Below are 144,179 nucleotides of genomic sequence, written 5' to 3' on the forward strand. Positions count from 1 at the left end.
AGCCCCAAACAAGACAAACACAGAATCAGACTGAAACATGTAAGTAAAATGGCAAAATGTGAAGAAAAATAGACTATTTTAAAGGCAGTAAGAGAGTATACAAGAGATACCCTCAAAGGCTATCAGCTTATTTTTCAGCAGAAACTTTGCAAGCCAGAAGGGAGTGGCAAGATATATTTAAAGTGCTCAAAGTGAAAAATCTAAAATCTAGAATCCTCTAAAGGTTATCATTAGAATTGAAGGATAGATAAAGAACTTCTCAGATAAGCAACAACTCAAAGGGGCTATCAATACTAAACTCACCCTAAGAGTCTTCTCTAGGTGAAAAAATGACTAAGAATTAAGAAATTATAAGAAAAGAAAACCCCACTAGTAAAAGCAAATACATGATAAAAGCTGTGGATCAACCATTTAAATAAGCAAATATGAAGATATGAAGATTAAAAGACAAAAATTGTAAAAGCAACTATAACCACAGTAAACATTTAAGGGATGAACATGAAGATGCAAAACATGACATCAAAACCAGAAAATATGGGGGAGCAGAGTGAAAAATGTAGATCTTTTAGAATGTGTTTGAACATAAGTGGCTTTTGGTTAAAAAGTAGGTATAGTTATAGGTATTTGAAACCCATGGTAACCACAAATCAAAAATCTACAGATTATAAACAAAAACTAGAGAAAAATAAAAGCATAAGCATACCACTAAATAAAATCATCAAACCACAAGGAAAGTAATGAAAAGAAGAAGAAAAGAATAGAGAACTGAAGAAACATGAAGGAAACAAGTAACAAAAGGAAAACAAGTCATGTCTATCAATACCTACTTTAGATAACAATGGACTAAAGTGTTCCAATCAAAAGACATAGGTGGCTGATTGGAACAAAAACCAAGATTGGTTTATATGCTTCTTACAAGAGAAGCACTTCAGAGCTAAAGACATACACAGATTGAAGTCAAGAGGATGGAAAAAGATCTTTTATATAAATGTAAATGACAAAAAAAAAATGGAATAGTAGTACTCATATCAGACAAAGTAGACTTTAAAGCAAACTCTATAACAAAAGACAAAGAAGGTCATTATACAATGATAGAAGGATCAGTAAAAGAATAGACAGTCATCTAAGATAGAAATACCTATATATATATATATATATATATATATATATATATATGGAGAAGGAAATGGCAACCCACTCCAATGTTCTTGCCTGGAGAATCCTAAGGACGGGGGAGCCTGGGGGGCTGCCATCTATGGGGTCGCACAGAGTCAGACACGACTGAAGCAACTAAGCAGCATATATATATATATAATATATATATTATATATATATATTAGCAGACATAATATTGTATTATTGTATGACAATACAATAATAGCAGGAAATTTTAACATCTGGGTTGCATCATTGGAAAGACCATCCAGACAGAAAATCAGTAAGGAAACATTGGAATAGTGTCCTTAAATGACACATTAGACCACTTGGATATGATGAATATCCACAGGATAGTCCATCCAAAATCAGCAGAATGAATATTCTTAACAAGGGTATATGAAAAAGTCCCCAGGATAGATCACATAGTAGGTCACAAAAATAAATCTCAATAAAAAATAAGAGTATAGAAATTATATTAAGCTTTTTCTGAACACAATGGCATAAAACAAGAAATCAATTATGGGAAGAAAAATAGGAAAAACGTGAACAAACAAAATAAAATTCATGCTACCAAAACAAAAACAAAAACCTGGAGAAGGGAAAGGCTACCCATTTGAGTATTCTTGCCTGGAGAATTCTATGGACAAAGAAGCCTGGAGGGTGACATTCTATGGAGTCACAAAGAGTCAGACATACTTGAGCAACTAACACACACTTAAAAATAAAAAAAGATTGGTCAATGAAAAAAACAAATGGAAATCAGAAAATACTTTAAAATAAATTAAAATAAAAACATAACTTTCCCAAAGCAAAAGCACTTCTAAGAGGGAAGTTTATAATGATACAGGCCTACTTCAAGAAACAAAAAATCTAAAATAAACAACTTAACCTACTATCTAAAGGAATTAAAAAAGGAAAACAAGCCCAAAGTCAGAAGTAGGGAGGAAATAATAAATATCAGAGAGGAAATAAAATAGATATCATATGATATTTTTCTTTATTTGACTTACTTCACTCAGTATGACAACCATCGTGAAAGTGAAAGTCACTCAGTTGTGTCCAGCTCTTTGTGTCCCCATGGACTATACAGTCCATGGAATTTTCCAGGCCAGGATACTGGAGTGGGTAGCCTTTTCCTTGGTTTCTACAAATGATATTATCTTCTTTTTTATGGCTGCATAACATTTCATTACATATATATATATGTATGTATGTATATACCACATCTTCTTTATTCATTCATCTACCAATGGACACTTAACTTGCTTCTATGTCCTGGACATTATAAATAGTGCTACAGTGAACACTGGGGCCCATGTTCAAACTATGATTTTTTTCTGGGTATATGCCCATAAGTGGGATTGCTGAGTCATATGATAGTTCTATTTTTAGTTTTTTAAGAAACCTCAGTCTCCATACTGGATGCACCAATTTACATTTCCACCAGCAGTGTACGAAGTTTCCCTTTTCTTCATACCCTCTCTAGCATTTATTGTTTGTAGGCATTTTTACAGTGGCCATTCTGACCATTGTGAGGTGGTAATACTTCATTGTAATTTTATTTGCATTTCTCAAATAATTAGTGATGTTGAACATCTTTTCATGTGCTTTTTCACCATTTGTATGTCTTCTTTGGAGAAATGTTTACTTAGGTCTTCCACCCATTTTTTCATTGGGTTGTTTGTTTTTTTTGATATTGGGCTGCATGACCTGTTTGTATATTTGGGGGGATTAATCCCTTGTGGGTTGCTTCATTTGCAAATATTTTCTCCCATTCTGGGGTTTGTGTTTTTGTTTTGTTTATAGTTTCCTTTGTTCTGAGAAAGCTTTTAAGTTTAATTAGATCCCATTTGATTATTTTTATTTTCATTATTCTAGGAAGTTGGTCAAAAATGATCCTGCTATAATTTATGTTAAAGAGTGTTCTGCCTATGCTTTCCTACAACAGTTTTATAGCATCTAGCCTTACATTTAGGTTTTTAATCCATTTTTAGTTTACTTTTGTGTATAGTGATCAGATCAGATCAGATCAGTCGCTCAGTCGTGTCCAACTCTTTGCGACCCCATGAATCGCAGCACGCCAGGCCTCCCTGTCCATCACCAACTCCCGGAGTTCACTCAGACTCACGACCATCGAGTCAGTGATGCCATCCAGCTATCTCATCCTCTGTCGTCCCCTTCTCCTCTTGCCCCCAATCCCTCCCAGCATCAGAGTCTTTTCCAATGAGTCAACTCTTCGCATGAGGTGGCCAAAGTACTGAACTTTCAGCTTTAGCATCATTCCTTCCAAAGAAATCCCAGGGCTGATCTCCTTCAGATTGGACTGGTTGGATCTCCTTGCAGTCCAAGGGACTCTCAAGAGTCTTCTCCAACACCACAGTTCAAAAGCATCGATTCTTCGGGGCTCAGCCTTCTTCACAGTCCAACTCACACATCCATACATGACCACAGGAAAAATCACAGCCTTGACTAGACGAACCTTTGTTGGCAAAGTAATGTCTATGCTTTTGAATATGCTATCTAGGTTGGTCATAACTTTCCTTCCAAGGAGCAAGCATCTTTTAATTTCATGGCTGCAGTCACCATCTGCAGTGATTTTGGAGCCCAGAAAAACAAAGTCTGACACTGCTTCCACTGTTTCCCCATCTATTTCCCATGAAGTGATGGGACCAGATGCCATGATCTTCATTTTCTGAATGTTGAACTTTAAGCCAACTTTTTCACTCTCCACTTTCACCTTCATCAAGAGGCTTTTTAGTTCCTCTTCACTTTCTGCCATAAGGGTGGCGTCATCTGCATATCTGAGGTTATTGATATTTCTCCCGGCAATCTTGATTCCAGCTTGTGTTTCTTCCAGTCCAGCGTTTCTCATGATGTACTCTGCATATAAGTTAAATAAACAGGGAGACAATATACAGCCTTGATGTACTCCTTTTCCTATTTGGAACCAGTCTGTTGTTCCATGTCCAGTTCTAACTGCATAGTGATAAGGGTGTTCTAATTTCATTTGTTCACATTAGCTGTCCAGTTTTCCCAGCACCACTTATTGAATAGAGTGTCTTTACAGAAATCTCTGGCATTTCTATACAGAAGATTCTCTTTAAAATATTCAAAGAGATATCAAACTAATAAATCTAGTAGAATTCTCTTTCTTGGCAAATATAGATTAGTTGTGGGATTTAGGGGATAGATTGAGAAGTACTTTGTAGAAGTAGGTTTTTATGTGTCCTACATCTTTGTTCAATAGTAAGAATCTGCCTGCCAAGCAGGAGACATGGGTTCGATCCCTGGGTTGGAAAGATCCCCTGGAGAAGGAATAGCAGCCCACTCCTGTATTCTTGCCTGGGCAATCCCATGGACAGAGGAACCTAGTGGGCTACAATCCATGGGGTTGCAAAATCCACATGACTTAGCAGCTAAATAACAACACAGCTCTTTGACACCAGAAATTAGAGGGACATGCATGGCAGCTCATTGCATCCTGAAGTGATTTGTTGTCAGTAGGGGGAAAAAATGTAAAACAGGACCTGAGGCAAAGTGGCCCTTATCAGTTATTTATTTAGCATTTACTGTATGCCAAAACCCTATGCTCCACAGAGGTGATAAATCATTGAAAAATACAATGGCCAAGGACCTGCTAAGGTTTTTTTTTTGTTTGTTTTTTTACACTATTATGCTTCTAGCACCTAAATTAGCACCTGTCATATGGTAAACACTGTATTTCTGGCAGGCAGGTAGGGAGGGAGGAAGGGAGGAAGGAACAAGGAAGGGAGTAAGGGAGAAAGGAGACTTCAAATCTAATCAGACATACAAGCATTAAAAACAAATACAGGCAAATCATCTTTTAAATGTCAGAATGAAGACCTCAGTGGAATACTCCACAACTCTAAAACAAGGAAAATACAAACAAAACAACTTAAATGAAGCACTTTGTGTTCAGTTGCTCAGTTGTGTCCAACTCTTTGCAATCCTGTGGATTGCAGCCTTCCAGGCTTCTCTGTCCATGGGATTTTCCTGGCAAGAATACTGGAGTGGTTGCCATTTCTTCCTCCAGGGGATCATCCTGACCCAGGGACCGAATCCCTGTCTCCCACATCCCCTGCATTGCAGGCAAGTTGTTTACTGCTAAGGCACCAGGGAAGCCCACTTTATAACTCTGTCAATTAATCTACAGAATGGAATGAAATGAAATTGTCTATCCAAGAATCTACTAAACCTTGATAAGACAGTGGGGTTTGTGACCTTTGACTGACTCCAACCTCAGCTCATAGTTGGAGGGACAGGCTTTCCCTTAGGGCATTACAAAAACAATGGTAAACTGCTGGCAACATCCAAGGGCCTGAGGTTATAAATTCAGTTGGGGAAAACCAGAACTAGACTACAAAAGGGAATTTTGAAAAGCTCCAATATATTGATGAAGGCTTCCGTGGTGGCTCAGCAGTAAAGAATCTACCTGCCAATGCAGGAGACATGAGTTTGATCCCTGGGTCAGGAAGATCCTCTGGAGAAGGAAATAGCAACACACTCCAGTATTCTTTCCTGGGAAATCCCATGGAAAGTGGAGCCCAGTAGGTTACAGTCCATGGTGTCTCAAAAGAGTCAAACATGACTTAGTGGATATAAGTAGCTAGATCTAAGAGATATTTTAAAGGTAGAATTTGTCAGAATTTGATGGTGCTTATCAACATTCTGGCTTGAACTTTCAGGTAGTAATAGATGATATTTTTCTTCTTCTTCTTTTAATTGAGATAGACAGCACTGAGGGCTTCCCAGGTGGCACTAATGGTAAAGAATCTGCCTGCCAATGCAGGAGCCTAAGAGACTCGGGTTCAATCCTTTGGTCAGAAAGATCCCCTGGAGGAGGATAAATGGCATCCCACTCCAGTATTCTTGCCAGGAGTCTCCTACAGGCTGAGGAGCCTGGCAGGCTACAGTCCATTGGGTCACAAAAGAGTCAGACACGACTGAGTGTCTGAGTGAGTGAGTGAGTGAGAAAGGAAACACTGAAGAGGAGGGTAGATGAGTCAAGAGTCCAACGTGGTGCAGGTTGAGCTGGCCTTCCTTTGTAATTCAGGAGTAAAGTGTGAGAAGATAGAAGGGCCTAAGGAAGAGTGCTGAGGAGAAGCTATGTGCTTAAAGAATGATCAGAGAAAGTGGGGAGGAAAAGTAGGACTGAGAAGGAACACACAAGAAGGAAGGAAGAATGCTAGAAGAATGTGTGTCATAGAAATCTAGAGGGAATTTTCAAAAAGGAGGAAGCAATCAAAAGTTTCAAATGTAGTTGAGGCCAAGTGAGATAAAAACAAACAAACAAAAAGTATTCTTTCAATTAGCACAAGTAAGTTGTTGCAAACTTAGAAGAGAAATTCCTATGAAGATGTGGGTGGTGGTAAAATTGAAGTAGATTAATGAGGTGGGGATGGGAAAGAAAACAAATAAGCAAATAGAAACATCATACCTTACATTGAAAATCCTTTTCAGATTTAAAATTCTAGAGGGGAAGGCAGGAGTTAAGAGCAGCAGTTTCTTTGTTTATTGAGTAACAGTGACTGATGCATGTGTAAATATTGATGCAAAAGATGAATATAGAGAAGAAGTTGACTTGACAAAGTACATACTCAGTAGTGCAATTGTCTTGAGAAGGCAAGAAATCAAATGTTTAAGAGCAAAGGTAAAGAAGCACATCTTACATAAGAGACATTGATAGTCCTCCTTACTGTTAAAATGAAAGTGAAGAGGATATGGGTGAGGTCTGTATAGACTTGATGATATAAAGTTGAGAGACTTTCTGAATAAAAGTTTCTCCTTGATCTGCAAGATGAAAGGTGGTGTCTTTTATGTAAAATGAAAAGTATTGGTGAGGAGTGTCCTAGGTCTGACAAAAATGGAAAATGTTTGAGATAGTCAGTCTGAAAAAAAGAATGAGGCAGTTGAATAAACTATTGCTGGCCTTGAGGGCTTCGATTGGACTGGACAGCTGTGTCTAATAATGTGGCGTTAGTTGTCCTATTGCCATGATTTTTCACAATAGGGCCCAAGTGCTCACATGGAGATGGACGGTTGTCTAATCTCAAGTTTTGAGTTTGTGACGTAGATACAGTAGAAGCACAATATGGCAAGTAAGTGATTAAATTACTTGAAGGAATCTAAGCTAGATAAGGAGAAAAGGGACAGGAAAGGGTTGATGGATAAAAGAAAATGGAATGATCTAAAGACTGTAGGTCCTATACATTCAAAGAGCAGATATACAGTGAATAAGTGACAGTGGGCTATTTTAATTAAGGATCTCAGTGGTAGAGGGGGCAAGCAGAATTGAATTTTGGCTTGCATAAAAATAGAATCAAAAGATACTGTTTCACTTTTTTGACATCAAGAATCATGTTTAAATAAAACTATTCAGATGCCATCTTTAACCTCAGACAGGCAGAGATTAAAATATTTGATAATACTCTGCTAACAAAAAAGTGGAGAAACAGGCATTCTTATAAATACATTGCCAGTAACTGTGTTGGAGAAGGCAATGGCACCCCACTCCAGTACTTCTGCCTGGAAAATCCCATGGATGGAGGAGCCTGGAAGGCTGCAGTCCATGGGGTCGCTCAGAGTCGGACAGAAGTGAGCGACTTCACTTTCACTTTTCACGTTCATGCATTGGAGAAGGAAATGGCAACCCACTCCAGTGTTCTTGCCTGGAGAATCCCTGGGATTGCGGAGCCTGGTGGGCTGCCGTCTATGGGGTCGCACAGAGTCGGACACGACTGAAGTGACTTAGCAGCAGCAGCAGCAACTGTGTAGATTGATATGATCTTTATGAAGGGCAATTTCACAAATTTAATAAAAATTTCAAGTATGCAATTCCCATGATGAAGCAGTTTCATTTGTAAAGATTTTATCTAAAATTAGTTTGCATATGTGAGAAATGCCAGATGTACAAAGTTATTTATTGAAACATACTTTGTATAAGGAAAAGGCTGGAATCAGCCTGAATATCCTTAAATAGGCAAATAGTTAAATAAATTATCATCTATCTACACAGTAGAATTCAGAAAATTCACAGAAAATGATTCAAGGATGACTTTTTATGTTAATATGTAACAAACTCTAACATACTGTTAAATAAGAGGTATGTGATTATTTGTGTAAAAGGAGGAAAAGAATAAAAATTTATATATAATTGAAATATATATAATATAAAAATATAAAATATATGTAATTAAAATGCATAAAATAATATATTGAATGATACATAAGGAAACTAAAAAATCACTTGCCTGTGAAAAGAGAAATTAAGTGGCCAGGAAACAAGGACAGAAATTTTATCACTGTATCTCTTCCCATGCATTTTAAATTTAGACCCACATTATTAAATTTCTAATGCAATTAATTAATTAAAACATATTCATTAATTGTGTGTTTTAGTACATTGCTAAGTATGTATATCTGACATATAAGCCACTGTAGGCTTAACTTAGAATGTGTTCCTATAAATCATTATTCATGTGTATATTAAAAGATAGAAAACAAATAGATATCAGAAAATACTGTAAAGGTATACAATATGACAGAGATAAAATATTTTAAAGATATACAATATGACAGAGATAAAATATTTTAAAGGTATACAATATGACAGAGATAAAATATTTTAAAGATATACAATATGACAGAGATAAAATATTTTAAAGGTATACAATATGACAGAGATAAAGTTGTTGTAATATATTAATTACAACAACTGTTGGAAATGCTACTGTGCTGGGCCCAGTTGTGTCTGACTCTTTGTGACCCCTTGAACTGTGGCCCACCAGGATCCTCTAGGGGTTAATCTTTCTTATAATTATTAAAAATATTTATAGATATTATTTGTTCAATTCTCAAATCCTATGAAGAAAGTACTTTACTAAAGAGATGATGAAAATGAGAGTGAATAGGGTTAATTAATTTGCTCAAGAACACATAGCTAAGAATGAAGAATTATCTCTGGCTTCAAATGCAGCAGAGTATTATGGGATTAAATAGAAAATTATAAACCTCTTAAAGAAAAATATAGCCATACCAGGTTAAAGAGTAACAATCCATATGCTACTTACAACTGCAAACACAAAGTCACAAAGATGTTAAAAACAAAAGAAAAAAAAAGCAAAACAAAAGAAATTATGTCAGATGAACAGTAACACAAGAAGTAACTGAAATCAACAAGGTGTGAAATCAACATTTTTCAAAAATAAGAAGCAAGGGAAAAAGAAAAAAGGAAAAATTGGAGGAGAAGAGAAATGAAGGGAAAGAGGGAGAAAAGGAAGGATTTGTAATAGAGAAGTAGGATTTTAACTTCTAGTAAAGGTGGTCTGGGCTTCCCAGGGGTAAAGAATTTGCCTGTAATGAAGAAGACACAGGAGACATGGGTTCATTCTCTGGGTCAGAAGATCTCTAGAGTAGGAATGGCAACCCACCCCAGTATTCCATGGACAGAGGAGTCTGATGGGCTGCAGTCCATGGGGTCGCAAAGAGTTGGCCATGACTAAGAAAACAAGATATGTGGTCTAGACAGTTTGAGCCAACCATCTTACTGAAGGCAACTGAAAAAACAATAAAAGAAATAAAATCTATCTTAAAATATAAACACACTAATGATACAGGAAGGAATGATTTTGCCCAAATCCGGAAGCTGAAAAGAGGAAGCCTAGTTTTCTAAGCCACTTTTTCCATGAGGGAATTTGCAACATGAATTTTTTTTTTTTAAACTTTACATAACTGTATTAGTTTTGCCAAATATCAAAATGAATCTGCCACAGGTATACATGTGTTCCCCATCCTGAACCCTCCTCCCTCCTCCCTCCCCATTCCATCCCTCTGGGTCGTCCCAGTGCACCAACCCCAAGCATCCAGTATCGTGCATCGAACCTGGACTGGCAACTCATTTCATACATGATATTTTACATGTTTCAATGCCATTCTCCCAAATCTTCCCACCCTCTCCCTCTCCCACAGAGTCCATAAGACTGTTCTATACATCAGTGTCTCTTTTGCTGTTTACTTTCAATTCACTCAGAATTTGTAACCCTTTGGAAGTTATATCAAACCTTAGCTAGTTTGAAGGGGATTGGTTTTCTTGGGCTAACTTTGACTTTTGTACTCTTCCTTGAATATATGTCAAAATTCATGTTGCAAACATTATCCTCAATGGTGCAACATGAATTTTGACATATATTCAAGGAAGAGTACAAAAGTCAAAGTTAGCCCAAGAAAACCAATCCCCTTCAAACTAGCTAAGGTTTGATATAACTTCCAAAGGGTTACAAATTCTGAGTGAATTGAAAGTAAAACAGCTCTCATAGATTTGTGGTCTGCATATGTATTACCAGAATTGCTCAGAGGGTAGCATATAAGGACCAAGAACCAATAGAAATAAGAGCCATCTAAAACCATCTCACAAAGACTTGAGATAGTGGAGCTATCAAAATTTAGTAGTTATAAAATAATTAGGCTTACTATGTTTAAGAGTAGAGAAAACATACTTGGAAATATCTAAAGATGGGAAAAGAAAACTAAAAACAAATTAGGCAAGAGGCAGTAAAACCAGAAATAGGAACTCACATTAAAACAGATACCCATAAACCAGGTTTAAAATACTCTGTTCAAATCAAAGAGAAAATAAAAAGTTAAAACCTCAAAAATTATAAAATATTGGTTAAAAACAGTACCTGACAGGCATCTCTTAATGCAGCTATTCCAGTGTTTCCCATAACACAGCTTTTGAAGTGTCAGAAAAAGACAAGTAAAAAGAAAAGTTAGATAGCTAATGGTAATATCAGAATCTGTAGGAAGGGTATATCAAAAAGCATTCAGCTAATAGAACTAGAAAAAATTTCACTTAGGCTTATTTTTGCTTATTTATCTAAGAGTTGCCATATAAAACAGATACACCTTTAAAAGAGATATTAAGAAAATATTTAATATCTTCATCACTGCCTTTTGATCTGAACATCCATGATCCAATGAGAAGTTAGCCATATAATATATACATGTGTATAAAACCATTCTTCTCTTCTTTCTTACAAACGACCTAAAATTTTGCTTTTGACAGCAATATGTTCGGCTAAAACTGTCACTTTCCAGCTGAACCTACAATTAGGACTGGCATTGTAACCTCATTCTAGCCAATTACTGTGAGTAGTGATGATTCAGTTCAGTTCAGTCGCTCAGTCACGTCTGACTCTTTGTGACCCCATGGACTGCAGCACGCCAGGCCTCCCTGTCCATCACCAACACCCAGAGCTTACTCAAACCCAAGTCCATTGCCTTAGTGATGCCACCCAACCATCTCATCCTCTGTCATCCCCTTCTCCTCTGGCCTTCAATCTTTCCCAGCATTAGGGTCTTTTCCAATGAGTTGGTTATTCACATCAGGTGACCAAAGTATTGGAGTTTCAGCTTCAGCATCAGTCCTTCCAATAAATATTCAGGATTGCTTTCCTTTAGGATGGACTGGTTGGATCTTCTCTCAGTCCAAGGGACTCTCAAGAGAGTCTCAAGAGGGATTCTTGTCCAACACCATAGTTCAACAGCATCAATTCTTCAGCGCTCAGCTTTCTTTGTAGTCCAGCTCTCACATCCATACATGACTACTGGAAAAAAACCACAGCTTTTACTAGAGGGATCTTTGTTGGTAAAGTAATGTCTCTGCTTTTTAATATGCTATCTAGGTTGGTCACAGCCTTTCTTGCAAGGAGCAAGGATCCTTGAATTTCATGGCTGCAGTCACCATCTGCGGTGATTTTGGAGCCTCCCCAAATAAAGGCAGCCACTGTTTCCACTGTTTCCCCATCTATTTGTCATAAAGTGATGGAACTGGATGCCATGATCTTAATTTTCTGAATGTTGAGTTTTTTTAAGCTAACATTTTCACTCTCCTCTTTCACTTTCATCAAGAGGTTCTTTAATTCTTCTTTGCTTTCTGCCATATGGTGGTGTCATCTGTATCTGAGGTTATTGATATTTTTCCTGGCAATCTTGATTTCAGCTTGTGCTTCATCCAGGCCAGCATTGTGCATGATGTATTCTTCATAGAAGTTAAATAAGCAGGGTGACAACATACAGCCTTGAAGTACTCGTTTCCCAGTTTGGAACCAGTCTGTTGTTCCATGTTCAGTTCTAACTATTGCTTCCTGACCTGCATACAGATTTCTCAGGAGATGAGTCAAGTGGTCTGGTATTCCCATCACTTTAGGAATTTCCCACAGTTTGTTGTGATCCACACATTCAAAGGCTTTGGTGTAGTCAATAAAGCAGAAGTAGCTGTTTTTCTGCAACTATCCTGCTTTTTCAATGATCCAGCAGATGTTGGCAATTTGATCTCTGGTTTATCTGCCTTTACTAAATCCAGCTTGAACATCTGGAAGTTCACGGTTCATGTACTGTTGAAGCCTAGCTTGGAGTATTTTGAGCATTACTTTGCTAGCCTGTGAGATGAATTCAATTGTGCCATAGTGTGAACATTCTTTGACATTTCCTTTCTTTGGGTTTGGAATGAAAACTGACTTTTTCCAGCCTTGTGGGCCACTGCTGAGTTTTCCACATTTGCTGGCAAATTGAGTGAATTTGCAGCATTATATTTTAGGATTTGAAATAGCTCAACTGGAATTCCATCACCTCCACCAGCTTTGTTCATAATAATGCTTCCCAAGGCTCATTGGACTTTGGACTCGAGGATATCTGGTTCCAGGTGAGTATCACACCATCATGATTATCTGGGTCATGAAGATCTTTCTTGTATAGTTCTTCTGTATATTCTTGCCACCTCTTCTTAATATCTTCTGCTTCTGTTAGTCCATACCATTTCTGTCCTTTACTGAGCCCATCTTTGCATGAAATATTCTCTTGGTATCTCTAATTTTCTTGAAGAGATCTCTAGTCTTTCCCATTCTGTTATTTTCCTCTATTTCTTTGCATTGATTACTGAGGAAGGCTTTCTTATCTCTCCTTGCTATTCTTTGGAACTCTGCATTCAAATGAGTATATCTTAACCCCTTTGGCTTAAGTTTCTCTTATTTTCTCAGCTATTTGTAAGGCCTCCTCAGACAACCATTTTCCCTTTTTGTATTTTGTTTTCTTTAGAATGTTCTTGATCACTGCTTCCTGTACAGTGTCATGAACTTCTGTCCATAATCATTCAGGCTCTCTGTCTATCAGATCTAATCCCTTGAATCTATCTGTCACTTCCAATGTATAATCGTAAGGGATTTTATTTAGGTCATACTTGAATGGTCTAATGGTTTTCCCTACTTTCTTCAATTTAAGTCTGAATTGGCAATAAGGAGTTCATGATCTGAGCCACAGTCAGCTCTGAGTCTTGTTTTTGCTGACTGTATAGTGCTTCTCCATCTTTGGCTGCAAAGAATATAGTCAATCTGATTTTGGTGTCGACCATCTGGTGATGTCCATGTGTAGAGTCTTCTCTTGTGTTGTTGGAAGAGGGTGTTTGCTATGACCAGTGCGTTCTCTTTGCAAAACTCTGTTAGCCTTCATCCTGCTTTGTTTTGTACTCAAAGGCCAAATTTGCCTGTTACTCTAGGTAGCTCTTGACTTCTACTTTTGCATCCCAGTCCTATATAAGGAAGAGGACATCTTTTTGGGGGTTTTAGTTCTAGAAGGTTTTGTAAGTCTTCATAGTACCATTCAACTTCAGCTTCTTTAGCATTACTGGTTGGTGCATAGACTTGGATACGTGCATATCCATAAGTGCATAGACTTGTGGCATTGAATGGTTTGCCTTGGAAGCAAACAGATATCATTCTTTTGCTTTTGAGATTGCATCCAAGTGCTGCAATATGGACTCTTTTGTTGACTATGATGGCTACTCCATTTCTTCTAAGAGATCCTTGCCCACAGTAGTAGATATAATGGTCATCTGAGTTAAATTCACCCATTCCAGTCCATTTTGGCTCACTGATACCTAAAATATTGATGTTCACTCTTGCCATCTCCTGTTTGACCACTTCCAATTTGCCTTGATTCATGGACCTAACATTCCAGGTTCCTTTGCAATATCGTTCTTGACAGCATCAGACTTTACTTCCATCACCAGTCACGTCCACAACTGGGTGTTGTTTTTTCTTTGGCTCCATCTCTTCATTGTTTCTGGAGTTACTTTTCCACTCTTTTCCAGTAGCATGGTGGGTACCTACCGACCTGGGGAGTTCATCTTTCAGTATCATACCTTTTTGCCTTTTCATACAGTTTATGTGGTCTCAAGGCAAGGAGATTGAAGTGGTTTGCCATTCCCTTCTCCAGTGAACCATGTTTTGGCAGAACTGTACGTCATGACCTGTCCATCTTGGGTAGCCCTACACAGCATAACTCATAGTTTCATTGAGTTAGACAAGGCTGTGGTCCATGTGGGAGAAGGCAATGGCACCCCACTCCAGTACTGTTGCCCGGAAAATCCCATGGATGGAGGAGCCTGGTAGGCTGCAGTCCATGGGGTCACTAAGAGTCGGACACGACTGAGCGACTTCACTTTCACTTTCCACTTTCATGCATTGGAGAAGGTAATGGCAACCCACTCCAGTGTTCTTGCCTGGAGAATCCCATGGATGGAGAAGCCTGGTAGGCTGCAGTCCATGGGGTTGCACAGAGTCGGACACGACTGAAGCGACTTAGTAGTAGTAGTGGTCCACGTGATCTGTTTGGTTAGTTTTCTGTGATTGTGGTTTTCATTCTGTCTGCCCTCTGATGGAGAAGGTAAGAGGCTAATTGCAGCTTCCTGATGGGAGAGGCTGACTGAGGGCAAACTGGTTCTGATGGGCGGGGCCACATTCAGTTCAGTTCAGTTCAGTCGCTCAGTCCTGTCTGACTCTTTGCGACCCCATGAATTTCAGCACACCAGGCCTCCCTGTCCATCACCAACTCCTGGAGTTCACTCAGATTCACGTCCATCGAGTCAGTGATGCCATCCAGCCATCTCATCCTCTGTCTTCCCCTTCTCCTCCTGCCCCCAATCCCTCCCAGCATCAGAGTCTTTTCCAATGAGTCAACTCTTCGCATCAGGTGGCCAAAGTACTGGAGTTTCAGCTTTAGCATCATTCCTTCCAAAGAAATCCCAGGGCTGATCTCCTTCAGAATGGACTGGTTGGATCTCCTTGCAGTCCAAGGGACTCTCAAGAGTCTTCTCCAACACCACAGTTCAAAAGCATCAATTCTTCAGCGCTCAGCCTTCTTCACAGTCCAACTCTCACATCCATACATGACCACAGGAAAAACCATAGCCTTGACTAGACAGACCTTTGTTGGCAAAGTAATGTCTCTGCTTTTCAATTCCCAATTTTCTGTTGAAGGGCAGGGCTTTGCTCCCTCCTTGTTGCTTGACCTGAGCCCAAACTGTAGTGGAGGTACTGAAGATAACAGAGACCTCTTTCAAAAGGTCCCATGCACACACTGCTGCACTGAGTGCCCCCAACCCTTCAGCAGGCCACCGCTATACCCATGCCTCCTCTAGAGACTCCTGGACACTCATGGGCAAGTCTGGGTCAGTTTCTTGTGGGGTCACTACTCCTTTCTCCTGGGTCCCAGTGCACACAAGGTTTTATTTGTGCCCTCCAAGAGTCTGTTTTCCAGTCCTGTATAAGTTCTGGTGGTTCTTTGGTGGGGTTAATAGCAACCTCCTCCAAGACGGCTTATGCCATATCTAGGTCTATTGCACTCGGAGCCCCTGTGGCAGGCCACTGCTGACCCATACCTCCACAAGAGACACTCAGACACAGTTCTGGCTCAGTCTTTGTGGGTGGAAAAACCAGAAATTTGACTAGATGGACCTTTGTTGGCAAAGTAATGTCTCTGGTTTTTAATATGCTGTCTAGGTTGGTCATAGATTTTCTTCCAAGGAGAAGCATCTTTTAATTTCATGGCCTGCAGTCACCATCTGCAGTAATTTTGGAGCCCAAGAAAATAAAGTCTGTCATTGTTTCCAGTCCCATCACTTCATGGCAAATAGATGGGGAAACAACAGAAACAGTGGTAATGATTGGGTGGGTAGAATTTCCAGGAAAAAAAGCATTTTTTAAGTCACAGATTCTCATTGCACATGTATTTAGCCATTTTATTTGCCCTTTTTTCTGGTTTCATGGCTATTATCTTGCCATCCTAAGGACAAAAGCCTCATGGCAAGGATAGTGGAATAGTAAGACACGGCCAACTCCTGGTGGCATCATTGTATCTTCATACCAACCCTGACTGCCTATGTCTCCTTGTGTCTGTTTTGTTACATGAAAAACAAGCAAACAAAAACACTTGCCTATATGTATAAAGTCACTGTCACTTGTTTTTCTGATACTTAAAGGTGAACTCTTTTTGTAACTTATATGTTTGGGGTCTAGAGTTCAGTAAAAATTTACCTTCTATTATTGAAGGTTGCTTTCTGAGTGGACAGAGGATCTCTGTTCCTCCACACTCCTGCCACTCAAAATACATTTAAAACTCTTCAGCCTATGTTCAAAGCTCTGTATAGTTAAACTTCTTCCACCTATTCAATCATTTGGCTGGATATTCCTTATCATTAGTCCCACATGTTTCTGTCAAAAAACTGCAAGGTCAAAGACATTCCCAACCTCCATTCTTTGTTCTCACTCCTGTAAGACTTCCCAGACTGTCTTGTTTGCATCAATTTCTCCTTTCTATGAACTGTGTTTGTACTTGCTAGCTATATCACCTACTTTGTCAATTAATAATATACCCTTCTATAATGCTATTTATATCACAAGATTTATATATCTTGCATTTTCAACCATACTGAATTTTTTTTTTAATGCATCTCCTTCAACACCTAGTACAGTCGGATCAGATCAGATCAGTCACTCAGTCGTGTCCGACTCTTTGCGACCCCATGAATCGCAGCACGCCAGGCCTCCCTGTCCATCACCAACTCCCGGAGTTCACTCAGACTCACGTCCATCGAGTTAGTGATGCCATCCAGCCATCTCATCCTCTGTCGTCCCCTTCTCTTGCCCTCAATCCCTCCCAGCATCAGAATCTTTTCCAATGAGTCAACTCTTTGCATCAGGTGGCCAAAGTACTGGAGTTTCAGCTTCAGCATCATTCCTTCCAAAGAAATCCCAGGGCTGATCTCCTTCAGAATGGACTGGTTGGATCTCCTTGCAGTCCAAGGGACTCTCAAGAGTCTTCTCCAACACCACAGTTCAAAAGCATCAATTCTTCAGCGCTCAGCCTTCTTCACAGTCCAACTCTCACATCCATACATGACCACAGGAAAAACCATAGCCTTGACTAGACAGACCTTTGTTGGCAAAGTAATGTCTCTGCTTTTCAATTCCCAATTTTCTGTTGAAGGGCAGGGCTTTGCTCCCTCCTTGTTGCTTGACCTGAGCCCAAACTGTAGTGGAGGTACTGAAGATAACAGAGACCTCTTTCAAAAGGTCCCATGCACACACTGCTGCACTGAGTGCCCCCAACCCTTCAGCAGGCCACCGCTATACCCATGCCTCCTCTAGAGACTCCTGGACACTCATGGGCAAGTCTGGGTCAGTTTCTTGTGGGGTCACTACTCCTTTCTCCTGGGTCCCAGTGCACACAAGGTTTTATTTGTGCCCTCCAAGAGTCTGTTTTCCAGTCCTGTATAAGTTCTGGTGGTTCTTTGGTGGGGTTAATAGCAACCTCCTCCAAGACGGCTTATGCCATATCTAGGTCTATTGCACTCGGAGCCCCTGTGGCAGGCCACTGCTGACCCATACCTCCACAAGAGACACTCAGACACAGTTCTGGCTCAGTCTTTGTGGGTGGAAAAACCAGAAATTTGACTAGATGGACCTTTGTTGGCAAAGTAATGTCTCTGGTTTTTAATATGCTGTCTAGGTTGGTCATAGATTTTCTTCCAAGGAGAAGCATCTTTTAATTTCATGGCCTGCAGTCACCATCTGCAGTAATTTTGGAGCCCAAGAAAATAAAGTCTGTCATTGTTTCCAGTCCCATCACTTCATGGCAAATAGATGGGGAAACAACAGAAACAGTGGTAATGATTGGGTGGGTAGAATTTCCAGGAAAAAAAGCATTTTTTAAGTCACAGATTCTCATTGCACATGTATTTAGCCATTTTATTTGCCCTTTTTTCTGGTTTCATGGCTATTATCTTGCCATCCTAAGGACAAAAGCCTCATGGCAAGGATAGTGGAATAGTAAGACACGGCCAACTCCTGGTGGCATCATTGTATCTTCATACCAACCCTGACTGCCTATGTCTCCTTGTGTCTGTTTTGTTACATGAAAAACAAGCAAACAAAAACACTTGCCTATATGTATAAAGTCACTGTCACTTGTTTTTCTGATACTTAAAGGTGAACTCTTTTTGTAACTTATATGTTTGGGGTCTAGAGTTCAGTAAAAATTTACCTTCTATTATTGAAGGTTGCTTTCTGAGTGGACAGAGGATCTCTGTTCCTCCACACTCCTGCCACTCAAAATACATTTAAAACTCTTCAGCCTATGTTCAAAGCTCTGTATAGTTAAACTTCTTCCACCTATTCAATCATTTGGCTGGATATTCCTTATCATTAGTCCCACATGTTTCTGTCAAAAAACTGCAAGGTCAAAGACATTCCCAACCTCCATTCTTTGTTCTCACTCCTGTAAGACTTCCCAGACTGTCTTGTTTGCATCAATTTCTCCTTTCTATGAACTGTGTTTGTACTTGCTAGCTATATCACCTACTTTGTCAATTAATAATATACCCTTCTATAATGCTATTTATATCACAAGATTTATATATCTTGCATTTTCAACCATACTGAATTTTTTTTTTAATGCATCTCCTTCAACACCTAGTACAGTCGGATCAGATCAGATCAGTCACTCAGTCGTGTCCGACTCTTTGCGACCCCATGAATCGCAGCACGCCAGGCCTCCCTGTCCATCACCAACTCCCGGAGTTCACTCAGACTCACGTCCATCGAGTTAGTGATGCCATCCAGCCATCTCATCCTCTGTCGTCCCCTTCTCTTGCCCTCAATCCCTCCCAGCATCAGAATCTTTTCCAATGAGTCAACTCTTTGCATCAGGTGGCCAAAGTACTGGAGTTTCAGCTTCAGCATCATTCCTTCCAAAGAAATCCCAGGGCTGATCTCCTTCAGAATGGACTGGTTGGATCTCCTTGCAGTCCAAGGGACTCTCAAGAGTCTTCTCCAATACCACAGTTCAAAAGCATCGATTCTTCGGTGCTCAGCCTTCTTCACAGTCCAACTCTCACATCCATACATGACCACAGGAAAAACCATAGCCTTGACTAGACGAACCTTTGTTGGCAAAGTAATGGCTCTGCTTTTGAATATGCTGTCTAGGTTGGTCATAACTTTCCTTCCAAGGAGTAAGCGTCTTTTAATTTCATGGCTGCAGTCACCATCTGCAGTGATTTTGGAGCCCCCAAAAATAAAGCCTGACACTGTTTCCACTGTTTCCCCATCTATTTCCCATGAAGTGATGGGACTGGATGCCATGATCTTCGTTTTCTGAATGTTGAGCTTTAAGCCAACTTTTTCACTCTCCTCTTTCACTTTCATCAAAAGGCTTTTTAGTTCCTCTTCATTTTCTGCCATAAGGGTGGTGTCATCTGCATATCTGAGGTTATTGATATTTCTCCCGGCAATCTTGATTCCAGCTTGTGTTTCTTCCAGTCCAGCATTTCTCATGATGTACTCTGCATAGAAGTTAAATAAGCAGGGTGACAATATACAGCCTTGATGAACTCCTTTTCCTATTTGGAACCAGTCTGTTGTTCCACGTCCAGTTCTAACTGTTGCTTCCTGACCTGCATACAAATTTCTCAAGAGGCAGATCAGGTGGTCTGGTATTCCCATCTCTTTCAGAATTTTCCAAAGTTTATTGTGATCCACACAGTCAAAGGCTTTGGCATAGTCAATAAAGCAGAAAGAGATGCTTTTCTGGAACTCTCTTGCTTTTTCCATGATCCAGCGGATGTTGGCAATTTGATCTCTGGTTCCTCTGCCTTTTCTAAAACCAGCTTGAACATCAGGAAGTTCATGGTTCACATATTGCTGAAGCCTGGGTTGGAGAATTTTGATCATTACTTTACTAGCGTGTGAGATGACTGCAATTGTGCGGTAGTTTGAGCCTTCTTTGGCATTGCCTTTCTTTGAGTTGGACATGCCTAATCTCATTGACAAAAATCAATTAAAAAATGAATAAATAAAATTTTCACATTCTTGTTTATAGTGATGATGATCAAGTTTCTTTTCAAAAGGCTTAACTTCTGTTTCACATCTTTCCCACTTCTACTTACTCCAAAAGAATATGAGGCATAACCTGAAATATATCCTTGTGAATTGCCTAGGCAAGCCCATAATGGCATCCTCCAGAATACTGGACACCTATTGTTTTTCATTCTACCATATGAATATCCTATAAAAATAAAAAAAAATTCATTACTGTGTTGTATCATTCTTGTTTTCATCCACATGAATATCTTAATATTAAAACTTTCTAGAAATTTAGATATTAAAAAATATTTTAAATTGGTTGTATGTTACATTGAAGTAGAATAAAATAATTTGCTTTATTTTTCAAATAGAACAGAGAGAAAAGTATTATAATTCTTATTTCAATTTTAGGCTTTTAAAAATAATGTACTTTGACTAATGACAACTAACATTTGTGAGCCATTTGCATTTATAAGGTGCTTTCACATCTATTTCCTCACTGATACCTCTCAACAAAATGGTGATTACTTCCATTCATATATGAAGAAACTCAAATATGCAAAGTGACTTACAGTAAGTGCCAAAATTGGAAAGTGTTCATAGCTCTTACTATTCCAAATTCAAAGTGCATTTCAACCCCTTTGGGTTTCAAAGGAAGAGCTTCCATTGAATGTTAAATTTAAGATCAAGAATAATAAAGTCTTTCTATCGGTTTAAGGTCCTTTGATAAATGAACCCCTTCCTACTTTTTTTGTGAAGAAAAGAGTCATTACTATCTAACATGATATTTAATAGCATAAGCTCTAGAGGCAGAATACCTGGATTTGAAGTCATTAGTTTTGGGATGCCAGGAATATTATTTAACTCCTTTTGTGCTTCAAATTCCTAACCTGTGAGATCAATGCAATAACAGCACTTAGCTCATGGAATTTATGTGACTTGTAAAGTACTCACCACAATATCTATCATATAGTCAATTTTCAAAATGTTATCATCACTATTATTATATTCTTAAAGAAGGCCACCACTTAATTCTGAATAATATTTATTATCTATATACTATGAATTGCACGTGGCACATTATCTTTGTGTATTTTACTTCTCCAAGTTTTCAATCCCTCAATGCAAATGTGACTACTCTTAATTTACAAATTAATATATTGAAGTTGAGAGTGCATGGTTAGGTAGCAAGTTCAAGGCTTCACTGGCAGGTATTCTGCTTAGGTTCACCTAATGTCAACCCTTGTTCTTTTCATCTCTATCTGCTGACTCTGATTGGGCAGTTGGGCTGAATTTCACGTGTGCCTTAGTTTGGTAAAGTCTTAGCAATGGTGTGTACAGTGTTCCCAGAGGACAGAGAGCTATTCTCCCCCAGCATGGGATCAGAGCATCTTTGTGCTCAGCCAACACACCAACTGAACCAGGACTGCATGTGCTGCCCAAGTATTGTCCCAGGAGGAAGGCCACTGTTCACCTCTGGTTCTCTGATCATTTTATACAACTCCAATAAGCCACTGCTTTCAACAATGACTCTCTTACTTTAGCTAAAAGGAACATCAGTCTGAGAGTTATGCTGTGAGAATAATGAGCTTAATCTTTCCATCCCACCACTACCTCCATCCAATATACACAATTCTAGAAATCTAGTAGACTTAAAATAATAATATACCTAAGTTAATTTATATATTGAATTTATACATGAATTTATATATTGTATCTTTTGTTTAGTAGTAAAAATCCTCACCATATAATTTACTTATGAAGAGTTGTGAAGTGGTTAAGAGAAATGTAACTTACAGAACTGTAGAAATAACAGTAAAAAATTATGAAGGAATGGGAACAGAGTGGAGGTAGGGGGAGGTCTTTAAAGAGGGACCTTGGTTTAGGAGGTAGCATAACAGGTTTAGGAATAAAGATTAAAGTGGGTATAAATCCCGGTCTTTAAATGCAAGTTTGCAAGGTAAGTTCCAATATTTCTTTTAGTCAAATTAAATCTGATTTTCTCAAAATAGGATAAGAAGCTCCTTTCTGGTTTCCTCTCTGGTTCCAAAAAAATACAAGTCAAGGAAATGCCTCTGTATTACTTGTATGAATGAGGAAGGCCTTCTAGCTTCTTGTCCATTATGACCACCATAGGCACCCTCAGTTTCAAAACTTGGACTGTCTAAAAGACAAGAGTGTTCTGGATGGTATGTTTGAACCAAGAATGTTTCCCAAGGCCAGGAACGGTGAGGTATACAGTTGAGCATTCCTAGGTATATTATGGGCACAATAAAGGACAGAAATGGTATGGACCTACAAGCAGAAGATATTAAGAAGAGATGGCAAGAATACACAGAAGAAGTATACAAAAAAGATCTTCATGACCCAGATAACCATGATGGTGTGATCACTCACCTACAGCCAGACATCCTGGAATAAGAAGTCAAGTGGGTCTTAGGAAGCATCACTATGAACAAAGCTAGTGGAGGTGATAGAATTCCAGGTGAGCTCTTTCAAATCCTAAAAGATGATGTTGTGAACGTGCTGCACTCAATATGCAGCAAACCTAAACTAAGCAGTGGCCACAGGACTGGAAAAGGTCAGTTTTCATTCCAATCCCAAAGAATGGCAATGCCAAAGAATGCTCAAACTACCACATGACTGCACTCAGCTCACATGCTAGCAAATTAATACTCAAACTTGTCCAAGCTAGGTTTCAACAGTATGTGAACTGAGAACTTCCAGATGTTCAAGCTGGATTTAGAAAAGGGAGAGAAACCAGAGATCAAATTGCCAACATCCATTGGATCATTGAAAAATCAAGAGAGTTCCTGAAAAACATCTACTTCTGCTTTATTGACTACACTAAAGCCTTTGACTGTGTGGATCACAATAAACTATGGAAAACTCTTCAAGAGATGGAAATACCAGACCACCTGACCTGCCTCCTGAGAAATCTGTTTGCAGGTCAAGAAGCAACAGTTAGAACCAGACATGGGACAACAGACTGGTTCCAAATTTGGAAAGGAATACGTCAAGGCTGCATATTGTCACCCTGCTTATTTAACTTATATGCAGAGTACATCATGAGAAACACTGGGCTGGATTAAGCACAAGCTGGAATCAAAATTGCCAGGAGAAACATCAATAATCTCAGATAAACAGATGACACCACCCTTTTGGCACAAGTGAAAAAGAACTAAAGAGAATATTGATGAAAGTCAAAGAGGAAAGTGGAAAAGTTGGCTTAAAACTCAACATTAAAAAAACTAAGATCATGGCATCCATTCCCATCACTTCACAGCAAATTGGTGGGAAAACAAATGAAACAGTGAGAGACTTTATTTTGAGGGGCTCCAAAATCACTGCAGATAGTGAGTGCAGCCATGAAATTAAAAGATGCTTGCTCTTAGAAGAACTATGACCAACCTAGACAGCATATTAAAAAGCAGAGACTTGACTTTACCAACAAAGTTCCATCTTGTCAAAGCTATGGTTTTTCCAGTAGTCATGTATGGGGGTGGACTATAAAGAAAGTGTGGAAGAACTGATACTTTTGAACTGGGGTGTTGGAGAAGACTCTTGAGAGTCCCTTGGACTGCAAGGAGATCAAACCAGTAAATCCTAAAGGAAATCAGTCCTGAATATTCGTTGGAAAGTGAAGCTGAAACACAAATACTTCGACCAACTGATTTCTCTTCATTGGAACAGATCCTGATGCTGGGAAAGATTGAACATGGGATGAGAAGGGGACAACAGAGGATGAGATCATTGGATGGCATCACAGACTCGATGGACATGAGTTTGAGTAAGCTCTGGGAGTTGGTGATGGATAGGGAAGCCTGGTGTGCTGCAGTCCATGAGGTCACAAAGAGTTGGACATGACTGAGTGACTGAACTGAACTGAGGTATATTATATGGCTATTGCCTTTCATGTCTTTCCTCCTCAAGGTGCCAACACTAAATGTCAGGACAATGTTTGCTCTTTTCCAATCTGTACAATTTTCCAGTTTTTTTAAATAGTCTTAGCATATCTTTCTCTCTATTTTCTAATAAGTTATATTGCTTTCAAAGTTAGCTGCTTCTTATCAAAAGCAGTAATCACAAGTTCTTCAATAAATTAAAAAAAATTAAAGACAAAAAATACATAACAGCTAAACATTCACTATCTGCAGTTAGGGTCAGGGTGAAAATCTGTGTACCACAAAAGCATAGATGTCAGATGAAATTTTTCATTTAATATTTGTGTACATATTCATAAGGAGACAAAAAAAGTAGAAAAAATTACATCAAAATGAAAAGACTGATAAAACATCAAAATGCTAACAGTAGTTATTTTTATACCTGTGCCTTTCCCATATTTGCTAGAGTGTTGCTTTGGGTATAGTAACAAGAAGCTAGAAGGTATTAATATAACAGAAGACCAAAAGAAGCATATATCACTACCTAAGGAGGTTATGAAGTGACCTAGCTGTGGTCTCCCAAGCATTCTCAGACACTGGTTAGAACCATCCTTGAGGAGAACATTACTCAGTTTTAACCCTGCAGAAGATGCAAAGTTGTATCAGATGGAGACTGCTACCCGACAAATGTCTTTGCTGAAGACTGTCCTAGAGATCTTAGCAATGCAGCTTCACTGGTTTGCATAATCCACCCCTTGCTCTGTAATGATCCACACATCTATACATGGTTAGGAGCTCCTTTATGCTTCTTGTGAACGGCCACCTGAGGGTAAATTTAGAAGAGGGAAGTTAGTAGGATGAGCTAACACCCATTGGTTCAGTTGATTTCAGTGTAGTGATAGGTCGTGATTTCTCTTCTTCCCCTTCCTCCACTATCCATTCTAGATTCCTCTCTCAACTATCATCGTTACAGGTCTTGTCAAATGGTATGACTCAAACCTCTATTCTTAAGTGGTTGGACCTTTGATAATATGCTTCTGAGGCTGCATGTGATACAGTTACAACTAGCATGAGAGTCATAACTGGCATGTGTAGTTACAATTGGTGTGTGAGAATGAAGAGATGTCCAATTGGATCATGTAGGCCCCACATGTATCATTCCTTACCTCCTTTATGTATGAGCAACCCTCCCTCCTTCTGTTTATTAGAAGCAAACACTTCTTATACACAAAGAACACAAAAAGCAGTCATATCTTATGTTTCAGTGAGATCTTTGTTGTGTTCCCTGGTAAGAGTGCTGTTGCATTCCCTGGCAAGAGTGCTCCCTTCACACATTAGAATCACTAAAACTGCATAGCTTAGAACTGTCAGAACAAGAAACAAAAATTCTTTCTGTGAGACTGGGGTTGGGGAGGGGGTGGCCACAACTGTATTTTATTCTTATGGTGGACTGATGCCGGACCAAATTGATTCTTATGACTTAATTTCAGCAAAACTCTGTTAATGGCCAGAAGGGCTGAAATGAGGGTTATGTAGTACTCTAGGGCCAAATAGTCTGTCTCAGTAGGGCACAGTGATATTCCAGAAACTATTGGAAAGGTGTATAACTCTCTGCTGCAGGTAGCATGGTTCTGCTCTGGAAGTAGAACCCACACTATAGTTCTTCAACGAGAGCTTGCCATTAATTCTACCTTGAGTCTTTTTCTTAGATTAAAATTTAATTAAAAGATGCTTACTCCTTGGAAGGAAAGTTATGACCAACCTAGACAGCATATTAAAAAGCAGAGACATTACTTTGTCCACAAAGGCCCATATAGTCAAGGCTATGATTTTTCCAGTAGTCATGTATGGATGTGAGAGTTGGACTATAAAGAAAGCTGAGCACAGAAGAATTGATGCTTTTGAACTGTGGTGTTGGAGAAGACTCTCGAGAGTCCCTTGGACTGCAAGGAGATCCAGTCAGTCCATCCTAAAGGAAATCAGTCCTGGGTGTTCATTGGAAGGACTGATGTTGAAGCTGAAACTCCAATATTTTGGCCACCTGATGCAAAGAGCTGACTCATTTGAAAAGACCCTGATGTTGAGAAATATTGAAGGCAGGAGAAGGGGACGACAGAGGATGAGATGGTTAGATGGCATCATTGACTCATGGACATGAGTTTGGGTAAACTCTGGGAGTTGGTGATGGAGAGGGAGGCCTGGCACCCTGCGGTTCATGGGGTCGTAAAGAGTTGGACACGACTGAGCGACTGAACTGAACTGAACTGAGTCTTTTTCTACCACTGAAACCTTAACATCTAAACTCGTGCTGGATTACATTTTCAGTTAAACCTGCTACAGAGACTTTACTTATTCTTGCCCCATTCAACACTGGCAATAGGAATATGGATCATAGCAGTTTCCCCAGCTTTGAAATGTATTGCCTTCCTTGATGAGCATATTAACAATTAGTCCTCTGGGGATGGGTAGTGGGGAGAGGGCGAACAACATCCTTTGTAGTGTTTGTTGATTTCCAGGATGTAAATACTTCCACCATGAACAATTTCAAGCTTCCATCAAAGATCTCCAGAGATACACATTTGAACTCTTTGGACCTGGTCAGAGTCAGGTCCTGTTAGGGTAGAATTGCCACAATATTAGAGAATCTTACCTTTGACAACACGATCATGTGTTTTTACAATGAATTCTAGATATGAAAATTGACTTAGCTTCAGGAAGGCAGCCTAGCCCTCAGTTTCCTGTTTCTCCAATCTTGCCTTCTTTTGATTTAAAATATGTACATCCTTGTTGATTGCCCATCTATTTTGCTCCTTGGGACATCATGTTCTATTAAGCATCTTCACAACTCTATGGTCAAGCCCCCTTGGCTGCTGCTCCTCTGACATTACCAGTTGTGATGGTAATTAGAACTGACTGGCCTCTGGCGAATAAGCGTTGCCAATGCTTATTGTAATTCTGGAGCTCTGTCATCCCAATAGCCATAAAGGAACCCAGCTTTATGACTGCTTTTCCGACTATTGCCCCTAGCCTTTAATGGAAAGTAACCATTGAATTTATTCATGAAGCCTGTGCCTCAGCACCTCCCTGACAGCCTTGGTGAATGTTGTGTCCCTTGGACTTATGTGTAATTCTTGGTGAGTCCTCTGGCTTCACAAAATATATCCATACCAGAATGTTCACTCCATGAGCCTTTCCATTTCTTCCTCTACCACTTGCCAAGACAACTCAGGCATTTCTATTTCTCTTCTTGTGGACCATCACTTTCTCCAAGTTCTAAGAACCACCCTACAAGTAAATTGGCCATGTCTCCCATATCCTTGTCAAGAAGTTAAAAATCTGTGTCCTGAGAAAGTGCTTCCAAGCTAGTGAATTCTTGCTTATTCAATATTATCTGTGGATACCTTAATCAAGAATGCTTAAAATCTAATCGGAGACATAATTCTTATCTCCTGGTAATAAGCATGATAGCTTATTTTTGCAGACTAGTTAGGGGTACAATCTTCCCTTCTTTATTAGGCTCAGCCCATCTCCACCTAAGTTATGCTGGGATTCAATCCTAACTATTGGCCTTGCATTCAGGAAAAAAGATGAGGAAAATTCTCTGAGAGGTCACCTGTTGGCTTGTAGAGAAGAGAAATCTATAGTGTATTCCTGTATTAGGGAAATTCTAGCTCTTATTAGAGAGAGGTTGGCTATCTCATCAAGCTCTGAATCCTAACCCAAATTTCTCAGGGTAGCAGCCCCCAGATAACCCTATCCTGTATTTAAGTGGCTGAGGTTTTCTCAACCAAGGTCCTGACCTTAGCATAACAGATCTCTCTGGACTGAGCATTTAAAATTCTCTGGCAGTCCATGGGGTCGCAAAGAGTCAGATACAATTGAGTGACTGAGCACACAAGGAGCTCTTATATTAAGGTCTGATCTTACTTCTCCATTATGCCCACTCTTCCACTATATGAAATAAGGGCCAAGAGCCCTGTGACTCTTATACATAATCTTTTTAACTGCCCTATTTTCATTATACCTCTGCATCAATACAACTGATTAATAACCAGTCAACTCGTTGTCCCTCTAGAAATCCCTCAGGCATTGCAAAAGTGTTCTAGTCACAGTTTTGAAATGCCTGAATCATCTCACCATTAAGGTCATTCCCATCCACCAGGGCTTTTTACCAGATCAATACTGGTTAATAGTTTTAGCCATTGGCCTATCACCTAGTGACAGGCTTTTCCATGCCCCACATCCACGTGGGATGGAGTTCCTCTTGACAGCTAGGCAGTGAGTGGGCTAGTCCTTGAGCCCCATCTCACATACAATCTGATGTCTTAGGCCATTGTTGGTGTACATTATACAGCTCTCCAGGAAAAAGATGCCAATGTGGAACCAGGCATGCAAGACATTTATTGGGGTAAAATTTCTGTGAGAAATAAGGAAAGAGGTAAGGGAAGAAGGAGTAGGCAGTGAAAACAATGATAAACTTATACAGGGGTATGACGGTGCCCTGATGCTAGAGGAAGCTCTTCCATTAAACTTCAGTTCTGCTTTCTTGAAGAACTTCTTCACCCATTGTTTTCTATAGATATTGACTTGATTCTCTGATAGGAATAGGGTTTTAAACTATTACCTTATATGTCATATCTGTTATGACTACTAGGCACTATGTCTCCCCTGAGGGATATTTGGGCAAATTTGGAAGCCCAAAATTTACAGCTTGAATAGTCATAAACTTTACCAGACTAGGCTCATGTTTTCTTTGGCAAAACAATTTCCTCAAAGATTTAGAAATCTCCAGGCTTGTTTCCTATCAACTTCATGTGCCAACAGCTCCACCCATATGTTATTTTCTGGATACAACACACAGGCTTATGTTGCCTTGCTCCCATGCCTCTGCTTTACCTTAATCGCTTCCACTGAGGTCATCTGAATACAGGCTTGACTGAGAAGTCCCTATTTCAATCTGCTCTTTGAAGCAGGGCTAGGTCCTTTTGCTTGAAAATTCTTCATGAGAGACATTTGAACAATAAGAGTCCTTTTCTTGCTATCTGATGTACAAAGGCTTTTCTAAACCTGCAAGGTCCCAAAAGAAGTTTGGCTTTCTTTTAACCTCTGTTAACAAATCTATTAATTATTAACTTAGTTAAATTTTCTTCCTTGTTTTACCTTGTTAAAAGCATCAAGGAACAGCCAACACAGGAAATTTTTACTCTTTCCAAATACTTCCCTTAAAGCTTTAGGCCTAGTAAGCTCTCATCCTGCCTTCCAATTTATCACAGGCAACTGACTTAACAAATATTTTACCACAACATCCAAGGATGACAGATTTCAAGCTTAACTATTAAGATAATACCACATAGTTTGGGTTTCTCTTATGGACAGAATATGAGTTCAAAGTGTGAATTTTAGATAATAGTAAGGGTGAACTAACAAAAAAAAATCAAAACAATTCAGTGACTTAAGAATTATACAAGTTTCTGTCCTTTTTATGAAACATTCTAGAGAGGGTATTTCACATAGATAAGCAATTGATATTAGCTCTACCATCTTCAACATGGTGGCTCTGATCATCATCTTCTCAAGACTAAAGAGCATCGAGGTACATGCATAGAAGTCTAAAAGAGGTATAAATCATTTCTGCTCATGTAATATTTGGGGAATTTATTTATGTAAGATAATTCCAAGGGCTTAGGGGACTGTATTGCTACACTCATAGCTTAGTTACAATTCTATCAGTATGAAAGAAAGTAAGAATGTATTCCCACTGATAGCTAACTCTAACAGTGTCAGCTATTTCAATTTGTTTTCTCTTCAAATGCAACATGTCCATAACAGAACTCATTATTTTCTCCCATATTCAGCTCTTCATCCTGCTTTTTGTACATCTGTTAATGGCATCACCATTCTAATTATCCCTTCCCAACATATTGGAGTAATGGTTGGCTATTTCTTCACTTTTATTATCCATATCCAACTGAATATCAATAAATTACTTGTTTTTCTTGATTGGTGCTCTCCATGTCATTCTATTTTTTCTGTTTCCAAACCACCAATTTAGGCCATTCCTCATTACTACTTAACTCAATTATTGTGATGACTTTCTGAGTTGTCTGCACAACTCCACGTTTTCCAATTTTCCAAATAACCTGATGAATTAGCTTTCCAAAGCATATCTCTGAACTATTAGTTTTATGTACAACAGTTTTTAAGAGTCTATACAAAATTATATACCCTTTAATCTGCTATCCAATCTGATTATATACCCTTTAATCAGCTATCCAATCTTGTATTCTATGTCTTTGGCTTTTATTCCAAAAAGATTAGCTGCCAATGTCCACCCCTCCCCCATACATGTGCTTTTTTCCACTTCCAAGCTTTTGCTAATCCTGTCCTGTACTATGAAATTCACTTTTCCCCTATTTTTAAAGATAGCATAGGCTCTGGAGACCTGATTTCTAATCTGTCTCACCACTAGTACATTGACTTTGACAAGATATCTAATATTTCTGTTTCATCACTTTTAAAAATGAGAATGAAAGCACCCACTTCTCAAGGCTATTTTTAAGAATAAATACAATTAAGTTCAATAAAGTGCTTATGGGAACCAATAATAGATTAACTGAATAAGATGAATGGATGAGTGAGCTGGAAGATAGAATGGTGGAAATAATTGATGAAGAGCAAAATAAAGGAAAAAGAATGAAAAGAATTGAGGATAGCTTTCAGAGACCTCTGGAACAATATTAAACATGCCAACATTCAAGTTATAGGGGTCTCAGAGGAAGAAGAGAAAAAGTAAGTCAATGAGAGAATTTTTGAAGAGATTATAGTTGAAAACTTACCCAGCATGGAAAAGGAAACAATCAACTCCAAGAAGTGCAGAGTTTCATACAGGATAAACCCAAGGAGAAACACATCGAGACACATACTAATCAAGTTAACAGAGATTAAACACAAAGAAAGAATATTAAAAGCAGCAAAAGAAAAGCAACAAGTAACATACAAGGGAAAACCCATATGATTAACAGCTGATCTTTCAGTGGAAACTCTGCAGGCCAGAAGGGAATGACAGGATATGTTTAAAGTACTTAAACAAAAAAAATATACAGCCCAGATTACTCTATCCAACAAGGATCTCATTTAAAATTGATGGAGAAATCAAAAGCTTTACAGACAAGCAAAAGTTGAGAGAATCTAGCACCACCAAGGCAATGGCACCCCACTCCAGTACTCTTGCCTGGAAACTCCCATGGACGGAGGAGCCTGGTAGGCTGCAGTCCATGGGGTCGCTAGGAGTCAGACACGACTGAGCGACTTCACTTTCACTTTTCATTTTCATGCACTGGAGAAGGAAATGGCAACCCACTCCAGTGTTCTTGCATGGAGAATCCCAGGGACAGGAGAGCCTGGTGGGCTGCCGTCTATCGGGTCACACAGAGTCAGACACGACTGAAGAGACTTAGCAGCAGCAGCACCACCACCACCACCAAACCATTTAAACAGTTATTATAGGGACTGGTGGTTCAGACAGTAAAGCATCCACCTGCAATGAAGAACACCTGTGTTTGATCCCTGGGTGGGAAGATCTCCTGGAGGAGCATATGGGAACCCACTCCAGTATTTTTGCCTGGAGAATTCCCATGGACAGAGGAATCTGGCAGGCTACAGTCCATTGGGTCACAAATAGCTGGACATGACTGTGTGACTAAGCACAACACGTATAGGCAATAAACACAAGAGAAAGGAAACACCTACAAAGACAAACCCAACCAATTAAGAAAATCTCAACAGGAACATATATATCAATAATTACTTTAAATGGAAATGGATTAAGCCCTCCAACCAAAAGACACAGACTGGCTGCATGGACACAAAAACAAGACCCATACATATGCTATCTATAAGAGACCTGGTTCAGACCTAGACACACATACAAACTGAAACTAAAAGGATGGGAAAAGATACTCCATGCAAATGGAAATCAAAAGAAAGCTGGAGTGTCAATTCTCATGTCAGACAAAACAGACTTTAAAATAAATAATATTACAATAGATAAAGAAGGACACTACATAATGATCAAGGGACCAATCCAAGAAGATATAACAATTACAAATAACAGGGCACCCAAAATAAGAGCTTCTTAATACATAAGGCAAATGCTAACAGACATAAGGGAAATTGACAGCAACACAATAATAGTGGTTGTGGTTTAGTCACTAAATCGTGTCTGACTCTTGTAATCCCATGGACTGTAGCCTGACAGACTCCTCTGTCCATGGGATTCTCCAGTCAAGAACACTAGAGTGGGTTGCCATTTCCTTCTCCAGGGGATCTTTCTAACCCAGGGATCAAACCCAGGTCTCCTGCATTGCAGGCAGATTCTTTACCAACTGAGCTACGAGGGAAGCCCTCAGTACTAAAATAATAGTAGGGAACTTTAAAAGCCCACTAACACCAATGGAAAGATCATCAAAGCAGAAAATTAATAAGGAAACAAACCTTAAATGAAACATTAGACCAAATGGACCTAATTGATATCTTCAGAACTTTCCACCCAAATTCAGAATAGACTCTCTTCTCAAATGCATATGGAACATTCTACAGGATAGACCACATCTTCGGTCACAAATCAAGCGTCAGTAAATTTCAAAGAATTGAAATCATATCAAACATCTTTTCTGACCACTATGCTATGAGACTAGATATCAATTACAGGAGTAAAAAAAAAAACCTGTAAAAAACACAAACACATGGAGATTAAATGATATGTTTCTAAATAACCAACAGATTACTGAAGAAAATCAAAAGAGAATAAATAAATTCCTAGAAACAAATGACAATGAAAACATGACAATGCAAAACCTATGGGATGCAGCAAAAGCAGTTCTAAGGGGGAAATTTATAGCATTACAATCCTATTTCAAGAAACAAGAAAAACATCGAATAGGCAAGATAAATTTACACCTAAAACAACTGTGAAAAGAAGAAGAAAAAAACCCTAACAGTTAGTAGAAGGACAGAAATCATAAAGATCTGAGCAGAAATAAATGAAAAAGAAATAAAGGAAACAATAGCAAAAATTAATAAAATAAAAGCTGGTTCTTTGAGAAGATAAAAAATTGTCAAGCCATTAGTCAAACTCACCGAGAAAAAAAAGGAGAAGAATCAAATGGACAAAATTAGAAATAAAGAAGGAGAAGTTACAACAGACAATGCAGAAATACAAAGGATCATAAGAGACTACTATGAGCAACTATATGCAAATAAAATGGACAACTTGGAGAAATGTACAGATTCTTAGAAAAGTTCAATCTTCCAAGACAGAATCAGGAAGAAATAGAAATTATGAACAAGCCAATTACAAGCACTGAAATTGAAACTGCAATCAAAAATCTCCCCAAAAAACAAAAGCCCAGGACCAGATGGCTTCACAGTGAATTCTATCAAACATTTAAAAAACAGCTAATCCCTAGCCTTCTAAAGCGCTTCCAAAAAATTGAAGAGGAAGGAACACTTCCAAACTCATTCTATGAGGCCATCATCACTCTAATACTAAAACCAGACAAAGACAACACAAGAAAAAGAAAATCATAAGCCAACATAACTGATGAACATAGATGCAAAAATCCTAAACAAATTTCTAGCAAACAGAATCCAACAACACATTAAAAAGATAATACCCCATGATCAAGTCGGGTTTATCCCAGGGATACAAGGATTCTACAATATACACAAATCAATTGATGTGATACACCATATTAACAGATTGAAATACAAAAGTATATGATAATCTCAACAGATGCAGGAGAAGCTTTTGACAAATTTCCAAACCCCACTTATTAAAAAAAAAAAACTCTTCAAAAAATGGCACGGAAGGGACCTACCTCAACATACTAAGGCCATATATGATAAACCCACAGCAAACATTATTCTCAATAGTGAATAACTGAAAGCATTCGCTCTAAGATCAGGAACAAGACAAGAGTGCCCACTCTCACCACTACTATTCAACATAGTTTTGGAAGTCCTAGTCATGGCAATCAGAGAAGAAAAAGAAATAAAAGGAATCCAGATTGGAATAAAAATAAAACTCTCATTGTTTGCAGATGACATGATACTATACATAGAAAACCCTAAAGATACCATCAAAAATTACTAGAGATAATCAGTGAATTTAGCAATGTGGCAGGATACTAAATCAATACACAGAAATCAATTGTATTCCTATACACTAACAATGAAATATCAGCAAAAGAAGTTAGGGAATCAATGCCATTTGCATTGCAACAAAAAGAATAAAATACCTAGGAATAAACCTACCTAAGGAGACAAATGGGGAATCCCTGGTTTCAAATAGTAAAGAATCTTCCTGCAATACAGGAGATCCAGGTTTGATCCCTGGGTTGGGAAGCTTCCCTGGAAAATGAAATGGCAACCCACACCAGTATTCTTGCCTGGAGAATCCCATGGACAGAGGGGGCTGGCAGGCTATAGTCCATGTTGTTGCAGAGTCAGACACAACTGAATGACTAAGCACAAATGGAACAATTATGTAAAGCAAATTACACATGCCAGGCTCGTAATAATATCTCAACAAATTACATACTTAAGCATCTCAAAAATTCATTACCATATGTGAAATAGATAGGCAATGGAAATTTGCTGCATGATTCAGGGAATTCAAACAGGGGCTCTGTAACAACCTAGAGTGGTGTAATGGTGAGGGAAGAGGGAGAATGTTTAAGTGGGAGCAGACATGGGTAAACCTATGGTTGATTCATGTTGATGTTTGATAGAAATCAACACAATAGTGTAAGGCAATCATTCTTCGATTAAAAATTAATTAAAAAAATAAAGTGCCTATAGATAATATGTATTCAATTAAGGTCAATTTCATTTTCTCTACTGAAATTTTGCCTATTTTCATTATTACCTCCTCCATTAAGTCTATTGCACTAATTACATTATTGCTAGTCTTGTCACAGATAAATTCCCAAATATCAGCCTGCTTGTATAGTTGGTTTCTCTCTGTTATACCTCTGCTATTTCCACAAGATAAAATCCTGGATCTTCCAATAGTCCAACGTGAAAAAGAGACATACAGAATAGATCTAAATAAAATCAATAGCTTGGAAGAAATCCAACCAAGACCTGGGTCTAACTAAATCCTAATCAACTTATAAATGAGGGTAGGATAATAAATGATTTATTTGTCTTAGGTCACTGAGTTTGGTGTGGTTTTCTATGAAGAATTGTTGTAACAAAACTTATAGCTTTACACTGTAATATTTAACATAGTACACTCAACAAATATGCAATAAACTACAGAATTTAAGTAAATAACAACTGTCATCACAATACTGGTAACTGTGTACCCTCAAATGAAAAATTATATTAGAAAAAAATAATCTTATAAGATCCTCAGGTTTTTCATTTTCAGAAGCTGCTGATGCAAAACCAGAAACTTGGATCGGACAAGATGGTGGAGTAGGGAGTTTGGGGGCTTGCCTGTTCCCATGTACATAAGCCATAATTACAACTACATATAGAGAAACTTCCTCTGAGAATAACATGAAGACAAATGGAAGAGACTGTCCACAACTAAAGTTAGAACAGAAAAGCTACAGAGACATGGTATGGCCAGGACCCATACCCACAGTGCTGCAATCCATCAGCGGGAGGGAAATTACAGCCTTGGAGGTTCTCCCTAAAAACCAAAGGCTTTAAATCCTGCATTGGGCACCCCAGATCAGATGACTTGCTCTGGGAAGATGAGCCTCTGAGCAACTGGCTTTGAAAATGAGAGACTCTTACCTGTGGGTGATTCAGAGGGCTATAGGAAACTAAGACTCTATTCTTGAAGGATGCATGCAAAAACTGACTTCCTTCTAGTCCCAGAAGAGAGGCAACAGTCTGAAAAATGAAGGTCATACATGCTGGAGACCCATTGACCAAGTTTAGGGCATGTTCCAGACAAGCATGGAGCTGCTGGAACTTTCTCTGGGAAAAGAGGAGCTGGTGGGCCTCAGTTTGTGTATACACATATGTGGAGGAGTTGTGGGGGGTAGCTTCTCCTCTACCTAGATGGCCCGGTATAAGAGGTACCATTTCTGAATGTCTTCATCTAACCTATTAGTACCATATGCCTCATCCCAGGTTCACCTGCAGACCCAACAGAATTAGCATCCCTCCAAAAAATTCTAGGAAAACTTTATAGACCAGAGAGAATGGCATGACATATTTAAATTATTGAATGGGAAAAAAAAAAAAAAAACAAACACCTTACAACCAAAATATTCTGTCTGACAAGGTTATTAGGAATTGAAGGAGAAATAAAAAGTTTTCCAGACAAGCAAAAGCTAGAGGATTTCACAACCATTAAATTGAGCTCACACACACACAAAAAAGTCAAAGGGCACATTTTAAACAGAATAAAAGACCACACTAGAAATATAAAAATTACAAAAGCAAATGTTTCCTTTGTTGTTATTGTTGTTTAGTCACTAAGTCATGTCTAACTCCTTTTGCAACCCTATGGATTATAGATTTCCAGTCTTCTCTGTCCGTGGAATTTCTCAGGCAAGAATACTGGAGTGGGTTGCTATTTCCTCCTCCAGGGGATCTTACTGACCCAGGAATCAAACTTACGCCTCCTGCATTGGCAGGAGGATTTTTTACTGCCCATATATATCCTTGGCAAAGGCAAAAATAAGAGTAAAAGTAGTGGATCAACAACCTATATAAATATGTTATAAAGGTTAAAAGACAAAGCTGGTAAAATCTTATATATCAGCAATGATTAGTTAAGGAATACAAAAAATAAAAAGATGTAAAAGATGACATCAAAAACATAAAATTCTGGTGGTTAGGAATAAAAATGTAGTATTTTTAGAACATGCTTAAATTTAAGCAACCATAAAATTAAATTGACAACTACATACATAGTTTGTTATATAGGAACTTCATAGTAACCCCAAACCAAAAATAAATAATGTGTGCATGCTCAGTTGTTCAGTCATCTCTCTTTGCAACTGCATGGAATGTATCCCACCAGGTTCCTCTGTGCATGGAATTTTCTAGGCAAGAATAATGGAGTGGGTTGTCATGTCTTACTCCAGAGGATCTTCCTGACTTAGGGATCGAAATTGTGTTATTTAGCATCTCCTGAATGGGCAGGTGAATTCTTTATCATTGAGCCACCTGGGAAACCCCAAAACAAAAAATAGATACACAAAAAATAAAGATAAAGAAATGTAAACATAATGCTAGAGAAAACCATCAAATCATAAGGGAAGAGAGCAAAAGAAGAAGAAAGGATAAAAGAAGAACAACAAAAATAACCAGAACACAATTAACAAAATGGTAATAAGTAAAAAGTTCAGTTCAGTTCAGTTCAGTTCAGTCACTCAGTCATGTCCAACTCTGTGTGACTTCAGGAATGCAACATGCCAGGCTTCCCTGTCCATCACCAACTCCCAGAGTTTGCTCAAATTCATGCCCATCGAGTTGGTGATGACATCCAACCATCTCATCCCCTGTCATCCCCTTCACCTCCTGCCTTCAATCTTTCCCAGCATCAGGGTCTTCTCCAGTGAGTCAGTTCTTCACATCAGGTGGCCAACGTATTGGAGTTTCAGCTTCAACATCAGTCCTTCCAATGAATATTCAGGACTGATTTCCTTTAGGATTGACTGGCTGGATCTCCTTGCAGTCCAAGGGACTCACAAGAGTCTTCCCCAACACTACAGTTCAAATGCATCAACTCTTTGGTGCTCAGCTTTCTTTACAGTCCAACTCTCACATCCATACATGACTACTGGAAAAACCATAGCCTTGACTAGACGGACCTTTGTTGGCAAAGTAAGGTTTCTGCTTTTTAATATGCTGCCTAGGTTGGTCATAACTTTCCTTCTAAGGAGTAAGCATCTTTTAATTTCATGGCTGATATCACCATCTGCAGTGATTTTGGAGCCCACAAAAATAAAGTCTTCCACTGTTCCCACTGTTTCTCCATCTATTTGCCATGAAGTGATGGGACTGGATGCCATGATCTTTGTTTTCTGAATGTTGAGCTTTAAGCCAACGTTTTCATTCTCTTCTTTCACTTTCATCAAAAGGCTCTTTAGTTCTCCTTCACTTTCTGCCATAAGTGTAATGTCAACTGCATATCTGAGGTTATTTATATTTCTCCCAGCAATCTTGATTCCAGCATGTGTTTCAACCAGCCCAACGTTTCTCATGATGTACTCTGCATATAAGTTTAATAAGCACGATAACAATATACAGCCTTGACGTACTCCTTTTCTTATTTGGAACCAATCTGTTGTTCCATGTATAGTTCTAACTGTTGCTTCCTGACCTGCATTCAGATTTCTCAATAGGCAGGTCAGGTGGTCTAGTATTCCCAAGTCTTAAAGAATTTTCCACAGTTTATTGTGATCCACACAGTCAAAGGCTTTGGCATAGTCAATAAAGCAGAAATAGATGTTTTACTGGAACTCTCTTGCTTTTTCCATGAGCCAGTGGATGTTGGCAATTTGATCTCCGGTTCCTCTGCTGTTTCTAAAATCAGCTTGACCATCTGGAAGTTCGTGGTTCATGCACTGCTCAAGCCTGGTTTGGAGAATTTTGAGCATTACTTTACTAGCATGTGAGATGAGTGCAATTGTGCAGTAGTTTGAGCATTGTTTGGCATTGCCTTTCTTTGGGATTGGAATGAAAACTGACCTTTGCCAGTCCTGTGGCCACTGCTCAGTTTTCCAAATTTGCTGGCATATTGAGTGCAGTACTTTCACAGCATCATCTTTCAGGATTTGAAATAGCTCAACTGGAATTCCATCACCTCCACTAGCTTTGTTTGTAGTGATGCTTTCTAAGGCCCACTAGACTTCACATTCCAGGATGTCTGGTTCTAGGTGAGTGATCACACCATCGTGATTATCTGGGTTGTGAGGATCTTTTTTGTACAGTTCTTCTGTGTATTCTTGCCACCTCTTCCTAATATCTTCGTCTTCTGTTAGGTCCATACCATCTCTGTCCTTTATTGAGCCCATTTTACATGAAGTGTTCCCTTGGTATCTCTAATTTTCTTGAAGAGATCTCTAGTCTTCCCCACTCTATTGTTTTCCTCTGAGGAAGGCTTTCTTATCTCTCCTTGCTATTCTTTGGAACTCTGCATTCAAATTGGTTTATCTTTCCTTTTCACCTTTGCTTTTGGTTTCTCTTCTTTTCACAGCTATTTGTAAGGCCTCCTCAGATCGCCATTTTGCTTTTCTCCATTTCTTTTTCTTGGGGATGATCTTGCTCCCTATCTCCTGTACAATGTCATGAACCTCCATCCATAGTTCATCGGGCACTTTGTCTATCAGATCTAGTCCCTTAAATCTATTTCTCACTTCCACTGTATAATCGTTAGGGATTTGATATAGGTCATACCTGAATGGTCTAGTGGCTTTCCCTACTTTCTTCAATTTAAGTCAGAAGTTGGCAATAAGGAGCTCATGATCTGACCCACAGTCAACTCCCAGTCTTGCTTTTGCTGACTGTCTAAAGCTTCTCCATCTTTGGCTGCAAAGAATATAATCAATCTGATTTTGGTGTTGACCATCTGGAGACATCCATGTGTAGAGTCTTCTCTTGTGTTGTTGGAAGAGGGTTTTTTATGACCAGTGCATTCTCTTGGCAGGACTCTATTAGCCTTTGCCCTGCTTCATTCTGTACTCCAAGGCCAAATTTGCCTGTTACTCCAGGTGTTTCTTGACTTCCTACTTTTGCATTCCAGTCCCCTATAATGAAAAGGACATCTTTTTTGGGTGTTAGTTCTAAAAGGTCTTGTAGGTCTTCATAGAACTGTTCAACTTCAGCTTCTTCAGCATTACTGATTGGGACATAGACTTGGATCACTGTGATTTTGAATGGTTTGCCTTGGAAATGAACAGAGATCATTCTGTCATTTCTGAGATTGCATCCAAGTACTGCTTTTGGACTCTTGTTGACTATGATGGCTACTCCATTTCTTCTAAGGGATTCTTGCCCACAGTAGTAGATATAATGGTCATCTGAGTTAAATTCACCCATTCCAGTCCATTTTAGTTCACTGTCAACATTCACTCTTGCCATCTCTTGTTTAATCACTTCCAATTTCCTTGATTCATGGACCTAACATTCCAGGTTCCTATGTAATATTGGTCTTTATAGCATCAGACTTTGTTCCCATCACCCGTCACATCCACAACTGGGTGTTGTTTTTGCTTTGGCTTTATCTCTTCATTCTTTCTGGAATTATTTCTCCACTGATCTCCGGTAGTATATTGAGCACCTACATACCTGGGGAGTTCATCTTTCAGTGTCCTATCTTCTTGCCTTTTCATAGTGTCCATGGGGTTCTCAAGGTAGGAATGCTGAAGTGGTTTGTCATTCCCTTCTCCAGTGGACCACATTTTGTCAGAACTCTCCACCATGGCCCATCCTTCTTGGGTGGCCCTACACTGCATGGCTTAGTTTCATTGAGTTAGACAAGGCTGTGGTCCAGTAAAAAGTTATCAATGATTACTTTAAATGTAAATGAATTAAATGTTCCAATCAAAATACAGAGGATGGCTTAATGTATATATTAAAAAGACACATATATATGTTGCTTACAAGAGAATCACTTCAGAGCTAGTGACACAATAGACTGAAACTGAGGGGATAAAAAAATGGTATTCTATGCAAATGAAACCAAAAAGAATCTGTGGGTAGCAATATTTGCATCAGAAAAAAGTAAACTTTAAAGCAAAGACTGAATTAAGAGACAAATAAGGACAAAACAGTGATACAGGGATCAATCCAAGAATAACATATAACATTCACAAAGATATATATATATATATACACACAACATAGGAGTATCAAATGCATAAGAAAATATTAACAAACATAAACAGAGATATTGCCAGTAATAGAATAGTAGAGGACTTCAATAGCCTGCTAACATCAATGGTTAAATCATTTAGACAGAAAATCAACATGGAAACATTGGCATTAAATGACACCTTTTTCCAGATGGACCTAATACATTTATCAGACATTCACTCAGAAATAGCAGAATACACATTCTTGTAAGTGCATGGGACACATTCTCCAAGGTAGATCACACATTAGGCAACAAAAGAGTCTCAGTAAATTTAAGACTGAAATCATATCATGCATCTCTCACCACAACTGTATGAGCCTAAAAATCAGCTTCAAGAAAAAAGCTGAAAAAAATGTAGAGTCTAAACAGCATGTTACTAAACAACCAATGGGTCACTGAAAAAAAAATCAGAGGGCCAAAAATGCCAGGAGACAAAAGTGGAACCATAACATTTCAAAATCAATGTGTTGGAGCAAAGGCAGTTCTAAGAGGGAAATCTATAGCAATAAAAGCCTATCTTATTTGAAAAAAATCTCAGGTAAGTAATCTAATCTTACACTTAAAAAAAAAAAAAAAAAACTATAAAAAGCAGAACAAACAAGGCCCAAAGTTAGAAGAAGGTAGAAAATAATTAAATCAGATTGGACATAAATGAAATAGTTTAAAAGGTAGAAAAAAATCAATAAATCTAAGAGCTAGTTCTTTGAAAAGACAAACAAAATTGATAAACATTTAGAAAGACTCATTTAAGAAATAAAGAGAAAAGGCTCAATTAAATAAAATCAGAAATGAATGAGAACCAACACTATGAAATACAAAATATTGTAAGAGATTACTACAAAAAAACTACATTGACAAACTGGAAAACCTAGGAAAAATGGATAAATTCCTAGAAATGTACAATCTACCAAGACTGAATCAGAAAGAAATAGAAAATATGAACATATCATTGCTACTACTCAAATGAATCAGTAATTTTAAAACTTCCAACAAAGAAAAGTCTAAGACCATACAGTTTCACAGGTAAATTCTACAAAACATTTTAAGAATATTTACTACTTATCCTTTGCAAGGTTGTCCAAAGTATTAAAGAGAATGGAATGCTTTAGAACTCATTTGCAAGGGTGGCATCACATGCCACTTAGAGAAAAACACCACATGCACACACACAAAATAACAGGCCAATATCACTGATGGGCATAGATGCACAAAAAAATCCTCTACAAAATATTACCAAACTGAGTTCAATGATACATTAAAAGGGTCATATACCAGAATCGAGTAGGATTTATTACAGGGACACAAGGATGACTTAATATCCAGTCAATCAACACGACACACCACATTAACAAACAAGGAAAAAAATCATATTATCATCTTGGTAGATGCAGAAAAAGGTTTTGACAAAATTCAACATCATATTACAATGAAAAACCTCTCCACAAAGTGAGTATAGAGGGAACATTCTCAGTATGATAAAGGCCACATACTCACAGCCAACATCAAAACTTTTCACCAACTTTTCAACATGGTGAAAAGTTGAAAGATCCCTAAGATCAGAAATAAGACAAGGATGCTCGCTCTCACTACTTTTATTTAACATAGCATTGCAATTCCTATCCATAAGAATGAGACAAGAAAAAGCAACAAAATGTATCCAAACTGGAATAGAAAATGTAAAACTCACTGTTTGCAGCTAATATGATGCTTCATGTAGAAAATCCTAAAGATACCACTAAAAAAACTATTAAAATTGATCACTGCATTCAGGAAAGTTTCACGGTACAATCCTAATATGGAAATGTGTTGAATTTTTATACACTATCAAGAAATTTTCAGAAATAGAAGTTAAAATAATCCTATTAACAATCACATCAAGAGTAAAATACCAAGAATAAAACTAACTGAGGCAAAAGACCTATACTTGGAAAATTATATTTCAATGATGAAAAAAATTAAAGAAGACACAAACAGATGGAAAAATATACCTTGTTCATTGATTGGAAAAATAAATATTGTTTAAATTATCATACTACACTGCACTCAATATGCCAGCAAATTTGGAAAAATGAGCAGTGGTCACAGGACTGGAAAAGGTCAGTTTTCATTCCAATCCCAAAGAAAGGCAATGCCAAAAAATGCTCAAACTACCGCACAATTGCACTCATCTCACATGCAAGTAGAGTAATGCTCAGAATTCTCCAGGCCAGGCTTCAGCAGTATGTGAACCGTGAACTTCCTGATGTTCAAGCTGGTTTTAGAAAAGGCAGAGGAACCAGAGATCAAATTGCCAACATCCGCTGGATCATGGAAAAAGCAAGAGAGTTCCAGAAAAACATCTATTTCTGCTTCATTGACTATGCCAAAGCCTTTATTGTGTGGATCACAATAAACTGGGGAAAATTCTTAAAGAGATGGGGATACCAGACCACCTGACCTGCCTCTTGAGAAAACTGTATGCAAGTCAGGAAGCAACAGTTAGAACTGGACATGGAACAACAGACTGGTTCCAAATAGGAAAAGGAGTACATCAAGGCTGTATATTGTCACCCTGCTTATTTAACTTATATGCAGAGTACATCATGAGAAACGCCTGGCTGGAAGAAGCACAAGCTGGAATCGAGGTGGCTGGGAGAAATATCAATAACCTCCGATATGCAGATGACACCACCCTTATGGCAGAAAGTGAAGAGGAACTCAAAAGCCTCTTGATGAAAGTGAAAGTGGAGAGTGAAAAAGTTAGCTTAAAGCTCAACATTCAGAAAACGAAGATCATGGCATCTGATCGCATCACTTCATGGGAAATAGATGGGGAAACAGTGGAAACAGTGTCAGACTTTATTTTTCTGGGCTCCAAAATCACTGCAGATGGTGACTGCAGCCATGAAATTAAAAGACGCTTACTCCTTGGAAGGAAAGTTATGACCAACCTAGATAGCATATTCAAAAGCAGAGACATTACTTTGCCAACAAAGGTTCATCTAGTCAAGACTATGGTTTTTCCTGTGGTCATGTATGGATGTGAGAGTTGGACTGTGAAGAAGGCTGAGTGCCAAAGAATTGATGCTTTTGAACTGTGGTGTTGGAGAAGACTCTTGAGAGTCTCTTGGACTGCAAGGATATCCAACCAGTCCATTCTGAAGGAGATCAGCCCTGGGATTTCTTTGGAAGGAATGATGCCAAAGCTGAAACACCAGTACTTTGGCCACCTCATGCGAAGAGTTGACTCATTGGAAAAGACTCTGATGCTGGAAGGGATTGGGGGCAAGAGGAGAAGGGGACTACAGAGGATGAGATGGCTGGATGGCATCATGGACTCGATGGATGTGAGTCTGAGTGAACTCCGGGAGTTGGTGATGGACAGGGAGGCCTGGTGTGCTGCCATTCATGGGGTCGCAAAGAGTTGGACACAACTGAGTGACTGATCTGATCTTATCTGTTGACTCAGCGATAAAGAATCTGCCTGCCAAGCAGGAGACATGAGTTCAAACGGTGGGTCGGGAAGATCCTCTGGAGAAGGAAATGGCAATCCACTCCAGGATTCTTGCCTGGGAAATCCCATGATTAGAAGAACTTGGCAGGTTACAGTCCATTATGCTGCAAAGAGTCAGACACGACTTCAGTTAGTTCAATTCAGTTCATTCGCTCAGTCGTGTCTGGTTCTTTGAGACCCCATGAACCACAGCACGCCAGGCCTCCCTGTCCATCACCAACTGCTGGAGTCTACTCAAACCCATGTCCATTGAGTCAGTGATGCCATCCAGCCATCTCATCCTCTGTCGTCTTCTTCTCATGGCCTCAATCTTTCCCAGCATCAGGGTCTTTTCAAATGAGTCAGCTTCGCATCAGGTGGCCAAAGTATTGGAGTTTCAGCTTCAACATCAATCCTTCCAACGAACACCCAGGACTGGTCTCCTTTAGAAGGGACTGGTTGGATCTCCTTGCAGTCCAAGGGACTCTCAAGAGTCTTCTCCAACACCACAGTTCAAAAGCATCAATTCTTCAGCACTCAGCTTTCTTTATAGTCCAACTTTCACATCCATAGGTGACTACTAGAAAAACCATAGCTTTGACTAGATGGACCTTTGTGGACAAAGTAATGTCTCTGCTTTTGAATATGCTATCTAGGTTGGTCATAACTTTCCTTCCAAGGAGTTAGTGTCTTAATTTCATGGGTGCAATCACCATCAGTGATTTAGAGTCCCCCAAAATAAAGTCAGCCACTGTTTCCACTGTTTCCCCATCTATTTGCCATGAAGTGATGGGACCGGATGCCTTGATCTTCGTTTTCTGAATGTTGAGCTTTAAGCCAACTTTTTCAATCTCCTCTTTCATTTTCATCAAGATGGTCTTTAGTTCTTCTTCACTTTCTGCCATAAGAGTGGTGTCATCTGCATATCTGAGGTTATTGATATTTCTCCTGGCAATCTTGATTCCAGCTTGTGCTTCCTCCAGCCCAGCATTTCTCAGCGACTAAAAAATGTGTTCAGTCCTTAAGTCATGTCCAACTCTTTGTGACCCCATGAACTGCAGCAGGTCAGGCTTCCCTGTCCTTCACCATCTCCTGAAGTTTGCTCAAACTCATATCCATTGAGTCAATGATGCCATCCAACCGTCTCATCCTCTGTCACCCCCTTCTCCTCCTGCCCTCACTCAATCTTTTCCAGCATCAGGGTCTTTTCTAATGAGCGGGCTGTTTGCATCAGGGGGCCAAAGAATTGGAGCTTCAGCTTGAGCATCAGTCCTTCCAATGAGTATTCAGGATTGATTCCCTTTAGGACTGACTGGTTTGATTTCCTGTACCCCTTTACCTAGGTCCAAATAATTCCATTTTTTTTCCTCAGTGGAAAAAGATGCTTTTTAAACTTAGACATATCTGTGTTTGCATCCCAGCTGTTACCTGTATAGTAAATGTGTGACCTAGGGAGGGTAATTTAAACTCTATGGAGAAAATAATGTATATTCCATGGGCTAATTTATAATTTGAATTTAAATATGAAAGTGTGTTACAAGTATCTATAATTGCATCTGGTATGTGGTATACAAGGAGGTAAATTAAAAAATACCATTATTATTTTGTTGTGAGGACTTCATAAAACTTCAAACTTCAGTTAAAATTGAATCCTCACTTTATTCCATATGAGTCATTTTAAAAGAGAATTATACTATGTATACTCTGCAATATCATTCATTGCTTATTGCCATGTTTAGGATGACTGACATTGATACTGAACAGCTGTGTTAAGGTACTGTTTTTCTTAATTGAAGTATAATTGATGTATAAAATTATATTAGCTGCAAGTGTATAACATAGGGATCTATCAAATATATTACAAAATGATGATCAAGGCAAGAGCAAATATCTGTCACCAAACAAAATTAGTACAGTTATTGTTTTTTACAAACTGTGGAAAATTCTTAAAGAGATGGGAATACCAGGCCAACTTTTCTGCCTCCAGAGAAACCTGTGTGCAGGTCAAGAAGCAACAGTTAGAACCAGACATGGAACAATGGACTGGTTCAAAATCAGGAAAGGAGTACATCGAGGTTGTGTATTGTCAACCTGCTGGTAAAGGGGTGTCAAAAGCAACTTCCCTTATAACTTTTTAAGAGTAAATTGTGTCAATTATTCATATTTAACTTTGGTTAAACTTCAATTGAATATTTATAGTACATCTGTTTACTTAGAGGTCACTTTTTCAGCAGTCTCTGGATTCTTACAAAATCATTCCTCTGTTCATTTATTTATTGAATAAAAAATCACTGATTTTTAAGAAACTAGGGAGATAACAAAGAACCCATGGTCCCTACCTGCAGGGTATTTACAGTCTAATTGGAAGACAGATATGCAAACAAATAAGTCAAACTCAGTAGTAATTAGGACAATGCTAATTAACCAAGATTTAAACTCATCAACTTGGCAAAAATTAAAATTTTGTATAGTGCTGAATGTTGGCAAAGATATGAGAATCCCAAATGTAGGAATCACGATGCAGTAATATTCAATACCGTGTAATGATGAATTTTGCTTTAGATATGTTAAATTTGAAATATCTGTGGAAAACCAAGTGAGGGTATCAGTTTGGAAGTTGGGTGCTTTCCAAAGGAATATAGCTTTAGGAGCTATACTTGAGTGCAACTCTAGAAGCCAAAACAAAAACAAACAAAACAACTAAACTATTAATAAAAGGTCTTGAGCAGAAAAGATTCAAAGTCTGATCACTAAATGTCATGTCTGTGATGAAGACTGGATGAGACTGTTCATGATGAGTTTTTACTATGCCAAACTAAAGGGAATGTGGTTGAATAAAGCAAAGTGTTGAATTGGTATCTGTTAATGAGATATGGAGCTCTGAGTCAGCTGACTCAGGTCCCTGGGCAATCTTCAGATTGTTCAGCTTTTCCCTTCTTTAGATTATGAACTCTGAAAATTTCACGGAATCTATAAATCCATCCCTAGAGCAAAATAGAAACACATTTCAGAGTGTTATATGTCCTCTGATGGATGTCAGCTTAAAAATACCTGGAAAGATTAATTATTAATATGACTTTCTTTTTCCTTTCACCTAATCATATTTTCCCATAATCTATCAGCTAGTGGCAATGGAGCTCACTGCAGATGGTAGAAAAGGTGACAGCAGCATTACATTTAATCCCACTGTGGCATAAGCTCACAGCTGTCCCAGACTGTCTCAATAGCGTTTAAAGTAAAAAAGAACTGACTGATAAATGTTATTGTTCCTGGAAATTGATATAAAAGAAACCTACATTCCATTTTTTCACTTTTTCATCTTTGTGTCTGTATATGTTAGATTGCTGTTTATAAAGCTAAGATATCTTCTGGACCCATTTTCAGTGGCCAAGTGGTATGGAAATAGTGACAAAGAAACTGAATAGTGACATTTGTGTGTCCTGGATAAGGAAATTAAATGCCTAGGAATTTACCCTCATGACTAGGTGACTGTCATTCCAAGTAGTGAGATAATAACAGCAACAACAAAACCTAAAGCCTTGATAATGAATGGTGAAAACGAGACAGAAGTCCTGTCCTCCTTCATAAAATAATGAAAATTAATAATAGGAAAGAATGTTTAATCAAGTGAACTTGTCAGTCATTTACTATTATTTATACTACATTATTTTCCAGTTCAGTTTTAAGTGTAAAATAATGACTTTTCCACCTTTTTTTTTTCCCTTGGAGTTCAGGACATTTACTTCTGACATTATCTTTTTGACGTAGTTTACCTTCATCTATTAAAAAAACAGTTGTAAGATAGAGTGAAATGGCACTAGAAGTAAACCAGAGTATCTGGGATCAAATCCTACACCTGATAAACTGGTGTATCTTGGAGCAAGTCCGTATATATCTCTAATTTTCTGATTTACAAACTGAAGACAATACTTTCCCTGTCTATCTGATAAGGCTGCTGCAAGGATCCAATGGGGGAACGTATTCAAAGGATTTTTGTCAAAGTTGGCTCAAATTTTAAGTGAAGAAACTATTGCTTAGACAAATTAGCTTCTTTGGTTATGAGCACTTGTATAAACTGCTCAAAGGGTGTGTGTGTGAGAGAGTGGAGTGTGAGATACTGCCTGGACCCCAGAGGACCAGCTGGATTAAGTTTAGATGATCGCCGAACCACTCTATAAAAAGGGAGGACCCTAATAATCACAGGGCTTTATTTTGCAAAGCATTGTTTACAAATTTGAGGCCACAGTTGGGTTGTTTGACATAACAGTAGAAACATAAAAGGCAGGGAGAAGGAGAGAGAGAAAATCTACTGTTTGGTCATTAATAAAGGACATGGATAAAAAAAAATTAAATGGGGAATTGTATTAAATTGTTTGTTCTGCTCTGTGGTGTGAGATGTGAACTTTTTCCTTAGTCCCATGTAAATCTTTTTCTTACTTAAAAAAAAAAATTATTTTTTGATTAATGGAAAATTGCTTTACAATTTTGTATTGGTTTCTGCTGTACAACAGTGCGAATCAGTCATTTGTTGTCATTGTTCAATCACTAAGTCATGTCCAACTCTTTGAAACCCCAAGGACTGCAGCATGGCCAGGCTTCCTTGTTCTTCACTATCTCCCGGAGTTTCCTCAAACTCATGTCCATTGAGTTGGTGATGCCACCCAACCATCTCATCCTCTATTGCCCCCTTCTCTTTCTGCCCTCAATCTTTCCCAGCGGCAGGGTCTTTTCCCTCCCTCCCCTCCCCCAACCCCATCCCTCTAGGTCATCTTTATTACAATCTCTCTCTGGCTCAGTGTTTCAGGAAGGAGGCTTGCATGGGCAGGGTTGGGGGCAGGTGGTGATGGAGGGGTGGGCAGGGGAGAGGGGATAGTTGGTGGTGGTAAGAGGTGGGGGGGGTGGGAAATGCTGCAAAGCCCTGAGTTCTACTTCAAGGCTGAGGCAGAACTAAACCAGAGACTGCCCCCGGGAGGGCAGCCAGATAAGAGCTACATGGGGATTAGCAGAGATAAAAAGATGAACTCAGAAGTCCATAAATATGACTAATTATTTTACTGTTGTAACCAGCCAACTCATGAGTCTGACAGAAAACAACAAACAACTTAGTATCCCAGAGAAAGGAGGAGTGACTGTGTTATAATCTGTGGTCTTTCAACTCCTCACCATAGTTACAATAACAGTTTAGCTCTTTAAATCTCCATGGGTGAGGGATGCATTCAGTGAGTTCTATTTCCATCATTAAATTTTATTGTTCCTCCAAATCTTCTCTCTACCAAAATATATCTCACCTATACCTTAGAATTAACCTTATATAAACCACTCCCTCTCCTCACTGTAATTAGTTATATATTCCAACACACCATAGCAGTAAGTACCTTTCTTTAATAAGAAAAAAACACCATGAATCTATGGAGTCAGTTTAAAATAAACAACTACATAAGCATGTAAAAAACTCATCTATGAAGGCCTTTGAAATATTTTGAATTTTATTTGCAAAAATATTTGAGTCCATTTTTGATTATTCACTGCTTTCTTCACAGAATATCTAGGTTTATCACCATGTATTCAGAGTCGGTGCTTGCTTTTACCTCAGTTTGCCTAATGAAAATCTTTGACTAGATGTATCAGCAGCATGAAGCATCTTTGTGTGGCTTAATGAGAATTTATCATCTCACGGGTGCCTTAGGGCAGTAGTATGGACTCAGATGAAAGAGGCGCTCTGCTCAGCGTCTCCCCAGAGGAAGTCAAGGGATTAGCTGGGGCTGCAATCTCGTTTGGGTCTCAGGACCTCAAGAAGCATCATGCACATGTGTTTAAGAACATGGCTATTGAAATAATATTTCCTTTCTATTAGGCTTACGAACCAGAAATGCAAGTTGGTGAACTGTTGGATTTTTACAAAGACTGAGGGACTCTTGCATTTCGAGTGTAAGATCTGGGAGAACCTAAACGTCATGCAGTGTGAGGGACAGTCCTGCTCAGTGAGGAACTGTCACCTACAACTCTCAGCATGCCCCACTGAGACACCCTTGTATTCTACTGAGATGGCAGAGGCTCACAGATACATTGAAAGAGAACCCCAACTTCTTTGACTCATCTATATGAACGACTCCAGAGATTAAACTCCTGTGGTTGTTATGCCACCTCATTTCACTCTACAGGTGATAAACAGGGAATAACATAGGACAGTACCCAATCTACTGAGGTCAACCATACCATCATGAGCTTATGATGCTGGTTCATTCATCAGGGCAATCAAATATGCCAAGATATATGTCTACTATTACTACCAAATGAATCAGAAACTAGGCATTATTAACCAGTTGTTTTTAAAATGTTGACTGAGTTTCTACTTTCTACTATTAAAACATTGAAAGTGAAAGTGAAAGTCCTTCAGGCATGTCCAGCTCTTTGCAAGCCCATGGACTATACAATCCATGGGATTCTCCAGGCCAGAATACTGGAGTGAGTATCCTTTCCCTTATCCAGGGGATCTTTCCAATCCAGGGATCAAACCCCGGTCTCCCACATTGCAGGCAGATTCTTAACCAGCTGAGCTACAGAGAAGCCCATTGAATAACAGGTGAAAGAAAATATTAAAGATGGGAGGGGTGTTTGGGAGAGAATAGATGCATGTATATGTATGGCTGAGTCCCTTTGCTGTTCACCTGAAACCCACAATATTGTTAATCGTTATACCCGAGTACAGAACAAAAAGCTTAAAGTTTGAAAAAAAAAAAGAAACTGTTAAAGATTAAAGACTCATAAAGACAGTAATTTCCTGATTGCTAACAAAAGAATATCAAATGTAAATAAATTTTGACAAAGATTATTTGTTTGACTTTGCTATCCAGGGTGAGCAGGACAGAGTTCTTTGACAATTATCAGTGACCAATACATAGGATGTAGGAGAGCACTCAACACTGCATATTTGCCATCTGAGATATTTAAAAGGCTCTCACATTTTTTTCTCTATGCATTGTAATTGTAATTACAGTGACTCAATAAATGTGAGAGCTATTATACTATCAAATATCATTGTATACTATGTGGATAATAGATGATGAATCCATTATTAAAGCAACTTTAATTGCCCATTTAAGTATATGTCTTGATAGTGAAAATATAATATAGGTTATTATATTGCTATTATATTATATTGAATATTATAATAATGCTTAATTAGATCCAAGATCTTGATATTAAATACCACAAAGTTTCTCACTGGGCTTCTCTGATACCCATTGAATTTATTAGTTCTACTGAAGCTATAATAGATAGTGAAACTATACATCCAAATGCTAACAAGCAATGCATATGGGTAGTTACACCATGAAAATATGGAATTGACTGGCAGTTCTACTGTGAGATCTAGAAATAGATAGATAGCTGGAATTAAAAGATGAATATTCTAAAATTAAACTGAATATTTTTGCTATTGCAAAACTCAGCATTGTTTAGGCTTACTATGCCTTATTTAGGAGTAGTAACTATTGTGAGACGGCTGAACCAAGAACATCAATTACCCAGCCACTGAGATGAAAACGTTACTATTCTTATTTATTATCGTTTGAATGTTGGCCACATACTTACCATACCTCTGAACCACTTCTGATTTCTTTTCTCCTGTTTATAAGTTGTTTTAGTTAATGCAATTCCATTAATCTAAGATAAGAACATTGGATCTTCAAGAGACCAAAAGAAGATTTTATTAAGTGACTTTCACAGAATGAATAAGTCAGTCTTACTAAAAATACCTATCTAAGAATGGAAATTTTTGGAAAAGTTTTTTTAAAAATATTTGGAATATATCTTAAGAATTATTTTACTGTATGAAAAGAAAATTTAACAAGGTTTCCAGAGATTTGTTTGATACTTTTAAAAATTATAAAAATTCAGAGATCACATTTTGAGTGGATTTTTAACTGGAAGAATATAAAGTATGCAATTTGAGAGTCCCTTGGACAGTAAGGAGATCCAATCAGTACATCCTAAAGGAAATCAACCCTGAATATTCATTAGAAGGACTGATGCTGAAGCTGATGCTACAATACTTTGGCTACCTGATATGAAGAACTGACTCATTTGAAAAGACCCTGATGCTGGGAAAGATTGAAGGTGGGAAAAGAAGGGGATGGCAGAGGATGAGATGGTTGGATGGCATCACCAACTCATGCACGTGAGTTTGAGTAAGCTCCGGGAGTTGGTGATGGACAGGGTACTCTGGCGTGCTGCAGTCCATGGGGTCGCAGAGAGTAGGACACGATTGAGCGACTGAACTGAACTGAAACCATAAAACAAAATTCAGAACATACTACACTAATTTTCCAACCCCAAGTTCAACCTTTGTTTATATTGACTTGTAAAACTAATTAGAGAATATTGGGGAAAAGAAAATTATAACAATTAAAATATTAGTAAGACAAACCAAATTCAAATTATGGGTGTTTATCAGACCTTGATTCTTTAAATCAAATGGCAATCACACTTAATCCTGGCTACTTGATACAGTTTAGAAAGTAGTTGCTGCTGCTGCTGCTAAGTCGCTTCAGTCATGTCCAACTCTGTGCAACCCCATAGACGGCAGCCCACCAGGCTCCACCATCCCTGGGATTTTCCAGGCAAGAACACTGGAGTGGGTTGCCATTTCCTTCTCCAATGCATGAAAGTGAAAAGTGAAAGTGAAGTCTCTCAGTCGTGTCTGACTCTTAGCGACCCCATGGACTGCAGCCTACCAGGCTCATCCATCCATGGGATTTTCCAGGCAAGAGTACTGGAGTGGGTTGCCATTGCTTTCTCCAAGAAAATAGTTGGGCACACTCAATTGGGCTGGTTATAATATATATTTTCTAGTATCCAATAACATGCTTTTGCTAAGTAGTATTAGCAAAATACTATTGTTAAGATCTTTATAGTGTTTCAGATTTACAAAATACTTCCTCTTAACTCTCTCTCTTACTTACTCATAACAATATGCTTGTGATATTGTGTGAAGGATATCTCATTTTATGCACTTGGAAATTGAGAATCCTGCTGTTAAGTGATTTGACCAAAACTGTAAAGGTTCTATGGGGCAGGAGATGGAGATCAATGGTGGTAACCTGCCTCTGATTCCCATATTCTCACTGCCTCATCTCTCTCATCTTTAGTACCCCTCATTAGCTGAGGACCCCCTGATGAGACTGTTCTACTGTTTCAGCATAATGAAAAAAAAGCACTCAATGGAAAGCATTCCAGTTCTCAGATTCCGGTGTATGTATATATTCATCCATTCAGCACCATTTCAATGATTGCCTACTACTTGCCTAGTAAGTAGTTCCTTCCTGGAGTAAGGAAGGAAGGAAGAATTACTTCCTGTAGTAAGTAATTGCCTTCCTGACAACTGAGGGTGCAGGAACAGCAATAAACAAAACATATGGCAATCTCAGCCTCATTTTAGTATGGAGACATATATATATATATATAATAAAAATTAAAGTACTGAAATGTAGTAAGTTAAAAAGTAGGAACTTCTGTTGAGGAAGGAAAATTAGAAGCACAGAAGGGAAGTACGGAGTACCAGGAAGGTGGGAAGGTTGGAGAAGTGTAAACAACAGAGGTAAGAGTCTTAAAGATAACTTGTGAATGAAGTTCAAAGCAAAGAAAACTGAAAGTCCAAGACTCCAAGTCAAGAATGTACAGGGAAGGGTTAAGGAAGGGTCCCCAAACCCTAGCACAATAAGAAATAAAAATCATAGCAACAGTGGGGGACCAGATTTAACAGTGCACCATGTGTTATTTTAAGAACTTTGACATGTATTCTAAATGGAGAACAGCAGAAGGGAAAAAAAGATATATTTCCAATCACTGGTTAGTTAGACATATACTTAGTATTGGTTCAAAACTCTCATATTCAATTCTTCCACTTTAAATGGGAAGGATGGACAAGACATTATAAATATAACCACAAAGAAATGCTGAGTTATAATTTAGTAATAGCTCTAAATGTGGTAGTTTAGTAACTGTGAATTGTAAAATAAAGCAATTTTTCAGTTTTTATCCTTTAAAAAATGATCACATGCCCAGTAACCAAGATGAATTACACACTGTGGGAAGCAATAAATAGAATGAATTCACTGAGATCTAGGTGAAATATCTGTATTTTTTGAAAAATGAAAGTGTTAGTCACTCAGTCATGTCTGACTCTTTGTGACCCTATGGGTTGTAGCCCACCAGGCTCCTCTGTCCATGGAATCCTCCAGGCAAGAATATTGGAGTGGGTTGCCATTCCCTTCTCCAAGGGATCTTCCTCACCCAGGATCAAACCTGGGTCTCCTGCATCACAGGCAAATTCTTTACCATCTTAGCCACCAGGGAAGAGTACTAGAACTGAAATCAAATGATATGGCTTGAGCCTAGATTCAGACATATATGTGATTCTGAGCAAATCACAGAATTTTTCTGAATTCCAGTTCCTTCTATCTGTTTTGTCTACCTCCAAAGGGCATCATTGAAACCAAATGAGGCTCTGAGTATGTATGTGTGCATGTAAGCACTATAAATCATTTTATATATTAAGTGTATAGAACAAATTATTACAAATAGTAGTAATGATACACTTTAGAAATACTCAAATAACAAGAAGTAGGATTTACATATATAAATTAAATTAAAACTGTTAACTCTAGAGGGCTTTTTCTGCCTTTTGATAATAAGGTTGTTGCCCAGAATCCCACCTAGAATTTCATCTAGTTTTGTTCTCCTCTACTCTTACTCAGTCTACATATTTATCCTGAAATCTAGACCCATATTTCCAGGAGCTTATTGAATATATCCACAAGTATGTAACTTCCAAATTAATATTGACCAAATTAAATCCACTATCTTTCTCCTTCCTTCTTTCCACATAGTCCCTCCCTCGGTGAATAAAACTTGCATCTATCAAATTCCTCAAGTTACAGACCTGACAGTTTTCATGTACCACTCCTTATCTCTCACATCCTCTATCATTTGAGATTGATTCTAGAAGTAGTGCTTAATGGCTTGATTTAGTCTTGGTTTTGCTAAGCAGTGAAACCTCAGTGGGTGGAGGGAGGGGGAACATTTAACCTCTTGTTACTTCAGTTTTTTATTTATAAATTGAGTATTAAATTTTCTACTCCACAGGGTGCATATGAGTGCTAAACACACAGCCACACCCCACACATATCATAGGACAGTTGTAAACTGGGTACAACATGATTGTTTTCTGTTATGAGTATTATTATTATTAAACCAAATAGGTTTTCCCTTAGGATGATCCATGGGTTCTAACTTTATCCTCTTCTCCCATTATCAGAAGCTTACTCCAAGCTTTCATCATCTCTTACTTAGATGCACTTGTCCTATCCTTTTCATGCTTAGTGATGGATCATAACATAAAGATGGATCAAATGCCTGCTTCCCCTCTGGACAATGAGCACTGAGGGTAGGAGGTTTTACTCATTTTCATATCCTCAAAGCCTAGTACAGGGACTAGTTCATGATGTCTACTCAATAGATATTTACATATTTACCAAAAGCTGTCTACCCAGATATTTACTGAAAGGTAGGAAGAAGAGAGAAAAAAAGGGGGTGAGGAGAAAAGAAAAGAGAAAGAGAAAATGGAAGTAGGAAAGAATGGAGGAGGAGGAGGAAAGAAAAAAGTAGATGGAAGTAAGGGGGAAGGAAAGAAAGTGAAAATGTGAGAGGGAAACAAGAAACATGAGCTCGGTTTCTTTTCAACAGTTTTTAACTCTTGAATCCACTTTCCATACTGCTAGAAGAGTTAACATCTTAAAGCAAAATGCTCAAGTTAAAACATACATTAAGAAACTTGACTCCTCAATAGGATAAAGGACAAATTCAGAGCATGGAACTTCTGTTTTATAACTATCTGTCCAAATTCAACTTCTACTATCACATCCTTACCCATATATCCCATTTCTAGCTATCCTAAATTTATTGTTGTTCAGTCACTCAGTCATGTCTGACTCTTTGCAACCCCATGGACTGCAGCATGCCAGGCTTCTCTGTCCTTCACCATTTCCTGGATCTTGCTCAAACTCATGTCCATTGAGTTGGTCATGCCATCCAACCATCTCATCGTCTGTCATCCCCTTCTCCTCCTGCCTTCAGTCTTTCTCAGCATCAGGGTCTTTTCTTATAAGTCAGCTCTTTGCATCAGGTGGTTAAAGTATTGGAGCTTCAGCTTCAGCATCAGTCCTTACAATGAATATTCAGGACTGATTTCCCTTAGGATTGACTGGTTGGATCTCCTTGCAGTCCAAGGGACTCTCAAGAGTCTTCTCCACACCACAGATCAAAAGCATCAATTCTTCAGTGCTCAGCCTTCCTTATGGTCCAGCTCTCACCCACACATGACTACAAGAAAAACCACAGCTTTGACTATACACATCTTTGTCAGCAAAGTAATGTCTCTGCTTTTTTATATGCTGTCTAAGTTTGTCATAGCTTTTATTCCAAGGAGCAAGCGTCTTTTAATTTCATGGCTACAGTCACCGTCTGTAATGATTTCCAAATCCAAGAAAATAAAATCTGTCACTATTTCCATTGTCTGCCCATTTATTTGCCTTGAAGTGATGGGACCAGATGCCATGATCTTAGTTTTTTAAATATGAGTTTTAAGCCAGCTTTTCCACTCTCCCCTTTCACCTTTATCAAGAGGTTCTTTAGTTCTCTTTAGCTTTCTGCCATAAAGGTGGTGTCCTCTGCATATCTGAAGTTATTGATATTTCTCACAGCAATCTTGATTCCAGCTTGTGCTTCATCCAGCCTGGCATTTCTCATGGTGTACTCTGCATATCTGGAGAAAGCAATGGCAACCCATTCCAGTACTCCTGACTGGAAAATTCCATGGACTGAGGAGCCTGGTAGGCTACAGTCCATGGGGTCGCAAAGAGTTGGACAGGACTGAGTGACTTCACTTTCACTTTCACTCTGCATATAAGTTAAATAAGCAGGGTGACAATATACAGCCTTGTAGTATTCCTTTCCCAATTTGGAACCAGTCCATTGCCTCTTGTCTGGTTCTAACTGCTGCTTCTTGTCCTGCATACAGATTTCTCAGGAGGCAGGTAATGTGGCATGGTATTCCCATCTCTTTAAGAATTTTCCAGTTTGTTGTAATCGACACAGCCAAAGGCTTTAGTGTAGTCAATGAAGTAGAATTAGATGTTTTTCTGGAGTTGTCTTGCTTTTTCTATGATCCAACGTATGTTGGCAATTTGGTCTCTGGTTCCTTTGCCTTTTCTAAATCCAGCTTGAATATCTGGCAGTTCTCAGTTCATGTACTATTGAAGCCTAGCTTGGAGAACTTTGGATATTACTTTGCTAGCATGTGAAATGAATGCAATTGTGTGGTAGTTTGAGCATTCTTTGGCATTGTCTTTCTTTGGGATTGAAATGAATCCTAAATTTCTTGCCATTCCCTAAACTAATCAGAAACTTCCACCACTCACTTCTATTCGCTTTCCCTGGATGACTCAGCCTCTTGTTTGTCTGGCAAACTTTTACTCTCACCCTATAAATCTTGGGCTTCCCTGGAGGTTCAGATGGCAAAGCATCTACCTGTAATGTGGGAAATCTGGGTCTGATCCCTGAGTCAGGAAGATCCCCTGGAGAAGGGAATTGCAATCCTCTCCAGTATTCTTTTTTTAATTTTTAAAAAAATTTTTTTGAGATATTTTTATTTAATTTAATTTTTTAACTTTACAATATTGTATTGGTTGTGCCATATATCAGCATGAATCTGCCACAGGTATACACGTGTTCCCCATCCTGAACCCTCCTCCCTCCTCCCTCCCCGTACCATCCCCCTGGGTTGTCCCAGTGCACCAGTCCCAAGCATCCAGTATCATGCATCGAACCTGGACTGGCAACTCATTTCATATATGATATTATACATGTTTCAATGCCATTCTCCCAAATCATCCCACCCTCTTGACTGGAGAACTCCATGGACAGAGGAGCGTGGCAGGATACAGTCCATGGGGTCACAAAGAATCTGATATGACTGTACAACTAACACTCTAAATCTCAGCTCAAATGTTTTTTCTACTATGAGTTTTTTTAGATTACCTTAAATATAGACTTTTTCAAAGAATTTTTTTATTATGTTGAGGTATCCAGCAAACATTATCCTCAATGGTGCAAAATTGAAAGCATTTCCCCTAAAGTCAGGAACCAGACAATGGTACCCACTTTCACCACTACTATTCAACATAGTTTTGGAAGTTTTGGCCACAGCAATCAGAGCAGAAAAAGAAATAAAAGGAATCCAAATTAGAAAAGAAGAATTAAAACTCTCACTGTTTGCAGATGACATGATCCTCTACATAGAAAACCCTAAAGACTCCACCAGAAAATTACTAGAACTAATCAATAACTATAGTAAAGTTGCAGGATATAAAATCAACACAAAGAAATCCATTGCATTCCTATACACTAATAATGAGAAAATAGAAAGAGAAATTAAGGAAACAATTCCATTCACCATTGCAATGAAAAGAATAAAATACTTAGGAATATATCTACCTAAAGAAACTAAAGACCTATATATAGAAAACTATAAAACACTGGTGAAAGAAATCAAAGAGGACACTAATAGATGGAGAAATATACCATGTTCATGGATTGGAAGAATCAATATAGTGAAAATGAGTATACTACCCAAAGCAATTTATAGATTCAGTCCCTATCAAGCTACCAACGGTATTTTCACAGAGCTAGAACAAATAATTTCACAATTTGTATGGAAATACAAAAAACCTCGAATAGCCAAAGCGATCTTGAGAAAGAAGAATGGAACTGGAGGAATCAACCTGCCTGATTTCAGGCTCTACTACAAAGCCACAGTCATCAAGACAGTATGGTACTGGCACAAAGACAGAAATATAGATCAATGGAACAAAATAGAAAGCCCAGAGATAAGTCCACACACCTATGGACACCTTATCTTTGACAAAGGAGGCAAGAATATACAATGGATTAAAGACAGTCTCTTTAACAAGTGGTGCTGGGAAAACTAGTCAACCACTTGTAAAAGAATAAAACTAGAGCACTTTCTAACACCATACACAAAAATAAACTCAAAATGGATTAACAATCTAAATGTAAGACCAGAAACTATAAAACTCCTAGAGGAGAACATAGTCAAAACACTCTCCGACATAGATCACAGCAGGATCCTCTATGACCCACCTCCCAGAATATTGGAAATAAAAGCAAAAATAAACAAATGGGACCTAATTAAACTTAAAAGCTTCTGCACAACAAAGGAAACTATAAGCAAGGTGAAAAGACAGCCTTCAGAATGAGAGAAAATAATAGCAAATGAAGCAACTGACAAACAACTAATCTCAAAAATATACAAGCAACTCCTACAGCTCAATTCCAGAAAAATAAATGACCCAATCAAAAAATGAGCCAAAGAACTAAATAGACATTTCTTCAAAGAAGACATACAGATGGGTAACAAACACATGAAAAGATGCTCAACTTCACTCATTATCAGAGAAATGCAAATCAAAACCACTATGAGGTACCATTTCACGCCAGTCAGAATGGCTGTGATCCAAAAGTCTACAAGCAATAAATGCTGGAGAGGGTGTGGAGAAAAGGCAATCCTCTTACACTGTTGGTGGGAATGCAAACTAGTACAGCCACTATGGAGAACAGTGTGGAGATTCCTTAAAAAACTGGAAATAGAACTGCCTGATGACCCAGCAATCCCACTGCTGGGCATACACACTGAGGAAACCAGAACTGAAAGAGACACGTGTACCCCAGTGTTCATCGCAGCACTGTTTATAATAGCCAGGACATGGAAGCAACCTAGATGTCCATCAGCAGATGAATGGATAAGAAAGCTTTGGTACATATACACAATGGAGTATTACTCAGCCATTAAAAAGAATACATTTGAATCAGTTCTAATGAGGTGGATGAAACTGGAGCCTATTATACAGAGTGAAGTAAGCCAGAAAGAAAAACACCAATACAGTATGCTGCTGCTAAGTCGCTTCAGTCGTGTCCGACTCTGTGCGACCCCAGAGACGGCAGCCCACCAGGCTCCCCCATCCCTGGGATTCTCCAGGCAAGAACACTGGAGTGGATTGCCATTTCCTTCTCCAATGCAGGAAAGTGAAAGTGAAGTCTCTCAGTCGCGTCCGACCCTTAGCGACCCCATGGACTGCAGCCTACCAGGCTCCTCCGTCCATGGGAGTTTCCAGGCAAGAGTACTGGAGTGGGGTGCCATTGCCTCTCCCCAGTACAGTATACTAACGCATATATATGGAATTTAGAAAGATGGTAACAATAATCCTGTATACGAGACAGCAAAAGAGACACAAATGTATAGAACAGTCCTTTGGACTCTGTGGGAGAGGGAGAGGGTGAATGATTTGGGAGAATGGCATTGAAACATGTATAATATCATATATGAAACGAGTCGCCAGTCCAGGTTCAATGCACAATACTGGATGCTTGGGGCTGGTGCACTGGGATGACCCAGAGGGATGGCACGGGAAGGGAGGAGGGTTCAAGATGGGGAACACATGTATACCTGTGGCGGATTCATGTTGATATATGGCAAAACCAATACAATATTGTAAAGTTAAAAAATAAAAATAAAATAAAAAGATGAAAAACATTAAAAAAAAGAATTTTTTTTTTTCTTTCCCTCTACTGTAACACTTGCCTGGTTGAATTGTTTTCTAATGCATTGACACATATAGTCTGGTGCTTCTTGAGATCAAGGGTTGTTCATTACCACGACTCCTGACACACAGAGGGCTCTCCATGGCTGATTTATTGAATGAACAAATGAATGTTGAATGAAAGCATTGACTTTTTCCATTTTGTTTCTATATAGACAAAGTGAAAAGTGAAAGTTTTAGTTGCTCAGTTGTGTCCAACTCGTTGTGACCCTGACTATTCAGTCCATGGAATTCTCCAAGCCACAATACTGGAGTGGATTGTCATTCCCTTTCTCCAGGGGATCTTCCCGGCCCAGGGATTGAACCCAGGTCTCCTACATTGCAGGCAGATTCTTTATCACTGAGCCATCAGGGAATCCATTGGTTACCAAATCCGTTTATGGATAAGTATGATGCTGATTCCAAAAGAATCAATGGATAAGTGAATTAAAGGTTCTAATCATCAGAGATTCTGAATCAATAGGTGTCTTGTATAGCCCAGTAGTCTTTATTTTAACAAGCTCCACAGGTAAGACTGCTTGTGTACCTTTTTCCCTATACAGATATGTCCAGCTAATGGGATGGGAGCTGAAATCTATACCAGGCTTCTTTCTGGGAGCCAATTTTGTGTGAGCTATGGCAATGGTCTCCAACTTTTTTCTTTTTCTAAGAATATAATTGTTTTATAATGTTGTGTTGGCTTCTGCTATACAACAATGTGAGTCAGCCATATGTACACATACATCCCTTTCTTCCCGAGCCTCCCTTCTACCCCTCTAGGTCATCATAGTGCAACTTTTTTGGCACCAGGGATTGGTTTTATGGAAGACAGTTTTTCCACAGACAGGGGTTGGGGAGGGATGGTTCAGGCAGCAATGCAAGTGATTGGGAGTGGCAGATGAAGCTTTGCTCAGTTGCCCACCACTCACCTCCTGCTGTGCGGCCCCATTCCTAATAGGTTGAGGACCAGTACCCGTCCTGGCCCAGGGGACTGGGACCCCTGCTCCAGGAGAAAAAAGCACAGCTTCTAAGATACAATAAAACACTGTGGACACTAATGTGGCCCTTCTCAGAGGATGTTGTTGTTGTTGTTTAGTCACTAAGTATTGTCTGATTCTTTTGCAACCCCATGGACTGTAGCTCACCAGGCTCCTTTGTCCTCGGGATTTTCCAGGCAAGAACATTGGAATGGGTTGCCATTTCCTTCTCCAAGGGATCTTCTCAACCCAGGGACTGACGCCATGTCTCCAGTATTCGCAGGCAGATTCTTTACTGCTCTGTCATCTGGAAGCTCACCCTCTGAGGCTACTGAATCTAATTAAAAACAAAGAGGAATTTATTGATAATATCAGAGATTAACCTCTAATAGTATACCAAGGCAAGATGTGGAGATATTTTTTAATTACTAAACAGTCATCATTTGAGGTTATTTTAAAACAGCTCCTTGAAGATAGGGTTAAAAAAGATTTCCTTACACATTCTAGCTTCAAGTAAAAAATTGAATATTAATTCCAAGAAATAAGTATTTGTGATCTTTTGCTTAATAAAACCTGCTAAAATACAATTTCATTGGAACCCTAGAACTTGAAATATTATAATAGTTTTGTGTTTCTATATGATGGTAATATGAGAATCTGTTTAAACATTAACTAAAAATCAATTGATCTTCTAGGTTTCAAGTCCATTTCTCACAATGGTGTTTTCCTCTATACTTAGTTTAAATGGTTAAACAAAGTACTACTCAGAATTTATAACTTAAAATCCAGTAAATGCTTTTAAAAGCTTCATGTATTTGGGTACTTTTTGAAATGGTAACAAAACAGATACTTCTACATGTCAATGGTTTATATATGTTACTCCTTTACCTAACCAGGCCATCCCTTCTCTCTTCATCTGACAACATTTCAGGCATCCTTCAAGCCCAGATCAGATATGCAATTATGTTTTTAAATATGTGTGCCATTGGCTCATTGCTATTAATTAACAAAATAAAAGCAAATGAGAGGAGGGAGGCAGTGAGAAGAGAGTGAGTGAAAGAGAGAGAGATTCTAAAGTTTAAGATCTTAAATGCCCAGATCAATGACCTTTTACCATGCTGACATATATTTTGCTGAAAAGGAAATACAGTGTCACAGAAATGACAACATAGTAGCTGGACTGGATAGTACAATCATAAGTTCAATAATACTATGGTCGGAGCCAGACTTTGGAGCCAGACAATCTATTAAAGCCAGAAACTAAATCTGGCTTTATTGTGAGGACTCAAGGAACTTATGTAATATGTCTCTGTTTTTGTTTCTTTAAATCAAAAGTAGAATTAATGTGAACCGACTTGATGTGGTCAGAACATTAAAATAAACAATAAATTTGAAGGAGTAGCCTATGTCATACTGGGTGCAAATGGTAAGAAATAGCCACTGGGATTTGACCAGGAAGTTTCATCCAGACTTTTATTGAATTATGGGCAGTCTATTTTCAGCTCAGACTTCAATAATGAAGTTACTTTTCCCACCAAAAAAGCAACATCCAAAGGAAAGGCAGAATACAGAATCCTGATCAAGTGGAATTCACAGAGAACTCATGTTAGATAGTGCTACGTGGAACAAGAAGGAAAAGGCCATTTCTGAATAATTAATGCCAGAGACTTACACAGACCAGGAGGAAGAAAACAAATTTTTATACTGATAAAATGAATACAATTTCTAAAATGAACTTTGAGGAAAGACAGAAGCTAAGACTGAGAGATTTTTTTTGGTAAATAAGTCTTATAACAAAACATAACTATCCCCAGTATATGCAGTCAACAGTTATTCAGCCTTCACATACTGAAGTCCTATAGGTATGCTATGCTATGCTAAGTCGCTTCAGTCATGTCCGACTCTGTGCGACCCCATAGATGGCAGCCCACCAGGCTCCCCCGTCCCTGGGATTCTCCAGGCAAGAACGCTGGAGTGGGTTGCCATTTCCTTCTCCAATGCATGAAAGTGAAAAGTGAAAGTGAAGTCGCTCCATCGTGTCCGACTCTTAGCGACCCCATGGACTGCAGCCTACCAGGCTCCTCCATCCATGGGACTTTCCAGGCAAGAGTACTGGAGTGGGGTGCCATTGCCTTCTCCCCCATAGGTATAATACTCTGCTATATTAGTGAGAAAGACACCTAAGAAGCTAGTGGCAGAGATCTGCCCGGGATACCAAGCAAATGACTGGTATAACCTGAATACCAAGAGCGAAATAAAAATATAAAAACATAAACCAGACTGGATAAAGTATATCTTCTTAATATAAACAAATGCAACCACTTCAGTAAGGCAGAGTTTGCCTCATGGTGATGTCAGGGAACTTGAAATTAACATTGGGACAGTTTCTTATATACAGTTTGTTCCTCAGTTGTCTGGTTCGGTTGTCTGTCTCACTAGTGTTGGTACAGTCCTTCTCCATCTTTTTTTCCCCCCTTTTGCACAAAATTCAAAACATAAAAGTATCTCCAATTATTGCTATATATTGCTTTCTGGACTAAAGATTCACTGCTTGTCTATTATGGTAATGTTTCTTGTGTCCAAAACAGGCATACCATCTAAGCAACGTACATAGTTAAAGAATATAGTTTGGGAAAGAGATTTCACTCAGAACATCTGTGAAGGTCTTTAAGGCAATTTGAGGAAAAATTTAAATTACCAGGGAATATTAATTAGGATCATTTATTCACATCCTTCTCTTCTTCTACTGTTGTAAATCACATATTTTGCCCCAATTCTCAAGTTCCTTAGGGTGAGATGAAAAAATGCTCAAGCACTAAGTTTTTCCAATAGACTATATATAATTGACTAAAGACTGAAACTCTAACAGATGCTTCTGCTAAAATCTACAGAAAGAAAACAATTTGAAAGTCGCCTGCAGCGTGCCTGAACTCACTCTAGAACACTGTGACCCAGGGCATTGAAATACAGAAATATTTTAGGCAATTTCTGTTTTAAAAAAATCACCAGCCTGTTTGATTTGAAGCAGTTGCTCCTCCAAGTTTACTTTATACAAAAAATAGCACAGAAAAACTGAAGATTGCAAAGTAGATTGGAAGAAGACTCAAATGACTTTTAATGGAATATTATGTGCCCAAAACACAAAGGATTTAAATTAGTATCTTAAAATGTTTCATTTACCACATATCACAGGAAGTAAGAGTCTTTTTTTTGGGGGGGGGGGTGGGGAGGGGTTCTTTTCAGCTACATTTCTCCAAATCCTTGACCAGTTGAACTGTTTATTCCAGGTCATCAACCTCCTTAATAATTTAAATTCCCAAATTTAGATTGAGAAAGGATATGGCTGGTTATGTATTACTGTCAGTTCACTCAGAAAAAAATAATGCTATACATACACACGTGCCTGTACACACAAACACACATGCCAATCTTGCATATGCACAATTATTTCAGAAGCTTAGAATAAGTCTATTATCACAAAGGTAAGTATATAGTGCATTTTAATTGTAAACCAGCATATGGCAACTATGTCAAAGCCTGATTTATCTTTCAAAGTTTAAATTATTTACAGTCTCTCCCATGTGATGCCAAATTGTCTCAGTTCCCCTCAGGTCTCCCTCTGACATGTGGCCCTACTGGCTTTAGATAAAACGACATAGGCCAGCCTTTCTCAATGCAGTCTCTAAAGAAAATTCATTTCTATAAGATGTGAATTGTTGTCACATGGAGAGAAAAATAGCCTCTTGGTCAAAGTGGGCAATGTTCGGTTAAATAAAGCTAAATAGGTTTTCATTTTTCACTTGCTATTAATAATAGGTAAGGTTTCTCACAAATGTTAATGAGCATTGTTCATAAAATGTTAATGTAAGTTGTGAATTGGGAAATGGGTGAAGAGCCAATGCTAAATGTGGTATACAGCCTTTTCCCAAGTTATTTGAACATCTCAGATTAAAGGAGTAGTATTACAAGGCAGATGTGGCTGGAAAACCATAAGCACTTTGCATTCAGGATCCCCCACCCTTTCCCTTTCAGGGCTCTTTAACCTGCCCTCTACCCCCATCATTCCTAACCATCATTCCTCTCACAAGCCAAACACGTTCCTTATGTGCTCATGCTCCTCTTAACCCTCCCATTACTAAAGGCTAATTTTCTTCCAAATGTTGGCAATTATTTATTTCTCTGGAGATTTTTCTTTATTTATAATAATAGCAAAACCTAGAATGTTTTCTTGTTTGCCATATGTTAGTGAAGGGATATGACCCATATATTTTTAAATTGAAATTTTTGTAGTATAATACATGATTATAAGAAATATAAGAATCATATATATGTCAAACATAATAAAATAATGTCCATTAATCCACCACGCAAACTAAGAAAAATAGCATAATAAACAATTTAGCACCTACCTAAGTGTTCCTCGCTTCTTCAATAACTCATGCTACCAGAGGCATTCACTACATGATTTTTTGAATGTATTTTCTCTTGATTTTAAAATTGTTAAGAGTTTTTCAGATATATATCTATCCTTAAATAATCTGTTTTTGCTTGTCATTGAGATATATAAAAGTAGAATTATGCTACATGAAATCTTCAATGAATTGAATTTTTCACTAAATATTTTCTAAGATGCAGCCATATATTGTGTGGTAGGAATTCATTCTTGCTTTCCTGCTATTTAATATTCCATTGTATAAATATACTGCATTTACCTATTTTCCTGTTTATGAATATTTTAGATGTCTCTAGTTTTTTGTTATTACATAGACTAGTACTATGAATATTCTTGCACATTTAAAATTTTTTCATTAGGGTATATCATTAAACTCATTAGTTCACATGGGAGAAGGAAATGGCAACCCACTCCAGTATTCTTGCCTGGAGAGCACCGTGGACAAAGGAGCCTGGTGGGCTGCTGTACATGGGGTCGCACAGAGTTGGACACGACTGAAGCAACTTAGTATGCATGCATTGGAGAATAGAATGGCAACCCACTCCAGTGTTCTTGCCTGGAGAATCCCAGGAACAGAGAAGCCTGGTGGGCTGCCATCTATGGGGTCACACAGAGTCAAACATGACTGAAGCGATTTAGCAGCAGCAGCAGCAATTCACGTGGCTATAATGAGTCATATTATATGACATATGAGACTGTCAATCTTTAAATATAAAGTCATGTTGCTTACCAAAGTGAATCACAAAGTGATTGTACAAATTTATATCCCCGCCAACAATATATATCAGAGTTCTTATTGTTTGTACTCATCTATAATGAAGTTATTTCATTAGGTGGATACAAGTTTAGAATTGTTATAAATTCTAGTGAATTAAACCTACGATCATTGTATATTGACCCCCTCTATAGCAAAATATTACTTTTATCATAGATGCATTCTTCTGATATTAAAATATATATCCTTGCTTTCTTCCTTTTTTGGTTAATATGCGTGGCATATCTTTCCCAGGCTTACTTTTTGGCTTTATATTTCTAGGTCTTCAGAAATGATATACAAAATACTTCTATTGCTTGTAAAATTTATTCCATTTATGCTTACTGTGATCACTGATATATTTGGATTTTCTATATTTGGATGTCTTATATTTATATATTGTACTTGCATTATTCCTCTATTTTATTTTTATTGAATGATTTTCACTGTTATACAAGTTTTCTTCTGTGGTTATCTTAAAAATTATATGATTTATATTCATCTTTAAAAATGTTGTTCAGTATTTTAATCACTCAAGTAACAAAAGAACTCTAGAATCTTGGTACCTAAAGTGTATGGATCATTATTACCAAGGGCCTTACCTGGGAGCTTATCAGAAATGCCCATTCTCACACCCCACCCTAGAACAACTGCTGTAGCTATTCTACAGGAAAATGATGGCCTATCCAAAATCTGGTTCAGATGTCAAGTATGATGATATCATACATACATAAACACACACACAATGAGATATGTCTATAAATGCTATTTTTTTCTCAAGTTTTAAAGAGTCAAAAAAATTTAAAAAAAATGCTTGTTACTTAAATAATGAGGCATGCTGGGTTGAGCAGAGTGTGTCTTAAGCAGACCTGGAAATGGCATCAAAGAGACAAGAAAGGAAACTTTTGTAGAGGTTTAGGGTTGGGTGGCCACAGTTGGCGCTGTGAGCTGAATGTCTAGACTAGAACTGCAACTGCTAGGTTTGTTTCTCCTTTTGCTTTGCTTATTAACTGGATCTGTGTCCTGCAGGTGAGCTTTCACTTTGACCTGTGCCATTCTGCCGTGTTTACTGAGTCCAGTGAAGACTCTGTACAGACTTAATCAATTTAACTCAGAAGTTATAATTAGCTTATGGGGGCGGGGAGTGGTGTGTGACCAAGATGATAGAGTAGGAAGAACTTAGCTCACCTCCTCTCACTGGCACACTAAAATTACAACGACTTAAAGAGCTACTATTCCATATATATGCGTTAGTATACTGTATTGGTGTTTTTCTTTCTGGCTTACTTCACTCTGTATAATAGGCTCCAGTTTCATCCACCTCATTAGAACTGATTCAAATGTATTCTTTTTAATGGCTGAGTAATACTCCATTGTGTATATGTACCAAAGCTTTCTTATGCATTCATCTGCTGATGGACATCTAGGTTGCTTCCTTGTCCTGGCTATTATAAACAGTGCTGCGATGAACATTGGGGTACATGTGTCTCTTTCAGTTCTGGTTTCCTAAGTGTGTATGCCCAGCAGTGGGATTGCTGGATCATAAGGCAGGTCTATTTCCAGTTTTTTAAGGAATCTCCACACTGTTCTCCATAGTGGCTGTACTAGTTTGCATTCCCACCAACAGTGTAAGAGGGTTCCCTTTTCTCCACACCATCTCCAGCATTTATTGCTTGTAGACTTTTGGATCGCAGCCATTCTGACTGGCGTGAAATGGTACCTCATAGTGGTTTTGATTTGCATTTCTCTGATAATGAGTGATGTTGAATTTAGAAAGATGGTAACAATAACCCTGTATACAAGACAGCAAAAGAGACACTGATGTATAGAACCATCTTTTGGACTCTGTGGGAGAGGGAGAGGGTGGGATGATTTGGGAGAATGGCATTGAAATATGTATAATATCATATATGGAACGAGTCACCAGTCCAGGTTCGATGCACGATACTGGATGCTTGGGGCTGGTGCACTGGGACGACCCAGAGGGATGGTATGGGGAGGGAGAAGGGAGGAGGGTTCAGGATGGGGAACACATGTATACCTGTGGCAGATTCATTTCAATGTTTGGCAAAACCAATACAATATTGTAAAGTTTAAAAATAAAATAAAAAAAAAGTTTCATTATGACTCACAACACACACACACACACACACACACACACACACACACACACACAAAGAGCTACTATTGATGAGAAAGATAAGAAAGCCAGCAGAAAAGATCTACAGCTGAAGATATGAAGAGGGAACCACAACGAGACAAGCAAGAGGGGTAGAAATGTTGTATAGTCAAGACCCACTCACTTGGGTTGGTGACTCAGAAATGGGAGAAATATTACAGTTTAGTATGTTTATCCAAGGAGCAAGAGGTCTAAGCTCCACACTGGGCTCCCTTCTGTGGTAGGCGGTGCCCAGCACCAGGAAGATGAGCCCACGAAACATTTGGCTTTGAAGGTCAGTGGAGTTCACTTTTGGAAGAGACAGACGGCTACAGGAAATGGAGATTTCATTCTTTCTCTTGTAAAATAATTGTATGTATGTATGTATGTTTGGCTGTGTGGGGTCTCCATTGCTTCATGAGCTCTTCTGTAGTTGCAGCGCGTGGGCTTCTCATTGCGGTGGCTTTCCTTTTTGAGGAGCACAGGCTCTAGTGCGTGGGTTTTAGTAGTTGTGGCTTAGTTGCTCTGCAGCCTATGGGATCTTCCCAGGTCAGGGATCAAACCTATGTCTCCTGCATTGACAGGCAAATTCTATACTAGTGAGCCACCAGGGAAGCCCCTAGAGATTCTGTTCTTAAAGGGTGCACAAAAAACTTCAAATGCTCTGGGACTCAGAGAAGAAGCAGTCATTTGAAAGGAGCCTATGTCAAGCCCACCTGCTGATCTTGGAGAGACTTTAAGAGTGGAGGCAACTGGAGTTATTCCTTGGGACAGACACTGGCAGCAGCCATTTTGGGGAGTTTGTTCTACCATGCGGACACTGGTGCGACAGTTTCAGAAACCTCCCTGTAGTCTATTATTCATGGGACCCGGCCCCACCCACCAACCTGTCAGCACCAGTGCTGGGATGCTTTATGCCAAGCAGCTAACCAGACAGGGACCCAGTCCCACCTACCAGTAGATCAACTAACTTAAAACCTCCTTATCCCACAGCTACCCCGTGACGTTGCCCTGTTTACAAGAGGACCCAGAACTTGGACACACACACCAGTGCAACAGCACTAGGTCTGGGAGCACTGGGGCCCCAGAGCCAGAGACCTTGGGACTAGCTCCACCCACAAGCAGGATGATACCACCCCCCAGGGGTACCCCTGCCCCACCTCATGAGCAGGCCAACATCACCTCTGAGACAACCTGAATCCCACAGCCATCCATCCCAAGATCTAGCCTTACTCACCAACAACAATACCAAGAATTAGTCCCATCCAGCAGTAGGCAAACACTAAATCTAGGACCCCAGCCCCACAACTACTCACCCCAGAACAGGGCTCTGCCTACCAGTGGGACGGCACTAGCTCCAGGATTGTCCCCCACCCTGGGACTCTGCATCCAACTGTCTCATGACTCAGCACAGCCTATCAGCAGTCAATATCCTCTTTACATGGGAGGACTCAGCAACCAGTCAGGCAGGGGCCAGCCATGCCCACAGACCACTTGTAGTAGGAAGCCTGTCATGAAAGAAGGACACATGCAGCTCTCATAGGGGGAGTCCCTAGAGCATATTGCTATGGTGACCAAAGAGGAGTGTGATGCTGGATGTACAGGATGTCTTTTACAAAGGACTACTTCTCCAAGGTCAAGAAAGGTAATCAATGTACCAAATATATTGAAGTAAAAGCAGCAAATCAGGCAAAATGAAGCAACAGAGCACTATGTTCCAAACAAAGGAACAAGAGAAAATCCACCAAAGAAAAATAAGTGAAGAAAGAAAAAATAATGAAGACATAAGCAATTTATCCAATAAAGGCTTCATTGGTAATGGTAAAGGTAATGATGGTAAAGATGTTCAAAGAACTTGGGAGAAAACTCAATAAACAGCATAAGAAGTTTTCAATACAGAATTTAAAAATGTAAAGAATGAAATAGAAATGAATAATCCAATAACTGAAAATTTTAAAACATGCTGCTGCTGCTGCTTCTAAGTTGTTTCAGTCATGTCTGACTCTGTGCAACCCCATAGACCGCAGCCCACCAGGCTCCTCTGTCCCTGGAATTCTCCAGGCAAGAATACTGGAGTGAGTTGCCATTTCCTTCTCCAATGCATGCATGCATGCTAAGTCACTTCAGTCGTATCCGACTCTGTGTGACCCCATGGACAGCAGTCCACCAGGCTCCTTTGTCCATGGGATTCTCCAGGCAAGAATACTAGAGTGGGTTGCCATTTCCTTCTCCATTTAAAACACACTAGAAGGAATCAACAGTAAAGGAGGTAATACAGAGGAATGGATCAGCAAGCAGGAGGTAAGAGTAGACATCACTGAAGCTGAACAGGAAAAATAAAGGAATAAAAAGAAATGAGAACAGTTTAAGAGACCTTTGGGACAACATCAAGTGTAATAACTTTTGCATTATAGGGAGCCCAGATGGAGAATAGAGAAAGAAAGGGACAAAGGTCATATTGGAAAACATATGAGCTGACAATTTCCTGAAATTTAGAAAATTAAAATACATCCAGGTACAAAAATCATACAAAATCCCAAGTAGGACCAACCCAACGAGGAATACACCCAGATACATTGTAATTAAATAGCAAAAATTAAAACTAAGAAAAGAATATTAAAAGCTGTGAGAGAAAAGCAATGTCATTTATAAAGGAACTCCCATAAAGCTATCAGCTGACTTTTCAGTAGAAATCCTACAGGCCAGAAAAGAGTAGCACAATATACAGTATTTAAAGTGATGAAAGGAAAAAGCTACAACCAAGAATACACTGCCCAGCAAGACTTTTAGTCCAATTTGATGAAGAGATCAAAAGTTTTAGAAATAAGCAGAAGCTAAAAGAGTTCTGTACCACCAAGTCAGTTCTACAAGTAATGTTAAAGGGCATTCTCTATATGAAAAGGAAAAGACCATAAGTAGAAATTTTGATAGGAAAAATTGCATTTGGTATAGGAAAATGTAAAATAAAGATAGTAAAAATGATGTATAAAGCTATTAGAAAGATTGAAAGACAAAAAGAGTTAAGTCATCTATATTGTGGATGACATCCACTTAAGGAATAAGTACTTAAGAAAACATAAAACAAAAAGAAGTAAACTATAATGTCAGAAACAGTAAACATGGGTGGGTAAAATGCAGGATTACTGAAACATATTTGAACTTAAAAGATCAGCAAACTATAATAATTATATATATATATGATTATTACATGTATATATATATGCTATATATAGCACATACATATATGTGTTATATATACAATAAATGATTATATGTGATTATTATATATAATATATATATGTACATTATATATATCTTAAGACATTCCTCTACAAACTTTATGGTAACTGCAAACCAAAAATCTATAATAGATACACACATAACACTAAAGATAGTTATTAAAATATATATTGTATATGTATATATATTATATATTAAAACTACTATATATAGTATATATGATTATTACATATATATATGAAAAGTGATTCCTATACAAAACTCATAGTAACCACAACCCAAAAACCTATAATAGATATACATGCATAATAGTAAAAATAGTTATCAAATCACAAAGAAAGAAAGCAAAAGAAGAAAGGAACAAACAAGAACTACAAAAACAACTCCAAAATATTCAATATTCATCTATGATTAAAAGCTCTCAACAAAGTGGATATAGAGAAAACATACCTCAGCATAATAAAGCTATATATGACAAGCCCACAGCTAACATCATATTCAATGATGAAAAGCTGAAAGCATTTCCTCTAAGATCAGGAATAAGACAATGATGCCTACTCTTTCCACTTTTGTTCAACATAGTATTGGAAATACATGTTGTAACAATCAGACAAGAAAAATAAATTAAAGGAATCCAAATTGAAAATAAAGAATTAAAGCTATCCTATATAATGACATAACACTTATATAGAACATTCTACTAGAATTCATCAATAAATTTGGTAAACTTATAAGATACAAAATTAATTTAGACAAACATGTTGTATTTCTAAATACAACATAAATTGAAAACAAAGTATCCAAAAGAGAAAGGAAGAAAGAATCTCACCAAAAAGAATAAAATATCTAGGAACAAATCTAACTAAGGAAGTAAAAAAACCTATGCTTGGAAAACAGTAAGAAACTGATTTAAAAAAACTGAATGTGACACAAACAGATGGAAAGATATATTGTGTTCATGGACTGGAAGAATTTAATTGGTAAAATAAGCATACTCCCCAAGGTAAGCATCTTTTAATTTCATGGCTGCAGTCAACATCTGCAGTGATTTTGGAGCCCCCTAAATAAAGTCTGTCACTGTTTCCACTGTTTCCCCATCTATTTGCCATGAAGCAATGGGACCAGATGCCATTATCTTAGTTTTCTGAATGTTGAGTTTTAAGCCAACTTTTTAACTCTCCTCTTTCACTTTCATCAAGAGGCTTTTTAGTTCTTCTTCACTTTCTGCCATAAGGGTGGTGTCATCTGCATATCTGAGGTTATTGATATTTCTCCTGGCAATCTTGATTCCAGCTTGTGTTCTTTCAGCCCAGCATTTCTCATGATGTACTCTGCATAGAAGTTAAATAAGCAAGGTGACAATAAACAGCCTTGACATACTCCTTTCCCTATTTGGAACCAGTCTGTTGTTCCATGTCCAGTTCTAACTGTTGTTTTTTGACCTGCGTGCAGATTTCTCAGGAGGCAGGTCAGATGGTCTGGTATTCCCATCTCTTTAAGAATTTTCCACAGTTTGTTGTGATCCACACAGTCAAAGGCGTTGACATAGTCAACAAAGCAGAAGTAAATGTTTTTCTGGAACTCTCTTGCTTTTTCAGTGATCCAATGGATGTTGTCTTAGGGGATAAAGTCTTAATCCCTAGTATTTAGAATTTGACTGTATTTAGAAATTAAGCCTTCAAAGAGGTAATTAAAGTAAAATGAGGTCATAAGAATAGCCCTAATCCAATATGACTGGTGTGTAGGGCCTTGAAAACACAAAGATGGAAGAGCAACCAGTGAAAAGGCGGTCATCTGTAAGCCAAGGAGAGAGGTCTCAGAAGAAACCAAACCTGCTAACACTCTGACCTTGGATTTTTAGTGTCCATACCTGTAAGAAAATATTTTGTAAGATGTGACCAACCTAGATAGCATATTAGAAAGCAGAGACATTACTTTGCCAACAAAGGTCCATCTAGTCAAGGCTATGGTTTTTCCAGTGGTCATGTATGGATGTGAGAGTTGGACTGTGAAGAAAGCTGAGCGCCAAAGAATTGATGGTTTTGAACTGTGGTGTTGGAAAAGACTCTTGAGAGTCCCTTGGACTGCAAGGAGATCCAACCAGTCCATCCTAAAGGAGATCAGTCCTGGGTGTTCATTGGAAGGACTGATGCTAAAGCTGAAACTCCAATACTTTGGCCACCTCATGCGAAGAGTTGACTCATTGGAAAAGACCCTGATGCTGGGAGAGATTGGGGGCAGGAGGAGAAGGGGATGACAGAGGATGAGATGGCTGGATGGCATCACAGGTTCAATGGACACGAGTTTGAGTGAACTCCCGGAGTTAGTGATGGACAGGGAGGCCTGGCGTGCTGTGATTCATGGGGTCGCAAAGAGTCGGACACGACTGAGCAACTGAACTGAACTGAACTGAAGCCACCTAGTCTGTGATATTTTGTTATGGCAGCCCTAGTAGATTAATACAACATCTTTATTCAACAATTTGACAGTCTTACCATCACATATGATCTGGACAGGTGAGATCTTTAATGATATCCAATTTTCTTCTGGAGTACAGATATGAAATCATACTGATGACATCCTCCTCTGAAGATATTTGACACAAACATTAAGGACATAGAAATTCTTACAAAGGAAGTAACAAAAAAGAAGGATGGCCATTATCCACACATAGTTCAGGGTCGTGTCATCAGGTTTTTTAAATTATTTTTGTTTAATTAATCTATTTATTTTAATTGAAGGCTAATTACTTTACAATATTGTAGTGTTTTTTACCATACATTGACATGAATCAGCCATGGGTGTACCTGTGTCCCCCATCCTGAACCCCCCTTCCACCTCCCTCCCCATCCCATCCCTCAGGGTTGTCCCAGTGCACCAGCCCTGAGCACCCTGTCTCATGCATTGAACCTGGACAGGTGATCTGTTTCACATATGGTAGTATACATGTTTCAATGCTATTCTCTCAAATCATCCCACCCTCGCCTTCTCCCACAGAGTCCAAAAGTCTGTTTTTTACATCTTTGTCTATTTTGCTGTCTCGCATATAGGGTCATTGTTACCATCTTTCTAAATTCCATATATACGCATTAATATACTGTATTGGTGTTTTTCTTTCTGACTTATTTCACTCTGTATAATTGGCTCAAATTTCGTTCACCTCATTAGGACTGATTCAAATGCATTATTTTTAACAGCTGAGTAATATTCCACTGTGTATATGTACCACACAGCTTTCTTATCCATTCGTCTGCCAATGGACATCTAGATTGCTTCCATGTCCTAGCTATTATAAACAATGCTGTGATTAACATTGGGGTACATGTGTCTCTTTCAATTCTGGTTTCCTCGGTGTGTATGCCCAGCAGTGGGATTGCTGGGTTGTATGGCAGTTCTATTTCCAGTTTTTTAAGGACTCTACACACTGTTCTCCGTAGTGGCTGTACTAGTTTGCATTCCCACCAACAGTGTAAGAGAGTTCCCTTTTCTCTGCACCGTCTCCAGCATTTTATTGTTTGTAGACTTTTTGACAGCAGCCATTCTGACCAGCGTGAGATGCCATCTCATTTATATCCCTGAAAACTATTTGGTAAACTGAGAGTAGTTCCAACCCTGACAGTGTTAATAAACAGTTACTGACCCTCTCAGCAACCCCATTAAACTAGCCCAATATCTTTTAGGGTTTGGGGAGTTTTAAAGGCAGAATATTCTTTATTTAAATTTTTTTACTTAGGTTCCAAAGTTACCCACTTTGAATGGGGCCCCCTCTAGCAAAAGGCTATAGAATTTGTTCAGACTGCAATACGACAGATATTCCCAGTAGTGTTTCCTAGAAATTCCTTCATTGCAGAGGTTTTAACAACCTTTTCTCATGCCTCCTGGAGACTGGCCATTCATGATGGTCTTAAGTTGACCATGCGCTTCTGACATAAGAAACTGCTCTCCTCAGTTCCATCTCATATATTAGTATTATTAGAGTGATGACCACTGGCCACATACTGGGCTTTCTCGGAAATAGAGGCTCTCACAGGCCCTAACCCATGACCCCCTTCATACCCATTTTCCTGGGTTATGAAAGCAGTACCCTGAAATCTCTACTTGACCACCAAGCCTGCTTTACTACAGGATGGAATCAAACCTAGGTCCCCCACATGTCTACCTGCAGGAAGGGGTAGCTACCCCTAACCTAAAGGTTGCCAGATGCCACGCTGTAAGAGGAGGCCAATCCTTTCACAGGTCTCCTGATACTTAGGGAGTCCCTTGATATAAAGCAATAAGCAAGCAGAGTCCAACCACTGTATACATAACAATATGGAGTTTAAAGGAGAGTTACTGCTTCTTACCCTTTAACCAGATGTCAGCACAATTGGCCAAACTTCAGGCACTCATCTGGTTTACAGATGACCTTGTGAAAAGTCAGCTCCATCTGCATATCTTACAGACTCTTGTGCCATTGTCGATGGTCTAGCTGTGTGGACAAACCAATGGCAGAAACCACTGTTCTTTGTACAAGGTTGCAAGGATTCTTCATAGAATCTTTGGAATTTCTTGCTTCATAAATGCACAAAATATAAATCATATTATAAGTTATACGTATCTCTGCACATACTAAAGAAAGAAACTCCTGATACACTTCAGAGTTCTAGATTCCATTGATAGTGACCAAGGCACTCATTTTACTTCTCAGAGGAAACAATGTTGAGCTCCTGAATAAGGCATTTAATGGAACTTGCATCTTCCTTACTGGCTTCATGGAGCACTACAATGGCTTATTAAGTTTAAAATCAGTTAAAGGAGACACATGTGACATCAGTCACATGGTGACTGGGGTGAACTGTAATAGGGCCCTACTCCATTTTTTCTTTCATGCTGAGCTACTGACAGCTTTTAAGCCTCATCCTCACTCTTCTCCTTGTGCCACACATCTGAACAAGCCGAATAAGAAAGCCCAGGTACTCACTCCTTGGCCACTTGTGAGAAGTTCAAAGCCACTCGTAAGAACCCTCAGCCAGCCCCCCACTATCCACCATAAAAACTCCAGGCGGGCTTCCTCTTCTGGCTCTGTCAAGTCAATTTCGGAAGGCTTGGCAGCTAACCTCTTCTTTCCAGCAAGCCTCATAATATGAGTGATAAACCTTTACAACTGCTCTTGGGATGTGTGTGCGTGGGTGTCATCATTAATTCCGACATCTGAACCAAATTTTTTTGTGAACATATTTCCAGTTTCTTCAGAGTGGCTACAACATCTGCTAAATGACAATTAATTTTTGAAAAACTATTCCCAAGTGAATAAGATATTCAGTATTTCTCCAGAACACTTTAGTGCCGCTGTCTCTTCCCAACTAACATCTTATTTTTCTTCACCTCTGTTCCTTTTTTAACTTATAAATACGATAGTACTATTTTTATTGCTTCACACAATGTTTATGTGATGTTGACCAACTTGAGTATCATTTCTTTAATCTCCTACCTCCTATCTGAGGTCATTCTTTTTTCCTTCTTTTTTTAGAAGTATTTTTATCTTAACAGATCCCAGTGTTGACATTCTTTGTAGATGATCCACCTTGCCTCCTTGGCTGCTTTTAAGAGTTCCCCTTTGGATGAACCTAGAGTCTGTCATACAGAGTGAAGTATATCAGAAGGAGAAAAACAAATATTGTATATTAATGCATATATATGGAATCTAGAAAACAATGGTACTTAAGAACCTATTTCCAGGACAGGAATAGAGAAGCAGACAGAGAATGGACTTGTTGACATGGGGGCAAGGAAGGAGAGAGGGGGACTAATTGAGAGCGTAGCACTTGGCATATACACCTAGCTAGTGGGAAGCTGCTGTATAGCACAGGGAGCTCAGCTTGGTACTCTGTGATGACCTAGAAGGCTGGGGTGGGGAAGGGAGGCTCAAGAGGAGGGGATATACATACAGCTGATTCACACTGTTGCACAGCAAAAACTAACATAACATTGTAATTATACTCTGATTCAAAAAATAAATTTTAAAAAGTTCCTTTTCAGTTTTGTGCTGTTTCATCACAAAGAGTGAAGGTTTTAAATTTTTTTCTTTGCACCACTTATGTATAGATTGATGCTTTTCATGATATTACTTTCATCCATTATTTCTGCAAATATTGTTTCTTTTCCACTTTCTCTGTTATGATTTTCTGGCAATTTCTTCAAAGCCATCAACTTATACTACACCTTATTCTTTCTTCCATATTTCTAAAAATTTCTATTTCCATACTTTTGTCTTTTTCTGTACTGAATGATTTATTTCAGTACACTCATTCTTCCTTCAGCTATATCTGATTTGCTATTTAACTTACCTAATTGCTTTTTTTTTTAGTTTTTTGAATGTTAAGTTTTTTTTTTAACTTTACAATATTGTATTGGTTTTGCCATATATCAAAATGAATCTGCCACAGGTATACATGTGTTCCCCATCCTGAACCTTCCTCCCTCCTTCCTCCCCATACCATCCCTCTGGGTCATCCCAGTGCACCAGCCCCAAGCATCCAGTATCGTGCATCAAACCTGGACTGGCAACTCATTTCATATATGATATTATACATGTTTCAATGCCATTCTCCCAAATCATCCCACCCTCTCCCTCTCCCACAGAGTCCAAAAGACTGTTCAATACATCAGTGTCTCTTTTGCTGTCTCGTATACAAGGTTATTGTTACCATCTTTCTAAATTCTATATATATGTGTTAGTATACTATATTGGTGTTTTTCTTTCTGGCTTACTTCACTCTGTATAATAGGCTCCAGTTTTCATCCACCTCATTAGACCTGATTCAAATGTATTCTTTTTAATGGCTGAGTAATACTCCATTGTGTATATGTACCACTGCTTTCTTATCCATTCATCTGCTGATGGACATCTAAGTTGCTTCCATGTTCTGGCTATTATAAACAGTGCTGCAATGAACATTGGGGTACACGTGTCTCTTTCAATTCTGGTTTCCTCAGTGTGTATGCCCAGCAGTGGGATTGCTGGATCATCAGGCAGTTCTATTTCCAGTTTTTTAAGGAATCTCCACACTGTTCTCCATAGTGGCTGTACTAGTTTGCATTCCCACCATACTTAAAAAGTATATTTAATTTTATAAAATCTTTACTTTTGCATTTTTATTCTTTTAAAAATGTATATATTTAACCAATTCCTTCTTAGTTACTTTGTCATTTCTGATAATTTAAATGGCTAAAATTTGTTATTTTTGTTAATTATCAGTTACAAAGGCTTCCTTTTCAGTAATTTGTTGATCCTGATTTTGAGATAAATTTGCTTGAGATTAATCTGTGAAAATTCTGCAGCCTAAATAGAATTTTCCATCTTCTAGAGAGGATTTAGATTGGTTTCTGCTAAGAGCCAAGGGATTATTGTCGACATGGACTCACTTAGGCTCATATTAAAGATACTAATGAGTAAATATCAGATTTCCCATCTTGCAATTGACAGAGAATTTAGCCTCTTATTACTCTAGTAATATTTGCACATTTTGGGGGGCAACTTCACTTTTCCAGTTTGCTTTCCAGTTTCTGCTCACTGATCTACTCCATCTTAAACTCCTAAATTTATTTGAATATTTGTTTACTTAGGAAATTAATCTTGTAGCTATTCCTTAACATTCTTGGATCTAGCGATGCTAGATCTAGCAATATAATAAAACAATGTTTTATTTAGGATCTAGTTGATTTGTAGCAGAAGGATCTTCAGAATTCATCTTACTTCTAGAAGCAGAAGTTTATTTTAATGACTAGAATATGAACCCTTCAAACTGGAGAGATATTTAGATACAAAGATAAGATGTGCCTCAACTCACAGCCCAGAGCTTCCTCAACCTGCCACCACAGGGACAGTCCTTCTCTTACATTTAAGCAGAAACAGGAGAGGAACTAAACAAACTCTTGATGAAAGTGAAAGAGGAAAGTGAAAAACCTGGCTTAAAACTCAACATCCAAAAAAAGAAGATTAGGGCATCCAGTTCCATCACTTCATGGCAAATAGATGGGGAAACAATGGAAACAGTGACAGACTGTCTTTTCTTGGGCTCCAAAATCACTGAAGATGGTAACTGCAGCCATGAAATTAAAAGATGTTTGCTCCTTGGAAGAAAAGTAATGACAAAGCTGCTGCTGCTGCTGCTAAGTCGCTTCAGTCGTGTCCGACTCTGTGCAACCCCATAGACGGCAGCCCACCAGGCTCTGCCATCCTTGGGATTCTCCAGGCAAGAGTATTGGAGTGGGTTGCCATTGCCTTCTCCGATGACAAAACTAGATTGCGTATTAAAAAGCAAAGGCATTATTTTGCTGACAAAGGCCCATATAGTCAAAGCTATGGTTTTTCAAGTAGTCAATTACAGATGCAAGAGTTGGACCACTGGAGAATTGATGCTTTTGAACTGTGGTGTTGGAGAAGATTCATGAGAGTCCCTTGGACTGCAAAGAGATCCAACCAGTCAATCCTAAAGGAAATCAGTCCTGAATATTCATTGGAAGGACTGATACTGAAGCTGAAGCTCCAACACTTTGGTCACCTGATGTGAAGAGCTGACTCCGTTGGAAAATACTTTGATACTGGGAAAGACTGAAGGCAGGAGGAGAAGGGGATGACAGAGGATGAGATGGTTGGATGGCATCACTAACTCAATGGACATGAGACTGAGAAAGTTCAAGAGATGGTGAAGGACAGGGAAGCCTGATGTGCTGCAATATATGGGGTCACAAAAAGTCAGATATGACTGAGCAACAAGGAGACTCCTTGGGCTTCCCCTGTGGCTCAGTGGTAAAGAATCCACCTGCAATGCAGGAGACACGTGTTTGAACCCTGGGTCTGGAAGATGCCCTGGAGGAAAGCGCAGAAATCCACTCCAGTATTCTTGCTGCAAAAATCCCATGGACAGAGGAGCCTGGTGGGCAGCACACTCTGAGGTTCATACAGTCACAAAGAAGCAACTGAGCACATATGCATTGGAGACTATTATGTAAGTCTTCCAGATTTCATCCTTTCCACTGTCTAGAATTATATTTTAATTAAAAATATGATTTTTTATGTGATCAGTTATCTCTCTGGTTGTTATATTTTTATTTTTGTTTCATTTTTAGGGCATTTAGTATTACTTTTCAAAATGCTTCCATGTGCTGACAATAATCACTAAATAGATATTCTTCCAAAGTTGTTTGCATTCTCATTCTGATAAAGTAAAAACTATTTAAAACTCTTTACTTGGTCTTATCAATTTGAGAATTTGATTTATACCTTGAATAAAAAGGTTAGATTTTACCCATAGTTTAGTAATTACTAAATTTTCATTCAACAGTCCATTTTTCCTGAGCTTCAATTTCTAACTGTTGTAATTGTGTACAGAATTTGGAATAGCTATGTGTCACCTTGGTTGTTTAGCATATCACTAAGAGGTTACAATTATAACAGCAAAAAGAGTTTAGAGAAGCAAATTAGTTTGGTAGCAATTAAATCCAGAGAATCATTCAAAAAAAAAAAAAAAGCTAAGTAATAACTTTAATTGAGTTGTATGCAAAATGGGAAAACTTCAACATAATGTTTCTAAACCTTGTAGAAAAGTGACAGTCTACCTATAATTATCTTGCTTAATACTTTTTGGCTACAGAGATAAAAATTTTTATATTAAAATTTTATATGGAAGGATTTTACACTGCTAACGTGCTCACAAAATGTAAAGGTGACATTTATATGTTAGTAAACTCTCAAAATATAGTTTTTCATTTTTAAGGGAGAACTATTAATTTTCACATGCTATTTATTGCTACTTTGCAGGAGTGAAACAAGATGAAAAAAGTTTTTATGTGATTAAAATCACCAAGAAGTCACCTGCAACCTCCTATAATTTAAAAGACTCCAAAATACAATCATTTTCCTGCCCAACAGGGGATTTGTCTTTGAATTTTATTATAATCAAGGTAAATAAATGTATTATAAATTTATCTTAATAAAAACCCCACTTCTTGTCATATGGAGTAACTGATTTTGAACTAACCTTTCTGCCACACACAACTATAAAAAAGCGCAGGAGTTTAATTTGTGAGAAAGGAGATGCACATAGAGTATCATATTTACCTAGGCATTCTTCATGGATGCACATTAGGATTATAGAAGTTGGAGGTTAAATCAGACAGAACAGAGTGACCTTTCTGAGACAAGAGGTAAGAAACTGGATTCATAGTAATAAGACAGTTGGAATTTATAGGGTATATCACTTTGCCCATGAATCTTCCATTTTGGCAGGACTTAGTAAGGACACCTAATTTCTGCCTATTCAATCATATGGGGGAGCTTGAAAGATATGGGCTGGAATCATCTGAAGTGTTTTGTTCATTCATACATCTGGTGCTTGACATTGGAAAGATTCAAATTGTTGGAGGCTAGAATATCCGGAGCTCCTTGGATATCTCCATCTCTGAGAGGTCTCTGTGTATTCTATGTAGTCAGAAATTTTTATGGTAGCTAGATTTCTCATTTGTCTACTAAGAGCTTCCAAGGCATGTGTCTCAAGAGAGGTAAATGGGCAGAAGCTGAATTGTATCTTTTTTTAACCTAGCCTTATAAGTCATTCTTATTTTATTAATTCAGGCTCTCTTCCTTTTTTCTTTATGAGTCTAGCTAAAAGTTCGTCAAAGTTGTTTATGTTTTCAAAGAACCAGCTTTTAGTTTCCTTGATCTTTTTCATTATTTATTTAGCCTCTATTTTATTTTTACTCTGATCTTCATTATTTCTCCCCATCTGCTCACTTTGGCTTGTTTTTTTCTCTGTTTCCTTTAGGTATAAAGTTAGGTTACTTATTTGAGATTTTTCTTATTTCTTGAGGTAATCTTGTATCACTATAAACTTCTTTTAGAACTGCTTTTGCTAAGTCCCAAAAGTTTTGGATCCCCTGGAGAAGGGAATGGCTACTCACTCAGTATTCTTGCCAGGATAAGTCCATGCACCAATGAACCTAGCAGGGTACAGTCCATGGGGTCACAAAGAGTTGGACATGACTGAACAACTAACACTTTCACTTTCAAATGTTTTGGATCATCATGTTTTCATTTTCATTTGTCTCTAGGCATTTTTAAAATTTCCTCTTTGATTTGTTCAGTGATAGATTGGTTGTTTAGTAGCATATGGTTTAGCCTCCACATGTCTGGGTTTCTTCAGTTTTTTAATTTTTCTTGTAAATGATTTATAATCTCATAGAATTGTGGCTGCAAAAGATGCTTGAGATGATTTCAATATTCTTAAATTCAGTGGGGCTTTGCTTTCTAACCTAGAATGTGATCTATTCTGGAGAATTTTCCATGTGCACTTGAAAAGAATATGTATCCTGCAACTTTCTGATGAAATGCTTTCTCTCTCTCTCTCTCTCTAATAGTTAAGTCCTTTTCATCTACTGTGTCATCATACTTAATGATGAAAAGGTGAAAGCATTTCTTCTAAGACCAGCAACAAGACAAAGATATCCACTTTCATCAGTTTTATTCAACATAGTTTTGGAAGTTATAACCACAGCTGTTAGAGAAAAAAAAAGAAATAAATCCAAATTGGAAAGGGGCCTTCCCTGATAGCTCAGTTGGTAAAGAATCCTCCTGCAGTGCAGGACACCCTAGTTCGATCCCTGGGTCAGGGAGATCTGCTACAGAAGGGATAGGCTACCCATTCCAGTATTCTTGGGCTTCCTTTGTGCTCAGCTGGTAAAGAATCTGCCAGAAATGCGGGAGACCTGGGTTTGATCCCTGGGTTGGGAAGACCCCCTGGAGAAGGGAAAGGCTACCCACTTCAGTATTCTGGCCTGGAGAATTCCATGGACTGTATAGTCCATGAAGTTGTGAAGAGTTGGACACGACTTTCACTTTCACTTTCAAATTGGAAAGGAAGAAGTAAAATTCACTGTTTGCAGAGTACATGATATTATACATAGGCAATTCTAAAGATGCTACCAAAACTATTCAAACTAATAAATTAACTCAGTAAAGTTGCAGGATACAAAATTAATATACAGAAATCTTGGGCATTTCTATATACTAAGAACAAAGTTTCAGAAAGAGAAATTAAGGAAGCAAGCTCATTTACCAACAGATCAAAAAAATAAGATAACTAGGAATAAACCTAGTTAATGAGGCAAAAGATCTGTACTCTGAAAACTATAAGATGCTGATGAAAGAAATGGAAGATAATACACAACAGATGAAGAGATACACCATGTTTTTGGACTGGAAGAATCAATACTGTCAAAATGACTATCCTATCCAAGACAATCTACAGTTTCAACACAATGTCCATCAAATTATCACTGGCACTTTTCACAGAGCTAGAACAAAATTTTTTAAATTTGTATGGAAGCACAAAAGACCCCAATAGCCAAAATAATATTTTTCTTTAAAAAATATTTTTCTATTGGAGAAAAATTGCCTTATAATATTGTGTTGGTTTCTGCTGTACATCAACATGAATCAGCCATAATTATACATTTATTTTTTTCCTCTTGAGCTTCCCTCCCCTCCCCGACCCCACCCCTTTAGGTAATCACAGAGTACCAAGTTGGGCTCCCTGTGTTATACAGCAACTTCTTGCTAACTATCTATTTTACACATGATAATGTATATATGTTGATGCTACTTTCTCCATTCATTCCTCTCTTTTTCCCCCATTGTAACCAAAAGTCTGTTCTATACATTTTTGTCTCAATTCTTTCCTTGAAAATAGCTTCATCAATACAGTTTTTCTAGATTTCATATATACTATCTGTTTTTCTCTGTCTGAGTTACTTCACTCTGTATAATAGGATCTAGGTTCACCATCCTCAGTAAAACTGACTCAAATTTGTTCTTTTTGTGCCTGAGTAACATTCCATTGTATATATGTATCATATCTTCTTTATTCATTCATCTGCCAGTGGACTTCTAAGTTGCTTCCATGTCCTGGCTATTGTAAATAGTGCTGCAATGAACACAAAAACACATGTATCTTTTAGAATTGTGGCTTTCTCAAGGTATATGCTCAGTAGTGGGATTGTTGCATCAATGGTAAGTTTATTCCTAGTTTTTTATCAATACTATTCTCCATAATGAATGTTATCAGTTTACATTCCCACTAACAGTATAGGAAGATTCCCTTTTCATATCCTCTCCAGTATTTCTAGTTTGTAGATTTTTTCATAATGGCCATTCTGATTGGTGTGAGGTGATACAATTGTAGTTTTGATTTGAAAACAATCTTGAGAAAGAAAAATGAAGCTGGAAGAATGGCACACCCAGATTTCAGAGTATAATACAAAACTACAGTAATAAAAACAGTATGGTACTGGCACTAAAACAGACATATAGATCAATGGAACAGGGTAGAAATAAGCCCACACACTGATGGTCAATTAATCTACAGCAAAGGAGGTAAGAATACACAATGGAGAAAAGAAAGTCTCTTCATAAGTAGTCCCTGGGAAAAGTAGACACTACATGTAAAAGAATGGAATCAGAATATTCTCTAACATCATATGCAAAAATAACTCAAAATGGATGAGACCTAAATGTAATATTGGATACTATAACACTCCTAGAGAAAAACAGGCAGAACACTCTTGGATATAATTCACAGCAGTACTTTTTAAGATCCCTGCCTAAAGTAAAAGAAATGAAAGCAAAAATAAACAAATGAGACCTAATTAAACTTAAAAACTTTTGCACAGAAAAAGCAATCATTGACAAAATGAAAAGATAACATAATGAATGAGAGAAAACATTTATAAATGATAGAAATGATAAGGAATAAATACCCAATACATAAAAACAGCTCATACAACTCAATTTAAAAAGAAATCTGATTAAAAATTAGGCAGAAGAAATTTTTCCAAAGAGGAAGTGCAGATGGCTAACAAGCACATGAAAGGACAGTCAACATCACTAATCATCATGAAATTCAAATAAAAATTACAATGAGATATCACCTTACACCTGTTATCAAAAAGAACACAAATAAAAAATGTTGGCAAAGATGGGAAGAAATGGGAACCCTTGTATACTGTTCTTGGGAATGCAAATTTTTGCAGCCACTATGGAAATTGATATAGAGGTTTCTCAAAAAACTAAAAATTAAACTACCATACAACTCAGCACTTCCATTCCTGGGTACATATCCCCAAAACATAAAAATTATAATTCAAAAAGATACATGCACCTAAATGTTCATAGCAGCATTATTTACAATTTCCAAGATATGGAACCAACCTAAGTGTCTATCAATGGATGAATCAATACAGAAGACTTGGTGTACACAAATAGTACAAACACAATATAATACTACTTGGCCATTTTAAAAAATGAATTTTTGCTATTTACAGCAAGAGCATGAATGGATGTGGAAGGCATCATGCCTTCCAAAAATTAAATTAATTAATTAAATTAATAAATAAATTAATTAAATTAATAAAAAATAAATTAAATAAGTCAGAGAGAGAAAGACAAATAATGTATGATATCACGTGCAAGTGGAATCTAATAAATAACAACAAACTGGTGAATAAAATTATTAGTATAGTTGTTCTGCAGTTTGTGGGTCGTCTGCTCAGCAGCTGTATGGTAGGGCTAATGGCACCTTCCACAAGAGGGCTTAACCACATGCTGCATGACCCCGGTCTGCTGCAGTCAGAGCCCTTGCTCCCATGGCAAGCCACTGCTGACCCGTGCCTCCACAGGAGACACTCAAACACACAAAAGCAGGTCTGGCTCAGTCTCTGTGTGGTCTCTGGGGTCTGGTGTGAACAAGGTTTAGTTTGAGTCCTCCAAGCATCTCTGGCAGGTATGGTATTCTATTCTAAATATGACTCTGCCCCTCCTATAGTCTTTCTGGGGCATCTCCCTTGCCCTTGGACATGGGATATCTTTTTTTTGGTGGGATCCAACATTCTCTTGTCAATGGTTCTTCAGCAGCAAATTGCAACTTTGGAGTTCTTGCAGGAGAAGATGAGAGCACGTCCTTCCACTCTGGCATCTTGCTTACTTGGGTGCAATCTCAAAATTAACAGAAAAATCTCTGTTCATTTCCAAGGCAAACCATTCAATATCACAGTAAACCAACCGATATCCCAACCACTAATGCTGAAGAAGCTGAAGTTGAATGGCTCTATGAAGACCTACAATACCTTCTAGAACTAACATGAAAAAAAAGATGTCCTTTTCATCATAAGGGACTGGAATACAAAAGTAGGAAGACAAGAGATACCTGGAGTAACAGGAAAGTTTGACCTTGGAGTACAAAATGAAGCAAGGCAAAGGCTAATGGAGTTTTGCCAGAGAACATACTGGTCATAGCTAACACCCTCTTCCAATATAATAACAGACGACTCTACACATGGACATCACTAGATGGTCAACACTAAAATCAAATTGATTATATTCTTTGCAGCCAAAGATGGAGAAGCTCTATACAGTCAACAAAAAAAGATCAGGAGTTGACTGTGGCTCAGATCAGGAACTCCTTATTGCAAAATTCAGACTTAAATGGAAGAAAGTAGTGAAAACCACTAGACCATTCAAGTATGACCTGAATCAAATCCCTTACAATTATACAGTGAAAGTGACAAATATATTCAAGGGATTACATTTGATAGAGTGTCTGAAGATCTTTGGATGGAGGTTGGTGACATTGTACAGGAGGCAGTGATAAAGACCATCACCAAGAAAAATAAATGAAAAAAGGCAAAATGATTGTCTGAGAAGGCCATACAAATAGCTGAGAAAACAAGAGAAGTGAAAGGCAAAGGAGAAAAAGAAACATATAACCATCTGAATGCAGAGTTCCAAAGAATAGCAATAAGAGATAAGAAAGCCTCCCTCAGTGATCAATGCAAGGAAATAGAGAAAACAATGAAATGGGAAAGACTAGAGATCTCTTCAAGAAAATTAGAGATACCAAGGGAACATTTCATGCAAAGATGGGCTCGATAAAGGGCAGAAATGATATGGACCTATGAGAAGCAGAAGATATTAAGAAGAGGTGGCAAGACTACACAGAAGAACTATACAAAAAAGACCTCAATGACCCAGATAACCACAATGGTGGTTACCTCAGTGATCACTCACCAGGAGTCAGACACCCTGGAGTGTGAAGACAAGTGGGCCTTAGGAAGCATCACTATGAACAAAGCTAGTGGAGATGATAGAATTCCAGCTGAGTAATTTCAAATCCTAAAAGATGATGCTGTGAAAGTGCTGCATTCCATATGTCAGCAAATTTGGAAAACTCTGCAGTGGTCACAGGACTGGAAAAGGACAGTTTTCATTCCAATCCCAAAGAAAGGCAATGCCAAAGAATGTTCAAACTACCGCACAATTGCTCTCATCTCGCATGCTATCAAAGTAATGCTCAAAATTCTCCAAGCCAGGCTTCAACAATACATGAACCGAGAACTTCGAGATGATCAAATTGGATTTTTGAAAGGCAGAGGAACCATAGATCAAATTGCCAACATCCATTGGATCATAGAAAAAGCAATAGAATTCCAGGGAAACATCTATTTCTTCACTGATTACTCTAAGCCTTTGACTGTGTGCATTACAACAAACTGTGGAAAATTCTTAAAGAGATGGGAATACCAGACCACCTGACCTGCCTCCTGAGAAATCTGTATGCAGGTCAAGAAGCAACAGTTAGAACCAGACATGGAACAATGGACTGGTTCCAAATTGGGAAAGAGTATATCATGGCTGTATATTTTCACCCTGCTTATTTAACTTATATGCAGAGTACATCATGCGAAATACTGGACTGGTGAATCACAAGCTGGAATCAAGATTGCTGGGAGAAACATCAATAACCTCAGATATGCAGATGACACCACCCTTATGGTAGGAAGCCAAGAGGAACTGAAGAACCTCTTGATGAAAGTGAAAGAGGAGAGTGAAAAATTTGGCTTAAAACTCAATATTTAAAAAATGAAGATCATGGCATCTGGCCCCATCACTTCAGGCAAATAGATGAGGAAACAATGGAAACAGTGATAGACTTTCTTTTCTTGGGCTCTAAAATCACTGCAGATGGTGACTGCAACCACGAAATTAAAAGACACTTGCTCCTTGGAAGAAAAGCTATGACAAACCCAGATAGTATATTAAAAGGCAGAGACATTAATTTGCCAACAAAGGTCCATCTAGTCAAAGCTATGGTTTTTCCTGTAGTCATGTAGGATGTGAGAGTTGGACCATAAAGAAAGTTGAGCACCAAAGAATTGATAGTTTTGAACTGTGGTGTTGGAAAAGATTCTTGAGAGTCCCTTGGACTGCAAAGAGATCCAGCCAGTCAATCCTAAATGAAATCAGTCCTGACTATGCTTCGGAAGGACTAATGCTGAAGCTCCAATACTTTGGCCACTTCATGCGAAGAACTGACTCATTGGAAAAGACCCAGATGCTGTGAAAGATTGAAGGGAGCAGGAGGAGGGGAGCACAGAGGATGAGATGGTTGGATGGCATCACTGACTTGATGATGGACATGAGTCTGAGCAAGCTCCAGGAGTTGGTGATGGGCAGGGAAGCCTAGTGTGCTGCAGACCATGGGGTCACAAACAGTCAGAAACTACTGAGTGGCTGAACTGAGTGAATAAAATAGAAAAGAAGAAGACTGAGTAATATAGAGAGCAAACTAGTGATTACCAGTGGGGAGAGGGTGCAGGGCAATATAAAGTGAGGGAGAGGGAGGTATAAACTACTGGTGTAATACAGGCTACTGGAATGTATTATACAACAAAGGGAATATAGTCAATATTTTGTAATAACTAAATTAAGTGTCATATTTTTAAATTTTATACAAATTTAACACAGAGAAGGAAATGGTAACCCACTCCAGTATTCTTGCCGGGAGAATCCTACAGACAGAGGAGCCTGGCACGCTACAGTCCATGGGGTCGCAAGAGTCGGACACGACTTAGCAACTAAATCACCACGACCATACAAATTTAAAAATAAATGAAAAACAATAATTAAAGAAACAAGCAAAATAGCAATATAAAAATGAGTCAGAACAAAAAAGTCATTCTCCAACCCAAATCATCGGAAGTGAATACTGAGGGTTGCCCAAATTCAAGGAGAGGGGAATTAGCTTCCAAAGTTTGTGGGAGGAGTGTCAAAACATTTGCAGATGTGTTTTAAAACCACCTATGATCTAGAAGCACATGTAGATTAGCTTTAGATGGAGACAGAAATCAAATGTCATGCAGAAGAAATAAATTAATTGATTGAGGTGGGAAGAGGAAGTAGTAAAACAAGGTGGTTCTCAGAAGTACATAATCACCACTGGATTATATAAGTGTATGGAATGCAAAATATAGACCAAATTTTATATTGCCACCTTTGAAGAAGGGCTGATTTTGCCCAAAATTATTGAAAAACATGATCTTTGGGCTGTATGGAAAGAGGGGGAGAATCTTAAGGGAGAATTAGCAAAATGAATAAAAACATCAAATTGAGCCTTAGTTTAGACTGAGTGGTTGGTGTTGGTGGAGTGGGCAAGTAGCCCAGGTAAGAAATCAAAGTTCACAGGTTAATTATAGAGATACAAGCAAATTTTGAATATGGAAACATCTGATCTTTGGTGATCTCAGTCTAGAAGGACAGTGAATGATGACAGTAAATTTGTGTGACATAATTTTTTTAATTTAAATATTAAAGGAAAATAATCCTGTGTCAATAAATTTAACACAAAAGATCTTATAAAAAGCCCATCCTGGTATGGAAACAAAAGAGAACAAGATGAAAAACAAGCATGACAACAGACAAGGAAGTAATATAAGTGGCAACAATGACAAATACAGGAGAAAGAAAAGAAATATGAATTTTACTCAACACCAATAAAAATAGAGTCATCAGAGTAAAGGAGGGAGAATTATTATCACCAAAATATTCTATCTAAAGAAGTATAAAAAGAATTAGAGTTTGGCATTTTTTTTTAATAATCAAAGCTTAAAGTTATCCCCAAAATCCACTAAATATATAAAAACTACAGAGTCTATCAGAAATCACTTGTTACTTGTGGGAAATACAAGGTCTTTTTTCCAACAGTATAAAACAACAATAGGCTTCCCTGGTGGCTCAGATGGTAAAGAATCTACCTGCAGTGCAGTAGATCTGGGTTTGATCCCTGGGTTGGGAAGATTCCCTGGAGAAGAGAATGACAATCCAATCCAGTATTCCAAGGGGTTGCAAAGAGTTGGACACGACTGAGCAGCTAACACTTTCCCTTTTCACTTTCATACAATAACATTACATGAAATCCTAGCGGATTTCAGCATAGCTACTGGACAAAAGATTTGTTAACATCTTTTAAATAAATTATACTATAATCTCATAAGCAATGGATTTTAATGACGTATAGGAGATTATGGGTTGAATAGATTTCTGAAAACACATTTTTAAGTAAGCTTTAAACATTTTTACTATACGTTTATCTAGTAATCTCAAAAGAATTGATTAATGAATTCAGGGAAAAGATCTGCTTGCTATTGTATATATATATATACAATATGAATTTTTAAATTGCTTGCTCTGACTTCATATGAAATTACAAAAAAACATTCAGGCACTGAACAAAGCAATTTACATACACTATTTCTAGACCATACAATAACCTTTCAAGCAGGTATTAAAACTATCTCTGCTTTGTTGAGGCAATACACTGTGTGTCTTGCAGAGACTAACTGACTACCACATTTGCATAGTTTGTAAGAACCAAGATTTGAAACTAACTCTGGCTTCTAAGGATGTATTTCATCACATTCACTAAGATGCAAGCAAAATATGAAGTTCAGGATAAATTTAAAGCAATAATTAGCTGCTCTAATCATACACATATATATTTACACACACACACGTACACAAAAGCATCCTAGCACCTAAGAGGATCAATGTTCAATGTTGGTGTCAGAAAGACACTCAATTAGGGAAATACATTTACAGTGATAGAATATATAAAACGTGCTTTTCTGAAATGCAAGGTAGAGTAAGTTTTAAATTTGATTGTACCTTTTGTTTATTCTCAAAAATTCTTCCAATCAGTAATGTTGGCCAATGCAAAATTTAAGTTTACAGTTTAAACTATTTCATGATTCATTTTGACATATGGCAGAAATCAACATAATATTGTAAAGTAATTATCCTCCAATTAAAAATAAATTTTAAAAAGAGAGTAAATCCCAAGAGCTCTCATCACAAGGCTAGACTGAGCGACTTCACTTTCACTTTTTGCTTGCATGCATTGAAGAAGGAAATGGCAACTCACTCCAGTGTTCTTGCCTGGAGGATCCCAGGGATGGGGGAGCCTGGTGGGCTACCGTCTATGGGGTCACACAGAGTCGGACATAACTGAAGTGACTTAGCAGTTAGCAATATATATTTCTCTCTCAAAATGCTTTATGTATATACATGTGTTTATATAATATGTACATATATACATCTCCTTATACATCTACCATCTATCTACCTATCTAGATAGATAGCTATAGATTATCTCCATAGATAGGTAGATAGATATTGATAAACAAATAGGCACATAGATACTTAATAGGGAGATAAAGTGTCAGAGGGATACAACTCATATATATTTATCATTAGGCATGAGAAAATATTTAGCAGGCTCATATTACCTTTGCTGCTGCTGCTGCTGCTAAGTCACTTCAGTCGTGTCCGACCCTGTGCGACCCCATAGACGGCAGCCCACCAGGCTCCACTGTCCCTGGGATTCTCCAGGCAAGAACATTGGAGTGGGTTGCCATTTCCTTCTCCAATGCATGAAAGTGAAAAGTGAAAGTGAAGTCGTTCAGTCGTGTCCGACTCTTAGCGCCCCATGGACTGCAGCCTACCAGGCTCCTCCATCCATGGGATTTTCCAGGCAAGAGTACTGGAGTGGGGTGCCATTGCCTCTCCGATGTTACCTTTAGAGATATCTATTAAAAAAATACTGGTTCGTTACATAATATTTATTATTTCAAATTTGGTATATTGACTGAAGGGAATAAATATGATACTTATAGTTCTACAACTGTAAATGCCTTAGGTTTACATTAAATTTGATTATTAAGATTAGTTTTACACTTTATAATACATTTTCAAACTAAGGAAGTAAATGTACAACTTACGTCTGAGCTCCTGGTCTGATACAACTTTGGCAAGCAATTTGTTACATTTCACACACCAGGAAAGAGCTTCCCTCTGATATCACCAGAACGCAGTAGTCCAGGAAGCCAAAAGTTATAATTAGTTGTGAATACACATTCTGGGTGAGTTTATGACTGGGACAAATGCAATCCCATTTAGAACCATCACTTTCTAATGCTTCTCTTCCAACCCCTGCTGTCATACCGCTGTGAGAAAAGCAAAGCAGTGGTTTCCACTTTTACTCCCATTCTTTCAAAGGAGAGTAAACTGGGAAAACCTGTAACATGATTTTTCACCTTGAGTGGGAGCTCCCTGACCCTGAATGGCCTTTATCTTAAAGATTAAGTAAGGTATGTTTTTCAGAAGTAGAAGCTTGTATTTTAAGTTAACAATGGTTTTCAGAGATGAATACTGTCCTGGACACAGATCCATATATTTTTGTTCATTAGACATACACATTTCAGATAATTATGAAACCAAATTCATACTTATTTCCTCTGGTGTAACAATAGAGTTGGGCTTCCCTGGTAGGCCAGCTGATAAAGAATCCACCTGCAGTGCAGGAGACCCTGGTTCAATTCCTGGGTTGGGAAGATCCGCTACAGAAGGGACAGGCTACCCATTCCAGTATTCTTGGGCTTCCCTGGTGGAGCTATGGAAATCAATATGAAGTTTGGAGTCTGATCATGAAAATGGATCACCAGAAAAATTGCTTCAATATGGTTATTAAGTCACATACAAAGTCACAGTCAAAACTCCTCAACTCAGGAAAGTTTGTGAATTCTCATCCAATGTATTTGATGTTTATCACAATGTTTACGTGAAAACTCCATGTCACAGGAAGACTCTGAAGTTATTTGAATCAGTTATCATTAATTCTTCTATGTACCATAAAATTAGATATGTTGGACTTAAGCAGGATTACAATTCTATAATGCCAAAACAATTGGAAAGAAAAAATCAAATTGTCTTATTACTCTATATACATACTATAAGGGAGATAAGGGATGAAATGGAACCAAAACAGCCTTTGTAATGAAATGGATGGGCTTCAAGTCTCACGTTTGTCAATTAGTAGCTATGAGACCCCACTCCAGTACTCTCACCTGGAAAATCCCGTGGATGGAGGAGCCTGATGGGCTGCAGTCCATGGGTTCGTGAAGAGTAGGACATGACTGAGCGACTTCACTTTCACTTTTCACTTTCATGATTGGAGAAGGAAATGGCAACCCACTCCAGTGTTCTTGCCTGGAGAATCCCAGGGATGGGGGAGCGTGGTGGGCTGCCGTCTATGGGGTCGCACAGAGTCGGACACAACTGACGTGGCTTAGCAGCTTAGCAGCAGCTATGAGACATTGTTTATTGTCTCTGAAGCTCTAATTTGTAAAACAGAATAACATTTTACAAATTATTGGGAAGATCAGTAATAATCCAAGTGAAGTTTCTAAGATGTAATAGGTGTACTAGAGAAGTCTTTATTTAAATTAGGTGAAATTGGACTTTTAGTTGAATTTACATTTAAAAGCAAAATTTAATATAAACATATATAATCTCCAAATAATTAAAGAATTTTAGGATTACATGTAATTTGTATATGATCCCCCTACTTAATATAATATCTGATACACAATTTTCCTGAAATGAGTTCATTTAACTTCTCTGGAACCTTTCCAGTGACAGACAAAAGGCTGCGCTTGTCTTCAAAGCAGGGACAACCGTGAGTTAAGCACATCTGGTTTGTGATGGCTTTTCAGTTGGTCCCATCACTTTTCTCCTTCTTGGTTAATATTTGAAGTCATTTTTGATTCATTACTTTGCTGTTTGCCTTCCAGTGGAGCTGTTCATGTTCATCAGTTCTGTTCTGAACCTAGCTCCAAGGACTAAACACAACAAAAGTCATGTGGGTTGGGTCATGTTATAGTTCAAGAAAATTATTAGTTCTCTCCTTCTTTGTAAACCTATTATTTTTTAAATTTTCTATGAAACCAAAGGGGGCATTAGCATTTTGAGAGAATATTGGTTTATGTTAAGTTCTATTAACCACAATTCTTAGTTTTTACTTCCTATTTAATAGGGTTTTTACTTGAATATTTGATCATTGCTAGGTAGCAGAGAAGAGAGTCATAATAGTAATTTGAGATTCCTCGACCTCATAATGCTTGGTATTCCTGATGCAATTCTTAGTAATTCCACCTCCTTGAAAACAAAACTATAAAACTCCCCAGGCACAATTTGTAACAGAATGTAGTTAAATCTGCACCATAAATTTACCCTTTATGTCAGTGTAATTTACTCACATCACCTCTATTTAACTCAATCTTAAGGCCATTAAAATTTACAAGATGATTCAAACACTTGTTTTGATATAATTCATTATTCACTTATGTTTTTAAAGATGAAGACGGTTATGTTATCTCCAAATGAATATATTACATTCAATAAGCAACACAATATTAAATATCTAAAGTTTTGCCATTATGCAAGGTCAAATGTGGTATGTTTTACTCTATTGATTCACATTCATGACCCAAATGAGGTTACCGCTTATGCACAGGGTGCAATTATATCAAGGTTAGACAAGAAGACTTCTCTAGCACAAGATAGAGCGCTATGAAATCACACAGTAGTGCTAAAATTTGGATTGGTGTTATTCTTCATGACATATATCTAGCTTTCCCAAATATTAACAAAGTGGATCTTTAGCTCTGCTACTGAGTTTAACTTTCTAACCTATACATATTGATAATGTGATACTTTTTCAGCTATACTTAACTGTAGCTATATGATAATTCACTTATTAAAATGGAAAAAAGTTATATAGCATATTTCAATCACATATATAAAAAAAGAACTCATGAGAAATTTTCCAAATTTTCCTCTTAAAAGTAGCCAAGCCATAATTCTGTTTAAGAATATACTCTCACATTAAAGTTTTCGTATCTCAAATTATTTAAATAAGTACATAATAATACCAGTAAAATTTGCTTTAAAAGTTAAACTATTTTAAGGGATAATCACAGAATATAATGAGAATATATGCTAATACTTAAGTTATAATTAAGTACAAAAAATATATCAAGCAATTTGGAAACCATGCCATAGTAAATCTAGGTTCTTTTATAGTCTGGCATATTTGTGTACATTAAGAAATAATTTTGCCTATTATTGCCTCCATTATTTTGAAGTGTGACTGCAAAAATTACACAACTAGATTTGATGTTTAATAAGTAAGAGCAGCTGATATTCCTGAATCTGTATTTTGTGTTACAATGAGATAAGTATATTGGAGTGAGTTTATCTAATTGCACTTACATTGACCTCATTTATTTAAAAAAAAAAAAACACAAAACAGCCATGGAAGCATATCACACACATGGAACAATTTCATTATTGTTTCTATATCCTGGTTTTTCTGGACAGATATGTGTTAGTAAAACTGCTATGATGCATAGTGCATGCAACTGCTTATCTGAGTGTCAGCTTTCACATGAAAAACTGTTACACAAATCCTACCATTATCAGAATGACTGTTGTGCCGGTTCAAACAACAAGGAAATAATTCTGCTACCGATTTTGAAATGATCAAGAGCATTTCTTTCAACATATGTCTTCTTTTAACTCTCTTTGCCCTCAGAAAATTTGCTAGCCTCTGTATAAAAAATTCTCTGCCAAACCAAATTCCATTTATTCAAATGTAAAATAAATCTTCTTTGAAATTTTGTTTTTTTTCAATCCTCCTTTTTTCACAAGGTTAAAACCATTCTCCTAATCCTTCAGGTTAAAAAGTAACCATTACTTTTCCTGTATTTCTAAAATCCACTTAGTCCACAAGCATAGTCAAAGCTACCTCTCCAGTGGATCATTCCCTCTTCATTTTCATTGCCACTTCCCTAGCAAATTCTTCAGTGACTACTAATCTGTAGTTATAAACATTAAGTTCCATGGGAAATTTTCAAATATTATTTTAAAAATTAGATCCTATTTCTGTTCAAGTTTCTACTCACAGCCCAAAAATCTTAATCAACTTCTAAACTCAAGTATATAATGAATGGTCCTTCAAAATCATAGCTCAAATAAAAGAATATAGTGAAAATGGTCAAACAAATCAACACAAATAGCATATTATTTTCAAAAACAATATAAGTTTATCTTTCCAACTTGTTTAGTTGTGATAAAATGTTAAACAAGCCATACAACTGGGGAGAACAGAATAATACAGAAACTAGATGACAAAGTATAAGCATTTTCAATTCTTTCCAGAAGAAGATACAGTAAAAATGAAAGAATGGAGAAGGAAATTAGTGATTAATTGTTTAGAAGTGTTTATAATATACTACTTATAGAATTACAGCACATGTGTGCATATAGTTTTATAGTACATATTGATAAAGAGGGCTTTCTGGGTGGCGCTAGTGGTAAAGAACCCACCTGCCAGTGCAGGAGACATAAGAGATGTGGGTTTGATTCCTGGGTCAGGAAGATCTCCTGGAGGAGGGTATGGCAACGCACTCCAGTATTCTTGCCTGAAGAATCCCCATGGACATAGGAGTCTGTTAGGCTACAGTCCACAGAGTCACAAAGACTTGGACAGAACCGAAGCAACTGAGCATGCACGCATGCACTGGTAAAGAATCCACCAGCAGTGTAGGAGATGCAGGTTTGATCCCTGGGTCAGGAAGACCCCCTGGAGAAGGAAATGACAACTGATTCCAGTATTCTTGCCTGGGAAATCCCATGGACAGAGGAGCCTGGTGGGCTATAGTCCATGGGCTTGCAAGAGTCAGACATGACTTAGCGACTAAACCACCACCATACACACACACACACACAAAATTAGCCTTTCTACTTGTTGGCACTTCTTTTCTCTAAGCTGTGTTGCATACGAATGCATGGTGAAATTTTCAAAACAATGCTCTGCACATATCATTGTCGTGCCCACCATCCTTCATTCACTCCTCATTGCTTGCAAATTAAAATACACAAACTTTGATATGAAATGTAAGGCTCTCATAAACCTATTCTTAAGTCACTTTGCTGAACTAAATTAATCTTCTGGATCCACTAACTCCTCTCTCTGTAATCATTCTTCCAGTCACAAAGTTTAATACCTTTGTGTTTTTTGATTCCTCTATCTCCACTGGTTAGGTATCCAATAGTCAAGAATTCATTTAAATCTATTTTTTTTTTTACTCTATTTACATGGAAACAACATGCATTACCTTCTCTCTCCGACTCATGTCTCTTAATGTTCACTTTCCTATACGTAATAAGATTGATTTTCCACTCTTTCCTAGATCTTTGTCTGAGTCTGTTAAAATTTTCCTCTATTTTTCCCTATCTATCTTAAATTTCCTTCCTCTATTTTTTCTTATCTACATTAAGATTTTAGAGTCTGTGCTAGCTCAACTTTGCAGAGTTAAGGGTCTCTTAATCTGTGTATAAGAAACTTAAGCTACCATGGCTATTATTTTTAGATTTAAACTTTTGCTTTGCTAAGCCTGTGTCACTGACTTTCTTCTTTTCATTTATAAAAAGCCTTACTGGATGGTATATTTGATTCACTTAACTCTCATTTGTTTTTGTTCTTCAGTCATTAAGTTGTGTCTGACTCTATGCAACCCCACGGACACACAGGAAGCACACCAGGCTTCCCTGTCCTTCACTATTGCCTAGAGTTTCCTCAAACTCATTTCCATTGATTTAGTGATGCTATCTAACCATCTCATCCTCTGCCACCCCCTTCTCCTTTTGCCTTCAATCTTTCCCAGCATCAGGGTCTTTTACAATGAGTCTGTTCTTCACATCAGGTGGTCAAAGTATTGGAGCTTCAGCCTCAGCATCAGTCCTTCCAATGAATATTTATGACTGATTTCCTTTAGGAAAGACTGGTTTGATCTCCTTGCAGTCCAAGGGACTCTCAAGAGTCTTTCAATACCACAGTTCAAAAGCATCAGTTCTTCGGCACTCAGCTTTCTTTATGGTCCAACTCTCAAGTAGATGGACCTTTGTCGGGTGACATTTCTGCTTTTCAGTACACTATCTAGGCTTGTCATAGCTTTTCTTTCAAGGAGCAAGTGTCTTTTAATTTTGTGGCTGCAGTCACCATCTGCAGTGATTTTGGAGTCCAAGAAAAGAAGGTCTGTCACTGTTTCCATTGCTTATCCATTTGCCATAAAGTGATGGGATTGGATGCCATGATCTTTCTTTTTTGAATCTTGAGTATTAAGCCAGCTTTTTCACTTTCATCAAGAGGGTCTTTAGTTCTTCGCTTTCCACCATAAGGATGGTGTCATCTGCATATCTGAGGTTATTGATATTTCTCCTGGAAATCTTGATTGCAGCTTGCTCTTCATCCAGCCCCACATTTCCCATGATGTACCTTGCATATAAGTTAAGTAAGCAGGGTGACAATATGCAGCCTTGACATACTTGTTTCCCAACTTGGAACCAGTCTGTTGTTCCAAATTGTCCGGTTCTGTTGTTTTTTGACCTGCATACAGATTTCTCAGGAAGTAGGTAAGGTGGTCTGGTATTCCCATCTTTTTAAGAATTTTCCACAGTTTGTTGTGATCCACAGAGCCAAAGGCTTTGGTATAGTCAACAAGACAGAATGATCCACTCGTTTCCAAAGCAAACCATTCAATATCACACTAATCCAAGTCTATGCTCCAAGCACTAACACCAAAAAAGCTGAAGTTTAACAGTTCTTGATGATCTACAAGACATTCTAGAACTAACACACACACACACAAAAAGATGTTCTTTTCATCATAAGGGACTGGAATGCAAAAGTAGGTAGTCAAGAGATACCTGGAGTAGCAGGCAAGTTTGGCCTTGGAGTACAAATTGAAGCAGGGCAAAGGCTAGTAGAGTTTTGCCAAGAGAACACACTCATAACAAACACCCTCTTCCAGCAACACAAGAGAAGACTCTATACGTGGACATCACCAGATGGTCAACGCTGAAATCAGATTGATCATATTCTTTGCAGCCAAAGATGGAGAATCTCTGTACAGTCAACAAGACCAGGAGCTGACTGTGGCTCAGATCATGAACTCCTTATTGCCAAATTCAGACTTAAATGGAAGAAAGTAGGGAAAACCACTAGACCATAATCCCTTATGATTATACAGTGGCAGTGGCAAATTGATACAAGATAGTAGATCTGATAGAGTGCCTGAAGAACTATGGGTGGAGGTTCATGACTGTTGAAGCCTAGTTTGAAGGATTTTGAGCATTACCTTGCTAGTATGTGAAATGGTTATGTACACACTATACAAGAGATTCTTTTCAAACCACTCTCCTGGTTTTATTTCTTTAATCTTCCTCATGTTATTCTTTCTAGAGCCCCAGCGTGAACATATGAAACAGATCCATGTTCTAAGACATTAAAAGCATCTATAAACATAATAGCTCATTGATGTCAATGAATACCTTATAACCCTTACTAGACTTCATTGGACTGGATAACACTCAGCTAAATCCAACTACACATATCATGAGCTTTTCCAACAAACTGAATTTTAAAAACTCATCTATACTGTTTTTTCTATTTCTGTGTTAAGTATGTTGAAACTTGTCTGGGTCAAGTAGATTTTACTTCATCCTAACTAATTATAAAAGAATGAGAAGAATACTACTTCAAAGAATTGAATTCAAAGAAAATACTAAGAGTTTTGTTAGTTAATAATGTCAGGTACCTAGCCTTGATGAGTGATTTTGACGTGAAAAGCAAGCAAACTGAACACCTTTATCAAATCTAGGCATTACAATGTGTATATGCTAATAAACTACATCCTCAAAAGGGTTATAATAAGGGTGGTACTAATGACTGCTAAGTCGCTTCAGTCATATCCGACTCTGTGTGACCCCATAGACAGCAGCCCACCAGGCTCCCCGTCCCTTGGATTATCCAGGCAAGAACACTGGAGTGGGTTATCATTTCCTTCTCCAATGCATGAAAGTGAAAAGTGAAAGTGAAGTCTCTCAGTCATATCTGACTCCTAGCGACCCCATGGACTGCAGCCTATCAGGCCCCTCCATCCGTGGGATTTTCCAGGCAAGAGTACTGGAGTGGGGTGCCATTGCCTTCTCCTGTACTAATGAGAGAATGCTGATTTTCCTGTAATTTTGGGCTTTCTCTCATTTTCCAAGGCATAGTCCTATTACTTTCTAATCAGGTGCATTTTTTTTTTTTTTTTACTGATTTCTTTTATACTATTTACTCTGAGTTGTAGCTGAATTTTTGATATCTTTCTCTTGGTTAAGGTAACATTTGGTAACCGTAGTAACCATGGTTACACACTTGACTCATAACTTTGTCTCTGTCTCCATTTGGTTTCTGATCCCTACCTGAGACCATGTACAGGTTCTATTTCATCTTTCTCTCTCATGTTTACTTACTTTTGGTTTCTCCCTAATAAAATATAGATTACTCATATTTTTAAATTTTTATTTATGAAGCAATATGGTTATGTGTGCATGATTTCACCATGAAGAAAATGGACACAAGGTATTAAAAGATTTGGCATATTTCCTACATGAATAAATTAAAAGTATAAAAATATTGAAATAAAATATAATTCAGGAAGTACTGAATAGGAATTGAAATATAGAAAGATTTTAGTAAAAGTTATTTTTAGATACTGCAAATATGGATTTGAAACAATATGGTAAACTGATCATATCAGATCTGAAATAAAATACTTCCAGAATGGCAGCAAATTTATTGTTTACATGTTTTCTTGCTATTCATAAAACACCTAGTCAATATGAAGTGTATACTGAATGAGTTTAGCTACACAGGAAAGCTTTGAACTTTATCTCCTTGAGAAAGCAAAACCAGAAAATTTCAAGACTAGTTTTTGTGTCTCAATTTACCTTAAAGAAACTTTTTGGCATTGAAACCACATCACCTTGAACACATGTATCCAGCAGAGCTTCTAAGATGGTAATAAAGGTTGTTAAGTATGTGTTAAGCCTCTTAGAGGGCTGTTTTATTCCTTAAAGGTATAGTTAACATCAATTCCATCTAAAGAACTCCTGTGATGATACTGACATTTATTTAAAAGCTTTTATGACTTTTCTTAGACTGCTTCTAAGCTTGAAATGAAAACTATCCATTAGCCATTATTACAATAACCCCTAATCTGATCTCTTGTGCTTCATCTATATGGTAGTATCATCGGCAAAGGGTTAAAATTATCCGATATTCTTACCACATTTAGTGAGGAGGTGACTCGTTATCCATTCCTTATTGAATTAGCACAACATTCACATAGAAATGAAGCTAAAGAATTATATTTGGAATTTCTGGTTTTATCTCTCAGTCCAATCAAGCCTTTAGGTTTTAGGCTGTGAAGGGCAGCAGAGTCATAACTATGTCTCTGTTCCATGAGATTAAACTATGTGCCTTATTTTCTCACATCTATGCTTCTCGTGTGTAACACAGTGCTTGCAACACATAAAAAAGGAACTAAACGAATAATTATTGAATGTGTAAATGACTGAAAGCTGATTCAGCCAGCTACAGTGACCTAACTAAATGAGATTTCATGAAGCATCTGGCTTATACTTCAGGCAATAAATTTGCTAGATTGAAAAATTGTAACTAAGAATGTAAAAGGAACACTTTTTATCTAAGGCTTTCCTTCTTTCCCACTGACTCTTACTAATTTTTCAAGACCTTTCAATGTGTCTTCCTCTCCAGGAGTCTGTTGGCCCTTTCTTTAGGCTAGGCTAAGAGCTGATCTCCTATATGAATATAACTCATGGTGTAACAAGGAATTAAAATCAAATCGGTATTATTTAGAAAGAACAGTGAGAGAGTGACATGAGCTGAAGCTGAAAAGTTAGGAGGGAGCCAAACACTGAAGATTAAACTCAGAAGGTCCCAATCCTGATGGGCTGAAAGACCACCCTGTGGGTGATATAAATCCATTGAAGGGATTTATCAAGTAGTAGCATTGACATATTTTAATTGAAGATGAATCATTTTGAAAAACGGTGATGGTGGGGGTGAGGAACAAGATTGGATATAGAGATTATCTCAAGAGCCTAGGTAGAAGATGACAAGAGCCTGAATAAAACAGGGCTGAGGAGAGAAAACAGATTGAATAACTATCTAGAGGATAAAATCAACAGGACTTGATATTGGTTTACATGTAGGGAAGAGATATGGATCATTCTTAGTCATTAATTGAAGTATTTATTGACTATATCCTATATTCCATGTACTGTATTTAGGTAGGGGAGACAGGATGAAAAATGGGTACTACTAATATCCTCAGGGGGATTAGTCTAGTGAAAGAGATCTTAGTGTTGATTTGAACCAGAGAGTGGATCTTGATGACTTCTAAGTTCCTAGCTTGGCATGGATAGGTGATAGTGCCATTAACTGTAAAAGAAAATACAGGAGAAGCAGGGAGGAAAGCAAGATATAAAATATGAATAAATCAATTACAAGGCAACTTATAATTAATATAATATAAATTACTAATAAGATGACGGAATCTCATTTCTTTAAAATTAGTGTTTGAGACTAAATAATCTCCTAAAGCTAACCTTTTATTATTCTATATTCTTTTTTTTTTTTTACTTTTTATTTTATATTGAAGTATAACTGATTATCAATATTGTGTTAGTTTCAGCTGCCCAAAAAAGTGATTCAGTTATACACATACATGTATCCAATCTCAAGTTCTCCCAACTAGGTTGTCACATAATATTGAGCAGAGTTCTCTGTGCTATATAGTACATCTTTATTTGTAGGAAAAATCAGCAACTAAAGCTTCTAATTAGCAGAAAAAAGTAATTTTTTTATTTTTAAAACAACTCTTAGTTTCTTAAATTGAATAATTTCTAGGAAAGTCTTCTTAAATGTTGAGCTCCCTCTAGTAAATTTAAGTTGTGATCTGCCTTGCCAGATGTAGAGCTTCAGAAATATTTTCAGAAATTAAACTTTCCTTTAGCTGCTTCTGAACATGGAGGCAACACAAAACAAAGAAGTGATTAAGGTGGAATGCACTGAACACGACAGAGTATGGAAAGTGGGAACAAGTTCAGAAGTTTAAACTAAAATGGATTTGCTAGGAAACAGAGCACATGGGCAACAACAAACAATAAAACAGAATGACCCTGAGGTGGCCTGTTGATGGAGGGCTCTGAAACGTAGACTGAGAAATTCATATTTGGTTTAGATAAAAGGAAGTATTTCTCATAAAGTGGTGCTATCAAAAGAATGAAAGTGAAAGTGGTAGTCACTCAGTTGTGTCCAACTCTTTGTGACCCCATGGACTATAGCTCACCAGGCTCCCCTGTCCATGGGATTCTCCAGGCAAGAATAACTGGAGTGGGTTGCCATTCCCTCCTCCAGGGGATCTTCCCAACCCAGAGGTCAAACCCTAGTCTGCTGCATTGCAGGCAGATTCTTTACTATCTAAGCCACCAGGGAGAATGACCTAAACATAATGTTTTTTAAAAAAGAAATTATCATGGCAATTTTATGGAGGATAGAGTACAATTAGAAAGAGTGGAGGCAGGGACACCAAGGCTGTGATATGAGCAATTATATGACCTGACAGTACAACAGAGGCAGGTTCAGTGACTCGTTCCACACAGGAAATATCAGCTATTAAAAAAAAAAAAAATAGGTAACTTTTTCCAGAAGAGTGCTTTCCTTTTATAGAAGGATTGCTGTGAGATTATTTGGAAATGTCACACTTCAGAAATGAATAGGAAAATCTTGGCATGTTGCAATTAACATGAACAATTTCAGCAATCTCAGCTCTAGGAAGCAGCACACTTTGGAGGGAGGAACAAATGATAAACCTTAGATCTGAAAGTACTGGGCGTATAAAAGACTTAGTAAGAGCAGCTGGAATGACGTCACCTTAGCTGCATAAGTGTTGCGGAATCATCAGAAAATTATGATTACATTACTGACTCAGTCATTTATTGCATCAAGAAATGCTAGGTTTTCCAGATTACTAACAAACGAAATGGGAACAAAAGCACAAAACATGCTCTATAAATGATAATATATACTTCAATGGCAAAATGTCAAGACACTGAAGTTTATGAGGTTAAGTCAACGCAAATTTCTCATTTCGTTCAATTATGCTTGTTGAAAAATAAATGGTGTTCTGGAGCAAACACATTTTTTAAAAATATGTATAAAGTCAACTTAAATATGATTTGGGTGTTCAATGTTAAAATTACTGTAGTCTGAAAAATTTCCTTTTATAAATGTCAACACTTCCTTAATGGCACACAAGAGAGTGTAGATGATTTACAAGGTATCTCCATGCATTCTGGTTAGCATTTTTAGAACAAGAGCAAATAAAGCCATGTTGACATTTGCTGTGTTGTTAATGATACAAACAAGGCAGAAGTAAAACAGTTCTGTTGGCCTCAGCCCAGACAGATTCTCTGTTAGCCAAATTTATAAAGTGTACAACAGATGGCAAGATAAAAATGTATTTTTAATTTTCATTAATATGATCATATAAAAATATATGTTGTAGCAATAAGTAGAAAAATACCTGCTTCACGTGTATGTTTACACAGATATCACTTCGTATACAAAGTGTGACATGCAGAGATTTTAAAATGAAAGGATTCCAAGTAAATTAATAAATTCAAAATGTAATATAGGCAAATATTCTCCTGTAACTATGAAGAAACATGTCATAATCACCCTGTTGGGTGTCTGGCATTATATCAAACAGTTCTGATATAGATATTAATCTTAATATTATTTAATAAAGATATAAAAATACATTACATAAATAGAATATAAAATATATAACTATAATCACACATTGGTAGAAGTGTTGGATCCAATGATGCTGGTAGACTAGAGCTGTGGCCCCCAAATGCCAAGGCTGGGCTGACTGCATAGTCATGTAGGAAACATTTTAAAAGTCCAGATTCCTTGGCCATGTCCTGGATTCAATAGGTCTGAAGAGGGGCATGGAAATATGGAATTTTTAAAACTCCTTTTCATTTTTGTGTTCAGTCATGCCTGTGAGTCATAGGACTAGAGAACCTACTGAGTAAAGGCTTATTGGAAGAGGTGGGCCTTGGCTTACACAATAGTTTATCAAACACCATTTACTGAATAGTAGCTATTTGCCAGGTACTAGGAATACAAAATCAAAAGTAAACCAACTTTTAGGGAAGTTGTGATAATTCATTTAAAAGTGGTATATACAAGATGCCAGGGTGCTCATGAAAGAAATATTTATATCAAGAAGGATGCTCAGAATCACTTTTATGGAAGAAGTGAGGCTGCAGTTAAAGCTTGTAAGACAGAGAAGGATTTAGAGAAAAGAGATAAAGGTAATAGAACAGCAAGTATGAGGAGAGGAATATCAAAAAGAAAGCTTAGTTGAAAAGACATTTATTAAAATTAATAGTTTCTAAATATTCAAAAGTGTAAAGATACAAATGATTTAACCACTATTCAGGTACATTTCCCAAATGTATACACATCCATTTTCATAATGGAATAGTCCCCGGAATATGTTAATGCCATTTTTGTCTTTCCTATTGTTTTGAAAATACAGGGAATGAATGTTTTGAAAATACAGGGGATGAAAGATATAGTATCAAGATCTCAATCTTAGCTTCACCATTTAGTAAATATATGTCCTTGAGAAAAACATCTGCCCTTTCAAAGACTCAATTTCTGCTTTTTAAAAAATATTACTTCATGTTTTTTATTAGAATTTAAGTGAAAACTGCACTGATTATTTTCCTCTCCAGGGCCACTTCCGTTCCCGGTCTCAGCATATGGTGCTACCAATTGTCCAAACCAGAAACCTCACTTATTGTTGACTATTCCCCCAGGGCCACCAACCCCACGAGGCACCTTTGTGTAATTTGGGAAAGCTTCCTCCTTCCTCCTAGCAGACTCAAGCCATGCCAGGGAAAAGCCTCAGGTGAGCTGGGCTCAAATTAGTTTTCAGCATCCACTCATTTCCTGAGCAGTCACCCTGTGCAAGGCAACACCTGCAGAACTGAGAACAGAATTTCTGTTTTCCTTTGCCTCAATGTCACATCCCAGCACTCCTCCAAGTACTACTATTTTATTGTTTTTCTTTTTTTTTTAATTAATCTTTTTAATTGGAGGCTAATTACTTTACAATATTGTAGTGGTTTTTGCCATACACTGACATGAATCAGCCATGAGTGTACATGTGTTCCCCATCCTAAAGCCCCCTCCCACCTCTCTCCTCATCCCATCCCTCAGGGTCCTCTGAACCTGTATACTTCTTGCCACCCCCAAAGCTCCTTTTCTTCAAACTACTCATCCTTATAACACAGATGATTTTTAGCAGCCTCTTCATTGGTTTCCAAATAGGAAAAGGAGTTCGTCAAGGCTGTATATTGTCACCCTGTTTATTTAACTTATATGCAGAGTACATCATGAGAAACGCTGGACTGGAAGAAACACAAGCTGGAATCAAGATTGCTGGGAGAAATATCAATAACCTCAGATATGCAGATGACACCACCCTTATGGCAGAAAGTGAAGAGGAACTCAAAAGCCTCTTGATGAAAGTGAAAGTGGAGAGTGAAAAAGTTGGCTTAAAGCTCAACATTCAGAAAACGATCATGGCATCCGGTCCCATCACTTCATGGGAAATAGATGGGGAAACAGTGGAAACAGTGTCAGACTTTATTTTTCTGGGCTCCAAAATCACTGCAGATGGTGACTGCAGCCATGAAATTAAAAGATGCTTACTCCTTGGAAAGAAAGCTATGACCAACCTAGATAGCATATTCAAAAGCAGAGACATTACTTTGCCAACAAAGGTTCATCTAGTCAAGGCTATGGTTTTTCCTGTGGTCATGTATGGATGTGAGAGTTGGACTGTGAAGAAGGCTGAGCGTGGAAGAATTGATGCTTTTGAACTGTGGTGTTGGAGAAGACTCTTGAGAGTCCCTTGGACTGCAAGGAGATCCAACCAGTCCATTCTGAAGGAGATCAGCCCTGGGATTTCTTTGGAAGGAATGATGCTAAAGCTGAAACACCAGTACTTTGGCCACCTCATGTGAAGAGTTGACTCATTGGAAAAGACTCTGATGCTGGAAGGGATTGGGGGCAAGAGGAGATGGGATTGACAGAGGATGAGATGGCTGGATGGCATCACTGACTCGATGGATGTGAGTCTGAGTGAACTCCGGGAGTTGGTGATGGACAGGGTGGCCTGGCGTGCTGGGATTCATGGGGTCACAAAGAGTTGGACATGACTGAGTGACTGATCTAATCTGATCTGATCATTACATTTGGTATAACTTCCTCCATAATCTAACATGTAGTGAGAATTAAACTTTTCAAAGACAAACATCAATCACCTATCAATGTCTCTACTGAAAACCTAGCCTGGCAATGGCTTTATACTGCCCTGGAAAAAAGTATATAGAGTACTTGATGGGTACTGCTTCACAGAAATACAGTCTTTCATGACTGATTAGTTCTCTTCTTACTTCTCTGGACTCCTTTATCCCCACTCCACATGGATTGCAGTGCTTCATGAAAATTGTTCTGATTCCTCTGCTTCTTTGTGGATACTGCTTGTTTTCTGGAACTTTCAATCACCTCTTTTTTAAAAAAAAATACACTGAAATACAGTTGATACACAATATTATTTTAGTTTCAGATATACTACATAGTGGTGTGGTATTTACATACATAAAAAAATGATCAGCACAATAAGTCTAGAAACCATGCATCCTCATATAAAGTTATCGCAATCTTACTGATTAAATTTCTGACACTGTATATTATATCCCATGGCTTATTTATAACTGGAGGTTTGTAACCCTTTATCTCCTTCACCTATTTTGCCCACCCCCACTCTCTGGCAACCACCACTCTGTATCTATGAGCCTTTTTCATTTGTTTGGTTTGTTTTAAAGATTCTACATATGAGATAATGCAGTACTTGTTTTTCACTGTCTGACTTATTTCACTTAGCGTAGTATCTGCTAGATTCATCCATATTATTACAAATGGCAAAATATAGACTTCCCTGGTGGCTCAGACGGTAAAGCGTCTGTCTACAATGCGGGAGACCTGGATTCGATCCCTGGGTCGGGAAGTTCCCTGGAGAAGGAAAAGGCAACCCATTCCAGTACTCTTGCCTAGAAAATCCTATGGACGGAGGAGCCTGGTGTCCATGGGGTCGCAAAGAGTTGGACACGACTGAGTGACTTCACTTTCACTTTCTTTTCATATATAAATATATATATATATATATATATATATATATATATGCTTAGTCAGTCAATCGTGTCTGACTCTTTGCAACCCCATGAACTCTAGCCCACCAGGCTCCTCTGTCTATGAATATTCTCTAGGTGAGAATACTGGAGTGGGTTGCATTGCCCTCCTCCAAGGGATCCTCCAAACCCAGGGATCGAACCCAGGTATCCCACATTGCAGGTGGATTTTTTACCATCTGAGCCACCAGGGAAGCCCAAGAATATTGGAGTGGGTAGCCTATCCCTACTCCAGGGGAACTTCTCAACCGAGGAATCGAACCAGGGTCTCCTGCATTGCAGGCAGATTCTTGACCAGCTGAGCTACCCAGGAAGCCATATATATATATCCCAGAGACAGGGGAGCCTGGTGGGCTGCCATCTATGGGGTCGCACAGAGTCGGACACGACTGAAGTGACTTAGCATAGCATAGTGTGTATATATATATATATATATATATATACACATACATACACACACACATACACTTTATCCAGTTGTCTATGGATAGATATGTAGGTTGCTTCCATATCTTGATAATTGTAAATAATGCTGCTGCTGTTGCTAAGTCGCTTCAGTCATGTCTGACTCTGTGTAACCCCATAGATGGCAGCCCACCAGCCTCCTCCAACCCTGTGATTCTCCAGGCAAGAACACTGGAGTGGGTTGCCATTTTCTTCTCCAAAATAATGCTGCATGTACATTCAAATATATATTTTTGAACTTGTGTTTCGTTTTCCTTGAGTAAACACCCAGAAGTTAAATTGCTGGATCCTGTGATATTTCTACTTTTAACTTTTTGAGGAAACTCCATACTGTTATCCATAGAGTTGCATCAACTTACAATCTCACCAACAGTGCACAAATATTTCCTCTTCATCCTTTTTCATTATCACCAGTGTCTATTTTTTTATGACAGCTATTCTGCCAGGTGTTAAATGATATCTCATTGTGACTTTGACTTGCAATTCGTTGATGATTGGTCATTTTTAGCATCTTTTCATGTGTTAGATGCCCATCTGTATGTCTCCTTTGGAGTAATGTCTATTAAGGTCCTCTTTCCATTTTCTAATCAGATTGTTTTGATGGTGAGTTGTATGAGTTCTTTATATATATGTGTGTGTGATATTAATCCTTTATTTGTAAATATTTTCTCTCATTCATTAGGTGGCCTTTTCATGACAGTTTTGTTGACAGTTTTCTTTGATGTGCAAAAGCTTTTAAGACTGATGTATTCCCACTTATTTTTGTCTCCATTTCCCATGCCTGGGGAGACAGATTTAAATATATATATATATATATTACTAAGACCAATATCAAAGCATAATGCCTATGTTTTTTTCTGAGAATACTATGGTTTTGCATCTTACATTTAGTCTTTAACCATTTTGAATTTGTTTTTGGATATAGTATGAGAAAGTATCCCAGTTTGATTATTTTGCATTTAGTAGTTCAGCTTTTCCAACACTATTTATTGAAGAGGCTGTCTTTTATACACTGTATATTCTTGCCTCCTTTGATGTAAATTAATTGACTGTATAAGTGTCGATTTATTTCTCAGATCCCTATTCTGTTCTACTGATCTTTGTGTCTCATTTTGTACCAGTACAATACTGTTTTGATTTCTGTAGTTTTGTAGTATAGTTTGCAAGCAGGGAGCATGATGTCACCAGCTTTGTTCTCTCTCAATATTGCTTTGGTTAATTTGAGTCTTTTGTGGTTCCATACAAATTTTAGGATCATTCTAGTCCACGAAAAATAATTTTGGTATCTTGATAGGAATTATATAGATTGCTTTGAGTACTCCAAACATGAGCTAAGTACCTTTTTCCATGTTTGTATAATCTTCCATTTTTTCATCAGTGTCTTATAGTTTTCATAATACGACTCTTTTACCTCTTTTAGGTTTTCCCTAGGTATTTTATTCTTTTTTAATACATTTGTGATTGTTTTCTTCATTTCTCTGATACACTGTTATTAGTATACAGAAACATAACAGATTTATGTATATGAGTTTTGTATTATGTAATTTCACTAAATTAATGTATTAATTTTAACAGACTTTTGGTAGCAGCTATAGGATTTTTTGTATATAGTATCATGTCATTTGCAAACAGAGACAGTTTTGTTTCTCCCTTTCTAAGCCGGATTTCTATTATTGGTTTTTTATATTTGATTCTATAGCTAGAACTTGAAATACTACATGGAATAAAGTAGTGAGAACAAAAAGCCAGCTATGGACTAAAAGAAAATATTTGCAAATGATGTGATTGAAAAGGGCTTGATTGCCAGTATATATTAGCAGCTCATATGATTCAACGACAAAAGAACAAACAACTCAACTGGTCATAGTAATTTTTTATGATCTTTAGAATTGCTGTGGTGCTGGTTGTAACTTTTCTTTCCTTTATGATTTTACGTATTTAGGCCTTTCTTTTTTTTTCCTGGACGAGTCTGGCTAAAGTTTTCTCAGTTTTGTTTATCTTTCAAAAAACTGCTTTTAGTTTCATTGGTTTCTTCCTATTGTTTTTTAACTCAACTTCTTTTCAATCTGATTTACTATTTTCTGTCTTCTACTAATTTTAGGCTTTGTTTGTTCTTCCTTTTCTACTTCTTTTAATGTAAGGTCAAATTGTTTATTTAGGATTTTTCTTGTTTCCTGGGGTAGACTTGTATTTCTGTGAGTGTCCTTCATAGAACTGTTTTTTGTGCATTCCATAGGTTTTGGAAACAGGTATTTCCTTTCTTACTTTATCAAGGTATATTTTTTGTTTCCTCTGATTTCTTTAGTGACCTCTGATTTCTGATTTAGTGACCTCTGATTTTCTTTCCTCTGATTTCTTTAGCTGTTTACTAGCATGTTGTTTAGACTCCATGTGCTTGAAATATTTTCTAGATATTTTCTTGGAGGTGTCTTTAATTTTCACGTATTTGTGGTCAAAAATGACACTTGGTATGATTTCAGTTTTCTAAAATTTATTGAGACATGTTTTGTGACTTAGTATGTGGCTCTTCTGGAAAATGTTCCATGTGCACTCAAGAGGAATGTATATTCTACTGTTTTAGGATGGAAAGTTTGTAGATATCTGTTAAGTCTACTGATCTAATATGTCATTTAACGTCACTGCTTCCTTATTGATTTTCTGTCTGGATGATCTATCCACTGATGTAAGTGTGGTGTTAGGGTCTCCTCAGTTCAGTTTGGTTCAGTTCAGTAGCTCAGTCCTGTGCAACTCTTTATGACCCCATGAATCGCAGCATACCAGGCCTCCCTGTCCATCACCAACTCCCAGAGTTCACTCAGACTCACGTCCATTGAATAGGTGATGCCATCCAGCCATCTCATCCTCTGTTGTCCCCTTCTCCTCCTGCCCCCAATCCCTCCCAGCATCAGAGTCTTTTCCAATGAGTCAATTCTTCGCATGAGGTGGCCAAAGTACTGGAGTTTCAGCTCTAGTATCAGTCCTTCCAATGAATACCCAGGACTGATCTCCTAAAGCATGGACTGCTTGGATCTCCTTGCAGTCCAAGGGACTCTCAAGAGTCTTCTCCAACACCACACTTCAAAAGCTTCAATTCTTCAGCGCTCAGCTTTCTTCACAGTCCAACTCTCACATCCATACATGACCACTGGAAAAACCATAGCCTTGACTAGATGGACCTTTGTTGGCAAAATAATGTCTATGCTTTTTAATACACTATCTAGGTTAGTCATAAATTTCCTTCCAAGGAGTAAGCATCTTTTAATTTCATGGCTGTAGTCACCATCTGTAGTGATTTTGGAGCCCCCAAAAATAAAGTCTGACACTGTTTCCACTGTTTCCCCATCTATTTCCCATGAAGTGATGGGACTGGATGCCATGATCTTTGTTTTCTGAATGTTGAGCTTTAAGCCAACTTTTTCACTCTCCACTTTCACTTTCATCAAGAGGCTTTTGAGTTCCTCTTCACTTTCTGCCATAAGGGTGGTGTCATCTGCATATCTGAGGTGATTGATATTTCTCCCAGGAATCTTGATTCAGCTTGTGCTTCTTCCAGCCCAGCATTTCTCATGATGTACTCTGCATAGAAGTTAAATAAGCAGGGTGACAATATATAGCCTTGACGTACTCCTTTTCCTATTTGGAACCAGTCTGTTGTTCCATGTCCAGGTCTAACTGTTGCTTCCTGAGCTGCATATAGGTTTCTCAAGAGGCAGGTCAGGTGGTCTGGTATTCCCATCTCTTTCAGAATTTTCCACAGTTTATTGTGATCCACACAGTCAAAGGCTTTGGCATAGTCAATAAAGCAGAAATATATGTTTTTCTGGAACTCTCTTCCTTTTTCCATGATCCAGTGGATGTTGACAATTTGATCTCTGGTTCCTCTGCCTTTTCTAAAACCAGCTTGAACATCTGGAAGTTCATGGTTCACGTATTGCTGAAGCCTGGCTTGGAGAATTTTGAGCATTACTTTACTAGTATGTGAGATGAGTGCAATTGTGTGGTACGTTGAGCATTCTTTGGCATTGCCTTTCTTTGGGATTGGAATGAAAACTGACCTTTTCCAGTCCTGTGGCCACTGCTGAGATTTCCAAATTTTCTGGCATATTGAATGCAGCACTCTCACAGCATCATCTTTCAGGATTTGAAAGAGCTCAACTGGAATTCCACCACCTCCACTAGCTTTGTTCATAGTGATGCTTTCTAAGGCCCACTTGACTTCACATTCCAGGACGTTTGGCTCTAGCTGAGTGATCAAACCATCGTGATTATCTGGGTCATGAAGATCTTTTTTGTACAGTTCTTCTGTGTATTCTTGCCACCTGTTCTTAATATCTTCTGCTTCTGTTAGGTCCATACCATTTCTGTCCTTTATTGAGCCCATCTTTGCATGAAATGTTCCTTTGGTATCTCTAATTTTCTTGAAGAGCTCTCTAGTCTTTCCCATTCTGTTGTTTTCCTCTATTTGTTTGCATTGATTGGTGAGGAAGGCTTTCTTAGCTTTCCTTGCTATTCTTTGGAACTCTGCATTCAGATGCTTTTATCTTTCCTTTTCTCCTTTGCTTTTCACTTCTCTTCTTTTCACAGCTATTTGTAAGGCCTCCCCAGACAGACATTTTGCTTTTTTGCATTTCTTTTCCATGGGGATGTTCTATATCGCTGTATCCTGTACAATGTCACGAACCTCCGACCATAGTTCATCAGGCACTCTATCTATCAGATCTAGTCCCTTAAATATATTTCTCACTTCCACTGTATAATCATAAGGGATTTGATTTAGGTCATACCTGAATGGTCTAGTGCTTTTCCCTACTTTCTTCAATTTAAGTCTGAATTTGGCAATAAGGGGTTCATGATCTGAGCCACAGTCAGCTCCCAGTCTTGTTTTTGCTGACTATATAGAGCTGTTACATTTTTGGCTGCAAAGAATATAATCAATCTGATTTCGGTGTTGACCATCTGGTGATGTCCATGTGTAGAGTCTTCTTTTGTGTTGTTGGACTCTTATTGTATTGTTATCAATTTCTCTCTTTAATACCTTCTGTTCTTACCTTATACATTTAGGGACTCTTGTTAGATGCATGAACTTACTTGGTGGCTCACATGCTATAAATCTGCCTGTAATGCAGGAGACCTGGATTTGATCCCTGGTCCAGGAAGATCCCCTGGAGAAGGGATTGGCTACCCACTCCATTATTCTTGCTTGGGAAACCCCATGAACAGAGGCACCTGGTGGGCTACAGTTCATGGGATTGCAAAGAGTCAGACACAACTGAGCAACTAATACAAACACATATTATATGCATATATGTTAATTAATGTTATATTCTCTTCTTATATGCATATCTTTATCATTATCTAATGCCTTTCTCTTTTTATAGACTTTATTTTAAAGTCCACTTTCTCAGATATGAGTATTGCTTATATTTACATGAAATAACTTTTTCCAACCCCTCACTTTCAGTCTGTGTGTGTTTTTAGCTCTGAAGTAAGTTTCTTATAAGCAGCGTTTAGATGAATTCCACTATTTTTTAAATCCAATCAGCCATTCCATGTCTTTTTTTCATGCACATAGTCCATTGACAATGAAAGTGTATATATATGTACTTATTGTCATTTCCTCATTTTGTTTTTTTTTTCTTTGTTCTCATATTTTTCTTTTATTTTCTTCCCTTGTGATTTGATAATTTTCTTTAGTGGTATGTTTCTGGTCATTTCTTTAGGTTTTTGTGTATCTGTTGTAGGTTTTTGATTCATGGTTATGATGGAATTATAACAGGTATACCATATATGTTGACCTATAACTATAACTGCTTGCTTTAAACTGATAGCATTTAAGATCAAACACATTGTGCAAAGACATACATTTTTTAACTCTCCTCACCTCACTTTGTGCTTTTGATGTCATATTTTATATACTCATATTTATCCCTTAATGGTTTCTTGTAGTTATAGATTCCATATATATTTGCCTTTACTAGTGGGAATTATCCTTTCCTATAAATTCTTCTTATTGTACCTCTTTGTTTCCCCTTAGATAAGCCCCTTTAACATTACTCCTAGGGTTGGTTTAGTATTGATGAACTCTTTTAGTTTTTGTTTTGTCTTAGAAGTTCTTGATTGCTCCTTCAATTATACATGATAACCTTGCTGGGTAGAATGTCCCACATTACAAAATTTTCCCTTTCAGTACTTACCTAAAGTTCTTGTGCAACTAACTTTTTACAAAATTTACTTCTTGAAGTAGAGTTGATGCTGTGTTCATTTCTTCTGTACAGCAAAGTGATTATTATCTACATACAGATAAATGTTCTTTCTCTTATCTTTTCCATTGTTTTTTATCATAGGATACTGAATATATTCCTTGTGCTATTCAGGAGAAGTTTGTTGTCCATCCATTCTATATTATAAATAATAGCTTGCATCTGCTAATGCCAAACTCCCAGTTCTTCCTTCCATCTCCCTCCCCTTGGAAATCACAAGCCTATGTATCTCTTTCTGTTTTATAGGTATGTTCATTTGTGTTATATTTTAGATTCCACATGTAAATTATATCAAATGGTATTTGTTTTTCTCTTTCTGATCACTTTAGTTTTCTTCCCATCGTGGCTGCAACAATTTAAATTCCCACCAACAATATAGGAAGGATTCCTTTCTTCACACTCTCCACAGCATTTGTTATTGGCAGATATTTTAATGATGGTCATTCCAACTCACGGAAAAGGCAATGGCACCCCACTTCAGTACTCTTGCCTGGAAAATCCCATGGATGGAGGAGCCTGGTAGGCTGCAGTCCATGGGGTCGCACAGAGTCGGACACAACTGAAGCAACTTAGCAGCAGCAGCAGCATTCCAACTCATGTGAAGTGGTACCACATAGTAGTATTGATTTGCAATTCTCTAACAGTTAGTAATGATGAGCATTTTTTCATGTTCCTATTGGCCATCTGTATATCTTCTTTGGAGAAATGTCTATTTAGGTCTTATTCCTATTTTCTGACTGGGCTTTTTGCTTTTTTGTTACTAAATTGTATGAGCTATTTGTATATTTTTGAAATTATAAGTTATCTCTTTATTGTGGTTTCCTTTGCTATGCACAAGCTAACAAGTTAGATTAGGTCTATTTGTTTATTTTTACTTTCATTTATTTTCCCTTGGGAAAGTGACCTTAGAAAACATTACTATGATTTATATCAGAGAATATTTTGCATATGTTCTCTTCTAGGAGATTTATGTTGTCATGTCTTATTTTTAAGGCTTAAAGTCATTTAGAGTTTACTTTTGTGTACGGTGTGAGGGTATGCTCTAAATTCATTGGTGTGCATGCAGCTGTCCAGCTTTCCCAGCACCACTTGCTAAAGAGACTATCTTTTACCCATTGCATTCAGTCAGCCACAAACAACGTCCATTTGTTTCATTCTGTAGCATATCACAGAAAAATCTGAATAAACTTTTTAGCCAACCCAATATGTTCTTGCCTTGTTTGTCAAATAATAATTGACCATAAGTGTATGGGTTTATTTCTGGACACTGTTCTCTTTCATTGATCCATGTGTCTATTTTTGTGCCAGAATCATGCTGTTTTAATTATTTTAGACTTGTAGTATTGTCTAAAGTCTGAGAGGGTTATGCCTCCAGTTTTGTTCTTTTTCTTCAGGATTGCTTTGGCAATTCTGTGTCTTTATATGTTTCCATATAAATTTTAGTATTATTTGTTCTAGTTCAGTGAAACTAGAGGTCTACTTTGCTGTGGAGGTCTCTTAAACTATCAACAATTTTTAAAATTCCTTTTTCTTTATTCTGTTCAGTATGGGTGATTTCTACTACTCTGCCTTCCAGATTGCTGATCTGTTGGTATCATCTAACTTACTCTTTCTAGTTTATTGTTTATTTCACTTATTTTATTTTTCAGCTCTATTTGGTTCTTTATATTTTCTACTTTTTGTTGAAATTCTCACTGTGTGCATTCATTCTTCACATGAATTTACTGAGAATCTTTATGATTATTGCATCTTTGGCTTCATTCAGTTCAGTTGCTCAGTACGTCTGACTCTTTGTGACCCCATGAATCGCAGCACGCCAAGCCTCCCTGTCCATCACCAACTCCCAGAGTTCACCCAGACTCATGTCCATCGAGTAAGTGATGCCATCCAGCCATCTCATCCTCTGTCGTCCCCTTCTCCTCCTGCCCCCAATCCATCCCAGCATCAGAGTCTTTGCCAATGAGTCAACTCTTCACATGAGGTGGTCAAAATACTGGAGTTTCAGTTTTAGATTGGCATCATTACAATCATCTTTATCAAGTGTAATACTTCCGTTCAGTTCAATTTAGTTGCTCAGTTTTGTCCGACTCTCTGTGACCCCATGAATCGCAGCACTCCAGGCCTCCCTGTCTATCACCAACTCCCGGAGTTCACTCGGACTCACGTCCATCGAGTCAGTGATGCCATCCAGCCATCTCATCCTCTGTCGTCCCCTTCTCCTCCTGCCCCCAATCCCTCCCAGCATCAGAGTCTTTTCCAATGAGTCAACTCTTCGCATAAGGTGGCCAAAGTACTGGAGTTTCAGCTTTAGCATCATTCCTTCCAAAGAAATCCCAGGGCTGATATCCTCCAGAATGGACTGGTTGGATCTCCTTGCAGTCCAAGGGACTCTCAAGAGTCTTCTCCAACACCATAGTTCAAAAGCAGCAATTCTTCAGCGCTCAGCTTTCTTCACAGTCCAACTCTCACATCCATACATGATCACAGGAAAAACCATAGCCTTGACTATACAGACCTTTATTGGCAATGTAATGTCTCTGCTTTTCAATATGCTATCTAGGTTGGTCATAACTTTCCTTCCAAGGAGTAAGTGTCTTTTAAATTCATGGCTGCAGTCACCATCTGTAGCGATTTTGGAGCCCCCAAAAATAAAGTCTGACACTGTTTCCACTGTTTCCCCATCTATTTCCCATGAAGTGATGGGACCAGATGCCATGATCTTTGTTTTCTGAATGTTGAGCTTTAAGCCAACTTTTTCACTCTCCACTTTCACTTTCATCAAGAGGCTTTTGAGTTCCTCTTCACTTTCTGCCATAAGGGTGGTGTCATCTGCATATCTGAGGTTATTGATATTTCATTCCTGGCAATCTTGATTCTAGCTTGTGCTTCTTCCAGCCCGGCATTTCTCATGATGTACTCTGCATAGAAGTTAAATAAACAGGGTGACAATATACAGCCTTGACATACTCCTTTTCCTATTTGGAACCATTCTGTTGTTCCATGTCCAGTTCTAACTGTTGCTTCCTGACCTGCATATAGGTTTCTCAAGAGGTAGGTCAGGTGGTCTGGTATGCCCATCTCTTTCACAATATGGTGTACTACTTATCTCCACTTTGTTTAGTTCTTTTCTGTTCTGGGTTGTTCCTTCATTTGGAACATACCCCTCCATCTCCTCATTCTGTTTAACTCTATAGGTTTATTTCAGTGTGTTAGGCTGGTTATGTTACTCAGTCTTGGAGAAGTGTTCTTATGTAAGAAACATCCTGTGATGCTCAACAGCACAGTTTTATATGGCCACCAACGTTACATGTTGTAGGGATTCTCCATATGTGGGCTATGCGTGCTATTCTGTTGTGGTGGGGTCAACTATTCTGAGTACATTGGTAGGCAGGCTGGCCCTAACCCAATTGTATAAGGTTGTGCCTCAAGCAGTGGATGCAGCCCCACTAGAGGCCAGGGTAGGCATCCTACATGGCTGCTGTGGGGATGTTGCATGCCCGCTGCTGAGCTGGGCCAGTTATGCACACAGCTATCTGTGAAGGCTGTAGGATAAGGAGTGGGCATGGGACTGGTGCTAGCCTGCTGAAGAGTAGACTTAAATATTTTAGCCAAATCTTGCACTCATCTCACACGTTAGTAAAGTAATGCTCAATATTCTCCAAGCCAGACTCCAACAGTATGTGAACCGTGAACTTCCAGATGTTCAAGGTGGATTTGGAAAAGGCAGAAGAACCAGAGATCAAATTGCCAACATCTGCTGGATCTTTGAAAAAGCAAGAGAGTTTCAGAAAAACATGTACTTCTGCTTTATTGACTATGCCAAAGCCTTTGACTGTGTGGACCACAAAAACCTGTGGAAAATTTTGAAAGAGATGGGAATACAAGACCACCTGACCTGCATCCTGAGAAACCTGTATGTAGGTCAGGAAGAAACAGTTAGACTGGACATGAACAACAGACTGGTTCCAAATAGAAAAAGGAGTACGCCAAGGCTGTATATTGTCACCCTGCTTATTTAACTTATATGCAGAGTACATCATGAGAAATGCTTGGCTGAATGAAGCACAAGCTGGAATCAAGATTTCCAGGAGAAATATCAATAACCTCAGATATGCAGATGATACTACTCTTATGACAGAAAGCTAAGAAGAACTAAAGAGCCTCTTGATGAAAGTGATAGAGGAGAATGAAAATGTTGGCTTAAAGCTCAACATTCAGAAAATGAAGATCACGGCATCTGGTCCCATTACTTCATGGGAAATAGATGGGGAAACAGTGGAAACAGTGACAGACTTTATTTTCTTGGGCTCCAAAGTCATTGCAGATGGTGATTGAAGCCATGAAATTCAAAGATGCTTGCTCCTTGGAAGAAAGGTTATGAGCAACCTAGATAGCATATTGAAAAGCAGAGACATTACTTTGCCAACAAAGGTCCATTTAGTCAAGGCTATGGTTTTTCCAGTGGTCATGTATGGATGTGAGATTTGGACTAAAAGAAAGCTGAGTATTGAAGAATTGCTGCTTTTGAACTGTGGTGTTGTAGAAGACTCTTGAGAGTACCTTGGACTGCAAGGAAATCAACCAGTCCATCCTAAAGGAAATCAGTCATTAATATTCACTGGAAGGACTGATGCTGAAGCTGAAACTCCAATACTTTGGCCACCTGATGCAAAGAGCTGACTCATTTGAAAAGACCCTAATGCTGGGAAAGATTGAAGGCAGGAGGAGAAAGGGATGACAGAAGATGAAGTGGTTGGTTGGCATCACTGACTCAAGGGACATGAGTTTGAGCAAGCTCTGGGAGTTGGCAATGAACAGGGAGGCCTGGCGTGTTGTAGTCCATGGGGTCTCAAAGAGTTGGACACAACTGAGCGACTGAACTGAACTGTTTATATTTAATTTCTGAGCACAGATATCACTTTTCCTGGTAATCTTCCCTCAACAAAGTAGTTTGGGCTTCTCATCTATGTTTTTCTTTGCCCAAAACAAGTATTTTCTCTCTGTAATATATTTATCCTATATTATAGTATATGTAACTATCTTCCCAGCTAGGCAATAGTGCTGTATTGTACCCAAATACTAAATTGATCCATCTGTGAACAGGCATTGCCCTCTTTCATCAACTCATGGGTGTGAGTTTATAGAGGAGCTAGTGAAATTGGTGGATACACAGGGGATCTAGAGTGTTTGTCTATATAGCTTATTTGTGTACTCTGATCCTGTTCATGTTTAGTCTTGCTGTTGTTGTTCAAGCACTAAGGCATGTCCAACACTTTGTGACTTCATGGATTGTAGCATGCCAGGCAGGCTTCCCTGTCCTTCATCATCTCCCAGGGTTTGCTCAAACTCATGTCCACTGAGTTGGTGGATGCCATCAAACCATCTCATCCTCTGTTGTCCCCTTCTGTTCCTGCCTTCAATCTTTCCCAGAATCTGGTTTTTTTTCAAATGAATCAGCTCTTTGCATCAGGTGGCCAAAGTATTGGAGTTTCAGATTCAGCATCAGTCCTTTCAATGAATATTCAGGGTTGAGTACCATTAGGGTTGACTAGTTGGATCTCCATGTAGTCCAAGGGACTCTTAAGAGCTTTTTAATTCTTCAATACTCAACTTTATTTATAGTCCAACTCTCACATCCATACATGACTACTGGAAAAATAATATCTTTGACAAGATGGACATTTGTTGGAAAAATGATGTCTCTGCTTTTTAATATGCTGTCTAGGTTCATCATAGCTTTTCTTCCAAGGAGCAAGTGTCTTTTAATTTTGTGGCTGCAGTCACCATCTGCAGTGATTTTGGAGCCCCCCAAAAATAAAGTCTGTCACTGTTTCCATTGTTTCCCCATCTATTTGCCATGAAGTGATGGGACCAGATGCCATGATCTTAGTTTTTTGAGTGCTGAATTTTAAACCAGCATTTTTACTCTCCTCTCTCACCCTCATCAAGAGGCTGTTTAGTTCCTCTTCCCTTTCTGCCATTAGCATGGTATTATTTGCATATCTGAGGTTGAAATTTCTCCTAACAATATTGATTCCAGCTTATGCTTTCATCCAGCCTGGCATTTTGCATGATGTACTCTGCATAGAAGTTTAAAAAGCAGTGTGACAATACAGAGCCTTGATATATTCCTTTCCCAATTTGGAATTAGTCCATTGTCCATTGTCCATTGTTATAACTGCTGCTTCTTGACCTGCATACAGATTTCTCAGGAAGCAGGTCAGATAGTCTGGTAGTCCCATCACTTTAAGTATTTTCCACAGTTTGCTGTGATCCACATAGTCAAAGGCTTTAGGATATTCCGTGAAGCAGAAATAAAGGTTTTTATGGAATCACCTTGCTTTTTCTATGATCCAGTGGATGTTGGCAATTTGATCTCTGGTTCCTCTGCCTTTCCTAATTCTAACTTGTACATCTGGAAGTTCTTGGTTCACGTACTGTTGAAGCCAAGTTTGAAAGATTGTGAGCATTACCTTGCTAGCATGTGAAATGAGTGCAAATGTGTGATAGTTTGAACATTCTTTGGTATTTCCTTTCTTTAGAACTGGAATGAAAACTAGTATCTTCCAGTCCTGTGACCACTGCTGAGTTTTCCAAATTTGCTGACTTATTGAGTGTAGCACTTTAATAGCATCATCCTTTAGGATTTTAAAAGGCTCAGCTGGAATTCCAACACCTACACTAGCTTGTTTGTAGTAATCCTTCCCAGGGCCCACTTGATTTCACACTTCAGGATGTCTGGCTCTAGGTGAGGGACAACACCATTATGGTTATTTGGGTCATTAAGACCTCTTTTCTCTAGTTCTTCAGTATATTCTTGCCACCTCTTCTTAATCTCTTCTGCTTCTGTTAGGTTGTTACCATTTCTTGCCTTTATTGTGCCCATTTTTGCATGAAATGTTCCCTTGTTATCCCCAGTTTTCTTGAAGACATCTCTAGTCTTTTCCATTCTATTCTTTCCTCTCTTTCTTTGCACTGTTTACTTAAGAAGGCTTTCTTATCTCTCCTTGTTATTCTCTGTAAATCTGCATTCAGTTGGGAATATCTTTCTCTTTCTCCTTTTCCTTTCACTTCTCTTCTTTTTCAGCTCTTTGTAATGCCTTCTTATATAACCTCTATGCCTTCCTGCATTTCTTTTTCTTTGGGATAGTTTTGGTCATGGCATCTTGTCTAATATTATGAACCTCCAACCATATTTCTTCAAGCACTCTGTCTATCAGATCTAATTCCTTGAATTTATTTGTCACCTCCATGTTTAATCACAAGGGATTTGATTTAGGTCATATCTAAATGGTCTAATGGTTTTTCCAACTGTCTTCAATTCAAGGCTGAATTGTGCAATAAGGAGTTCATCATCTGAGTCACAGTCAGCTCCTGGTCTTGTTTTTGCTGACTGTAGAGAGCTTCTCCATCTTTCACTGAAAAGAATATAACCAATCTGATTTCAGTAATGACCATCTGGTGATGTCCATGTGTAGAGTTGTCTCTTGTGTTGTTGGAAGAGGGTATTTGCTATGACCAGTGTGTTCTCTTGGCAAAACTCTGTTAGCCTTTGCCCTGCTTCATTTTGTACTCCAAGGCCAAACTTACTTGTACTCCAGGTATCTGGACTTCCTACTTTTGCATTCCAATCCTCTATGATGAAAAAGACTTTTTTTTTTTGGTGTTACTTCCAGAAATTTGTGTAGGTCTTCATAGAACCTGTCAGCTTCAGCTTCTTTGGTATCAATGGTTTGGTCACTGACTTGGAATACTGTGATGTTGAATGATTTGCCTTGAAAATAAACTGAGATCATTCTGTTGTTTTTGAGATTGCACCCAAGTACTGCATTTCCTACTCTGTTGACTATGATGGCTACTCCATTTCTTCTAAGGGTTCTTGCCCACAATAGTAGATATAATGGTCATCTGAATTAAATTTGCTCATTCTCATTCATTTTAGTTGACTGATTCTTAAAATGTTGATGTTTACTCTTGCCATTTCCTGCCTGACTACATCCAATTTACCTTGGTTCATGGACCTAACGTTCCAGGTTCCTATGCAATATTGTTCTTTACTGCATTGGACTTAACTTTCACCACTTTCAGACACATCCACATCTGAGCATCATATCCACTTTGGCCCAGGCTCTTCATTCCTTCTGGAGCTATTTCTCCACTTTTCCCCATTAGCATATGGGACACCTACAGACCTGAGGGGGTCATCTTCAGGTGTCATATCTTTTTGCCTTTTCATACTGTTCATGGGGTTCTCGAGGGAGGAATACTGGAGTGGTTTGCCATTCCCTTCTCCAGTGAACCACATGTTGTCAGAAATGGGTTTGTTTTTGTGTGTGTGTGTGTCAGAACTCTCCACCATGACCTGTCCATCTTTGGTGGCCCTGCACAGCACAGCTCATAGCTTCATTTTCACAGGTTGTGATGGGGTTTCTGGCCCAACCTTATGACTTGGTGGGTTTGACAAAACCAAGGTCATGATGAGTAGTCCTGAATGCCATAGTGCCCTGTGGTCAGATGCCCCATCTACCAGGGCCTGGTAGCATGCTAGCAGCTGCTCTTCAAAAGGCATATTATTCTCTAATCTGATGATATGCCTTTGTTCATAGACCCCAAGTCCCTGTGTTGCTTTCCACTGCAACTTGCCATATACAAAATAGCACTCTGATATCTCAAACATTATAAGATTTTTCATGTGTCATGTCCTCAGAAACAGGGCTGTTTACACTGCAGCCCATACCTTCTACAAAGCCCTTTTCCCATACGGGCCCTATTAAAGTGGTAGCCTTTCTTATTTTCTAGTATGTGGACCAGAAAGATACTCATTGTGAAATATGCTACTTCTAGATCTTGAAAAGGCTACCAAGATTGTCTTTCTTCTTTGTATTGGGAGATGAAAGATGAAATGATTTGTCCTTTACTTTGGATGGATGCCTTGATACACCTCTGACAACTGGAGACCAGAGAATTTCTATGATGTAGTGAGCTCCTGAATCTTCATAGAGCTTGTCTCCTGCCCCTTCAAGAACGTGTCTTACACAGACTTCCAACGTGGTATGTACTTCTTGTTTACTTGGCATAACTAACTGACATTGTCAAGATAACAGCTCACATGGCTTCAGACTATATTTTGACAAAGTGAGGTAAAATTGTTAAATGCATATACTTGTACTTTTCATAAATAAAACTATTTCTGATTTTATTTTCTGCTATATAGAGAAGATAATACATTTGCCAAATCATTGGTTGTATACCATGTAGCATGAATATAGTAAAAGCTGTCACTTATTTGTGTCCCACTCTTTGTGACCCTATGGACTGTAGCACTCCAGGCTCCTCAGTCCATGTAATTTTCCAGGCAGGAATATTGGAGCAGATTCTCATTTCCTACTCCAGGAGATCTTCCCAACCCAGGGATTGAACCTGCATCTCTTGGGTTTCCTGCGCTGGCAGGTGGATTCTTTCCCATTGTGCTGAGCCATCGAGGAAGACCTCAGTTATATCCAACCAGCTTCTTAAAGTTAAGTGTTACCATTTGGCCTTAATTGTTTTGGCCCCTATCATTCCCATTGCTGTTGATGAGCCTAGTTCTACAATGGTCTCTCCTACCATCAGCCCTGCTCTACAGAGGAAAATCTACTCCCAGATTTTTAGCAATCTTAGTGCCCCTCCCACAAGTGTATTCCATATAGCCTTAATAAATGGTATATCCTCTGTTGCTCCCCCTTGGAAGAATCCACCTTCTTTTAAGCTTAAAATAATTTTCATAAATAATGAAAATGAATGATTACAGGAGTTTATAACCATAAGAAATAAGGCATCATGAGCAAAAAACAACAGAAATAGAAAAAAAAAATTCAGTAAGAGTTTAGACATTAGAAATTACCAAAAGTGAAGTATAAAACAGGCATCTTATTATGTTTAAGGAAATGAATGATGAATTTGAAAATATAGGAGAAACTATAAAAAATGAGTTGTATATTTGAAAAATAAACAAGAAAAAATTATGGGAATGAAAAATTCAAGAATTAAAAAAAAAACTAATAAAACCCAATCATAATGATAAAATAATAGGTTTAAAGAATAAAACCTAATCTGGTGAGTTTTCCATCCACAAACAGTCTGTCCACTCTACATGCCTACTTCCCTGAATCTTTAAATCCCTTATTACATCACAGCACACCTGGCATTTCAACCTCACTTAGCATGAACAATTGCTTTCTCCATGCTTCTGGAAGTCTCTCTAAAGGCAATTCCTCATCATCTTCTAGGGTCCTGTTCAGTTCGTTCAGTTCAGTTGCTCAGTTGTGTACGACTCTTTGCAACTCCATGGACTGCAGCATGTGAGGCTTCCCTGTTCATCACCAACTCCCGGAGCTTGCTCAAACTCATCTCCAAGTCGGTGATGCCGTCCAACCATCTCATCCTCTGTCATCCTCTTCTCCTCCTCCCTTCAATCTTGCCAGCATAAAAGTCTCTTCCAATGAGTCAGTTCTTTGAATCAGGTGGTCAAAATATTGAAGCTTCAGCTTCAGTCCTTCCAATGAACACCCAGGACTGATCTCCTTTAGGATGGACTGGTTGGATCTCCTTGCAGTCCAAAAGACTCTCAGGAGTCTCCTCCAACACCCCAGTTCAAACGTGTCAATTCTTTGGCACTCGACTTTCTTTATAGTCCAACTCTCACATCCATATCTGAACACTGGAAAAACCATAGCATTGAAAAGACAGACCTTTGTTGGCAAAGTAATGTCTCTGCTTTTTAATATGCTGTCTAGGTTGGTCATAGCTTTTCTTCCAAGGAATAAGAGTCTTTTAAATTCATGGCTGCAGTCACCATCTGTAGTGATTTTGGAACCCCAAAAAGTAAAGTCTCTCACTGTTTCCATTGTTTCCCCATATATTTGTCATGAAGTGATGGGACCAGATGCCATGATCTTACTTTTCTGAACATTGAGTTTTAAGCCAACTTTTTAACTCTCCTCCTTCACTTTATCAAGAGGCTCTTAAGATCTTCCACTTTGTGCTATAAGGGTGGGGTCATCTGCATATCTGAGGTTATTGATGTTTCTCCAGGCAGTCTTGATTCCAGCTGCTTCATCCAGCCTGGCATTTCACATGATGTACTCTGCATATAAGTTAAATAAGCAGGGTGACAATATACAGCCTTGACGTACTCCTTTCCCAATTTGGAACCAGTCCATTGTTCCATGTTTGGTTCTAACTGTTGCTTCTTGACCTGCATACATATTTATCAGGAGGCAAGTCAGGTGGTTTGGTGTTCCCATCTCTTGAAGAATTTTTCACAGTTTGTTGTGATCCACACAGTCAAAGGCTTTGGCATAGTCAATAAAGCAGAAGTAGATGTTTTTCTGGAACTCTCTTGCTTTTTTTGATGATCTAGGCAATTTGATCTCTGGTTACTCTACCTTTTCTAAACCCAGCTTGAACATCTGGAAGTTCATGGTTCATGTACTGTTGAAGCCTATCTTGGAGAATTTTGAGCATTTCTTTGCTAGTGTGTGAGATGAGTACAACTGTGCAGTAGTTTGAGCATTCTTTGGCATTGCCTTTCCTTGGGATTGGAATGAAAACTGACGTTTTCCAGTCCTGTGGCCACTGCTGAGTTTTCCAAATTTGCTGACATATTGAGTGCAACACTATCACAGCATCATCTTTCAGGATTGAAATAGCTCAACTGGAATTCCATCACCTCCACTAGTTTGTTCATAGTGATGCTTCCTAAAGCCCACTTGACTTTGCATTCCAGAAAATCTGGCTCTAGGTGAGTGATCACACCATTGTGGTATCTGGGTCATGAAGATCATCTTTGTATAGTCTTCTGTGTATTCTTACCACCTCATCTTAATATCTTATCTTGTTATGCCCATACCATTTCTGTCCTTTATTGTGCCCATCTTTGCATGAAGTGGTCCCTTGGTATCTCTAAGTTTCTCGAAGAGATTGCTAGTCTTTCCCATTCTATTGTTTCCTCTATTTCTTTGCACTGATCACTGAGGAAGGCTTTCTTATCTCTCCCTGCTATTCTTTGGAACTCTGCATTCAAATGGGTATATATTTGCTTTTCCCCTTTGCCTTTAGCTTCTCATTTTCACAGCTATTTGTAAGGCCTCCTTAGACAATCATTTTGCATTTTTGCATTTCTTTTTCTTGGGGATCCTCTTGATCACTGCCTCCTGTACAGTGTCACAAACCTCTGTCCATATTTCTTCAGGCACTCTATCAGATCTAATCCCTTGAACCAATTTGAAACTTCCACTGTATAATTGTAAGGGGTTTGATTTAGTTCATACCTGAATGGTCTTGTGGTTTTCCATTTAAGACTTCCATTTAAGTCTGAATTTTGCAATAAGGAGTTCATGATCTGAGCTATAGTCAGCTCCCTAGGTCCTGGATAGGTTATAAATTTTGTTATCTTGGAAAGTTAAATCATTAAACTCCTTTATCCATTCTATGTGTCTGCTCTTTTGATTAAGCATCCTCAGAATTCAATCTAATGTGCAGTTATTTGGTTTCTGCCTATCCAGGCTATTGAGGTTTTGCAGCTTTTTTGGGTATAGTTCCTTTCCTCCATTTTCAAACTCAGTACTTCCCAGCTTGTTTATGCTATACATCATCTTAGTTAATTATGTTTTAAATGGTAAGGGGGGCATTTCTTCAGTTGAAGATGAATAGGTACAGAGAAAGCTGGCCAGGTCTGCAGGCTCAGAGGTTTCAGGAAAATGTAAGCATTTAAGATTTTGAGGAAACAAGCTGGATGCTTCCTAGTAGCCCATCAGTAAATAATCTGCCTGTAATGCAGGAGATGCAAAGGTATGGTTTTGATCCCTAGGTCAGGTAGATCCTCTAGAGGAGGAAATGGCAACTCACTCCAATATTCTTGCTAGGAAAATCCCATGGACAGAGGAGGCTGGCGGGCTACAGTCCATAGGGTCACAAAGAGTCAGACATGACTGAGCAACTGAGCATTGCAGGAGCAGCAGAAGGCAACAAGGCAGATGTTCCCACCACATATGTTAGGATCCTGTTCTTGCAGAGCAGACTTGCATTGACTAGGAGTTTAACCTTCTTTGAAGTTTAGCTACTCTGATGATTATGTACTATGCCTGACCTCCCTCTATAGGAGATAAAGGCCACTTGTAAGTTATAAAGGCCTCCTGGCTTGCACACTGGCTTTCCATTGGCTATTGATTGGTTTCAGTCTTTTTGTAGTCTTTTTTTTGAGTGTCAAGTGAGCTTAGTAACAGCCATCCAGTCTCACTGTCCTTACAATTACTTTTCCCTTATACTTTTTGAATGCTCGAGATGCAGATCATAGTTCCTTTCCTTCCACCATTTTACCAAGTCAGCTTAATGCCCTCAAAAGCTGTGACTATTGGACCACCACCATGCGCCTAGGACTGTCTGTGATCTGCCTACTTCCAGTGATGGAGCTGACATTGCCAGCTGAGTATCAATCGATTTTATTCCAAAACACAATCACCTTGTTTCCCAAGCCACATCAGGGGCCAACTGTTGCAGAATGAGTTCCCTGAGAATTAGAATCTGATATGAGGTTTCTTTTGAAGAATGTTTGTTAGGGAATAGCCTAATATCAGTATCTATGGTGGGGAGGAGGAATCAGAAGTGAGCAGAGGGAGAAGTTCATCTGTGATGCAAGTTGAACAACAGACTTCATCAAAAAATGCTGAAGCAAAAATGGCCCATGAGAGTTATCCTGCACTGGGCAAAAAATGGTCATGCCTCTATGCCACTGCCTTAATCAGTAAGTAGATGTGACCTCACATGGGAACAGTGAATTTGGGCAAGGGATCTCACTGCAATTTTGCCAATTGAGAGGGGCTGATAGCTTAGTGCTGTTTGCAAAGAGCACTATTTTAACTACTCTCAGTAGTTAAAACAACAGGCTTTTTTTTTTTTCTTTAATTGGAAGAAAACTGCTTTACAATGTTGTGTTGGTGTTTGCAGTACAATGCAAATCAGCCATGATGATACATATTGTAATATATAATGATGTCTCCTCCCTCTTGAACCTCCATCCCTTTCCCCCCATCTCACTCTTCTAGGTCATCACAGAGTGCCAGGCTAGGCTCCCCGTGTTATATAGCAACTTTCACCAGCTAGCCATGAAGATCTAGGAGCATGCCAAGGACTCCACCACAAAGGAGATCCAGCTTTCAAATCTACACAATCTGATCAAAGAGTTTTTACTCTTAATCTCTATGCTATACTCTCTCTCTACAAGGTACTAAATATTTCTACCACTTCGCATACAAGTAAATTAAAACACAACACAGTCATGCTACTCACCCAATATAATCTGAAATTGAACCTTAGTTTTCTTAAAACCAAAAGTTTATGGATCATTTGATTCCTTCTTATATCACCCAGATATCACTTATCCTACTGTGAAATTTCAAAATTGTGCTCATAGTCATTTCCATAATTTTCAGTAAAAATCTATAAATTTTTATGTAATCAGTCACTTAGCTGTAATGCCAAATGTTAGATAACATCAACAAAAATAATCGCTAAGAAGTGATACACTTTTTAAACTAAAAATAAGCAAAACTCAGCCTAATTTCCAAGTAAGTCATAAACAATATGATTCTGAAACACTGTAAAAAATAGAAAACTGGCTTCTGAACATGGCTTAACTGGCTTAGTAGCAACACAAGCAAGCATTCATTAAGTAAATTTATAAAGATGATGCACGGCAAATCAAGCAATATGTTCAATTTGAATTTAACTCCTCTTTCTGTAATTTATAGTACACAAGAAGATGGCTTAAATCACCTTTTTAAACCCTGCTCCTTTTTTATACTATTTCTTTTCTCATACCCATGCTTGGCCCAATGTGAACTACACTCACCAATTCCCTGAAGGCATCCCCAAATTTCCTGTTTTTCTTTGTGCTTTTGATGATCCTGTTCCTTTTGCATAACTTTCTATCTCTACCCACTTTTCCATTAAACATATTTTGCCCTTTATCAACTGACACTTCACTTACCTTTCAAAGTCTATCCACATATTCCATGAAGCCTTTCCTTTACCCCATCAATTGAATCACAGATATAAAATATTCATTGCCTCCAAAGTGTCAAGTATTTCATGTATAATCCCTAGATCAACCTCATAAAACTGGTTTTATTCTCAACTTATTATTAATGGGGATACTGCCCTCACCTACTTTGCCCAAAGTCACACAGCTGTAAAATGACCAACCATCCTGGTTCTCTCAGTGTTAAAACTGAGACCAAGTGGTTTCTCTGAGTGCAAAATCTTCAGTGTTAAAACTGGGACAGTTCTGGCCAATCCAAGACCATCATTCACCCTACTGATAACTGGTAATCTGATGGCTGGGACACAAACACATGTCTATTTTACTTCAAAGCTCAAGTTCTATTACCATGTGTTGCCTCCTCTAAGAACTGTTTTAAATTCCTGTGGTATCTTTTGAAAATTCTTTCATGAAAATTGTTATATCTAGCATTATATCATAATTATCTGTTTACTTGTTAAATTTCCTCCAATAACCTCTTTAAGATATAGGGTTACAACTGATTCATCTTTGAAGCTCAGGTAGCAGCTAGCATAGGACTAGCTGTGGACTTGGTCCCAGTACGTTTCTGGTATTATCACTTACTTCTTTACCTTCTCAGAGTGCTATCTTGACTACCCTGTTTAAATCTGCACTCTACCTTCGCATCCCCCTCTCCCAACCCCCTTAGGATGTTCCAGTTTTCCCTTCTGACACAGCACTATGACCTTTTAACATCCATGGCATACACTCACTGGTTTTTAGTGTTTATTGTCTGGTTCTCTCTGCTATGGCATAAACTCCACAAGGTCAAAATATTTTGTTCACTGTGGTATTCCAATAACCTAAAATAGTGTCAATAATATAGAATATTTTCAATAAGTATTTGTAAATGAATGAATAAATTAGGTTATTTTATTACACGCAAAATGCACAAAAAGTGAAATGACCTGGAATATATCAGGGCCATGAATAGTGCAAGAAAATCACAGAGAATATGTCAGGATGGAGATTTCCTCTAAGCTAAAATTCAGGGCATTTATAGATGATGCTTTCTGTCTCCTCAGCCTATAAAAGACAGATGCTCCTACGTCTCTCTAGAACTGCACTCTTAAATACTGTAGCCACTACGTATGGAACACTTGAATTGCAGCTAGTCTGACTTGAGATATGATGTAAGTGTAAAATACACACGAGATCTCAAAATCTGAGTATGAATAAACGTAAAATATCTTATTAGCATTTTTATATTGATTGCATACTGAAATGGTGATTTTTTTTGATATTAATATATTAGGTTGTCTTGGTCTGTTTGGACTTATGTAACAAATTACATAGACTTGGTGGCTTTTAAACAACAGAAATTTATTTCTCACAGTTCTGGAGACTGGAAAATCCAAGATACAGGTGTCAACAGGCTTGATGTCTGGTCCGAGCCCACATCTTGGTACGGAGACAGCCACCTTCTCTCTGTGTCCTCACATGGAGGAAGGGGAAAGAGAGTTCACTGAGACCTCTTTTATGGGGGCACTTATCCCATTCCAGAGAGCTCTGCCATCCTAACCCAGTCACCCACTGAAGGCCCCTCGCATCCCCTAGTGAAGGGCCTGGAGCAGTCGATACCCACTGAATAAAATTAAAGCCTCTCTGCATCACCCCCTATCAGGCTCAGTGACTGCTCTCAGGACCTCTGCTAGAACACTGCTGCCTCCTCCTTCCCTACTCACAAGCTGCTGGCTCATTCTTCAGCTTTTAACTTCAAGAGCTTATCCAGGGAACATTTCATGACTATCCAAATTAGGTTGTGTCCTTCCTAACAAGCTTTAATAGACATCTTTTTTTCATTTATGTCAATTTCAACTCTACTCTCAACACTATAAACTGTATACAGAGTCTGGGTTTTGCTGTTGCTATTTTAAGTGATTAAGTAATGAGTAAATAATTACATAAATAATGAGTCACTACACACCTTTTTGCCAATAGTTTAAAAGAAAGTAAAACATGATTAGCATCATAAAGTACACAATTTTCACCAAGTAAAATAAAACCCATTATAATCCAATTGGAATAAAACCCAAAGTCACAGGAGATCATATCACAGAATCAGAAAATTCTTGATACAAAAGACACATCAGAACCTCTAGATCAGAGGTTCTAATCTATCCTATTTTCTTCATCCATTCTTTCTTTTTTCACTCGTCCGAGTGATAAATACATAAGTTATTGTGGTGTAGAAACTAGGAGCATGGGCTCTGAAATCAGACCACCTGAGTTGGAGTCCTGAGTTTGCCATTTGTTAGGTGTGTAACATTGGGCACATTACTTAATCTCTGTGCCTCAGTTTTCTTACCTTAAAATGGGGATAGAAACTGTATTACCTTTATAAAGTTGTACATGTAAAATGTCCAAACATTATCTGATACAGTGCTACTGCTGCTAAGTCGCTTCAGTCGTGTCCGACTCTATGCGACCCCATAGACAGCAGTCCACCAGGCGCCCCCGTCCCTGGGATTCTCCAGGCAAGAACACTGGAGTGGGTTGCCATTTCCTTCTCCAATGCATGAAAGTGAAAAGTGAAAGTGAAGTCGCTCAGTCGTATCCGACTATTCGCGACCCCCATGGACTGCAGCCTACCAGGCTCCTCCATCCATGGGATTTTCCAGGCAAGAGTACTGGAGTGGGGTGCCATTGCCTTTCCGATCTGATACACAGTAGTACATAAAATATTACCTATTACCTTTACTACTGTTCGTCAAGCACTGCGATAAATACTGGGAATACATAAGTAAGACTGGAACCCTAATTTCAAGTGCTCACAGCCTAACAGCAGAAGTTTAAAATCTAAGAATCTCAGGTCCAGAGATATTTTACATACTAACGTCTTCTAACAAGAACATCTCTTTCCTAACATATGGAGAAAATAAGTTGTATTTATGCAAATGAAGTCATGTTATTATTCTCAGTAACTGCTAAGATTATCAATGCACCTGTTCTGTGCATAATTTATGTATAAATAAAATATATGAACATATTATTTTCTAGATGGGCATGTCAAATAGAATCTACTAGACATATTTAAAATTAACTACATAATACCAGACAATACACTCCCCACAAATGTGACGTAACCTTATTTTTCATATTGCCTTAATCACTTCCAAGTTTTGTGTCCTTTTTGGGACAAAAAAGAAAGAATATATTTAATTAAAAGTGCATAAACGAACCAGGAATAGTAATCTGGCTAAGAAGACATAATCTAAATCTAATCATGAAAAAAAAATCAGACAAACCCCAAATAAAAAATAAATAAAAAAATTTTAAAAGACAAAATTTGAAGCACCACCAAGCTGGAGGCAAGTTTCCCATTTCTACTTCAGTATCCCTTAGTATGGATGCAAGACCATCTGAAATCAGAAGTAGATGACAGGATACATACAGAGAGAGCTTCAGGAGAATCTCTCTAGTTCTGGAATAGATAAATCTACAGTAAAGTTGGAGAGCTGGAGTTGGAATTCAGCACTCCTCCCATGATAATAAATAGAAGTAGAAAGAAAAATTGCAAAGATGTAGAAGAACTGAATATCAACCAGCTGAAATGTTAGAGTCATGCATCTGAACACAGCAGAGTAGGTATTCGTTTCAGTTGCACCTGAAACATTCACCTGATCATATCCTGAGTCATAACACTTAAAAACAAACAAAATCATACAAAGTATGGTGTCTAACAATAATGAAATCAATCTAGGAATCATAACACAAAGATAATAGGAAAATACTCAAACACTTGGAATTCAGACAACATATTTATAAAATATCCATAGGTTAAAGAGGAAGTTTCAAGGTAAATTTAAAAATATTTTGAACTTAAAGAAAATGAAAATGGAGCATATTAAAATTTATGTGATGCAGCTGAAACAATAGAGAGAAATTTATAGCATTAAATGTTTATATTAGAAATGAAGGAAGGTCACAAATAATGTAAGCTTCAACCTTTAGAAACTAATACAAGAAGATAAAAATAAACCCCAAACAATGATGAGAGGAAATAATAAAGAGCAGAAATCAATGAAACTAAAACTGAAAAATAAAACAGATCACTGAAACCAAAAGCTAGTTCCTTAAGACATCCATTAATTTAGTAAACCTTTGGCAAAACAGATAACATAGAGATCTGAGATACCAACTACCAATACCAGGTATGTAATTAAAGATATCATTACAGATCCAACAGATATTAAAGGATAACAAAAATGATTATGAATAATTACCTGCACAAATTCAATAGCTTAAATGAGATAAACCAATTCCTCAGGAATCTTTTACACTAACAAAACTCAACGAAGATGAAAATAGATAACATAGATGATTGTGTGATGATTAAAGAAATTTAATTCATATTTAAAATATTATAAAAAAAGAAATCTCTAGACCCAAACGTATATATGAGCAATAACACAAAATCTATATATTTTTCTCCAAGACATAGAATAAGGAACATTTCCAAGCTCATTACAGTGCTACCTTGAGACCAAATAAGGACAACACAAGAAAACTAAAAACCAAAATCCTAAACAAAGTACTAGCATATCAAATTCAGCAATATAGTAATATAACAATAACAGTATACCATGATAAAGTGAGGTGTATCCAGGAAAACAAGATGATACAATATTCAAAAATGGAGCAATGTCATCTACCATGCTAAAAGTCCTTAAAGAAGAAAAAATGGTCACATGATTATATCCAGTGATGGAGAAAAATCATGGTAAAGAGCACACACATAAAACCTGCAGTTAACATCATGCTTAAGAGTAAAGGCTCTTGAGAGTCTCTTGGACTGCAAGGAGATCCAACCAGTCCATCCTAAAGGAGATCAGTCCTTGGGTGTTCTTTGGAAGGACTGATGCTAAAGCTGAAACTCCAGTAGTTTGGTTACCTCATGTGAAGAGTTGACTCATTGGAAAAGATTCTGATGCTGGGAGGGATTGGGGGCAGGAGGAGAAGGGGACAACAGAGGATGAGATAGCTGGATGGTATCACCGACTCGATGGACGTGAGTTTGAATGAACTCCAGGAGTTGGTGATGGACAGGGAGGCCTGGCGTGCTGCAATTCATGGGGTCACAAAGAGTCGGACACGACTGAGTGACTGAACTGAACTGAACTAAGAGTAAAAGATGCTGCTGTCCCCCTAAAACATATAAAGATAATTGCTTTTCAGTTTCATTGATTTCTGCTCTTTATTATTTCCTCTCTGGTCTTTGCTTTGGGTTTATTTTTATCTTCTTAAATGTTTGTTCCTACCACTCCTTGTCATCACACTGGAAGTCTTGGCCAGTGCAACAAGGCAAATGAGATAGAAAGGAGGAAAGGAAGAGTAAAAGGGAGGAAAGCAATGTACAGGAAGTCCTCTGCATACAAATCTTCAAGCTGAGAACTTCCGAAGGCACAAAGGTCTGTTTCATCAACATCAGGCATGAGTGAGATTGCAGCTTGTCCTCTGTCTCCTGTTGCTGAGGAGCTCTGTCGGCTGGCAGAGCTCTACCATTTTCACTCTGTCAATTTCCACACCTTGCCTTCCTCCAATCAGTTACTTTTACTGCCTGTTCACTCGATGCCAGCTCCTGTAGGCCAACTGTTGTACTGTACTACTGTACTTATCAAGGTACTATAGATTAAAATGTTTTGTGTTTGTTTGTTTTCATGTGTTATTTTTGTGAAAAGCATTATGAACCTATCACAGTACCTACTACATAGCTGACTGTGTTAGTTGGGTTCCTTGGCTAACACTGTTGAACTTACAAACAAATTGGGCTTATGGTCGCACTCTCAGAATGGAACTCATTTTCCCATAGGGAACAAACTGTATACAGATTTGTAAAGAAGAAACAGAACTGCCCCTGTTCACAAAGGACAGAACTACCTACCTAGAAAATACAATAGAATTCATAAAAAACTATTTGAAGTATTAAATCAGTTTAGAAATGTCATAACAACCTAGAATAGCAAAAACACTTTTGGAAAAAAAAATAAAGTTGAAGCAATCATACCACCTGATGATCAGAATTACTACAGTCTACAAAATAGTGTGGTAATGATAAAGAAATAGATGCATAAATTAATGAAGCTGAATAGAATCAAAAATTAGACCCAGACAAAGATGGTCAATGATTTTTTTTTTACAAATTTGCAAAGATAATTTAAAGAAGAAAGAATACTTTTTCAATAAACTGTATTGGAATAATTTGACATCCAAAAGCAACAAAATTAAGTTAGATGGAAGCCTTGCATTTTATACACAATTTAACTATAAATTAACCATAGTTCTAAACGTACAGCTTCAAACTACAAAACTTCCATGAGAAGATGTTTGTGATTTAGGTTAAAGATTTTTTAGATATGACATAAAACTCAATCAATAAAAGTTAAATGAATCTTACTTCATCAAAATAAAAATGTTTGCTATGTAAAATACATTTTCAAGAGAATGAAAAGACAAATGACATATGAGAGGAACTATTCACAGATCATGCATCTAACAGAGAACGGAGTATATAAAGAACCCTCAAAACTCAGTGGCAGAAAAGGAAATAACCCAGTTAAAAAGTGTGCAGAAGACTTAAAGAGACTCTCTACCAAGAGGATGTGAATGAAAAAATAAGTACTTTTTAAAATGTACAATATTACTAGCCATTAGGGAAATGCAAACTAAAACTAGAATGAGAGCCCACTAAATTTCTGTTAGAATAACCAAGATAGTAAAATACAACACCAGGTTCAGGCAAGCATGCAGAACAACTGGGACTCTCATCCAGTGCTGGTGGTCATGCAAAATGGTGTAGACATTTCAGGGAAGAGAATCATACTTTCTTATAAAGCCAAACATATACTTAACATATAACCCAGCCACCCTACTCCTAGGCATGTACTGTAGAGAAATATTTACAAGAAAACTTATCATTACACAAATACTTGTACACAGATGTTCACAGTCATTCTATTCACAACTACAAAAAATTGCAAAGAATTGAAATATACTTCATGGGTGAATGCATAAGCAAGTCATAGTACATCCAGAAAATGAAACACTCCTTAGAAGTTTGAAAAACAGAATTATTGATATATGTAACAGCTTGAATGAATCTTCAAGGCGTTATGGTGAGTTAAAGAAGCTTGCCTCAGAAGATTACATGCTACATGATTCCATTTATATAATATTCTGGGGAAAAAAAATGATATGACAGAGAACACATGAGCAGTTGCCAAGGGTAGGTTGTGGGGAGAGAGTGATTACAAAGGGGTAACACTGAAATTGGGGTGATACAATTTTACCCTGATTATGGACCAACTACATCATCTACTTATGTGTTACAATTCATAGAACTCAATGGCAAAAATCAACTTTACTGTATGGTCATCTTAATAACTTAATTTAAAAATACCTAAGAGAGAATTTGTCAGATCATAGGTAGGTTTAGTTTTATTTTTAAAATCCCAAACTTTTTCTAAAGTGATTAAATGGTACATTTTATATTTTCATCAGTAATAAATGAGAATTTCAGTTGTTCTGCATTCTAATAAAAATTTAGTATTACTAGTCTTTCTAATATTATCCATTCTAATGGGTATGGAATTATATCTTATTGAAGTCTCTATATGATTTTTTAATCACTACATATTCTGTAATTTGCCACTCTCACAATTAACTCAGACCACACTTAGGGAAGTTTTTGACTCTTTCTTTCTGTAGGAAGTACAAAGAATTCATTACCCATAGACACCTAGGTTTATCTAGCCAACATATGTGGACTTATTTTAATATTGTCATTCCAGAAACAAATTGATAGAGAAAGTGGGGCTGAAAACACATGTGATCAACCTCTCCCATTTATTCAATTCTTAAGCATCATGAAGTTATCAATATTTTAGAGATATAAGGATCTCTAGAGATCATATTCTCCAAACCTTTCATTTTACAAATCAATAAATGAAGACCATAGAGATTGTATTGCTTTGCCTGGGTCATATATCTACCTAGTGTTACAATGCTGAGGAGTTGAAAATCATATCTTCAATGTTATCATGACATTGACTGGGAAGAACTATTAATGAATCAAAATTATTTTAGAAGCATATTCCAGGAATGTATTCATTCATATGACAAATACTGAGTACCTCTCAATGCCAGACATTATACCAGGTTCTGAGGATGTGGAAAGAAGCAGTAAACATTTCAAGGAAACGTAGAATCTAGTTAAGATACAAATGCATCTCATTCTATATACTATATGCCATGTGCTGTATACAAAACATAGCATAAAGTGGACAGTGCTCCAGTAGGAAAATGAAGTTCTTTAATTGCACTGGGAAAGTCAAGGAAGGCTTCACTGATTGAAGTGATATTTGATTTAGACTTTGAGTGAAAGAAATTATACTTCTGTTTAAGATGAGATACCAATGGAATTATGGAGAGTTTCTAATATTTAAATTAAGATGACATATAAATACAGAAAATGTATGTAATCATTTCAAATACAGACTAACTTCCACATCTTCTGAGAAGTAGTTAGCATAAAAGAGAAGAATAAGAAAAAAATCAAGTAACTTTGAAACGAGTTTGGTGGATGTTTTGGTCAAAAAAAAGACGGGAAGCCATCCCAGTGGGGAAGAAAACAATTTTTTTTGGTTTGGGTAACCAAAGCATCATGAGCTGTGGATTGTTTTTAAATGTTATAATAAACATAGACACATATAACTCATTTTGCTCTTAATTCTAAAAATATATCATAATTGGAGATGAGCCAAGTGAGGTGACATAAACTGGTTTAGTACTATAATCAAATAAATAATGAAATTAATTGGACATTCCAAATTAGTGCCTAATTTTTATATTTCTACATGGTAATTAGTGACAATTATTAAATACTCATGTTTGCAATATTATTTTTACCCAATCAAACCAAATATTTGCAGGTCCAGTTAATGAAAGGAAAAGGGAGAATGGCAGAGTGGAAAGTTTACAATATGCCACCTAAAAATGTCATACTAACTCAAACCAGGTCTTTGACTTCCCTATCAGTAAGTAAACATAGACTTGGACTTCGAAGACCATTGTCAGCATCATCCATAGCAGTTACAATCTAATAAACTGCATAGCAGTTATTATACCAACTTTAGTATCTCAGTGTATTCCTACTAATCCACTTTGAAGATAAGACAAAAGCAGTACAAAGAATTTAAATAATTGGTCTAGAGTCATATGATAAGTAAAACAGAGGAAACTTTGCACATCATGTCTCAATTTCCAGCAAAAATTTGGTGGAAGCTTAGCTTTAAATCATTATCTTTCTCTAAAAGGCCATAAAGGAAACAAGGACAATAAGAAAAATGCAAATTTGATTTTCAACAAAGGCAGAAGAAACACCTGGCAACTAAAAATTTTGTGTAGAAATTCTGAATTCAGAGCTGGTAGCAGAGCCTTGCATAAAACTGTGCTGGGGTATAATACAAGTTAAGGAGAAGAGTAGGGAAAGCATGGGAAAACGAACCAGCAGACCTGGAGAAGGACCCATTCTGACTGGAGCTACTGTGAGGAGAAGGAGCATAGGGAGAAGCAGAGAGAGAGGGCTCAGGCTGCAGAGGGAGAGAAGGCCATGAAACAATAAAAAACAAATCTTCTGAATATTAGGGAATCCCCCAAAGGCAGCTGCTGTCTGCTCATGGCAACAGCAGAGTCCAACCTGTAGAAGTTTAGGTATGGCAACAGAAATCTCCTTGAACCACCTCAGGTTCAAGAAGTAGAGGAAACAGTCTTTCATCTTCCCCATCGTGTGCTTCTTGTAAAAAAAAAAGAAGAGCTGGTCCCAAAAGAATAAAACTTAATGAAGTATGTGAAAGAGAAAAGGAACAGACACCACATGCACACAACAATACCATGTTTTCAAAATGTGAAAAAAGCAATAAAACTTGCCTACAGAAAAATAGATGGGGAAACAGTGGAAGCAGTGTCAGACTTCATTTTTCTGGGCTCCAAAATCACTACAGATGGTGACTGCAGCCATGAAATTAAAAGACGCTTACTCCTTGGAAGGAAAGTTATGACCAACCTAGATAGCATATTGAAAAGCAGAGACATTACTTTGCCAACAAAGGTTCGTCTAGTCAAGGCTATGGTTTTTCCTGTGGTCATGTATGGATGTGAGAGTTGGACTGTGAAGAAAGCTGAGCAGTGAAGAATTGATGCTTTTGAACTTTGTGTTGGAGAAGACTCTTGAGAGTCCCTTGGACTGCAAGGAGATCCAACCAGTCCATTCTGGAGGAGATCAGCCCTGGGATTTCTTTGGAAGGAATGATGCTAAAGCTGAAACTCCAGTACTTTGGCCACCTCATGCGAAGAGTTGACTCATTGGAAAAGACTCTGATGCTGGGAGGGATTGGGGGCAGGAGGAGAAGGGGACGACAGAGGATGAGATGGCTGGATGGCATCACTGACTCGATGGACGTGAGTCTCAGTGAACTCCGGGAGTTGGTGATGGACAGGGAGGCCTGGTGTGCTGTGATTCATGGGGTCACAAAGAGTCAGACACGACTGAGCGACTGATCTGATCTGATCTGATAGAAAAATATTCACCAGAAAATATTATCATTAGCAGATGAAAATTTCAAACCAAATCTTTTTAGAGAAAATAATGAAGCAATCATGATTCTGAAGGAAGATCACAAAACAGAAATATAAAAACTCAGGGAAGAAATGGCCAGAAAACAGTCAGTAATAATGTGACAACAGGAGATGAATCAAGAACTTGAAAAGGTTGGGTTAAAAAAAAAAAAAAGAAAACAGAATAAAAAAGACCAAAAGATGTCAGAAATAAGGGTAAACTTGAAGGAAAAGAGACTGTTAAAAAAGCCTTTAACAAAATTCAAACACATTGTCATTAGACAATTTTGAAAAAATAAAAATAACAATAGAATACTGTTTGAATAAACTACAGTTTATATGCACACAATGGAGTACTATGCAACTGTAAATATTAATTAGTAAGATATATATGAACTTAAATAGAGTGATTTCCAGAAAATGTTATTAAGTGATAGAGATACCTTTATATGCAAAAAAAAAAAAAAAGAAAAGAGAAATAAAATGGCTAATTTATCTTTTTATATTTACAGAAGGAAAAACAGGATATAAACCTAGTAACAAAAAAATTGGTTATCTGTGGGGGAGTATTATGAAGGTGAAAGGGACAAAAAAGGCCATGGCATTTCTCTAAGAAAGTATAACATTTCCATAATTATGACTTGTGGAAGCATGACAATATTCTACATATTCTAGAAATAAAAATTGATCACCAAGGGGCAGAAAACAAAAAATTAAAAGTAAAACCAAACAAAACCAATGTATGCCATTGTATTTCAAATGAATTACAATAATACTAAAAATAAAGGAATAAATTCAATATTTTTATTTTTTAATTGAAGGATAATTGCTTTACAGACTTTTATTGTTTTCTGTCAAACTTCAACATGAATCAGCCATAGGTATACATATATCCCCTCTTTTTTTATATTCCCTCCCAACCTCCCCATCCCACCCCTCTAGGTTGATACAGAGCCCCTGTTTCAATTTCTTGAGCCATACAACAAATTCCCATAGGCTATCTATTTTACATAATGGAATGTATGTTTCCGTGTTACTCTTTCCATACATCTCACCCTCTCCTCCCCTCTCTCCATGTCCATAAGTCTATTCTCTATATCTGTTTCCCCATTGTTGCCCTGTAAATAAATTCTTCAGTACCATTTTTCTAGATTCCGTATGTATGCGTTAGAATACGATATTTACCTTTCTCTTTCTGACTTACTTCACTCTGCAAAATAGGTTCTAGGTTCACCCACCTTATGAGAACTGACTCAAATGAATTCCTTTATATGGCTGGGTAATATTCCTTTGTGTATATGTACCACAATATCTTTATCCATTCATCTGTTGATGAAGCATCTAGCTTGCTTCCATGTTCTAGCTATTGTA

General features: G+C 37.9%; 1 long non-coding RNA gene across 1 annotated transcript; it reads right to left on the minus strand.

Moving 5' to 3' along the window:
• Positions 1–24,617: 24,617 nt before the first annotated feature.
• Positions 24,618–94,230, minus strand: LOC129628042 (uncharacterized). Its single transcript, XR_008702701.1, has 3 exons — positions 94,061–94,230; positions 62,480–62,648; positions 24,618–25,082 (listed from the first exon to the last, which is right to left on the minus strand). It is a non-coding gene; the product is annotated as an uncharacterized LOC129628042 (long non-coding RNA).
• Positions 94,231–144,179: the final 49,949 nt, after the last annotated feature.

This window comes from Bubalus kerabau, chromosome 15 (assembly GCF_029407905.1).
Source record: "Bubalus kerabau isolate K-KA32 ecotype Philippines breed swamp buffalo chromosome 15, PCC_UOA_SB_1v2, whole genome shotgun sequence".
Lineage (NCBI taxonomy): Eukaryota > Metazoa > Chordata > Mammalia > Artiodactyla > Bovidae > Bubalus > Bubalus kerabau.